The 120782-nt window shown below is 32.6% G+C and overlaps 5 protein-coding genes across 7 annotated transcripts; 1 reads left to right on the top strand and 4 right to left on the bottom strand.

The window, feature by feature from the left end:
* Positions 1-1489: 1489 nt before the first annotated feature.
* LOC132719143 (uncharacterized) lies at positions 1490-5767 on the bottom strand. Its single transcript, XM_060702883.1, has 4 exons — positions 5615-5767; positions 5221-5342; positions 4873-4928; positions 1490-2086 (listed from the first exon to the last, which is right to left on the bottom strand). Exons 3-4 carry the CDS (start codon positions 4879-4881, stop codon positions 1490-1492), a joined length of 606 nt encoding a protein of 201 aa, XP_060558866.1. The 5' UTR covers positions 4882-4928; positions 5221-5342; positions 5615-5767.
* Positions 5768-26146: 20379 nt separating this feature from the next.
* Positions 26147-65617, top strand: LOC132719147 (cysteine-rich protein 2-binding protein-like). The gene is made up of 21 exons (XM_060702891.1): positions 26147-26201; positions 28460-28559; positions 29167-29281; positions 30340-30471; positions 32629-32774; positions 37176-37321; positions 37661-37940; positions 41435-41593; positions 41913-42068; positions 42595-42744; positions 43554-43621; positions 44518-44627; positions 45494-45614; positions 48337-48420; positions 48950-49015; positions 50035-50150; positions 52573-52659; positions 58641-58759; positions 61786-61834; positions 63670-63802; positions 65421-65617. The coding sequence occupies exons 2-21, from the start codon at positions 28460-28462 to the stop codon at positions 65592-65594; spliced, it is 2511 nt and encodes an 836-aa protein (XP_060558874.1). The 5' UTR covers positions 26147-26201; the 3' UTR covers positions 65595-65617.
* Positions 65618-67678: 2061 nt separating this feature from the next.
* On the bottom strand, positions 67679-84022 carry LOC132719145 (uncharacterized). Its single transcript, XM_060702886.1, has 13 exons — positions 83888-84022; positions 83045-83270; positions 81783-81856; positions 81296-81521; positions 80848-80924; positions 80362-80578; positions 79104-79177; positions 74049-74274; positions 73602-73678; positions 73107-73332; positions 71859-71932; positions 71374-71590; positions 67679-71045 (listed from the first exon to the last, which is right to left on the bottom strand). The coding sequence occupies exons 6-13, from the start codon at positions 80428-80430 to the stop codon at positions 67878-67880; spliced, it is 4131 nt and encodes a 1376-aa protein (XP_060558869.1). The 5' UTR covers positions 80431-80578; positions 80848-80924; positions 81296-81521; positions 81783-81856; positions 83045-83270; positions 83888-84022; the 3' UTR covers positions 67679-67877.
* A 450-nt stretch (positions 84023-84472) lies between these two features.
* Positions 84473-104177, bottom strand: LOC132719146 (apolipophorins-like). 3 transcript variants are annotated; one of them, XM_060702887.1, is made up of 17 exons: positions 103974-104177; positions 93807-93851; positions 93089-93252; positions 92066-92305; positions 91677-91829; positions 91240-91435; positions 90573-90828; positions 90199-90364; positions 89769-89948; positions 88395-88538; positions 87705-87848; positions 87098-87502; positions 86725-86876; positions 86168-86332; positions 85300-85482; positions 84890-85145; positions 84473-84682 (listed from the first exon to the last, which is right to left on the bottom strand). In XM_060702887.1, exons 1-17 carry the CDS (start codon positions 104017-104019, stop codon positions 84488-84490), a joined length of 3090 nt encoding a protein of 1029 aa, XP_060558870.1. In that variant the 5' UTR covers positions 104020-104177; the 3' UTR covers positions 84473-84487. The 3 variants fall into 3 exon arrangements, with proteins under 3 accessions (XP_060558870.1, XP_060558872.1, XP_060558873.1); XM_060702889.1 differs by having other exon boundaries at positions 93089-93249; XM_060702890.1 differs by lacking the exon at positions 103974-104177 and adding an exon at positions 100216-100828.
* A 14554-nt stretch (positions 104178-118731) lies between these two features.
* LOC132719144 (GTP-binding protein Di-Ras2-like) lies at positions 118732-120443 on the bottom strand (the record flags this gene model as incomplete). Its single annotated transcript, XM_060702885.1, is given in 1 exon segment — positions 118732-120443. A coding segment is annotated over 1 exon segment (636 nt), but the record flags the coding sequence as incomplete, so codon positions are not given.
* Between the last annotated feature and the right edge of the window lie 339 nt (positions 120444-120782).

The following is a 120782-nucleotide window of genomic DNA, read 5'->3' as shown; positions in this document are numbered from 1 at the left end:
AAAAAAAAAAACGATCACATTCTTGTTCCACTCTCCGAGAAAAAAAAGCCCGATAGCCGGCCACTCTCCGCTTATTCTCTTATTCTTGTATCTTATAGTAATCAATAAAGATTAAACAGGCATTAACTTATGATGTTAATGAAAAAGCGATTAATAGAATTATTTTACACATATCATCGTACGTTCTTAAAACAATATGATTATGTAAGTAAAATAACAATAGTTATCAACTGAAAAGTATATTTTCCTACTAAAAACAGCGTATCATTTTTAAAAGAAAATTGGTGAAAATATTAATAATTACCGTTAATCATTATGATATTAATTTATTGATAACACATATATCTAGTTAAATGAAATAGAATTTTGTTTGAAACAAATCATTTAGGCAGAACTGAATGATGCAGACCCGATGCAGAAATCAAACATGCCGGACAGTTCATGGACTGTTTACCGTCGATCATTTTGTAGCGCTTTTTCATTTGACGTCACTAACGTCCCGTCAATTTCCCGTTATAATTCTCATCCTTTCCTGTTTATGATTTCGTTTCGTGCAGTTTTTGAGTTGTTTGCGCAAGCTGAGAACGAGTATCCTGATAGCCGATTAATTGTACTGTGTAAATGTTATGTTTTCATATGTATCTGAAGGAGTATCGCCTATTTGTTGGCAAAGTTTAACGATCGCACACATTTTCAGTTTTTTAACGAACGTCAAATTTCTACATTTAACGTATTGACCACTGCTGTTCAAAACTTAATGACTTAGCAATTTCATGTCTGAATGACGACAAATTTGGGCATAATGTCACTTAAATATAATAAATTGTGTTGGTGGTATAAATGGGGGAAAAAGAAAATAAATTATAAATAAAATAAAAGTTCAACTAAGCTTCGATAACCTTTCTATGTGCTGCGCCGGGTGCGTGTTACCATGGTTATTCAATAACACAGGGAACACGCGTGAAGCATAAGAATTCAATATTTTTATGTTTAAATTGAAGAAAACATTTTTCGATCGCTGTACATATGAAACTATTCTAAATTGAATTGAATATGAAGATGCAAGACTCTCAGTCCTATTACTTTTTGAACAACCCTCGTATATATTCGAGAAAATCAAAATTGAGAAAAATGTACTAAGATTTTAAGAAAAGTGTAAGTATTTAAGATTCAGTTAATAATTTACATGCAATATGCGATTAATGACTGGCTTTGCAGTATTAATTATTATATTTCTACTGCGTTAAAAACGTGAATTTTTGCATATTTTGATAATTTTGGTAATTTACGTGGGTTTTAAGTGCCATTTGTAATATTGTTGTTTTTTATTTGTAATGTGTAAATTTCTTTCTATATTCACTTCACAATATTTACTTTGAAATTTATTTTCATTTTTTTTTATGAATATAAGCATGAATCCAGAGACATGCTGCTTTAAAGTCAGTATATTGAAGGTGGTGAAATTCCTTTCGGAAAATATATCTGAAAATTACAAAACTGTGTTTTCATTTATCACTTGTATCGGAATGAAAGGTTTTCCGTCTGTACGAACAAGTTTGGGTGTTAACATACTAGATGGCGATATCTTTGGTGTGGCTGGTGATTCCAACTTTGATGTTTCTGTGCTGAAAACGGAGTCTTCATAATCACTTGTACTTGTTTTTGACAACAACAGATCATGTGATTCGTCATCAACTTCCGTTGGTAGACGTCCATATAAGGCTGCATTGTCTCTTTTAAAGTTATGAAAGGACGTTTCCTCTTGCTTCTGGCCCTGAAACGGGCCCGATTTATGTGCTAGATCCGTCATTTTCTCCAGTAACTTTTCACGCCTATTCTTCTTCCTAAGAATTGCCATTTCTTTCAAGTAGGATCTCAACTGTCCATCTTGGTTGTTTCTCCTGATATGTGAAGCAATCATCATAACGATAGACAATCCATATATAAGTACAACTACCACAACGTAATAAACAGCTCCGTCATTGTCATATTCCGTTTCATGTGTGTCTAAAATTGCCACAAAGGTTTCATTATTAGTTGCCTGGACACGGAAACGCATGTTCCGAGTTGCCTCCATCGTACGATACTGAAACAAGTATTATTTTCTATATTAACCTTAATTAAAGTTAAAGTAAAACATTTTAGATACACAGTTCTCTTTTACATTATAACTTTACATATACATGTAAAAACACATTTAGAATACAGAATGAAATTATTATGAAATTATTATTTTGAAAGTTAAAACATATTTTATAGCAGCACATACATGTAAAGTATTATACATATTATCATATATTGTTGTTTTTCTTTGTTTGTTTTTTTTTTTGTTTTAATTGGGTTTTACGTCACATTGACACAGTATAGGTCATAAATTGTAATCATTTCACTGAATTTAAAGACATCATTGTGGTTCTATACATCATGACTTACAACTGTAAATGGGCGGAAACGAACTGTTAACCGAGTAATCCCTTATACCAATAAAGAGCAAGGCCCCGACATATGGTTTAACCAAAAGTTTATATCTATTTTATCAACAGAAAGGTTTATGGTGTGTCATGTACAATGGAAATCACAAACAAGAGGGCCATGATGGCCCTGAAGTCGCTCACCTGTACATAGGACCCCGGAGCAGGGCCAGTTTAAAGCCCGGGGCTTTTATTTGAACAAACTTTGTAGACAACCATTAGAAGATGTTTTATGCTAAACATCAAAGGTCTAACTCGTTGGGATTTTTAAAAGAAGATTTTTTAAAGTTTTTTCTTTACCCATATAGTAAAAAACAATGACACACCTGGGGCAGGGCCAGTTTTGACCCCATGGCTTTTATTTGAACAATCTTTGTAGACACTTACTAGAAAATGTTTCATGCTTAATATCTAAACTCTAGCTATTTGGTTTTTTAAAAGAAGATTTTTAAGTTTTTGCTATACTCGTAAAAGGAAAATCAATGTCCCCCGGGGCGGGGCCAATTTTGACTCCAGGGCTTTTATTTGAACAAACTTTGAAGACACTCACTAGAAGATGCTTTGTGCTTAATATCTAAACTCTTGCTATTTGAGTTTTTTCAAAGAAGATTTTTTTCAATTTTTGCTATAGTTTTACACATAAAGGGAAAATGAATGACCTCCGGAGTGGGGCCAATTTAAACCCCAGGGCTTTTATTTGAACAAACTTTGTAGACAATCACTAGAAGATGTTTCATGCTTAATATCTAAACTCTAGCTATTTGGTTTTTTCAAAGAAGATTTTTTAAGTTTTTCCTATACACATATAAGGAAATTTGAAAAATCAATGACCCCCAGGGCCGGGCAAATTTTGACCCCAGGGCTTTTATTTGAACAAACTTGGTAGACACCCATTAGAAGATGTTTCATGCTAAATATCTTAGCTCTAGCTCTTTGGATTCTTTAAAAGAAGATTTTTTAAGTTTTTACTATATGTATAAATGGAAAATCAATGACCCCCTGGGGTGGGGCCAACTTTGACCCTAGGGCTTTTATTTGAACAATCTTGGTAGACATCCATTAGAAGATGTTCCATTCTTAATATCTTAGCTCTAGCTCTTTTGGTTCTTTAAAAGAAGATTTTTTTAAGTTTTTACTATATATGCATATAGGGAAAATCAATGACCCCCTGGGGCGGGGCCAATTTTGACCCCAGGGCTTTTATTTGAACAAACTTGGTAGACACTCATTAGAAGATGTTTCATGCTAAATATCTTAGCTCTAGCTCTTTTGGTTCTTAAAAAGAAGATTTTTTAAGTTTTTACAATATGCATATAGGGAAAATCAATGACCCCCTGGGGCGGAGCCAATTTTGACCCAAGGGCTTTTATTTGAACAAACTTGGTAGACACTCACCAGAAGATGTTTCATGCAAAAAATCTAAGCTCTAGCTCTTTGGGTTTTTTAGAAGAAGATATTTTAAGTTTTTTCTTTTGGTTGCCATGGCAACCAGAGTTCTGCATTGAATTAAATTCTTTGAACAATTTTCAAAGGTGACCACCAAAGGAACATTCCTGTGAAGTTTGGATGAAATTGGCTTAGTGGTTTATGAGGAGATGTCATTTAAAGTAAAAGTTTACGGACGCCGGACGGACGACGGACGGACGGACGCCGGACGAAAAGCGATCACAAAAGCTCACCCTGTCACTTTGTGACAGGTGAGCTAAAAATGGTTTGGTCAAATTAAAACATGTACATTTTTATATAGTAGAAAACTAAACACAACAGTTACTTCTGTGTATGTCGTATGTAGGAGATTTTAAGTGTGTTTCTTAGCCACTGTCTACATCTTCCACAATATAGTCATGCATAATTTTTCGTCCATGCCAAGTTTGACTCCCCGGACATGCTTTGGTTCTTGCCACGCCCGAACTTTAAACATGACTTAACAGACAGACAGACAAAAACAATAGGCCCCTGAATCATGGGGCATTAAACGATTTTTACCTGGGGCCTCAATCCTTTTAAATTTGAATTACTCTCAAATAGCAGTAAATACTATAGAAAAAACACACATTTATCACAAAACATAAAAACATGTGCATAATAGATGTAATCCGGAACTTGGCAAATGTTGTTTTTTCTCAAAGATAATCCCCCGGTACAAACAATTTTTTACCGTTTTAACTTCACGGTGCACTACCGTTCCCAATAGATAGGCCAACCTTTCGGTTTATTTCCGAAGCTTTAACTGTAAAAGTTTGTTTGTACCCCCGAATTAGTCGGGTAAAAAATATTTTTATTCCGGTGTAAGTTTATCTAACATAGCACTAATGTCTTTAAATATTTTGTTGTTAACACATATATTATCATATATTATAAATTATACCGGCAAATTCTAAGATATAAAAAGTTTAATTACCTTTGCCATATTTTGTTTTTCTCCGGTAAATGAAATGGTAAAATCGAACCTTTAATCTGAAAATTTAAACAATAATTGTGAATCAGTTTTATATATACAGATTTTCTTGTCTTTTCAGTTTTGTCGTTTTGGGCGATATATTAGAAGTCTCTAGTAAGGTACTTTTGTAATTATGGACTGAAATATATGTTAAATTGCTTTATGATAGAAATATAAAACCTTTATTAAATTTTCTTAACCAACATTTCTTGTTGCATAATGTGACACCTTATGTTATTCATTCTCCATCTTAAACAAGAATAATTTGGTACCTTTTCTCAATGGAAATGCAAAAACCTGTGAACTCACATGAAAATAAAGTAGACCTATTTGTCATGTATATTATGCCAGCAAATTTCAACATAATAAGTAAATGCACGTCGTCACAAAATTAAGTATGGCGGCAATAAAATCAGATATGTACAAATGATCTGAAAATAACAAAAATAATGTTATATTGAAATGATTTTATAATTTGTAAAAGAATTGTATCTCTATTGTACATATGACATAGTAAAAACATTTTCACACATCTAAACATTACTTCAACCCACATATTGTTCACTTTTCAATCAACCTTCATACTGATATCATGTTATATGTTTATAAGTTAAAATGATTATTAGATTATTAAAAAACTAACATTCTGAATAAATAACACTTTATAATGTTGTACTGAATGATAATACAGTTTTAAACTTACAGTCTTCTTCTGCTTTCCATATTTAAATCAGACATATAAATCCTGATTTTACGTTTTATATTTTCCTTTTTGTCTAGTCAATTGCTGTAGCGAGCTACAGGTTGTTACTGTTCTACTTGAGGCATATAGCACAGAACAGCGTAGAAAACACGAGATTCTTAATGAATATTGACAATCTGTTTTATCGATAACGGTCTATTAGCAACACTACGAACAACAAAGTTAGTTATGAAGAACGTTTATTTCGCTTAAACTACAAGTTTCTCGTGATTAACATATATACAAGCATACATATATAATGACATGAAAAATACAATGACATGAAAGTAAACATAATATATTGGATGGACGAAACAAAATAGAGATGACACAAATATTAAAGCATTATGGCTATTGCATACACAGTAGTCTATACACATTAAAACTTTTCATTAGATTGGACCTGTTAGGTATACATAAAAGTAGGTTGAAATACATATCTAAGCATTAATAATCTGGTATCGTAATTTGAAAGCTTCATTAATATATTGACAAAGCATAATTATTGTTTCTTCATTTCATACATCAACGTATTTTTCTAAAAGACTTTGTACATTTGCAAACCGGTTTGTATACCCTATATTTATATCAGACATAGATGAATTAACAATTGTATAAATAATAATGTTACTTGAACTTATTATCTTAAATCAAAATTTTACAATTCGGACATATCTGTTTACATACAACGGATATCTTCCAAGTTCACCATACACAGCTACGTTACTAGTAGATTTTCTAACACCAAGAATAGTTTTACAAAATTTCAAATGAATATTTTCTAACTTTTTTGATTTGTAAAAACCCCATACTTCACTTGCATACATTTAAATAGAACTAATAAAAGAGTCGAACAACTGTAGGGCTATTTTTGGTTTTGTTTCATATTTTTTCAAATTTGCCACTAAATTATTTAGGGCTTTTCAACTTTTACCATATAAAGTTTGAGTATTTAAGTTAAAATTTCCTGTATAATTCAATGTGACACCTAGATAATTAAAATCATTTGCAATTTCTATATTATCTTGACCATGTAACCAGTTTTTCTCCTGCTCTTAAACCTCTCTTACGAAAAACTACGATTTTAGTTTTGTTTACATTAACTTCTAATCCCCATTTATTACAGTATTCATGAAGCTTATTTAATGAATTTTGGAGATCTAGAGGATTTTCATCAATTAATACCATATCATCAGCAAACAAAAGTAAAATTAGGCAAATATCTTGAAGATCTATACCAGAATTTAAGTTATTTTGCAAATAAAGTTCTAGATCTTCAATAAACAAGGAAAACATAATTGGGGAAATTATCTCCCCTTGACATAATCCAATCGAAATATCAAAAACATCAGAATAGTTACCACAGGACTTAACACAAGATTTAACAGAGCTATACATACTTCTTATTATTCTTAATAATTTACCATTCAAACCAGCATAATACATCTTAAACCAAAGTGCATCTCCTGTATACTCGTACATGGTATATGGAATCAAAACAGCGTTTTAAATCAATAAAAGCACAATACAATCTTTTATTCTGATTCAAATATTTTTCAATTATAGAATGCAATATAAAAACAGCTTCTGTAGTCGAACTACCTTTTTTTAAAACCAAACTGAGCATCAGAGATAATATTATTTTCATCACACCATTTAGTTATTCTTTGATTTAAAATACTAGTAAACAATTAACCAAGATGACTTAATAAAGTTATTCCTCTGTAATTTTGTACATTTTCTTTATTTCCCTTTTATGTAATAGTATTATACAACCTCTTGTCCAGATTTCGGGAAAAATGCCAGATTCTAAAATATTGTTAAATAGCTCTGTTATATGTCCAGACAAAATATCACTTGCTTCTATAAAATATTCGTTTAAAAGATTATCTATCCCCGCCGCTTTATTTCGGCGCATTGTCACACAATATATATATTTTGGTTATTAAATGTATCATATATACTAGTATGCTGGTCTTCATGTTGTGGTGGTGGTTGTTCACCCTCCGGATCACGGCAATAAGCCACATTGAATTTATCTGAGCACAGCTCAGCTACCGCATCGTTCCTGGACAGACTGTTGCTTTTACACGTTGTAAGAATACATTGCTATTTGTAAGGCCATTCCGAGTCTGCAATTTCCATTTAATTGTTTTGTTAACATTGCTCTTGAAGGATTTCCTTCCGTCAGAATTAGTTTACCCAGTACATACACTGTATAGTGTTTAGTACAGAGCCATGGAGTTGACTATAATATACAAAAAGATAAACGTGTGTCAAGTGTAAGTTTTTCTTACTAAAGTTTTGATTGAATGCCTGAAGTGTTGATGTACAGTGAAGGCTATGCTATGCTCTTAACATATACATGTATATATAATTCAAATATATCAAATTAGAACAAAAAGAAACTGAATTTGAGCCCTGATTTGCTCTGGTAAAAACACACATTTAGTATAATGATAATTTGTCATATCATTAAAAATGTGATGTGTTTAATTTAAAGGTATTTTGTTGTCTCCATTTTCAGAAGTCAAATTCTCAAATACATTAAAGTAGTGTAAAGTAGTCCATTACTTTCAAAAATCTTAAAGAGAAATGGTACTATCAATTAGACCTAGAACGTATGCCGGTATTTTCATGCGCCTTTTCGTAATTTTTGTCATGTTCTCGTAATCTAAATAATGCACATTATGAAAAAGCACTAACTTCCGTTTACATTTAAAATTTAATGTATCAATTGGTTAATATGTTTATATTTTTTTGTGTTTTTAGAGAATCTATAAAAAAAAGATTCTTTGAAAATTAAGAAATGCAATAATACTTACACTGTGAAAAAAACTAATTTAGGTATGTGCATTTGTATCTTAAATTCATCTGATTATTAACATGTTGTTATTTCAAACTCAAATTCTTTCAAAATTATTAGATAATTTAATGTTAGAATGAGCTAGACTGTACTCCAGGACGGTGCACGTCATTTCGTTGAAAGATATCTCGTCGAATACGACAGTTTGTCGAATATTAGTCGAATACGTCAGTTTGTCGAATATTGGTCGAATACGTCAGTTTGTCGAATATTGGTCGAATACGTCAGTTTGTCGAATATTGGTCGAATACGTCAGTTTGTCGAATATTGGTCGAATACGACAGTTTGTCGAATATTAGTCGAATACGTCAGTTTGTCGAATATTGGTCGAATACGTCAGTTCATCGACACTGAGACTACGACGACTGATCGAAAGTAATTTGTAACATTACAACAATTAATCGAAAATAAATTAAAATCCTACAACACTTAAAATAAATTTTGAGGCGCGCTTGATTATACAGAACAGAACAGAACATATTTCTTTTTTAGATTTAAGCATTACAGCTTATCATCATCAACCATTAAGTACATACATATACAATAATTACAAATAAATAAGAAGCATACAAAAACCATGGATTGAATTATATACATCATTATGGTTAGATATAAATGTATTTTTTAATTTGTTGCACATGAGAGAGTACACATCTGTATAATGATATTAAATTTTGAGTATTTGTGTTAGAATCCCCTAATTGAAAAGCCTTCACAATAAAAATGGAAAGTATATGCATAATGTATTTATTCTCGGTTTTTAGCAAACTTATACTCGGTCTTTTAATTTTGTATATATTTCTGATAAATATTTTTTCCTTAAACTTTTATAAGCGTCACATACTCGTACAAGCACAAAATGATATTCATCTTCTAAGTCATTTCTTGAACACATTAAACATTTTCTCTCATCCCTACTAATATTTCTATGTCTCCCTTTTTCTATGAGATAAAGTCTAAGTTTTGTGAGGGCATTGTTACAACCTGAATTGTAATAAAACCGGAATTGTAATCAAGTTATTACAAAACTGGTTAAGATGCAAAAATATTATTACATTTAGGTAGTCAACCTGAATTGTAATAAAATCCGAAAATGTAATAAACGGTCAAAACTTAAGAAAATGTGGCAAGAAAAGTCTCTTTCACATACATGGTGTTTAAAAAAAAATTGGACTTGGAATTTGGACATCGGAATTTTTATAAAACTTAACATGGAAGCGAATTAAAACTAATTTTAAAGAAAATACATTTCAAATTTGAAGAGCAGAAATGGTATCATAAAGTTGATGACAACCTGCATTCTTTAAAGTACTTGACATACATTTTATTCCTTCGATACCATTGAGAAATTTATTTTTAAGGTCACAGTTATGTTAATTTATTGATAATATGAATAAATAAAGGAAGGATGACGTTCATTCAAATGTAACAATATAATCTTAATACAATTCCAGAAAAATTGTCCATATAGTACCTTAAATAAACAATCTGAAGCGTTATGACATCGTGAAATGTAACAAACTATCTGATACGTGGCATTTTCATTTTCTATTCTGTACAACCACCAAATAATATATATTTTGAAGATCATCTTTACTTACGATATAATAGCAATAAAGAAAATTTGCTTGCTTGGTGTATAGAAAAGTTATTACAAAACCGGTTGACCTGCAAAAAAGTTATTACAATTGAGTTGACAACCTGAAATGTATTAAAACTCAAAATGTAATAAACTACTAATGAAAAAATAACGTTAAACATCAGTTATAAGAAATGTTGATTTTTGATACAAATGAAAATGTAGGAGTAACAGTGAAAGTTAAGTGTAACAATTTTAAAGTTATAACACTTGAGTTGAAAACCTGAAATGTAATAAAACACAAAATGTAATAGACTTTTTAATAGTTTTCTATTTCTAAAATAATTCTTTAACATCAATAACAACGATAACAAAAGAACCGATGTACAAACCATAAAAATAACGTTAAATACCAATTTAATTAGCATATAAATGGGTTAGTGTTTAGTTTTCTAAATAAAACACAGCTTATTGTATGTTTATGACTAGGAGATATCACCACTCGCTTAAAGAATAAAAGGAAAAGAAAACTTCTCAAGTTGGCCTACAGTAAAGTTCACCTACAACTTTAAAGGTAAGGAGAGTAAAGTTAAGGTTACTCTTAGTTTATTTTGTTACAGTTAGATTTAGTTGATAATATCAGATCATCACAGTATTTTGTTCGCGGTAATGAAATAAATAACACATGGGTTTGTGAGTAACAGTAAAAATATCACCCCTCGTAAAAATACTGTTAACCTGGGCTACGCCTCGGGTAACAGTATTTTCCTCGAGATGATATTTTTACTGTTACCAACAAACCCACTTGTTATTTATATATTACTTATAACTGGTATTTAACGTTATTTTTTATTAGTAGATGGTTTGTACATCGATTCTTTCGTTTCATTTGTTGTTACTAAAGAACTATTCTAGAAAAAGAAAACTAGTAAAACATTTATTACATTTTGAGTTTTTATTACATTTCAGGTTGTCTACTAAATTGTAATAACTTTTTGGCAGTTCAACCGGTTTTGTAATAAAATTGTTACACTTAACTTTTACTGTTACTCCTACATTTTCATTTATATCAAACAATCAACATTTCTTATAACCGATGTTTAACGTTATGTTTTTATTAGTAGTTGGTTTGCTCATCGGTTATTTCGCTTTCGTTGTTGATCTTAAAGTATTATTTAAGAAATAGACAACATTCAAAAAGTTTATAACATTTTGTGTTTTTATTACATTTCAGGTTGTCAACTCAATTGTAATAACTTTTTTGTAATTCAACCGGTTTCGTAATAAAATTGTTACACTTAACTTTTACTGTAACTCCTACATTTTCATTTATATCAAACAATCAATATTTCTTACAACTGATGTTTAACGTTATTTTTTTAGTAGTTGGTTTGTTCATCGGTTCTTTCTTTTTCGTTGTTGTCAGTTCAATAGGTTTTGAAATAAAATTGTTACACTGAACTTTTACTGTTACTCCTTCATTTTCATTTATATAAAAAAAATCGACATTTCTTATTACTGATCATTAACGTTATTTTTTATTAGTAAATGGGTTGTTCAACGGTACTTTCTTTTTCGTTGTTGTCAGTTCAACCGGTTTTGTAATAAAATTGTTACACTTGACTTTTAATGTTACTCCTACATTTTCCATTATATCAATTAATCAACATTACGTGTAACACATCTTTAACGTTATTTCTAATTAGTAGATAGTTTGTTCAACGGTTCTTTCGCTTTCATTGTTGATGCTAAAGAATTGTTTAAGAAATAGACAGCTTTCGAAAAGTGTATTACATTTCGTGTTTTTGTTACATTTCAGGTTGTCAACTCAATTGTAATAACTTTTTGGCAGTTCAACCGGTTTTGTAATAAAATTTTACACTTCAATTTTACTGTTACTCCTACATTTTCCTTTATATCAAACAATCAACATTACTTATAACTGGCATTTTATATTATTTTTTTATTAACAGAAGGTTTGTACATCGGTTCTTTCGTTTCCGTTGTTGTTGTTGCTAAATAATTATTTTACACTTTACATTTTACACTTAACTTTCACGGTTACTCCTACATTTTCATTTATATAAAAAATCAACATTTCTAATAACTGATGTTTAACGTTATTCTTTCATTAGTAGTTGGTTTGTTCATCGTTTTTTTTTCCGTTGTTGTTGTTGTTGTTGTTGAAGAAGAATTATTCTAGAAAAAGACAACTTTCAGAAAGTTTATTACATTTTGAGTTTCATTACATTTCAGGTTGTCAACTCAATTGTTTTAACTTTTTTGCAGTTGAACCGGTTTTGTAATAACTTTTCTATACACCAAGCAAGCAAATTTTCTTTATTGCTGTTTGTTTGTTTGTTTGTTTCAATTTACGCCTTTTTCCAACAGTATTTCAGTCATATAGGCGGTTTCCTAACCATCGTTCCTGGAGAGTCACACAAGTACTAGACAACCTTCCTCCGTGCTAAACTACCAAAGCATCTCCCGGGGATCGAACCCACGCCAGAGAGGTAACTGGATTAGAAGTCATTGACTCTAACCCCTCGACCACGGAGGCGGTCAATGCTATTATATCGTTAGTAAAGATGATCTTCAAAAAATATATTATTTGGTGGTTGTACAGAATAGAAAATGAAAATGAAAATGCTACTTATCAGATAGTTTGTTATTACAATTCAGGTTGTAACAGAGCGTGCGCAAAACATTTTTTGTAGACTGCTCCTAATGATTTTTCGCTTTAAATGAGATTCATTCACTTCAAATTTGAAATGTATTTTCTTTTAGTTTTAATTCGCTTCCATGTGTTTTAAACACCATGTATGTGAAAGAGACTTTTTTTGCCACATTTTCTTGAGTTTTGATCGTTTATTACATTTTCGGGTTTTATTACAATTCAGGTTGACTAACTAAATGTAATAATATTTTTGCATCCTAACCAGTTTTGTAATAATTTGATTACAATTCCGGTTTTATTACAATTCAGGTTGTAACAAGGCTTTCTACCAAGTTTATCAAATTTCGTGTTTTAGTTACATTTCAATTTGTCAATTCAATTATTATAACTTTTTGGCAGTTCAACCGATTTTGTAATAAAATTTTTACACTTGACTTTTACTGTTACTCCTACATTTTGCTTTATATCAAACAATCAACATTACTTATAACTGGTATTTAACGTTATTTTTTTATTAGAAGATGGTTTGTACATCGGTTCTTTCGTTTCCGTTGTTGATAAAGAATTATCTTAGAAATAGAAAACTATTAAAAAAATTATAAAATTTTGAGTTTTTATTACATTTCAGGTTGTCTACTGAATTGTAATAACTTTTTGGCAGTTCAACCGGTTTTGTAATAAAATTTTTACACTTGACTTTTACTGTTACTCCTACATTTTGCTTTATATCAAACAATCAACATTACTTATAACTGGTATTTAACGTTATTTTTTTATTAGTAAATGGTTTGTACATCGGTATTTTACGTTTCCGTTGTTGATAAAAAATTATCTTAGAAATAAAAAATTATTAAAATATTTATAAAATTTTGAGCTTTTATTACATTTCAGGTTGTCAACTCAATTGTAATAACTTTTTGGCAGTTCAACCGGTTTTGTTATAAAAATTTTACACTTGACTTTTACTGTTACTCCTACATGTTCCTTTACATCAAACAATCAACATTATTTTTAATTGGTATTTAACGTTATTTTTTATTAGTAGATGATTTGTACATCGGTTCTTTCGTTTCCGTTGTTGGTGTTGCTAACGAATTATTTAAGAAATAGAAAACTAGTAAAAATGTATTTCATTTTGAGGTTTTATTACATTTCAGGTTGTCTACTGAATTGTTATAACATTTTTTTGCAATTCAACCGGTTTCGTAATAAAATTGTTACACTTAACTTTTACTGCTACTCCTACATTTTCATTTATATCAGACAATCAATATTTCTTACAACTGATGTTTAACGTTATTTTTTTTAGTAGTTGGTTTGATCATCGGTTCTTTCTTTTTCGTTTTTGTCAGTTCAATATGTTTTGAAATAAAATTGTTACACTGAACTTTTACTGTTACTCATTCATTTTCATTTATATAAAAAAATCGACATTTCTTACTACTGATCTTTAACGTTATATTTATTAGTAAAAGGTTTGTTCAACGGTTCTTTCTTTTTCGTTGTTGTCAGTTCAACCGGTTTTGTAATAAAATTGTTACACTTGACTTTTAATGTTACTCCTACATTTTCCATTATATCAATTTATCAACATTACGTATAACACATCTTTAACGTTATTTCTGATTAGTAGATAGTTTTCATCGGTTATTTTGCTTTCGTTGTTGATGTTAATGAATTATTTTAGAAATAGACAACTTTCAAACAGTTTATTACATTTTTTATTATTACATTTTGGGTTGTCAACACAATTTGTAATAATTTTTTGGCAGTTCAACCGGTTCAGTAATAAAATTTGTACACTTTACCTTTACTGTTTCTCCGACATTTTCCATTTTATCAATTAATCAACATTACTTAAAACTGGCATTTAACGTTATTTCTTTATTAGAAGATGGTTTGTGCATCAGTTCTTTCGTTTCCGTTGTTGTTGTTTTTGTTGTTAAAGAATTATTTTAGAAATAGAAAAGTATTAAAAAGTTTATTACATTTTGTGTTTTTATTACATTTCAGGTTGTTAACTAAATTAAAATGACTTTTTGGCACTTCAACCGGTTTTGTAATAAAATTTTTACTCTTGACTTTTAATGTTACTCCTACATTTTGCTTTATATCAAACAATCAACATTACGTATAACACATCTTCAACGTCATTTCTGATTAGTAGATAGTTTGTTCAACGGTTCTTTCGCTTTCATTGTTGATGTTAAAGAATTATTTTAGAAATAGACAACTTTCGAAAAGTTTATTACATTTCGTGTTTTTGTTACATTTCAGGTTGTCAACTCAATTGTAATAACTTTTTGGCAGTTCAACCGGTATTGTAATAAAATTGTTACACTTGAATTTTACTGTTACTCCTATATTTTCCTTTACATCAAACAATCAACATTACTTGTAACTGGTATTTTACATTATTTTTTTATTAATAGATGATTTGTACATCGGTTCTTTCGTTTCCTTTGTTGTTGTTGCTAAAGAATTATTTTAGGAAAAGAAAACTAGTAAAAATTTATTTCATTTTGAGGTTTTATTACAGAACAGAACAGAACAGAACATTTATTTTATTAGATTTGTACCATAAGTACATCATCGTAACATATTTACAAAATTAATACATTTACATGTAATATAATACAGTCACATGATAAACCAGTGTTTATAATTATCAAATCGCAATAACACATACATTACATTTACACATTAACATTTAATAAAATTACAAATACATAATATAATCATGATACTTTAAGCATACAATTTCATCTTTTTTTATTTTAAGAGGATGGACTTAAATATGTGTAGCAGATGCTCTTAAAGTCATAGCACGTTTAATATAAATAGCTAAATTTTTAAGAATTGTTCTTTTATCATTTTTTAATAGTTCTACAAATTTAAACATGCTTGGTTTTACATAATAATACTTTTTTATATATTTTTTCCTTAAATCAATATAACATGGGCAAATCAAAATAAAATGATACTCGTCCTCAATGTCGTGCTTATTACAGTATATACAATAACATTGATTTCTATCGATTCTTTGTGTACTGTATCGACCCGTTTGAATTTTCAAAGAATGTGAGGATAACCTTAATTTTGTTAAATAACATCTTAAATTGCAAGGCAAAATATCCAAGTATTTTTCGTACTCAAAATTACTTTTGACATGATTATATATACTTTCTAAAACAGGACTGTTTTCTTTATTTACATGCCACCCTTGAACAAAATTATCGATAATCCGTTGTTTAAAACATAATAAAAAAGTCTTTTCACAAACAGTTTCAGGCGAATCCCACACATATGCAAAACCATAATCATATAATAATTTTTTCACATTTGACAGCCAGTTTTTTCTTTCCCAATAAACAATCATCATATGCAATTCTATACGCATGCTGTAATATTATATTATCTGTTTTAGTCAGTTTAAACCAATATTTAATGATTTTTACATATCTCATAATATAAAGTGGATATCGTGCAAGTTCACCATATACAGCCGTTGAACATGTCGTCGTTTTAACCTTTAATAATTTTTTACAAAATTTGAGATGAATTCTTTCAATTTCCTTAGATTTACTGAATCCCCATATTTCTGATGCATAATTCAAAATAGAACCAACAAATGAATCAAATAATTGACAAATAATTTTAGGCTTTAATCCATATTTGTGACAATTAATAAGTAACAAATTTAAGGCTTTCAATGCTTTACCAACTAAATGCTCTTGATTTAGAACAAAACTACCTGTATAATTAAAAATTGTACCCAAATAGTTAAAATTATCCAAAATTTCAAGTCTTATACCATTGTAAAAAAATTCTTCATTACTTAATAAAACCCCACGCCTCGTAAATACAACAACTTTTGTTTTATCGGTTTTTACTTCTATTACTTTCATGTTTACACAATAAGTATAAAAAAGCGTTTAAGATTTATTTACCTAAACAGGCGGTTCACCCAATATAATCAAATCATCAGCAAACAAAAGCAAAATAAGTATAATATTGTCAATTGAAAGACCAGAGTCTGTATTCTGTTGTAGATATAACATTATATTATAAAATAATATGGGCGAAATTACCTCCCCTTGCCTTAAGCCTACAGCGTATTCAAAAAAGTCAGAATAGGTATTACACAACCTTACACAAGACTTAACTTTTTCATACATACTTTTAACAATACGTAGCATTTTACCTCTAATTCCACTTTTATAAAGCTTTAACCATAGGGCATTTCTATATATACTGTCAAAACATTTTTTAAAATCAATAAAAACACAATAAAGGCGATTATTTTCATTTAAATACTTCTGAACTAATGTTAACAGGATAAACAAAGCATCAACTGTCGATTTTCCTTTTCTAAATCCAAACTGCGCATCAGATATAATATTATTTTCATTACAATAAGTCATAATCCTTTTATTCAAAATTGATGTAAATAATTTCGACAAACAACTTACAAGCGTGATTCCCCGGTAATTATTTACGTCATTTTTATCGCCTTTTTTATGTAACGGAACAATAACGCCTTCAGTCCACATATCAGGAAAATGTCCACTATCAAGGATATAATTAAAAATTTCACATATATGAGATGACAATATATCAATAGCTTCTAAAAATATTCATTCAATAACAAATCAATACCAGGAGATTTATCTCTCTTTAATGTCTTAACAGACTCAATTATTTCATTTACAGAAATGGGTTTATCCAAAATCTCATCTGACCCATTTAAGTCATTAAAATCATTATCCGAAGTAAAGCGTTCTGCTTCCTCATTTCTCGCTTGAAATATATCATTACCAAGTTGTGAAAAATATTTTAAAAAATTGTCTAACTCAATATTATGTTTTGATTTACTTTTACTGTTAAAATACTTCCAAAACTCTTTCGGCTTAGAATACCGTAAATTTTCAATACGCTTTATATTCTCCAAATCATACATTTTTCGTTTCCGTTTAACAATCCTTTTATATGAACTTTTTAAAAGACAAAATTCTTCCCTATTAAAATGAGTCTTATTCATATTATATCTTTTTAATGCATTATCATATAATTGCTTAGCATGTATACACTCATAGTCAAACCATTCTTTATTATCAGAAATTGGTACATCACTAAACATTTGCTTATGATTACTTGTATACTTTTTGCTAAATAAGGGATCAGCAACATCTCGTATGATCGATGTAAAATCCGCGATCATACTGTCAATGCACGATTTATATCATTTACATCAACATTACTAGTCAACAAATTTAATTCAGTCAATTTCGATATAAGGCCAGACCGGAAATCGTTTCTCAACTCCGGAGACCAAGTATGTTTAATATATGTTTCATTTTTAATCTTATGATAGTCATTACAAACAAGATTACAGCATAATGAAAAAGATATCGGACAATGATCACTCCACTCATTTAAATCATGTACAGTAAAATCTATTATGTTTATAAAATTACAATCATTTGTTACCAAATAATCAATAACAGATGACCCCTGTCTGGACACGTATGTAAAAGAACCGTTACTGTGATCACTTCCTAATCGCCCATTCACGATTCGTAATTTGTAGACTTGCATAAGTCTAATAACTTAATCCCAAATGTGTTACAATTTCTGTCTAAAGAGGCCCGAGACAGGGGTACATCTGGTACATAATTATCATCATCTATGATATCATTATACACATATCACATGTAATAAAATCATTCCTTAGACCAATACGACTATTCCAGTCTCCGATCAAATAGCATAACCCTTGACTTTCAAAATCAAACCCATCATTTTGAATGAGATCAAATAAATCTACATTACATACATCATAAGCTGGCGAATCTTCACACCATAAATATATTGCGCATAAATAAATATCTTTTACAACATGAAAAAAATCCTTATCTAGCTTAAGCCATATAACAGTATCATAATGGTTTCGAACTATATGAATACCATCTTTTAGACAGTCTTTATAATATACCGGTATTGCTGTACCCCCGCTAGATCGCTTGGCTCTGCGATGCTGAAATTTACGATATAAATTATGAGTTGTATAACCATCAATGTCTATTTTACTTGTTTTAGATGTCCATGTTTCATATAAAAATATAATGTCTTTAGATGTTATAATATTTACAAAATCCTGGCTACTCTTTTTAATATTTGTAAGTCCATTAACATTCCAGGACAAAACACTTAAACATCCCCACTGTATCCCTATACATCCTTCTGTGCATGCCCGTCTATGTAGAGAGTGTCATAGGACACCCACGCTCTCTTTCCCTCACTTTTCGCCTCCTTCGCCTTTTTCATTAGTATACGTCTTTTATCAGCAATCTCTTTAGGATATTGTTCATGTAAAAAAAACTTGTATTTTCCAGTGCTTTCCATGACTTTCTCACTAGCTCTTTTTCCTTAAATAATGTGAATTTTGCAACAATTTTTCTATGCTTTCTGTCTACCCTTTCACCTGTTCTGTGTACTCTTTCAAACTGAATTTGGTCAATCATCTCCTTAGCAAATTTCATTTTATCCACTAAAAATTCGCGCAACACTTTCTTCTGTATCTTCCGATTTACCCGGCTGGGCCTCCTCGGGAATGTTACCAAATACGAGGTTATTTCGCATGCTTTGCGACATCTGATAAAGTAGGTCATGATTCAAAATTTTTATTTTGAGTTTCTAGATCCACAATTCGAGACATTGATACACCAAGATTGAAATCAACACTTTCAGTTTTCTCCTCCACCTTCAAAATTCTCTCATTTGTAGTGACATTCTGGTCTTGAACATAGTTCCACATTTTATTTATTTCCAGCTCAAATTTGTCAACCTTTTTTTCAAGAGATTCAAGTGTACTTAAGCGTTTTTCCATACCATCAAGCCTTTCGTGTATTTTCATCAAACATTTCATTAAATCTGCATTAGATGGTATAATAGGTTGGGCCTCCGCCCCAGCATCAATATTACTAGCACTCATATTGAACGACGCATTGTCTAATCTATAAGTTTTCGTATCATCATCAACCGATTCCTTCGAATCTAACAAAGTTTCTAGGTTTATAATCGTGCTATTACTATCAGTATCAAATAATACTGAATTAGTGTCTTTAAGTATACTGCTTACACATACCTCTTCAGGTGTATTTGTATAACGTCCAGACTTTTTATCTCCGCCATTGTTTGCTGAACCATCGCTCACCTTACGTTTTTTATTATCCGATTTTTTCTTATTTGCCATCAAATGCACAACTATTTTCTTACATAAACTATTTTACATTCATAAACACATCTATAAACAGCAAAGTTATTCCTTTAAGTATCCATACAATATATTTTAATTAATATTTTTCATTTTTTCGAGAGCGCCAAAAAAACACCTGTTTTCACACCGAGATCACGTGACACACATTTTTTTGAGGTTTTATTACATTTCAGGTTGTCTACTGAATTGTAATAACTTTTTGGCAGTTCAACCGGTTTTGTAATAAAATTGTTACACTTAACTTTCACTGTTACTCCTACATTTTCATTTATATCAAAAATCAACATTTCTTATAACTGATGTTTAACGTTATTTTTTCATTAGTAGTTGGTTTGTTCATCGGTTTTTTTCTTTTCCGTTGTTGTTGAAGAATTATTCTAGAAAAAGACAACTTTCAGAAAGTTTATTACATTTTGAGTTTTATTACATTTCAGGTTGTCAACTCAATTGTAATAACTTTTTTGCAGTTCAACCGGTTTTGTAATAACTTTTCTATACACCAAGCAAGCAAATTTTCTTTATTGCTATTATATCGTTAGTAAAGATGATCTTCAAAAAATATATTATTTGGTGGTTGTACAGAATAGAAAATGAAAATGCTACGTATCAGATAGTTTGTTACATTTCACGATGTCATTACGCTTCAGATTGTTTATTTAAGGTACTATATGGACAATTTTTCTGGAATTGTATTAAGATTGTTACATTTGAATGAACGTCATCCTTCCTTTATTTATTCATATTATCAATAAATTAACATTACTGTGACCTTAAAAATCAATTTCTCAATGGTATCGTAGGAATAAAATGTATGTCAAGTACTTTAAAGAATGCAGGTTGTCATCAACTTTATGATACCATTCCTGCTCTTCAAATTTAAAATGTATTTTCTTTTAGTTTAAATTCGCTTCCATGTTAAGTTTTATAAAAAATTCCGATGTCCAAATTCCAAGTCCAAATTCGTTTTTTTTAAACACCATGTATGTGAAAGAGACTTTTCTTGTCACATTTTCTTGAGTTTTGACCGTTTATTACATTTTCGGTTTTATTACAATTCATGTTGACTACCTAAATGTAATAATAGTTTTGCATCCTAACCAGTTTTGTAATAATTTTATTACAATTCCGGTTTTATTACAATACAGGTTGTAACAGGGCATGCCTATGTTTTTTATTGTATTTTTGATTATAATGGTAAGTAAATATGAATAATGATCAGCTTGTGGTCAAAACTACCGTTAACTATGAAACATATGGGGGAAAAATTTAACATTTGAGTGAACTGTTTCACAAGAAAATATCTTACTCCATAATCTATAAAAAATATTTGGTGACATTTTAGTTTGAAGTTAGCTATAATGGATAATAAACCAGATTTTTGTCTTGAGTTCAACATTCAATAGCTCATGATCCACTAAGATATTTTGGAATATGCTATCAAATGTAAATTTATATATAAAGACGAGATAATGAAATAAACTGTTTGGTAACTGCCACTCTTATTAACACGAATGTTTATAATTAAGTCACATTTGCGAATATATCACTCATCTGAACAACCTAGTATCGCTTAAAATGTAGTTCAACAATACTCACAAAGAGTCGTTAAAATTCTTTTTATGGCCATGAAAAATTAATCTTTGTCCGTTGTGTTTACCTTTTAAGTCCACAATATGATACTTTAGAGTAAAATAGTTTACTTAGCGAGTATGTATGTTCAAGTTATAGCCTGTTTATAAGAGTGCATAAACAAGATTGCAAAGAATCTAATTCTATAATGTATAAACCGTCTGAATTTAATCTTTGTCTCACTGAATTGTTTTATAAAGCGTAGGCACATAGCAAATGGCATGGGAAAGTTCAGGTATAGTGTTCACATCGATTTAACTTATGTTATACATTATGGTATTGTATTTCAAGAAATTGTAAATTTTAATGGTGTCTGTTTATATTATGAAATGATAATGAAAAAAAAAAGAATCACAATTTGAAATTAAAGTGGAATTGCAATATAGAAATATCAATTATATATAGAACAGAAACGCATAATAACGTGTAACATTCCTGTAATTAACGTACTATTCAGTGGTTATCATTATTTAATAAATAGACATCTGATTTGAAAGCCACATAAGGTACTCACACAGTTCTCATCACTTGTATCTAATATTAACCAATTGACCAGTGCTAGAAATAATTGTTGTTGGTGTTGTTGTTGTTGTCAGTAATAATTAATAATATCTGTCGCTAAAATGACGTTGTTGTTTGGCACGCGACTCGTCTGGCACCCCCATGTCAGATGAAATTTCTAGCATGCGTAAAACTTAAGGAAACGCCAGTCTGCTATGCAAGAATAAGTTTCCTGCGCTTTGGCTTCCGAATGATAAAACGTTCAAATTCTTAATATCTCTCAAAATTATACATGTATGCAAAAATTGTCCAGTAAGAATTTCTCATACATTTTAAATGTCTATCTAAATAAAAATTCTCATTATGTTTCAAGTAACAACTGTTTTGCACTTAGCCCACGATTTGCGATTTTATTCAGCGGTTATCCTAGAATCGTCAATATATGGCGTGTCATGGCGTCAATAAGGTTATCAAAAGGCGTTATTACATTTGTACATACATATACGTTTTTGCAAAAGAGAAAAAAATCTATACAAAGTAAACGGTTATGTAAGACAAATAATGTTATGTGTGAATACACTATAATGAAAAAAAAGTAAAACAGTATTGATTGATATATTTCTAAGGCATTAGATGTGGAATGTAACAAAGTACATCCAGTCAAAACAACAATTGGGAAATCATTGTAAAGTTAACATTAATAAAAATAATGTTAATGTATAGTTCATTGTAACTAAAACATTATATGGTCTTCATTCTTAAATTACCCTTACACTGCTACCAATGAAAAACAATTCAGGCTTTATCTTCTCATGTAAAACTACATTTGTGCATACTGTTACAAATGTGAACATTGGATAACGTAATCGATCAAAAAGTACGTTAAATTCCTGCAAGGTATGCAATGGAACACTTCGTGAATAATCAGAGGTTATATGCACTTTATCAAGAAAGTATTTAATTGTCGTCTGCTGTAAAGTAGTAAGTATGTCTGGTCGCTTCCTTGAAAATCACAAAATATATACTTCTAGGCTTAGAAAAGCCGACATATCTTTATTTTACGCTGAAAACAAAATAAACATTCATAATCATTGAAAACATTATCGTCGTAATTCGACAAGATTCAGCATTGTGTAAACATTCTTTTAAAAGCAATTGTCTCGTCAATTTCTTTTTTCTTCTTCTTCCTTTCTTTCGGTCGTATACCGTCCATTTCCACATTGACTTCTTGTATAATTCACAACTGAATCCTGGAAGCTTATTTGAATTCTAAAAGTAGTGAAATAAAGGAGTGGCATACTATTATCATTAAATTATAATAAATAAACATCACTCCTTATCTCTCTTTTTTTCAATTTTTACAATGTACACAAACAGCTTTTTTTGTCTTTGTACCTCCTTAGAAAACATAAGCAGTTTCTTTGGTCTTCGTCATGCGTTTAGAAATAAAGTAAATGGTCATAGAAAGAGATCCCATAGAAAAAAGATATCTCAGGTCAGCATTCTTCCCATTATTAAAAATTAAGCAATACATAACAGACAGTATTTTTAACAAACGTTGCAACTTCTTGCACATCAACTTTTAGACCAGGTTATTTTTCTGAGGATTGGAAATGGCCGGGGCTCTTGATGAAAATAGATATGTGACCGCAATTTAAATACACCTTTAATCAAAGATGTCCCACATTGATCCATTTCAGAAATCTCCAGCCTATTTTCAATATTTTAATTTTTAATGTTTTATTTTCTAGTAAGTATAATGCTTACTAAAATTACCAAGAGTCTTTTAAAAGCACTGATTTTCCAACAACTATTTTCAATATAGTAATCTTATATAAATTTAGATCTGTAGATTTAGCTACCTACAAATATTAATTTTAAAAATTAATTTACAGTACAGTTACTTTTATTTACATTTTCTTATATTTTTTTCTTATTTAATGTTTTATATTATTTTCATTAATAAGATCCAAAATAAAGCACAAAAATTGACAAAAGCACTCATTGTCTTACAGGAAGAAAGAGCAGCATGAATAACACCAACAATGGCGAAGAACCTTGGCAGACGACGAAAATTAGGATGGGTTTTAAGAGCTGCTATTATAGTCTCCCGCTTCATCCGTTTAATTTAATCATACATGTATTTTATTGCTATATACATGTATATACAATACAGATACAAAATCCATATGTATTCTAAACAGCAAAAGCAAACGGGTTGGGCCCAAGTTCTTACAAACATTAGCGGTATCTTCAAATCGCTATATTATTTTGAAATAAATCGAAATTACGAGTCTAAAATTCAGTAAAATATTTTAAGTCCTGTTTGAGAAGCTTGTTAGTAATAAAAATACTCCGTTTGTTAAAATCGTTTACAAGGCTACATATGCCCTAGCGAATCTAATTAACCGAGACACATACATATATACCCCATAAGATATTGCATGGAATACATCTGCATATAAATGTGGAAATTTAATTTGTCACATAAACAGGAGTTTAATAAATATAGAGGGTATTGGATGAGTGTAGATTTAATTCTAAATTTATTGAACTGGTTGAATAAAATATCTGTCGTTTGTTTTATTTAACGAGTTCAATAAATTTAATACTGATTCTACATGAATGTAATATTCTATTTATCACATATCCAAAATAAAAACGGTTTACAGTTTAAGAGTAATATTTTCATTCAAAACGATTTTTTTTTCAACCTGTTCAAAAATCTACAGTCATGCAGTCAATATATCAAAATAAATGTCATCTCCGTTATAGATTTTCGCGTGACTATTGCTATTGACTGCAATATGAAGATTTTTAAAAATGATGCAGGGAAATTTCAGGAAATCGTTTTATTCATTTCAAGTTTATAGGGATAGATATTAGATACCATTTGATTAAAATAAATGTAATCTAGATGATAACTAAATATATAACACATAATATATGTTGAGTCGTGTCTTTCAATCTTTTTTCTTTTTAAGTAATTATATATCTGCATTATTTTAATTGATTCATTTATGCAATCGATGATATAATTACATCAGTACCTGTTAATATTATTTCATTGTACCTGGGCAAAAGAAAATAGTAAGCAGTCTTCCCAAAGTTTCCTTCCTTCTGTTTATGTCACGGATGTATATGTGTAATATAAGTCCGTGGTTTATGTCAAACAGTTAAACATGCAAAGCTTATACTTAGATTCTATCATATCACGGGTTCTATATGATATCACGGTATTACATTTTCTGTGACTGCATGTTAAAGCAACACATGTTGATGATACTTTTCTTAAAACTTTCACAGCATCTGCCAATAATTTAGCGTGTGAATAATGAATAAATTCTTTGTAAGAAAGCTATATTTTCTAAAATCTTCATATTTGACTACTATTTCCCTTAATTGTTTTTACATAGTCAATTGAAATATGTTATAATACAATATTCTGGCGCATTGACTGTTCATAGAGCATGAATTATTTAGTATGCAAGTTAACTGTTGTAAGATTTTCATAACTTAATTTGAAGATTATGACACGTGTACTGTACTCAATATCTTCATTTTTTGTGGATAACCATGATACCATAGCAACCCCCTCTGAAATCACCCCAATTGGCAGACAATGGAAATTGTTAAAAATGACATTTAAATTGGATCTTCAGAAATAAATTTAAGACAGACAGTCTTGGAAAAGGATCACTTATTAAATAGATGAAAAATCTCATTCATGTATGACACATACAGCTCCATGATGTATGATGTCGATATTGAAATATTTTCTGATAAACGTTAAGTACCGTGATATCATAGAACCCCGGGTTACGTACATGTATGCTAATATTTATTGAAATTGATTTGACTATATCAGTGCTGAAGATCGAAATTTATAGTAAACATAATGAAAACGTGTAACATAACTTAATATATCATTTAGTGGCATTACGCCTAAACCCGGCAAATACCGTACTTACGGAATTTATTATACCTTTATAGCACAAAGTGAAAGTAGCACGGGATGTAAGATTTTTTTTTTACAATTTTACAAAATCTCATGCACTAAAGTCTTCCTTATTGTAATAAATTTAGTACAATTGCAGTGTTGCAGATGAAGTTTAGTATTTTCATTAAAATGTTATATAATTTATTGTTCTTAAAGATGTTTTACCTTTTTTTGAGTTTCTGAAATCTTGAGCACTGTTGAGACTGAAAATCCTGTTAAATTGTTAAACTGCATAACTTTTACAAAATATAGGAAAATTAGTCTAGACCAAGTAAAGCGACTGAAAATCTTTTACAATGTATGCCGTTAGTTAAGGAAATTGGTGTATACTGGTTTGGGAGATAAACTCGGCCGAAAATCAGTGTTTTGGCGGCATATTTCATTTATTTGTTTACGTATTCTGATAAATCTTGCACCATAATAAACTTCAGCTCTTCGATATTCCGGTATTACCATAAAAGTTATATTTAGAAACATAACGGGTAATTTTGAGAGGCCCTGGAAGAGGTACGTAAAAGGGATATTTTTAACGCGCACGAGTAGATAATTCCGGCTCTTTGTTTTTCTGCTTAAATGAGTAAGTTAAAACGTAAAATAACATGTTTAGACATTTTATTATTTCTTTGCTGTTCATTTATGTCAAATAAAAAATATTTGTTACCAAAATTGTTGAGCAATACGTTGGTATAATGAATATCTATGATAACACGATATTCATATGCAACGTACTATGTAGCATATAAATCATTTTTACGTAAAAACAAATGCATTATCATTTATTAACGTATAACGAAATATGTACATGTAGTAAAAGAATTAGTGATTCAAATTTATTTTTGCTTAGCTTAACAGAGTGAAGAAGAAATTAATTTAGTGGTATTCAACCTACACATTAACATTTAAAAGGAGCATTTTACAGCAGTCTTTCAATCCATTCCACTTAAAGATTACAATTGTGTAATCAGCCTTTTTTTCCTGAGTTAGCAAGACAAAAAAAGAGTCTGAATTTCATGTACAAAATGTGTACGAATTTCATGTACAAAATGTGTACGTAAACATCGTCTGCTTTACCGGTAGTCGGTCAAAATATAAAAGTACCCATGTGCGGGCCACAAAATGAGCATCTGCTGCACATGCGCACAACAATGGGATTCCCGTACTTTTTATAGGCATGTTTTGTAATCAAACAGGTAAAAGTCTGTGTTATTTTTTAAATATCTTACCAAACTTGACAAAATTTCCAGATATTGTCGAATTCCAGCGATAGTAAGAGATGATGAACTTGATTAGATTAAAAATTTCGATAACTCGATTTAATAATAAAAAGCCGAGTTTATCAACCAGCCGAAGTTATCTCCCCAACCAGTATACCAACTGAAATCATATCAGAGGAACCAGCTGGTTGTTGAAGTGTTTAGTCAAAATATATTGATGTGCCAAAGCTAGATTCTAAGTAGTCTCAATTTTTCAATTGGGATGACAGTTAGCATAACATCAATGTATATTATGGGGGGTGGAAATGCTCAAATTAGGAAATGCTTTTTGGGAGTATGTTGAGAATGATTAGCTTTATTTTATTAGGACCACAGGGTTTTTGAGTGTTATTGAAAGGTTTTGTAATCGATTTTGAACCTATCTGGGTACATGTATCTGCCATAGTTGGGATGGATTGACCGTTTTGATTAAGGTTAATTTTACAGAGGGATGGATGTAATGATGGGGACTTTGGGCTAAATACTGTCTGAAATTGCTTATTTGAAAAATGGATATAAATTTAACAATGCAAGATAAAACTTATACTCTAAAAATTGTTTGTGCCAAATTTATTTAAGTTATCACACTATTGTTATCTTTACATTTTTAAAGTTTTTTAAATCTTAACAAATAATGAAATTTTCTTAACAGAATAAGGTTTAAAATTGGCAATAGAAATGTGGAGGAGAAGACCCTTTCAAACAGTCTTATGTAAACTTAACATTATCACCAAAATAAGAACCATGTGATATGATTTTACATTTAAGCAGCATCATGACAAAACCAACATAGTGCGTTTGCGACCAGCATGGATCCAGACCAGCCTGCGCATCCATGTAGTCTGATCAGGATCCATGCTGTTGGCTATCAGTTTCTCTACTTGTAATAGGGTTGGTAAGCGAACAGCATGGATCCTGATCAGACTGCACGGATGCGCAGGCTGATCTGGATCCATGCTGGTCGCAAACCCATTATGTAGGTTTTGTCGTGACACAGCTCATTTATTATAACAATATTTTAGATGGCTACAGAGACTGGAGGTCAGTGTTACTGTGGAACGCCAGACATAACAAGTTCATACTACTTTTCATGTGAAAAATGCAAGAAAAAGTTTCATGAAGGTAGTTTATGTCTTTGAATACCTTTTTGATATATTGATTTTAAAAGATACAAGTGGAATCAAGTAGCTAGATGTGATTATTGGCTTCAAATAATCTATAAAAAAAGCTGAATCACAATTTAAGCCATGGCTCTATTAAAGGTGCTGTCATGGAGGTAGTTTGTTTTGAATTTGTGATGTTATTAAATTATGCCTCTGGTAAAAATCTACTTCAGTTATATTAATTTGATGGCATTGCATTTTTTCACAGATGCAATCTTGTTTTTGGTTTTATATCAAAGATTGCTTCCTAAGTTTTGAAAATTGATGACAGACATGTACAGGAATGGTATTTTTTAAAACTTATTGATCATAGTTTATTACAATATGTCTGCATTGTTACAGTTAATTTTTAATGTAATACGTTTTAAATGTATAATTGTTCGTGCATTTTCTTGCTTACTTTAGATCTCGTACAATTTCAGTGCTTTAATATATTTTTAAATACAAGGTCATGTGACACAGTTGAGTTCTGCATGTGATGTATTTTATTGCAGTATAAGGGAGATAATCCAATTGTTAATGTAAATACATGTAGTTTAACAAAGTGGGGTGGGGGTTACTTTCAGAATGTTTGAGAAGTGGTGCACCCTCTGTATTAAAGGGAGACTATCTGTATAAATTTAAATGCGCTGTATGCGATAGTGAAGAAGGAGAGGAGCTGACACGTATGAGGCTACAATGGTAATTTATATGAGCCGCGCCATGACAAAACCAACATTATGTGTTTGCGACCAGCATGGATCCAGACCAGCCTGCGCTTCCACGCAGTCTGATCAGGATCCATGCTGTTCGCTTACAAACCCTATTATAAGTAGAGAAACTGATAGCGAACAGCATGGATCCTGATCAGACTGTGCAGATGCGCAGGCTGGTCTGGATCCATGCTGCTCGCAAACCCATTATGTTGATTTTGTCATGGCGCGGCTCAAATTTATTATTAGTTATACATCAGTTACTGACAGGATATGTAGGAGGACTACCCTGAATGAAATGATTGACCCAAGGTGCTAGCAAACCGTTTTATTAATTTTTGTCAGCAAGCCTATATTCTCCCATATATCCAGTCAGCAACTTTTATAAAAATTATAATAACGCAAAATGTTATTGACAACAATTTTCTTAGAAAGCCTAGTAACTTTAGACTGTTCTTTAAGAAGGGCATGGGAAAAAAAGGTACATGTAAAAATGTTGATATCAGACCTTCAACTGCTATGCAAAGGCTGTGCCATAAAAAGTAATTCAAATATAAAGTTGTCAAAGCAATGTAACTTTTAACTTTTTTTATTAGAAGTAATGATATTTGAATCAAGAAATATTCCATACATGTAGGTAACTGTCAACGATGTAGCAATACATGTACATTGTTATTTGCGCGCATTTCAGTTTTTCATAGTATAACAGCATTGTAGGTATTAAAGCCAGTCAAAATTCAAGAAATTTATTTGCATTAATCTAATATTATAATACCTATTTTAACTGGGTTGTCTGTAATTGGTTAAATGTTTGTTAGTTCATGTACAGTGTATTGATAAGAATTTTACTTGCTCTATTAATGTAAATATCTCGGTGATTGGCTTTCTTAAAGTTGTTTTCCATAAAAAAAAACCAATTTAACATATTGAATTACCTTTTAAATTTTGAATAATTTTAATTATTATGTTATTGCTTATTTACTATAATTCACTGAGGAATATTGATAACTTTAGACAATATTAAAGATGATGATATATTATGAACAGGGTACAGGTGGTTCACTTGACACTGTATAATCTACAACTAGCAGGAGCTGGAATGTGTGGCTATTTTAGGTGGAAGGAACATATTTGTTCATTTATTGACAGTCATTGGACAACATTCTTCGGATCACAAAGGTAAGTTATAATTACATGACAGGTAATAAACATCTCATCATAACCCGTCATATCTTTTATTGTATATTATATGATATATATATATATATATAACTTATCATTTATCATATCATACAGATATCAAATAAATAGAGGATATTAAATGAGTGAAGTTTAATACTAAATTTATTGAACGAGTTGAATAAAATCATATTATGCGAGCCTATGGCGAGCATAATATTGTTTTATTCAACGAGTTCAATAAATTTAGTATTGAATCTACACAAATATAACATTCTATTTATCACATATATAAAATAAGAACAGTAAACTGTTAAAACGAGTAATTTTTCAATGACGCGTCTATAGTGTAACGCTAACATTAGCGCGCTTTAACGCCATGTTTCTATATAGCGCAAATGACGTCACGTCAAAGTGTTACTGCACTAGTGTAATATCGTTTTTATTATATGGCTTTATTACACTCCTGCGCTGCGGTTTATGTGATAATAAATCATTCATCATATCATATAAAATATTGTTTATTATACCATTTTTTATTATATATTATATGATACATCATATATTTTAATCATATCATGTATTATACCTTATTTCACACCTTATAAAATATAAGAAATGCACTTTCAGCATTTGCACCACATGATGCTCTGATCCAGTCATTAATTAAGCCTTGTTTTCATTTTCAGAGTCCAAACAAATCCATATCACACCCCATAAAGCCTCATTTTCATTTCCAGAGTCCAAAAAGGTCAATACCAAATCCATATCACACCCCATATAGCCTCATTTTCATGTCCAGAGTCCAAAACGTTTAATGTCAAATCCATATCACACCCCATCTAGCCTTGTTTCATTATTTTTGAGAGTTCAAAATCCACATCAAATCCTTATTGTAATTGATGTAACAAATTCTGTCAAGATGTCAAAAATGGTGGTGTGAAATTAAAAGGTCATTAAACATGGTTGAGAACAATATACTGATTCTATCAGCTTGCGCTTCATCCAATATTGGTTTGAGGGCTCTGTACTCGTTCAATAAAATTCTGTGTTATACTCAACAATGTATAATAACCTCATAATATCGTATATCACTTCAAATCGTACATCATACCCTCTTTGATATCATATCAGAAATTGTATATCAATTCCTATATCATTAATCATATAATATTTTATTACCCTTCCAGATTTTTTCCGCCTTTTTGATTGGATATTGATCACCCGAAAGAAATTGATATTACCGAGCCAGACGGGTAATATACACACTCAATTTCCCCGTTGGGTACCCCACGTTCTTAACAACATGCACTGTGGCGATGCGCGTACGGTTTGATTTTACGCGATGTAAATTCCGATTTACAAGCACTTTTTAACTGTCAAATCATAAATATTTACCAAAATAGAGTAATCATACATATTCTCATCAGTATTGAAAACAAATATGACCTTGTGAAAGCTTGATATTAATTCCAAAAAAGTGCGTTCAACAGACTACTCCTTTTCTTTTGTTTACATTCGTTAGGTTCGAAAGAAAATACGTCATGTATTTATGTGACGTCATGTAGTGATGAAGGGGTACCCTAAAGGGAATCTTATTTCGACGTTTCATTTGAAGTAGCAATGATTTATTTTAAAATCGTCTTAACTCGGCAGGGGAAGGGTAATAAAATTATTATTTTGGTTTTGGAGTGATATATGTGGATATATTACCTGCCAAGATAAAATATCACCCTCGCCTAACGGCTCGGGTGATATAAAATCTTGACAGGTAATATATCCACATATATCACTCCAAAACCAAAATAACATATATTATATCATAAACCATGCATATTATTATATTGCAACATACATGTACAATGTATGTTTGAAAGAAATATTTAAATACCTATTCATAAAAGATTGTTGTCATGCCTTGGTATGAGATAATTATGTAGTAGATAGGAATGTAATAAGTACATTTTGTATTAATCTTGTAGAACATGCATGTATTTCTATGACAATAACCATACAGCAATGATATAGATGAGCTAAATGTACAGTAAGATAAGAATTTTGAAATAAAAAACAACAACAAAAGAGTAAAATAATTTGATTGGCTGGAAATTTTTTGAAAAAAAAAAAGAAGAAAAAGATCTCATTGATATTTTATAGAAAGAAGACATCACTATGGCATGGTACAGTGGCTGGTGTGTTATCACAGGGTTGTCCTACCATCTTTGAGTCAGGTGCTAATGAGTTGAAGGAGAGTGGTTGGTGGAAACTGAAAGAGTTACAGCCTCCAAATCCTCATAGACAAAGTATGTTGACTATGATGTTACAATAAAGCTAATTTTTACTGCATCCTTACAAAGTTTAAACAAAGTTTGAAGTCTGTCTGTTAGCCCTCTTATCATGTAATCAAAGTTGTTTCTAGTCTCTATAGTACAGATGGTGAGAAGAAAGACAATGTTGCTGACAAGAAAACAAAGAAGGATACAGTATTATTATAACTATAGGTGCACTGTATACTGGTTACTGTGGTACCAGTCTATAGTGTTAAACACCAGTGATATATTTAAAAAATAATAATTCTTAAATCTTCATATTTGTTAAAAGTTGCATATAAAACATTCTAAATGATAACTGATTTCTATGTTTTCCCCACCATGTGTAGTCTGTTACTGTAACATTTCAAAACTTATAAGAGTGACCTCAGACAGGTATGCGTTTAATTCCCACCACACCAATTCTGATTCTTTCCCGATAAACTTTAATGTAAATTTTTTAGCAAATTGCTTACTTTATTTCCAGCAAATAGTGTTGCATCAGAGAGGTACTCTCCACAGCAGACAATATATTTTTTGTGCATTAGTCAAACCTTGTTCATATTTCTTTGGAAGAACTAAAACTTACTTGTTTCCACAGTCAGAATGTTTTCCCTCGGTGATTGATTGATACAAGTTGATCAAATAACTAGTTAGCTCACCAGAGCCGAAGGCTCAGGGTGAGCTATAAGTATCAAAGGGGGATGCTCCGGCATCCGTCGTCCGTCGTCATGGGTCAACAATCGTCTTCTTCTCTGAAACTACTGGGCAGATTTACTTCAAATTTGGTCTGTAGCATCCTTGTGACAGTCACACTTGAATTTGCTCATGTCATTCCAATTGGCCCCTTTTAGGGGTCAGCAGAGCTAAAAATAGAAAAACCTTTAAACATCTTCTTCTACAGAACTAATGGATGGATGATCACCAAACTTTGTCTGTAGCATTCCTGGGTAGTCTTTTATCAAGTTTGCTCATATTATTTTGATTGGCCCCTTTTAGGGGTCACTAGGGCTAAAAATAGAAAAACCTTTAAACATCTTCTCCTACAGAACTAATTTATGGATGATCACCAAACTTTGTCTGTAGCATTCTTGGGTAGTCTTTTATCAAGTTTGCTCATATTATTTTGATTGGCCCCTTTTAGGGGTCACTAGGGCTAAAAATAGAAAAACCTTTAAACATCTTCTTCTACAGAACTAATGGATGGATGATCACCAAACTTTGTCTGTAGCATTCTTGGGTAGTCTTTTATCAAGTTTGCTCATATTAATTTGATTGGCCCCTTTTAGGGGCCGCTTAAGCTAAAAATAGAAATACCTTTAAATGTCTATTTCTACAGAACTAATTGATGGATGATCACCAAACTTTGTCTGTAGCATTCTCAGGTAGTGTTTTATCAAGTTTACTCATGTTTATTTGATTGGCCCCTTTTAGGGGCCGCTAATGCTAAAAATAGAAATACCGTTAAATGTCTATTTCTAGAGAACTAATTGATAGATGATCACCAAAGTTTGTCTGTAGCATGCTTGGGTAGTCTTTTATCAAGTTTGCTAATATTATTTTGATTGGCCCCTTTTAGGGGCCGCAAAAGCTAAAAATAGAAATACCTTTAAATGTCTTTTTCTACAGAACTAATTGATGGATGATCACCAAACTTTGTCTGTAGCATTCTCAGGTCGTGTTTTATCAAGTTTACTCATGTTTATTTGATTGGCCCCTTTTAGGGACCGCAAATGCTAAAAATAGAAATACCTTTAAATGTCTTTTTCTACAGAACTAATTGATGGATGATCACCAAACTTTGTCTGTAGCATTCTTGGGTAGTCTTTTATCAAGTTTGCTCATGTTTATTTGATTGGCCCCTTTTAGGAGCCCCATAAGCTAAAAAAAGAAAAACTTTAAAATGTCTTTTTCTACAGAACTAATTGATGGATGATCACCAAACTTTGTCTGTAGCATTCTTGGGTAGTCTTTTATCAAGTTTGCTCATATTAATTTGATTGGCCCCTTTTAGGAGCCGCTTAAGCTTAAAATAGAAATACAGTTAAATGTCTATTTCTACATAACTAATAGATGGATGATCACCAAACTTTGTCTGTAGCATGCTGTGGTAGTCTTTTATCAAGTTTGCTAATATTATTTTGATTGGCCCCTTTTAGGGGCTGCAAAAGCTAAAAATATAAATACCTTTAAATGTCTATTTCTACAGAACTAATTGATGGATGATTACCAAACTTTGTCTGTAGCATTGTTGGGTAGTCTTTTATCAAGTTTGCTCATATTAATTTGATTGACCCCTTTTAGGGGCCTCTATAGCTAAAAATAGAAAAAAAAATTTGCTCATGTCATTCCAATTGGCCCCTTTTAGGGGTCAGCAGAGCTAAAAATAGAAAAACCTTTAAACATCTTCTTCTACAGAACTAACTGATGGATGATCACCAAACTTTGTCTGAAAGGGGCCACTAAAGCTAAAAATAGAAAAAATCTTCAAACATCATTTCCTACTGAAATAATTGATAGATGATCACCAAACTTTGTAGCATTCTTAGGTAGTTTTTTTTATCAAGTTTGCTCATATTAATTTGATTAGCCCCATTTAAGCTAAAGCTTAAATGCCCCAGGTCATGGCATTTCTTCAAATTATTGTTTAAACATATTCTATGGTTAAATTTAATATTAGGAAATATTGACATTCCAACACTGAAGTTGTTTCTGGTGAGCGACTCAGGGCCATCATGGCCCTCTTGTTTTCTTCTTGTTATAAATAAAATTATGATTGCAGAAAAATCTTGTAATTTTTTTTTTTTTTAACTTTTACTATCACCGTATAGCATATATTTAAAATGGTAATGTACCGTGGTACCTTCATAATAATAGTGTCTCTAATATATTTATATTGTGAAAAAGGAATGTTTCAATTTTTAAAATATATACTTTCACAGAGATCTGCTGAGGACGCAATTTTGCGCCATTGGCGCTAAAATAATGAGAATGGCACGGGAAAATCGGCAGCAAAGGGCCATGGGCGCATCTAAAATTTGTGCCAGACTTATAAGAAAACAAAACTGTCTGCTGGGTTATTTAGTCATCCAATCAAAACTGTTACCAACAGCAACATGTTACCCATTCCCCTGTAATTACGCATATTCTTGAGTTTATCCATTCCCCTATAGCTTTTGTTCACTTTATCTACTTACAACATTTCTTCTCATAATCCCTTTCCCACACAGATACTTATTTCTACTATCGTAAATTGAAATCAAATAAAACAAACAAACAAAAATTATACAACTACTTCAATATTTAAAATGATTATTGGTAACTGAAAAAAAAAGTGTTGCTATTTTAAGCTGACAGGTGTACAACTTGATCACCCCAAAGGTCACTCAAATTCATGCAAGCTTTGGCTGATGAAGTATAAAAAAAAGATGTCTATTTCGTCATCAGAATATTTAACAGGGTGATTAAGCAATCAGGGAAACATTGTGCATGACTTTTTTCATGATCAAAAGGTCTGTAGGCAAGTGTCTTTAATGTATGCTGTCTACACAGAGGCATACAAGGGGCAATAAAATTCGTCAATATACAGTGGTAAGGGACATTTGGTGCAAAGTAGGAACAATTAAATGGATAATGCACAGTATTAGACATCAGAAGTAAGAGCCAGCAATTATGTATAAATTTGCATACCAAATTTTTGAGCAGCCATTTGAAAAAATATTTTGCATGCAAATAATATTAGTTAGAAAGTTACATGATGTAGGCATTTTAATTTTACTGTATCATAAGTGAACCACTTGTCATACAATATGATTTAAGTTTAATTACCAGGGAAATTCAGTTATCTACAAACTAATTTTAGTCAATGTTTACTTAGTTTCCCAAGGCCCATACTTTGGTAAAAATGGCCCATCATTTTCAGACCAAGTGGGCCCAGGGCCCAGTACTTTCAAATTCTTGGCAGATCTCTGCTTTCACAATTTATGTATGTTTTCATGTGCTAAATAGACATTAAAGAGACTCCACTTGACAGGAATGGAAATAATTTTTAGAGATTAATGTTTCATTTGCTGTGGATGTCTAAACCAGTAACTTGTGTGCAAAATTTCAGATCTTTCGCTCACTTCCATTTTTCAGAATGTATAATATAATTGTGAAAAATGACCCAAAACTGAAAAATATTGCACCATTTTTCACTCAAATGGGCTAAGAATAACACAAAAATATGATTTTCAGTTTATTTTCGAGTATACTTCTTACTTATCTTTTGCATATCTTTCTGTTTCAAATGTCCCAGTTGATCTATGTAGGAAATTCAAATTCAATGTGTAAATGCTTTTATACGTCAGTGGAGTTCCTTTAAAACTACCATTGTAATCATGTTATATAAAACAGGTACACCTAGCACAAAGCCAGCTGTTAAGAAGAAGGAAATTTCCCCTACATTTAAAGATGCCCCTAAAGAAGGTTTGAGAAGTAGGAGGGGCAAGACCTCTATAGAGGCAGCTATGGAACTTAAAGCTAAAAGATCAACGTTGACAGTAAGTTAAAGTTACAACAGAATTCAATGTAGTATATGCATAAAACATGGCTAAAATACTGTTTAACGTTTTAAAGTATTTTGAATGTTTATAGACATAAAAATGGTAAAGCTTATCTTACCCTTAAATGTGTAGAAAGTTAATATTATAACAGTGATATAGTGGTTTTAAGGAATCCTGTTAATGTTTGGTACATGTACCTTAAACAATATATTTTATAGAGTGTTTGACTTTTTTATACCCTCATTGCTGTAATAGATTTTTAAGCACATTCTGAAAGTTGGATTTTAATGTAATGATTATGATGTAAAAAAAAAAGTTTTTTTTTTGTTGTTGCAGGAAGCTAAAGAGATAAGAAAAACCAAGTTAGCTAAAAGTCAGGCTGATGAATCAAATTTATTCAACCAGTCTGCCGAAAATCTACAGCCTAAACCCGAATCACAACTGAACCAGTCAATAGACTGTGTGCAATATACAGATAATACCCAGTCTTCATCAAACACATCAGAACAAGTACATCATGTGACTTACCAAGAAGGCAGTACACCGCTAAATTCTAGAGAGATGACAACTGGTCGCCAGGAAAAACTTCTAGCTTTCACAGGATTGTTCTCTAAGAGTATGAAATGCGTGACTTTTAATACATTGTTAAAAATCTTGTCAGGAGAAATATTTGCTGTCATTTTGGATACAATGAACTCCCAATCTCTGTCATTTGTTCATTTAAACATTACCTTTATAATTAAATCTCTGAAACTGAATTAATTAAAGAACTGAATTAATTAAAGCTGAATTAATTTAAATGATTTTTTATCACAATAAGAATTTGAACTTTTCATAATGACTTCATGCTAAACACACTGACACATCCATTTCATAACGGGAATACTGCAAATACATCATTTTAAAGATTGTTACTCTATTTATATGGGAGTGGGTGGGTTAATGATTGATTTATCTAGAATCAGTGTAAATACTATGAAAGCTAGTTTGATAGGAATTACGTATAATAAAACAGCTATTTTCTTATTATTTCTTTTGTGTTTTAACACAGCAAAAGGAGGATATGAAATAAAACAGTATAATGTTAAATTGTCAACCTCTACTTTGAAAAGTAGTTTTAGTGATATCTTTTTATGCCCCCACAACGCAACTCCTCTTAAACCGGATGGCAGATTTTGCTTAAACTTACAGCGATGAACAACCTTAATGTGTAGATGGTAGTAAAGGAAGGAATTTTCGCTGCAACCAAATTTAACCCATTGCTTCATGAGCATTTTGTGAAAAATGGCTGTTTTCATTGAAAAGTCTCCCGTTACAAGTTCAAATTGCTATAATACTATAAATACTGCTTCAACACTAATCAAACTTGGCACAAATGTTGACTGGACCATTGTCCTTGCAACAACATGCTCAGGCTTAAATTTTCTGTTACCATGGCAACGAGGGGACATCTCAAAATTGCCAAAAATCACTATTTTGCGTTGATTTTTTCCATCAAAATTGATTTCAAAGTGCTGCAACTTCTCAATGGATTGAGATAGAGTCAAATGCTTTTCAGCGTTGGTTACACGTTACCTTATGATCAATCTGGGGTCATTTACAGCCTCTCACAAGTCCAAAATTTTCTTGGCGATGAGGGGGACTCCGCCCCCCTTCAAACCCCCCAAACAGAAGGGGGCACATCCCCCTTCTGGCAATCCCCTGATGTATCTTTTGGTTGGGGGGCCGCGCCGAAAAAAGGGTCACTTTTTTTAACAACAATTCTCAAACAAAAACAAGTGTTTGGGGCCTAAATAAGGCATTTTTTCATCATTTGAGACAACAAAAAGGGGGGGGGGGGTGAAAAAGGCGTTAAAAGGCGTGTATATGAAGTAATGGGTTAACAGAAAATGATGAAAATACTTGAAATTACCCTAAATCGCGTTTTTTCATGTTTAAACATGGCCTGTCATATAAATTTGAAGAAAAATTGTTGTTTTGTAGATTTTTTTATTTTTTTCATTAACCCATTGCTTCATGAGCATTTTGTGAAAAATGGCTGTTTTCATTGAAAAGTCTCCCGTTACAAGTTCAAATTGCTATAATACTATAAAAACTGCTTCAACACTAATCAAACTTGGCACAAATGTTGACTGGACCATTGTCCTTGCAACAACATGCTCAGGCTTAAATTTTCTGTTACCATGGCAACGAGGGGACATCTCAAAATTGCCAAAAATCACTATTTTGCGTTGATTTTTTCCATCAAAATTGATTTCAAAGTGCTGCAACTTCTCAATGGATTGAGATAGAGTCAAATGCTTTTCAGCGTTGGTTACACGTTACCTTATGATCAATCTGGGGTCATTTACAGCCTCTCACAAGTCCAAAATTTTCTTGGCGATGAGGGGGACTCCGCCCCCCTTCAAACCCCCCAAACAGAAGGGGGCACATCCCCCTTCTGGCAATCCCCTGATGTATCTTTTGGTTGGGGGGCCGCGCCGAAAAAAGGGTCACTTTTTTTAACAACAATTCTCAAACAAAAACAAGTGTTTGGGGCCTAAATAAGGCATTTTTTCATCATTTGAGACAACAAAAAGGGGGGGGGGGGTGAAAAAGGCGTTAAAAGGCGTGTATATGAAGTAATGGGTTAACAGAAAATGATGAAAATACTTGAAATTACCCTAAATCGCGTTTTTTCATGTTTAAACATGGCCTGTCATATAAATTTGAAGAAAAATTGTTGTTTTGTAGATTTTTTTATTTTTTTCATTAACCCATTGCTTCATGAGCATTTTGTGAAAAATGGCTGTTTTCATTGAAAAGTCTCCCGTTACAAGTTCAAATTGCTATAATACTATAAATACTGCTTCAACACTAATCAAACTTGGCACAAATGTTGACTGGACCATTGTCCTTGCAACAACATGCTCAGGCTTAAATTTTCTGTTACCATGGCAACGAGGGGACATCTCAAAATTGCCAAAAATCACTATTTTGCGTTGATTTTTTCCATCAAAATTGATTTCAAAGTGCTGCAACTTCTCAATGGATTGAGATAGAGTCAAATGCTTTTCAGCGTTGGTTACACGTTACCTTATGATCAATCTGGGGTCATTTACAGCCTCTCACAAGTCCAAAATTTTCTTGGCGATGAGGGGGACTCCGCCCCCCTTCAAACCCCCCCAAACAGAAGGGGGCACATCCCCCTTCTGGCAATCCCCTGATGTATCTTTTGGTTGGGGGGGCCGCGCCGAAAAAAGGGTCACTTTTTTTAACAACAATTCTCAAACAAAAACAAGTGTTTGGGGCCTAAATAAGGCATTTTTTCATCATTTGAGACAACAAAAAGGGGGGGGGTGAAAAAGGCGTTAAAAGGCGTGTATATGAAGTAATGGGTTAACAGAATTATGGCCCTTTGTTGATTTTTTCACTAGATACTATGTAGAAATTTTGTGAACGCAACTCCTTTTAAACCGGATGGCAGATTTTGCTTAAACTTACAGGGATGAACTGCAACCAAATTTAACAGAATTATGGCCCTTTGTTGATTTTTTCATTATATACTATGTAGAAATTTTGTGAACACAACTCCTCTTAAACCGGATGGCAGATTTTGCTTAAACTTCCAGGGATTAACAACCTTAATGTGTAGATGGTAGTAAAGGAAGGAATTTTTGCTGCGACCAAATTTAACAGAATTATGGCCCTTTGTTGATTTTTAGTTTTCAACTTGTGGCACATGTAGTCCAAAAAATATTTGACCTAGGGTCATAAGATTGACAGAACAGTGACGTGTGGGGGTATCCGTGTCCTATGGACACATTTCTAGTTTGTTTTCTCTTCATGATCATGTTAGAATTAAATAGAAGTGGTATCAGTCTGAGCCAGCTCATAATCTATTTAACACCTATTTATTTTTTGATGCCTAAAAATTAATCACGCAGGCCTACAACCATCATGGTCAGTTTCTAAGAAATAAAAAATTACCAAAGCAGTGTTTAATAGCGAATAAACACCGCTCAGACTAATATAATTTCTTATTCAACACCAGCTTTATAATCTCAAGTCTTGTAGGAAAAAAAAAACTTGTAGCTGGTATTAAAGTGTTTTTTTTTTGTTATTGATCAGGTGATTCAGCTACATTATTTACTGATGGAAGTGGAGCGGTTACATCGAGCTGGTCAATGGTGTCATCAAGGTCAGGGTCAATGGCTGATTACAGTGATGAGAGCAGTAGTAATATCTCACAGAGCAGTTATCTTACAGAGAAAGACCTACAGTTTCAAGGTAATTCACAAGATTGCTTAATATTTCTGGTAAATAGAACAGCACATAGCCTTGTCATACATTTTGAATTTATTATGCCACTTTTTTTTTAATTACAAGGTTTCAAGAAATTGTTCTTTACATATTAGGATAAGTTTGATTTATATAAATTATGAAGAAAAGTACGATTCAGTGTTAGTTACATATTTTATAATTTTACAAGTGTTCTAGGATATAAGAATTATAAATGAAAAATTTCTATATGTAATATTTTAAAAGCCAACTGATTACATAAATCTTCTACCTAGTTTAAATGAATATTGGTACTATTTTCTTTCAGCAACTGTCCCCAACCTATTATTATCAGATGATGGCACAGGGGGTCATGATGCAGATGAAAGTGACCTTGAGATTGACCCGGGAACCATTACTCCTCCTGGTTCCCCTATCAGAATGCAAGAATCTCCAACAGTACAGGAAATGCTATCTGCAATAGGTAATCAGATCTAAATATAAACTTTACAGGAGCTGGGATGTTTATGAAGGTTGCTTTGTGGAATAAAGATGAGATATAAAAGTATAAAACTTGTAAAAGAGAATATATATTAATTTTGTTTACCTATTAAAAGCTTCCATTTTTCAGTGACAATTACAACTACTATATCATGAATTAAGTAATACTGTAGTTAGATGCTTTAGAAAAAAAAAGCAATTTAAACAGGTAAAAAAAGGAAGGCAAAGCTTAATTGCTGACCTACTTTTCTTAGGTGCACACTTTAAACAAATGCTGCTGAAGACAGTTTATGGAAAAGAGTCAGAAATTTTTTAATTAAGGCGTTGTTATGAAATAGTAGGACTAAGACTAGAAGGCTTTATTATGTAAATCAATAATGCTGTCTCTCAAGTTTGATAGATAACTTAAATTTGATAGATAATTAACAGTTTTAGGATAAAAAACTACTTTTTATAAATTTTCAATCTTGAAATACTTTGTTATACTTTGTTCTAACTTTCGATAACAGATGAGAGTAGTTACCTAGACAACAGTAACCTTGACAACAGTTGTCAAGGAAGTACTTCCATGGATACCAGTAAACCTGACAGTTTGTACAGTAGCAATAACCAGGCCAATTTTTCATTCTTCAGAAATATAGATAACAACACCAGCCAAGGTAAAGTGTAGCTAAGACATTTTAATTTTGTAAAATCTGGCATTAAAGTATAAAATAGATTGCAAAGTAAAACTTTTGTTTTTGATCAGATTTTGAATGATATATTTAATCGAGATATTATAACTTGACAAACAAATCGTCCCTGATTTGATGGTGGGATTTTGTTGGTATAAGTTGATATATTATTCTGTAACAATGAGTGGTTCTTGTAAGGTTGTTATTCTTGCTCAGTTTTCTGCAAAGTTTGAGAAGAAATAAATTGTTCTTTTTTTTTGTATTCTTTAGTACACTTTTAGTTCATAACAGAAAGATTCAAATGCTTATGAAAAAAGCCTGCATTGGCTGGGATTCAAACTGGCAACCACATGCTCTAGACCACTGAGCCAAAGAAATGATAGACCAATGAGGCATCAGAGGTTACACTTATAGTATTATTATACAAATTTAGATCAATTGTGTTGGAAGCTATAAGCTTATTGAAACACTCAAATCCGTTCCTGGAATTAACCAGTACAAAGCATTGAATGTAAAGTTTCTTGTACAAGGAAACAACGGCTTTCCCCTGACACGGTTTGAACCAACGCAGTCAGCAAGCCTTAAATTACTAGTCTGACGCGTTAACCACTCAGCCACGCTTCCGATAGGTGTGCAGTCCACTACTTGTTAAGCTTGAAAAGACATTTTAAAATAAAATCAAGTGATTTTTCTCAACAGATGTATAATCAAGTGAGGCTTAATTTGTCAATGTTTGTGTGTACATTATACATGTATATAGATGAGTATAACGTTGATATATTGATATATTACAGGTGAGATGGAGACAGTTAAATCTGTTGTAGATTCAGAAAGTGACAGTGCATCATCCTTGTCTTCAGATGTCAGTATATTTTTATATTTTCAAAAAATCATTGTACAGTTTGAAAATAAAGTCTTATAAAAACTAATTGAAAACTCACCTAAGAATTAAAGATTGATTTTAACCAACCCATTAATCAGGTTGGCATATTGTTTTCAGTCTGTTTATTTATTGTCTGTTTGTCAAAAAAAGTTTTACCATGACCAAACTTCACAGGTGCATGTACCTTAATGAACTGTACATCAGACCCACTTATTGGTCAAAAGTCAAGATCACTCAGATCAAGGTCCTCAGAAACATGGCATTTAATTTAATATAGCACTTGTTATGTTATGATGTAATTTATTAAATGATAGCTTCAAAAGATATTACTTAAATTTTTTCTGGAGAACATTCATATCTAATTGTTTGAATTGCATCGAAATAAACAGCAAACATTATATGAATGCTATTGTACACATTGTATAAGGTAGAAAAATATGTAAAGCTTGTATAACATAGAAAACAAGTAATAACACATGATTAATTGATATTTGACTTACCTAATATAAGGTCACATGGGCTACAGTGAAAGGGTCCTCATTTCATGAATTTTTGGCCCTATTTCCCTCCCCAATTAATATATGATTTACCATTATTTCTACAAAAATTCCCCTCAAGAAAAAAAAATTAAAATTTTACCTGCCAAAAGCAGGAGACCATTATCAGTATCATATTGGTATTTGTTTTTTATCAAACAGAAGATGTAATGTATAAATTTATGAGTACTTCTGTTGACAAAATTCCCATTCTTCTTTAAAACAGTGCCAGATTCTCCTGCCAGAGGGCCCCTTTTCCAGTCCTTATTAGGTACATGTAATAAGGGCCTTGAGTGACTTGAAATGAATTTATGTATAAAAGTTTGATATTATATTTAGGGTGAAGATGGACAGATGGATGGAGAAAGTGGAGAGAAAGAAGAAAGTAGGAAGAAAAGAAAATTGCAAACGGAGGAACAGTCAACAGCAGTTGTAGTCCCAAAATATCAGTAAGTCAGAATATACTGTACTGTTTCATAGTATACTAGAATAGCTGACAAGTACATAAAGGTTGCTTTGTTTTATATATACTGCATCCTACTTCCCCAACAGATGTTAAACAGTGCATTAAGGTGTACTCTTGTATATATTATTTTCCTTTTAGTCTGTTCCTTAAAGCAGCACATCTCCAGATTCATGCTGATTTTCATAAAAATTTGAAAATGTGTTTAACAGTATAATATTGTGAAGTTAAGAATGCAATTTGCACATTATCAGTGGCACTCTTACAACCTATGTAATTACTATAAAGAGGTCAAAATATGCAAAAATAGCCCTTACTGCACTAGTAAAGCAGTAGAGATATAGTTATACATACTGAACAATTCAGTCATAAGGTAAAGGGGAAATTCCTCTGTGACAAGTGAACTCTGACATTGAGTCTAACGTTCATTTGTCTCGCAATGCTAATTCAAAAAACAAGTGGGTTTGGAACTTGATCATATTGCAGAGAAAATAGTAATGACTGGTTAGTTAACCAGTGGACCAACCACTTAGATTATACAAAAAAAATGTGTTGAAATCAGCATAAATACCAGACAAACATATTTGTTCCCTTTTATATTGATAAGTAATGTGTAAAAGTGGCACTGGTCTGTTCATATCTAAATAAGGGGTTTTGGATACTATATTTTTCAAAAAATACAAAGTAAAAAACTTATTTATGAACTAAATTTGATAAAAAAATTTTAATACATGTAATTCTTACGTTTTGAAAATAGATGGCAGTAATTACAGGCTCATTCTTTAAGTGAGTAGCCTGGCTAGCACAATAATTCATACAACAATACTTGATCAATTTAACCTTATGTATTAGATACCAGTTGATGAGCACATACGATGAGAGATTACTTTTGAAGAAACTAGAATCAGTATCTGATACCTGTAAATTACCTCCACATCTCAACAGGTTAAAAAGAAAACTAAAGGTCAGGCAGGTAAGATCAACATATGATGAAATGTAATGTTATAGGTTAAACAGCTTTAATTACTTAAAATAAAATTAAATACTTTAAAAATTATTATGCGCATACTTTAACTACCTGTATAGTTTCTCAGAAAATGAAGTGCTTTGATGTGAAGTTTTCTGAATGCCTGATGTCAGACATAAGTCATGGTTTGATGTGTGGTTTTCTGATTGCCTGACGTCAGACATAAGTCATGGTTTGATATGAGGTTTTCTGATTGCCTGATGTCAGACATAAGTCATGGTTTGATGTGTGGTTTTCTGATTGCCTGACGTCAGACATAAGTCACTGTTTGATATGAGGTTTTCTGATTTCCTGATTTCAGACATAAGTCATGGTTTGATGTGTGGTTTTCTGATTGCCTGATTTCAGACATAAGTCACTGGTTGATATGAGGTTTTCTGATTTCCTGATGTCAGACATAAGTCATGGTTTCATGTGAGGTTTTCTGATGGCCTGATTTCAGACATAAGTCATGGTTTGATGTGAAGTTTTCTGAATGCCTGATGTCAGACGTAAGTCCTGGTTTAATGTGAAGTTTTCTGAATGTCTGTTGTCAGACATAAGTCATAGTTTCATGTGAGGTTTTCTGAATGCCTGTTGTCAGACATAAGTCATGGTTTGATGTGAAGTTTTCTGAATGCCTGATGTCAGACATAAGTCCTGGTTTAATGTGAAGTTTTCTGAATGCCTGATTTCAGACATAAGTCATGGTTTGATGTGAAGTTTTCTGAATGCCTGATGTCAGACATAAGTCCTGGTTTAATGTGAAGTTTTCTGAATGCCTGATGTCAGGCATAAGTCATGTTTTCATGTGAGGTTTTCTGAATGCTGAATGCCTGTTGGCAGACATAAGTCATGGTTTCATGTGAGGTTTTCTGAATGCCTGATGTCAGACTTCATGAGAGGTTTTCTGAATGCCTGATTTCAGACATTAGTCCTGGTTTAATGTGAGGTTTTCTGAATGCCTGATTTCAAACATAAGTCATGGTTTGATGTGAGGTTTTCTGAATGCCTGATGTCAGACATAAGTCATGGTTTCATGTGAGGTTTTCTGAATGCCTGATTTCAGACATAAGTCCTGGTTTAATGTGAGGTTTTCTGAATGCCTGATTTCAGACATAAGTCCTGGTTTAATGTGAGGTTTTCTCAATGCCTGATGTCAGACATAAGTCCTTGTTTAATGTGAGGTTTTCTGAATGCCTGATTTCAGACATAAGTCCTGGTTTGATGTGAGGTTTTTTCTCAATGCGTGATTTCAGACATAAGTCATGGTTTAATGTGAGGTTTTCTGAATGCCTGATGTCAGACATAAGTCCTGGTTTAATGTGAGGTTTTCTGAATGCCTGATTTCAGACATAAGTCCTGGTTTGATGTGAGGTTTTCTCAATGCCTGATGTCAGACATAAGTCATGGTTTGATGTGTGGTTTTCTGAATGCCTGATGTCAGACATAAGTCATGGTTTGATGTGTGGTTTCTGAATGCCTGATGTCAGACATAAGTCATGGTTTCATGTGAGTTTTCTGAATACCTGATTTCAGACATAAGTCCTGGTTTAATGTGAGGTTTTCTGAATGCCTGATTTCAGACATAAGTCATGGTTTAATGTGAGGTTTTCTCAATGCCTGATGTCAGACATAAGTCCTGGTTTAATGTGAGGTTTTCTGAATGCCTGATTTCAGACATAAGTCCTGGTTTGATGTGAGGTTTTCTCAATGCGTGATTTCAGACATAAGTCATGGTTTAATGTGAGGTTTTCTGAATGCCTGATGTCAGACATAAGTCCTGGTTTAATGTGAGGTTTTCTGAATGCCTGATTTCAGACATAAGTCCTGGTTTGATGTGAGGTTTTCTGAATGCCTGATGTCAGACATAAGTCATGGTTTGATGTGTGGTTTTCTGAATGCCTGATGTCAGACATAAGTCATGGTTTGATGTGTGGTTTTCTGAATGCCTGATGTCAGACATAAGTCACGGTTTAATGTGAAGTTTTCTGATATATCTTAAAACAATGATTTGCTCAAACTTAGATATTTGGCATGTAGCAGAGTATGGTTAGTTCAATAAGTAGAGTGTTGGACTGTGAATCCAATGATCCGGGTTTGACTCTTGGACAATGCCGTTCACATCTGATTGATTATGAAATTCCTTTCTACAGTCATTTCGCTGTACCTCTGCTCTAGCATATACAGAAGCTATCAGTTCCTTGCAAAAATGAAGGCACCACTAAAACTGGTTAACTGCTTTACAGCATGCCTAGGATCAATAAGGTGGCTGAACTATGCTCTGATAAATTCAAAGTGGCTTTCTGTTATTATCTGGAATGTAAACTACCAACACAACCTCACCAAAATCATTAGCATGTAGCATTGCTAAGCTTTTCCCAACAAAAGGATTTATAAATCACATCCCTGTAGATTTTGTTGTTGAGAAGTATTGAGTTTGGTAGAGAAAATTAGTTTGTTTGATTAAAAAAATTATAATATCTTAAGTTGTGTAATAAGTTCTACAACAACTACATTTGTTTGATTTGTTATAGGCACATATCATTAAAACAGAATATTGGCCATTTTTGGTTTTAGCAACTCTTAAAGTACTATTTATGTTCCAGGAAAGGTGAAATTCTTGTGTAAATACAAATGTGTTTTTTTATAACAAGTGCTTATTATTTTTTCTTCTTTTATCTAACAGCTGAAGAGAGAACATGGTGTGCCCCAATTTGATCTTGATGCAGAAATGAACAAATTATCTCAGCGATGTTTTGGTTTAAATACTGTAAGTCTAGTGTGTTGTCTGATGTAACTGTTAAATATTTCCCATTATCTCCTCATATGTTGTACCTCATTGTGATTAAAGGAAGGACAACTCTGTTTAAAAATGACAAAAATGATTTCTCAGTTGACTCCCTTTAACATTAAAAGAGAATAAGAATACATGCAGGAAGATATTCTTGGGTAAAAACCACTTAACATAATATATGATTATGTATGATTACCTTCTTCAAAAATAAGTATTTAAATATAGTTCTATATCCTCTTCAATTTTTGTTTGTATGAAATGGTGTAGGTTATATTTTGTATTTGAAAGAAAGATGTCCACACTTATTCAAAAAAGTAATTGACTTTGCTCTCAGAATTTGATTGACAATATTTTAATATTAAACTTTATTTTATTCCACTTAAATTATTGTATTCATGATTTGACTCAATCTGTCATACTACTAGGTTAGTTCCATGAACTCAGTTACATATCATATATAGTGTTGTAAAAGTTATGTTCATTAACATTTAATTTTTTTTTTCAGGAAAGGCTCATCAACAATCCTGGCAATTGTTACCATGGAGACATGAGAATTCTGGACAAATTTCAGGTATATTGTAATAAATATCAAATTTTGTAAATAGAAACATCAATTTGTTACAAGAAACAGTGGTAGCTTAACTAAATATACTTACTTAGAATTTGGAAAGATTCACACCAAAGTCAAATAAATGGTATGATAAAAATTGGAAGAAAACTTGCAGCTTTATGATACAGTCCCGTTTTTATCTCTATATAAATCAATATAAATATAAAGGTATTATTCTAAATGCATTATCCGAATACCTCCTATTTTTCGAAGTAAAATTTCGGTCCCAATTAAACAATTATGAAATAATTTCACACCTATTATTCGAAGCCAGACTAATTGGTGCGGATCCACTCGCTGACCAGTTGACTTGTGATAAATATCAACAGTCGTGCGTGTATTTAGACAATCATGATAATTATGCTATGTGTGTTCTTTAATCAACTTTAATTACCAAAAATGAAAAGCTATGCACCATGTTTGATGTTGTTACTGTTATTGCTTGAAGTTGACAGCAATGATTTTCATACATACCGTATTTGTGAATTTGTCAAAACATCCAAAACATTTTTTCATTAAATGTAAAGCTACCTGAGAGCCTTTACCCTAATCCAAAATACCAGTGTTTAGCTGTAAATATCTTAGTGACGACACGGCCATTATCAAGGCTTTTCACTTTCACGGAACATACATAATGTCGAATAAAATGCAAGTATCTATGTCTTCTATGCCAATGAAATAATTTTTACGCATCTTTTCTTTAATATTTTTTTTTTAGATTGATTGCAGGAAGCAAGTGTGTTGTAAATGGTAGTTTAAATTGGCTAAAGTGGAGTAGTTTTCGTTGATCACAATATTTCAATTTGGATGATTCGAACCCATCGATTAATCGAAGTAAATTTTCAGTCCTAAGCACTTAGAAATAAATGGGGTTGGACTGTATATTAATAAATAATAGAAAATACCCATTATTGCATTTTTAACAACTATTTAATTTTTGTGTAAGAATTTCCTCTACCATTCCACATTGTATTTTACAGACAAGTGTGAACAACCTTTCCAGAACCCAGTTGTACCAGCAGCCTTCGTTTCTCAATAGACTTGTTGGATATGAAGATGATCAGCTGCATACTGTGTGTAGTCCTTACACTGCAAGGTGAGTGTCAATGTTGTCATCACACGGCATAGTGATTGTCTCTTCCATAGCTGTGTGATTAGATTGTTGACTTCAAACCACTTGCCCCTCACCACTGTGGGTTCGAAGCCGGTAAGGGACTTTGGATTCTTATTTGAGGAAGCTATCCAGCAAGCTTGCAGAATGTTGGTTGTTCTACCCATATTCTATTAAGCTGGACTGTTGTCATAAAATCTATATGAGGCGTGTCATGACAAAACCAACATAGTGGGTTTGCGACCAGCATGGATCCAGACCAGCCTGCACATCCGCGCAGTCTGATCAGGATCCATGCTGTTCGCTGTCAGTTTCTCCACTTGTAATAGAGTTGGTAAGTGAACAGCATGGATCCTGATCAGACTGCGCGGATGCGCAGGCTGATCTGGATCTATGCTGGTCGCAAACCCATTACGTTGGTTTTGTCGTGACGCAGCTCATATAGTGTTAGTGTGATATAAGACTCAACCAGAGAAAGTCCTTATACATTAAGGTGATTCTCTATGTACTCCATACACAGAAAGGTGAGTGTCTGTCTAGTACTTTCACAGCAAATTCAGTGTCTGTATGGTACTGACATAGCAAGTTGAGTGTCTGTGTAGTACTGACACAGCAAGTTGAATGTCTGTGTAGTCCTTACATAGTCATATATATATTAAGTTGTTTTTCTGTATAGTCTATGTATAGCAAGCAACTTAACATATCTGTATTTAATTCTTAAAGTGTACTAAGCTATATATCTGATGCAAAAATTATTGATTTAATTTTTGGCCGGGTTGCACAGGGGCAAACCTGGGTTAAAGTGTTGAATGTCTGGCGGCGGGCTGGTGTTGAAAACTTTTCGTAACAGTTATCTCAGCAGCTACTTATCACAGCCTCTTGATATTTGACACACGGTCCCATACTGTGGGGTCTGTTGCTCATCCACTTTCTGTTTTCCGACTTAATTAAATTTTTGGCATTAATGGTCAATGATAGAAAATTTCTTAACATTTTCTTCAGCAACTACTAATCACAGCCTCTTGATATTTGGCATACAGCATTGACACATGATTCCATACTGTAGACTTGGATTTAAGGTCTGTCTCTCATCCACTTTCTGTTTTCCGACTTAGTTAAATTTTCTACATTAATGGTCAATGGTAAGAAATTTTCGTAACATTTTTCTCAGCAACTTCTTATTACAGGCTCTTGATATTTGGCATACAGCATTGACCTGTGGTCCCATACTGTGCGGTCTGTTGCTCATACACTTTCTGTTTACTGATTTAGTTAAATTTTTGACATTAATGGTCAATGGTAAAAATTTTTCGTAACATCACAACTTCATGATATTTGGTATACAATGGAAACCGGCTTTTCTGTCTTTAACCAATATTAAAAAAGTATACTTACAAAATGCTTGTATGAAATAAATATGGTAATTTAAATTTATTGCTTTAAAAGCAAATGCGCATGCACAAAGTCATTGCTAAACAGATTAAACTCTACTTACAATAGCAAACTAATATTTTGTTCCTGAACATTTTATTCTGTTTACGTATATAATTCTTGTGTATTAAATAACAGAGACATTCTATGTTACAACTTTTTCGGGAATCAACCATATAATAATAGAACCAAAATAATTTTCTTAGTTTGCCTCTCCCTACTCTTTGCTTTACATTCTTCTCATTTCTGTTTCTAAAGATTCTAATGGTCTTCACACTGTAGTTGAATGGAGTGCTGGGCTGTTTTATTAATATATTATACACAAACATTGTCAAGGGTTCTTATTTTCTAAAAATACATAAACAAAATAATAGCCAAGGGGTATATAAGTAACTTTGTCCTTGTTTGTGTGAATGATTCATTAACTATTCATAGTAATGTCGGTGTAGTCTACAAGAAAAATCAGCCTTTATCTGTTTTCCTACTCTCAATTTTCTTTTATAATGTGCACATTTATGTACATTTTCCTTATCAAAATTTATGTGATTCTTGTTTTGAAGTGGGATTTAATACTTCTGATACATATAACTTTTGAAGATTATTTTTTAGCCCACCATTTACTTTATTCACTTATTTAAATAATTATGCTGTTACTTTATGGTCATGTTGAGACAAATTTCGCTGTGCTAATTGTTTTATGACATTGAGTGTGATGATTATTTGTCTGTGTCTGCTGATTCAGAAAGCATTTGGGGTAAGTAGTTGGTCACTTGTGGAGAAATAGTTAATTACTGGTTGGTGTTCAAGAAAAGTCAATTTGGTGGATTAACCACCAAGATATTTCCAAAATGCGTTAAAATCAGAGTTACAACCAGTAAGACAAACAAGTTATAACTGAAATTGAATATAGGTGAAATAACTTTCTTGTAGATCTAGTATACAATAACAATTAACATGAATAATTGATATTTGACAGGATTTTAAAGCCATTTATCCGGCGAGATTATGAGTCACGACCATTAAAGATGAGATTATTGGCAGAGATAAAAGCCTATCCACACAGGTTGGTACTGTAATGTCTATAAAAGTACATACTGTAAAAGAATCTTACCAGTTTGAAGTGTAAATGTAAAATGTTGTATCACATAACTCTACAAATTAATATCAGCTACTTTATGACTATTTACAAATTATAAGTAAATCTTATATTTTAGGACCAAAAAGCTTTGTTTAAGTATTTTTATCTTTGTTTGCACAATTTATTGCTTTCAAAAACTATGAGTATTATTTATTCTGATGTTAAAGTTCACCAGAACTGAAGGTTCTTGGTGAGCTATTAGTATGGTTGGAGGTCTCTGGGGTCTGCGTCTTGCGTCATTTCTTCTTCAAACAACATCTCCTTATAAACCATCTGACAATGTTGCCGAAACTGGACAGAAAAGTTCCTGGCATGAAGCTTTCTAAAAATTGCTCAATATTTTATATTCCATGCATACCTCTGGTTGTCATGGCAACCGAAAGAAAAATCTTTAAAAAACTTTTTCTCCCAAACTGCAAGGGCTAAAGCTTAGATATTTTGCATAAATATTTTCTAGTGGACCTCTATCAAAATTGCACAAATTTTAGTCCTAAGGTCAAAATTGGCCCCTGCTCTTTGGGGTTCTGGGTGCACTTTTTATGATATGTATAGTAAAAAAATAAAAACTTTTTTTCTCAAAAACTGTCTATTAAGACATTGTCTATTGAACCTTTACATAGATGTTTCAAATTATAGTCGTAGGGTCAAAATTGGCTGACCTTAGGGGTAATGGGTTTTCAATTTATACCAAATCTACAAGGGCTAGACCTTGCCTAGTTGACCTCTTTTAGAATTGTAGCCCAGGAGTCAAAGTTGACACCGCCCAGGGATCCATAATTTTTAGCTCGACTATTCGATAAGAATTCGACTATTCGATAAGAATAAGTAGAGCTATTGTAGTCACCCGAGCGTCGGCGTCAGTGTCGGCGTCTGCGTCGGCGTAATCACTTATATTAAAGTTTTTGTAATAGTTCAAATATTTTCAAAGTCCATTGACATATGGCTTTGAAACTTTGCACACTTGTTCACCATCATTACCCCAACCTGTAGACAGGAGGAGGTAACTGCATCAAGCATTTTGACAGAATTATGCCCCTTTGTCGACTTAGAATTTACGTTAAAGTTTTTGTAATAGTTCAAATATTTTCAAAGTCCATTGACATATGGCTTTGAAACTTTGCACACTTGTTCACCATCATTACCCCAACCTGTACACAGGAGGAGGTAATTGTATCAAGCATTTTTTTTTACTATCAAGCACTAAGAATAGTCGAGCATTGCTGTCCTACCGACAGCTCTTGTTCCTTTATACATTTAGTGAAATTTCCTTCAAAACCAGAAGGGCTACAGCTCAGATAGTTGGCATGAAATATTGTCTACTGGACCATGACAAAGTTTAGTACAAATTATAGCTTTGGGGTCAAATTTGCCCCACTACTAGGTGAGCTATAAAATTTGAACTAGAGGCACAATCGTAAATGGAAAATTGAACAATGCCACTTGTTGACCTAGATTCTAAACCAGGGGTCTTATTTTTGTAAACTGAGAAACTATGAAAATTGGACTTTTAGCATAGTTTCATTCATGCAGAATTACCTTTGACTTTTGACCCTATGACCTAATTTTTGTTAACAGAGATTTTAATTTTGACCCAATAACCTATTTCTTGTGCCATGAAATTTGGAATACACGCACAGTTTCAGATTCAGAATTTAACTTTGGTCTTGATTTTGATCCAGTTAACAACATTGTTTTATTGAGAGCAACAAATACTGGCTCAGTTTCAGATGCATATTGGAACTTTGATGTCAGTTGACCTATATTTAAATATAACATGTATAATGCCTGCCTTTAATTCATATGTAGATGTTATATACTTTGAATTTTTATATTCTGGTCTTGTTTTACTTTTTGTGATTTGATAGACCCAGGTTTAGAATGAATGTCATAGATAAAACTCTCATCATATAAAATGGGAAATTTTGAAAGGCCACTTATGTAAATATAATCATGTAATCATAATTTTTCTACTTTGATTTTGCCCATGGAAATTATATAATTTTTTTGTTAAATAATGGAGACTTTAATATACTAGACTATCTAGGAATTATTATGCCCCCATTTCGAAGAAAAGGGGGTATATTGCTTTGCACTTGTCGGTCCGTCGGTCTGTCGGTCCGTCGGTCCGTAGACCAAATGGTTTCCGAGTGATAACTAAAGAACCCTTAGGCCTAGGAACTTCAAACTTGGTATGGTGATTGGTCATGACCAGTAGATGACCCCTATTGATTTTGGGGTCAAGGGGTCAAAGGTCAAGGTCACATTGACCTTGTAAGCAAAAACGGTTTCCGATCAATAACTAAAGAACCTTAAGGCCTAGGAACTTGAAACTTGGTATGGTGATTGGTCATGATCAGTAGATGACCCCTATTGATTTTGGGGTCAAGGGGTCAAAGGTCAAGGTCACATTGACCTTGTAAGCAAAAACGGTTTCCGATCAATAACTAAAGAACCTTAAGGCCTAGGAACTTCAAACTTGGTATGGTGATTGGTCATGATCAGTAGATGACCCCTATTGATTTTGGGGTCAAGGGGTCAAAGGTCAAGGTCACATTGACCTTGTAAGCAAAAACGGTTTCCGATCAATAACTAAAGAACTTTAAGGCCTAGGAACTTCAAACTTGGTATGGTGATTGGTCATGATCAGTAGATGACCCCTATTGATTTTGGGGTCAAGGGGTCAAAGGTCAAGGTCACATTGACCTCTTGGGTAAAAACAGTTTCTGACCAATAACAAAAGAACCCTTAGGCCTAGGAACTACAAACTTGGTATGGTGATTGTTATGACCAGCAGATGACCCCTATTGATTTTGGGGTTAAGGGGTCAAAGGTCAAGGTCACATTGACCTTGTAGGTAAAAACGGTTTTCCGATCAATAACGAAAGAACCCTTAGGCCTAGGAACTTCAAACTTGATATGGTGATTGGTCATGATCAGTAGATGACCCCTATTGATTTTGGGGGTCAAGGGTCAAAGGTCAAGGTCACATTGACCTCTTAGGTTAAAACGGTTTCCGATCAATAACTAAAGAACCCTTAGGCCTAGGAACTTTAAACTTGGTATGGTGATTGGTCATGACCAGCAGATGACCCCTATTGATATTGGGGTTAAGGGGTCAAAGGGCAAGGTTACATTGACCTTGTAGGTAAAAATGCTTTACAATCAATAACTTAAAGAACCCTTAGGCTTAGGAACTTCAAACTTGGTATGGTGATTGGTCATGACCAGCAGATGACCTATTGATTTGGGGTCAAGGGGTCAAAGGTCAAGGTCACATTGACCTTGTAGGTAAAAATGGTTTCCGATCAATTAACTAAAAACGCTTAGGCCTAGGAACTTCAAACTTTGTATGATGATTGGTCGTGACCAGCAGATGACCCCTATTGAGTTTTGGGTCAAGGGGTCAAAGGTCAAGGTCACATTGACCTTGTAAGTAAAAACGGTTTTCTGATCAAAAAACTTAAGAACGCTTAGGCCTAGGAACTTCAAACTTGGTATGGTGATTTGTCATGACCAGCAGATTACCCCTATTGATTTTGGGATCAAGGGGTCAAAGGTCAAGGTCACATTGACATTGTAAGTAAAAACGGTTTCTGATCAATAACTAAAGAACGCTTCGGCCTAGGAACTTCAAACTTGGCATGGTGATTGGTCATGACCAGCAGATGACCCCTATTGATTTTGGGGTCAAAGGTCAAGGTCACATTGACCTTGTATGTTAAAACGGTTTCCGATCAATAACTAAAGAACCCTTAGGCCTAGGAACTTCAAACTTGGTATGGTGATTGGTCATGACCTATTGATTTTGGGTCAAGGGGTCAAAGGTCAAGGTCACATTGACCTTGTAGGTAAAAACGGTTTCCGATCAATTAACTAAAAATGCTTAGGCCTAGGAACTTCAAACTTTGTATGATGATTGGTCGTGACCAGCAGATGACCCCTATTGAGTTTTGGGTCAAGGGGTCAAAGGTTAAGGTCATGACCAGTAGATACTTGATAACCCTTATTAATTGTTTGATCACTGGGTCAGAAGTCATGCATAATAACCTTATCACATGACTAATTGGCTGCAGATAGGGGGCATACATGTTTTACAAACATATCTTGTTTAAATTCGGAGATAATATGCAAACAACATGTGTACATATCATTACACTTATATTCAATATCAAATAAACTGTTTGAGCAGCTCATTAAGATTTAAAATCAGTAGACCCCAGATTTGTAAGTTTAAGTTTTCAGTTAGGCACAGCAACAATCTACTTTTTCAATTAATTCATGTAGAAAAAGCAGGTGCTATTTTAAGGGAACTCCACTGAGGTTCATAAGCCTAAAACCATAAAATTTGAATTTCCCAAAAAGATCAACTGGTGCACCTAAAACAGAAATATAAACAAAAGATAATTAAGAAATATACCTAGAAATACACTGAAAATCAGATGTTTGTGTTATTCTCAGTCCGATTTGAGTGAAAAGCGTTTAAACGCTTTTCAATTTTAGGTCATTTTTGACAAATAAAACAATTATTCTGGAAAAAGGAAGGGAGCTAATGATCTGAAATTTTGCACATAAATTGTTGGTATAGACCTACATCAGATGGAGTAATAATCTGAAAAAAAATATTTCCATTCTGTCAGAATTGTTATAGTACATATTCTAGAACTTTTGCTACAGAACTGCACAGCAATATATGACTGATATGGGCATCTTTGGCTGAGTGGTTAAGGTTGTTGACTTCAAATCACTTGCCTCTCACTGCTTTAGGTTCAAATCCATACAGGGACTTTGGATTCTTTCATGTGAGGAAGCTATCCAGCTAGCTTACGGAACGTCGGTGGTTCTACTCGGGTGCCCGTTCATGCCTGAAATAATGCACAGAAGGGCACCTGAGGTCTTCCTCCACCAGTAAAGCTGGAACGTCACGATATGACCTATACTGTGTCGATGTGACGTAAAACCCAAAACAAACAAAATGACTGATATACTGTTACAACATGTGCTGATAAATAACCAAGTTAGTTGAGGATACCTGTGTATGAAACAAAGTTATGATTTAAAAATGATATTCATCAAAATATTTACATATTTGGTGTAAAGTAGGACATATTTTACAGAAAAAAACAATTTCAAATTACACATATAGTTTACTTTAGTGTGGTTGTGAAATCAACCAAATTGATTTCACAGACATGTTTTACTAGTTTTCTCTAAAAACAGTCAATGTAATTTAGTTATTTGTCAATAACACAACTCCAATTAACAAAATTATATAGAATGCAATTTCAGTTCATTATCTTAAAGCTGCATGCATGCCTCCAGATGAGACAAAATATTTCACTAAAGTCAAACCTGAGAAAAATGTACTAACATGTTAGGAAAAGCAAACAGATTTAAAATTTAAATAATAATTTATATTTTATATGCGAAAAAGGTGGATTATTAAGTATTTATTACCATATTTTTACTGCGTTACTAACGCAGTAAAGGCTTTTTGTGAATATTTTGACCACATTTTGGTAAGTTACATGGGTTGTGAGTACTGTTTTTGTGCTGTTTTTAATGCGTGAATTGCTTCTTTTTTTATTTCTTCTCAATAATTTACTTTTAAATACATTTTCAAAATTTGCATGAATCTGGAGGCGTGCTGCTTTAACCCTTCATCTGCTGAAACTGAAAGTAATTGGCCTTTACCACCAGCATACAGCCCAGCCTGTCTGCACATCTGTTCAAGTCTGACCAGGCTTTATACTGGTGGTAGCTTTTGATATTCATTAAAATCCCTTTAACTTCAAATGATCTTCTAAATTCAAATCCAGAGTAAAATCACTGCACCCGTTCAGTAGGTGGAGGGTTGACATTTATTTATATTATGCTGTGTTAATTTATATTATTCTGTGTTATTTCAGAAATGATCCATCATGGAAACCAGAACCTTTACCTCCTATAGATTATTGTTATGTGAGACCTCAACATATAGCATCAGTTAATGCTCTATGCAGGGAATGTTTCTGGCCAGGAATTGATGGTAAGATAACATTTATAACATGACCTTGTCACAGACAATGCTGCAGTCCCATACAACTGTAATGTTGCCTGATTCCCTGCCTCAACCAGTATAAGTGTGAAATTTACTCAGATTTTTAGAGCCGGGACATAACTAGGAAGGAATCTTGCTTGTGCAGTTTGTTGTAATTATCACATGCTTATATGCCACAGAAAGATCACGGAACAAGCCCTTGAACCTGAAATGTTGGAATATCTGTCTATTTGTGCATAAACTTAATAACTATTGAGTTTGCTGTCTGGAGGGTAGTAATGGTCATTTGGTTGCCCTAATTAATTTTGAGGAGAAAATGTATAAAATGTTCTAAACAGATTTTCATGACAGCAATTTAATCAATATACATATATGCTAGGGTATACTGTTGGTAAGTATTACATAGCAGAAAATATAGGCTTAACATGATTTCATATTCTCTCAAGGTGACATAATACTAAATTATTCATAGATGTTTTTGAGGGTAAATTCTATAAATAAAGAAATGAATCAGAATTAGACAGATTGATAGGTAACAAATTTTCTGATCTAGTTACATAATTGATAAGATTCCATCTTTTTAGCTCAACTGAGCACAAAGTGCTAAAGTGGTTTGTGATCCTCTGATATCTGTTGTGTGTTGTTACCAACAGTTTCTTCAGAAATATAATGGTGATATTTACCATAGAAACTGTCAATATGCAGTCAAATTTTAAATGATTTTGGTCTAATGCAGTGGGTCCTTGGAGGTAAAAAAAATTTAGAATAAAATCTTGTTTTAAGTATTGCCAGGAATTTCAGGAAATGTATTTTTGTCTGAAACTGCATGGTTTAGAGCATAAATATTTGACCTTGGGTATTATGTGCATGGTCTTTTCTAATGTTTTATGAAATATGGTGTCAAATAATGGTCAGTTTTGATAATAGATTTGCAAATAAAATAAATAACTTCTATAATACTGCTCCTCAGAAATTAACTAGAACTGGAAGACCAAAAGCCTGAAAACATCAAACTTGAATTTCGTATGTTGATCTTCTGAGGGCATTTAAAAGGAAAACATATGCAAAAGAAATATACTCAGAATTTAATTGAAAGTTGTATGTTTGTGCACTGATTGGCCTGATTTTAATAAAAAAAAATTTAAACTCGTCATTTTAGGGTCATTTTTTCACAATTGAAATAAGTATTCTGTAAAAACATAGTAAGGGAATGATCTGAAATTTATTGGTCCAGAAGATATTTGTGATTTGAAGCATTGTCAATTTGGTCACTGTGATAAGACGGTAATGATGTGTCACTATGATAACATGGTAATGATGTGTCACTATGATGACAAGGTAATGATGTGTCACTGTGATAACACCATAATGATGTGTCACTATGATAACAGAGTAATGATGTGTCACTATGATAACACAGTAATGATGTGTCACTATGATAACACAGCAATGATGTGTCACTATGATAACACAGTAATGATGTGTCACTGTGATAACATGGTAATGATGTGTCACAATTATAACATGGTAATGATGTGTCACTATGATAACTTGGTAATGATGTGTCACTATGATTGTCACTATGATAACATGGTAATGATTTGTCACTATGATAACATGGTAATGATGTGTCACTATGATAACATGGTAATGATGTGTCACTATGATAACATGGTGATGATGTGTCACTATGATAACATGGTAATGATGTGTCACTATGATAACATGGTAATGATGTGTCACTATGATAACATGGTAATGATGTGTCACTATGATAACATGGTAATGATGTGTCACTATGATAACATGGTAATGATGTGTCACTATGATAACATGGTAATGATGTGTCACTATGATAACATGGTGATGATGTGTCACTATGATTGTCACTATGATAACATGGTGATGATGTGTCACTATGATTGTCACTATGATAACATGGTGATGATGTGTCACTATTGATAACATATGTATAATGTGTCACTATGATAACACCCTAATGATGTGTCACTATGATAACATGGTAATGATGTGTTACTATGATAACACTGTAATGATGTGTCACTATGACTACAAGGTAATGATGTGTCACTGTGATAACACGATAATGATGTGTCAATATGATAACACAGTGATGATGTGCCACTATGATTACGAGGTAATGATGTGTCACTATGATAAGACGGTAATGATGTGGCTCTATGATAACACGATAATGATGTACCACTATGATAACACGGTAATGATGTGTCAATAAGATAACAAAGTGATGATGTGTCACTATGATAATATGGTTATGATGTGTCACTATGATAACATGGTAATGATGTGTAACTGTGATAATATGGTAATGATGTGATAACATGTGATAACACGATAATGATGTGACACTATGATAACACGATAATGATGTGTCAATATGATAACACATTGATGATGTGTCACTATGACTACACGGTAATGATGTGTCACTATGATAACACGGTAATGATGTGGCTCTATGATAACACAGTAATGATGTGTCACTATGATAACACGATAATAATGTGCCACTATGATAACACGGTAATGATGTGTCAATATGATAACACAGTGATGATGTGTCACTATGATAATATGGTTATGATGTGTCACTATGATAACATGGTAATGATGTGTAACTGTGATAACATGGTAATGATGTGATAACATGATAATGAAGTGTCACTATGATAACACAGTTATGATGTGTCACTATGATAACATGGTAATTATGTAGCACTTTGATAACATGGTGATGATGTGTCACTATGATTGTCACTATGATAACATGGTGATGATGTGTTACTACCATAACATGGTAATGATGTGTTACTATGATAACATGTTTATAATGTGTCACTATGATAACATGGTGATGATGTATCACTATGATAACACGGTAGATAACCCAGTAATGATGTGTCACTATGATAACATATTTATAATGTGTCATTATAATAACATGGTAATGATGTGTCACTATCTGTTTTCAGTGTCAGAGTGTCTGCAGTACCCAGACTTTAGCTGTGTAGCTTTATTCAGGTATATCCTAGTAATCACTAAATTCAGTTAATTGTGTGAATTTTTGAAATTCTGTGTTGTTATCCACAATTTAAAAAAAACATTTCCTTCTTAAATATTTGGTGGATTTTGATAAAACTTCACATAATCAATTACTAGACTTTGATAAATTTTATGATTCTAATGTGACCTTCTACAAGTGGGTCAAGTGTACTGCATAAGAAGCTTAAATTACACAATTTTATGTCTGAAACTAGTACTCAGAGTGTTTAGACAAGTAGTATATGACCCAATTTTGTTGTCTTCTTCAAAAGTGTTATAAAAATGTTATAAATCATTGCCCCAGGAACAAAGTTGGTCTGAAGCATTGCTTCTTGGACCTTTGCCATTGAATCATGTTTGTAACATACCTTAGGTCACTTTTGAAACATTGACTTTAATAGAAATAAAATTTTAAAAATCTCAAACTACATTTCCAAGTTAGTTATGTAACAGGCATGTAACATCATCTTTTATGAATTATGTCAACAGTGTCAAATTTGGCTTAGCCCAGGTGGTCACTTAGTTTACATTGACTTAGTTAAGAAAATCCATTTAAAACTGAAAGAATATGGCATTAAGGTTAGATTTGTCATAACTGTGGGGTCAAAAATGACCTAACCCTTGGCCATTTTATTGTCATAGACATCAATAGGAAACATTACTTAAAATTTGTTTTCTTAGAAACTACAAGACACAAAGTTTTGATATTTAGCTTTCTATATCAAAATCTATCCCCCCATGCATGTGGTCACTTATTTTACATAGACTTAAACCATTTTTGTGTTAAAATGTTGAATTTTGCTTAAGCGGGTGCTAGGGGGCGTGGACGGTAACTTGCATTTTCCAGCACCGTCCATGAACAGGCTCAATTAAACCGAGCCTGCAACATTTTACAACTTGGCCATGTTTGGCTTAATTTAGCGATTCTGTTTTTTTCTATTTCAAAGTATTCTGATACACTTTTTGTGTGATCCAAGCTTTGGGCATAAATTTTTGGCTTGTAGCATTACATAGTGGATCGCTACAAAAGTTAAATGAATCATTGCCGTTTGGTCAAAAATGTTCAGAATTGTGTGATTATATTACATGTATTAGTGAATAGAGGTTGAATAAAGGGTTGTTGGAAACAAGTTGAATTCAAACAAGCTAATAGTTACTTCTAGTTTGTTTCTTGATACAAATGTTTTCATCTAAAATCTCTTATACTGATTGAAATATGAGCTGCGTCACAACAAAACAAACATAATGCGTTTGTGACCAGCATGGATCCAGACCAGGCTGAGCATTTGCGCAGTATGATCAGGTTCCATGCTGTTCGCTATCAGTTTCTCTACTTGTAATAGGGTTTGTAAGCAAACAGCATGGATCCTGATCAGACTGCGTGGATGCGCAGCCTGGTCTGGAGCCATGCTTGTCGCAAATGTATTACGTTGGTTTTGTCTTGACGCGGCTCATATGTCATTCTATCACTCTGTTTGTCTTGAATAGTTATATTTAAGATATATGAGAGTAGAATGTCAGAGAGATATCAAACTTTTTCATTGATTTACTAAAATATTTGTATATTATTTTGCAAAAATAATTATGTTTTATAGAAGTAAAATTTTCTGCCTTGCCAATTAAAGGGTCTCAAATACTTCTTCCATTTATTCCTTTGCCATTTCAAAAGTTTATTATGTCTGCATTATGGTAAAACTAATCTGATAGTAACTTACATGTATATATTCATTCATCTCACATGAAATGAAAAATTTAAAGGCAATGAAATACATTGCTGTATCACAGTTTAACTTAAATGGGTTTTTTTTTTGCAGAAAAATTGTAATAGGGTTTGCATTTATGGTACCAGACGTGAAACAGAATGAGGCATATATATCATTTATATTTACTCATCCAGAATGGAGGCGGGCACACATGGCAACATTTATGTTATATCACCTCATACAGGTAATATTAAAATAGTTAATTAAATTAGGTCATTTTATAAAGTTCAAGCCCTTTACTTTTAAGTTTGTCTTTTTATATTTACTATGAAAACTGTAACATGTAGCATAGCTTTTAGTAAAGATAGCATAACGTTAAAAAATCTTTTATTTTCAATATCCATTATTTTGTATAAATGATTATTTATTATTTTTTTAATATTTTAATGTGGCCACTTTGTTTCTGATTGATTATTGAATTCAAATATGAAAAACATGATTAAAATCTTGGAGTATTCTTAAACGCTAGATTAAGAGATGTTTAAAGGTGTAGATTTGTTTCTGTAGGAAGGTTTCCCCATTAACTGTCTTCATGCTAAATATAAGATCAGGACCTGACTTGTGACAAGATCTGATCTATAAACGGAGATCAGGATTTGAATTTAGTGAAATGTTCAACTGGCTATAACTTTGTTAATTTGTTATTTTATTAAAGCTGAATTGTTTCATCCGTGTGCAATGAAAGACCTTCAGCAGACAAAAAATGACCATGGCCTTTACACATGAATTATCTTAAACTTGAAGATCAAGCTACTATATATTGCTTGATCTTTTTATAATTGGCTATATCTTTATAAAAATGAGTGTATTGTTCTTTGGTCCATTGTTCGCTACGTCTAAATACAGAGAACAGTAGTGTTGCCTCGTAAAATTATCTGTCATTCTGTCAATCCAATGAAATTTACATCCTGCCACAACTAAAAAAGAACATAAGTAAAATTGATGATACTTGCTTTGTGGAAAGTGGGCCATATGGTGGTCATGTACATGATTTTAATTTTGTCATCCCTCTGTCTGGCTACCATTCAGACCATTAAAAGAAATATGGATTCTGTCAAAAAGTACAAAATAAGGTTGATTATACTTGGTGTGTGAACAGTGGGTTTTATAGAGATTATGCACATCGTTCTAGTTCATGTTTCCACAAAGTATTCAAGGTGACCTTTTGTAATCACAACTTTGTTGTCACGTTTGTCGATCCTCCTTCCTGCATTCGTTGTCGTTATTACCTTTGATTAGAATAATCTCTTATTAAGAAAATCACTCACTGAGAGAATTGGAGTGCACTGCTTCTCGCTCAGATCTTATTTAGGCAATTGTGTCTCCTTGTTGTGTTTCTTCTCACGATGCATTTCTGTGCACAAGGCATTAATAACTTCTATGCATAAAGGGGCACCGGGAGTTTTTTTAAATCTTTGAAATCACTTTTAAACCTTAGCAGAAACAGTGTGCTTTGAAGCTCAAACAGTCGGAGAGGATTTCAATCAGATTTTATTGGCGTCAAACCTTGTTTTGTGACAACATTTTTGTCTTGTTATTCTAGGTTACATTTTAAACTTAGTATTTTGAACCAGCCAGGTAGACAAATGTTGGTGGTTTTCTTTTGATGTCTGCATGGAGGTTATCTGGTGTCTTCCTCCACTAATGATGCTGAATATTGCCATTATATTAAGTTTAGTTGTAACTTTTAACTTCGGACAAGAATAAAATTAAGGATTTTTTATCCTTGCTTAATTTGTAATAGATTTGTCCTGGAATTCATAAATGAAATGTTAATAATTTCTTACATTCATTGTTTTCAGACATGTATGGGTAAAGATGTCACTCTTCATTGTTCAGCCACTAACAACGCAATGTTACTCTACCAGAAATTTGGATTTAAACCAGAAGAATACATCCTGGACTTTTATGACAAATATTTTCCTGCTGATACAACTCAATGTAAACATGCGTTTTTATTAAGACTCAGAAGATAAAACAATTAAAGTTTCAATCTGTATTTTGTTTTGTTATGTTAAATCATATTCTCTATTGAAACCTAATTTGATTATACACCTAAAATACTCCTATTGTTATGCACCTGGCCATCCATCCTTCCATCTGTGATATTAAAAATAAATAGGGGGTATTTTTGGTAATTTTGCAAGTTCAACAAAGGTCATATAGCGACTTTCCACCTTTACCTAGGTACTCCTCCGTGCATTACATCATGCAAGAACGAGCCAGAGTGTTAAACAAGATTAAATATCGCTTAAGCTTAATTATCTTTCATGAACAGATTCAGTCGATCTATGACTGCATTTTTTCAAAGATCTGTAATATTGTTTCACTGCTTCCAAAGGATCACTCCTTGCTCACCTGTCACAAAGTGACAGGGTGAGCTTTTGTGATCGCTTTTCGTCCGGCGTCCGCCCTTCCGTAAACTTTTACTTTAAATGACATCTCCTCATAAACCACTAAGCCAATTTCATCCAAACTTCACAAGAATGTTCCTTTGGTGGTCACCTTTAAAAATTGTTCAAGGAATTTAATTCCATGCAGAACTCTTGTTGTCATGGCAACCGATAGAAAAAAAACTTAAAATATCTTCTTTTAAAAAACCCAAAGAGGTAGAGCTTAGATATTTGGCATGAAACATATTCTAGTGAATGTCTATCAAGTTTGTTCAAATAAAAGCCCTTGGGTCAAAATTGGCCCCGCCCCAGGGGGTCATTGATTTTCCCTATATGCATATAGTAAAAACTTAAAAATCTTCTTTTAGAGAACCCAAAGATCTAGAGCTAAGATATTTAGCATGAAACATCTTCAAATGGGTGTCTACCCACTTTGTTCTAATAAGAGCCCTAGGGTGAAAATTGGCCCCGCCCCGGGGGTCATTGATTTTCCTTACATGTGTATAGCAAAACCTTAAAAAATCTCCTTTGAAAAACCCAAATAGCTAGAGTTTAGATACTTAGCATGAAACATCTTCTAGTGAGTGTCTACAAAGTTTGTTCAAATAAAAGCCCTGGGGTCAAAATTGGCCCCGCCCCGGGGGTCATTGATTTTATTTATGTGTATAGCAAAAACTTAAAAAATCTTCTTTTAAAGAACCCAAAGAGCTATAGCTAAGATATTTAGCATGAAACATCTTCTAATGGATGTCTACCAAGTTTGTTCAAATAAAAGCCCTGGGGTCAAAATTGGCCCTGCCCCAGGGGGTCATAGATTTTTTCTATATGCATATAGTAAAAACTTAAAAAATCTTCTTTTAAAGAACCCAAAGAGCTACAGCTAAGATATTTAGCATGAAACATCTTCTAATGGGTGCTACCAAATTTGTTCAAATAAGAGCCCTGGGGTCAAAATTGGCCCCGCCCCGAGGGTCATTGATTTTCCTTATATGTGTATAGCAAAAACTTAAAAATCTTCTTTGAAAAAACCCAAATAGCTAGAGTTTAGATACTGAGCATGAAACATCTTCTAATGGGTGTCTACCAAGTTTGTTCAAATAAAAGCCCTGGGGTAAAAACTGGTACCGCTCTGTGGGCCTATATACAGGTGAGCGACTTCAGGGCCATCCTGGCCCTCTTGTTATATTTCACAACAGCAGGTGCCATGAGCATCTGCAAAATGTTGCCTCGTGCTTCACTTCAGTGTTTTTATATTTCTTGATCATTGTTTCCAGTACTTTATCTGAAATACTTGTATGTAGCATTGCCTTGTCATTTTCCGCTATATTGATTTTATTTATATATGTACCTTGATCCGATATTGGCCCGGCCCCTTTGGTCATTTTAGAAACTAAAATGACCAGAGCTTGATATAAGGCATGTAGCTTTGCTAAGTGGACAAAAGGTTACATAAATAATGACCCTAGGGTAAAAATTGGTTCAACCCTTGGGGCAACTTAATTTATATACTTGTTTTATAAACATATCTTGAAATGTTTAATTACAGAACTTATTATGCTCCCACCCTGGGAGTCATTAAGTATTATAGGGATTATTAAGATAAAACTTAACGGTCATGTTAAGTTAATGATCATGGGTCTCTTTGCTAATTAAAAATATGAAAACTCTAATAGTTATAGTGCACCGCGTTAGCTGAGCTTTGTTTATTGTGTCTTACTATCCAACATTCTATACATCATACAAACATACACAGATACGCACACACACAATCCTTAACATACAAAATGCGTTATATACATGAAACAAAATTTTTCTGTTTATAAGACATAAATAGTTCCAAATTACTGTTATATTTTACCATAAACACTACGTACCAATTCTTTTGCCATTATGAATTATTTTAACACCTTCTGAAACACCTCTGGTGACTAAATTTGTGTCAGAAATCATAATAGATGTATTTCTCATTTGCTTAAAGGGTGTAGAAATAGAAATTGCACCGTCAATAGAACGTGCCGTTGATAATTTTCCCTCTATCAGGAATTGGTTATTTGGATTTAATTTTGCCTGCATTCTGCCAAAGTATTTGTTCTCATCGGTTTCAACAATTCCATTTAATCCAATATTCTCAATGTCCTTGAAAGGTGTTTTAATATCTAGATCCATTCTTAGAGGCTGCACCGAGCCTGCAATAGTTCCTGTCACCTCTTTGCCGAATATCGAAGAATTGATGTCACATTGAATGTTATTTGAGTCTCTCGTGTGCTTATAAGATACTTTATTTACTTCCATATTCTTGAAAGGTGTCCTTAGTTCAACATCTGCAGACATTTGTTCAGAACCAAAATGAACAGTATTCAGTTTCCCGTTAATTCTTGTTAATGAGTTAATATTGACTTCGTATGTCATGACAGTGCCACTTGAACTTCCGCTTTGCATAAAAGAGGCTCTGATATCGTTATGGGATCTTGCTGAAGAATGCATTAGTTCCCCACGGGTTCTCAGTGTAAAATCTGCATTTGTTAAGCTAGGTGTATCCACGATTGTTGTTGAAACCTCAACTACATATTCTTCTATTTGAAGATTTGCAGAGGAGGTATACGTCTTAGTTGAAAGTGACCTATCATAATTAGTTTTCAGTACTATCTTTTCAAATCCTTGGAATGGTGTTTTTAGAGTAAAAACAACGATTAAGTCGGTTTTCCATTTCAATTCAATATCACAATCAAAGAAAACGCTTGAAGACAATTTCAGATGGGCCAATGCTTTACACGAGTGGGAACTAAGACTTTGAGTATAATTACCACTTATGTGATCCATGTCGGGAATGACCATATCGAATTTTGCATTAATGTCTTTTTTTAAATCTACAAGGATCGAATATTCATAATTGTGTTTTATTGTCGCTTTGGCAAGTAATTTCGGGATATATCGGTCTAGTTTAATATTGAAATCGCTCCTTTCATGTTCGATGACAGCGCTTCCAGTGCATTTAAAGTACCTTTTGTTATTGCTTTGTTTGAAATTTGCCGTTAAAGATTTGTAGCCTTCTATCGGCGAGGTGATGCTACCGTCAAAGTTGATACTTTTTTTCGACCAAAATCTAAACGTTACTGTATAACGCTCTGATGTTATTTGTAATAAAGCACTTCTACTTCTTTTCACTGTATATGAACGAGCAATGTCACCATGGCGCTGCACAGTTAAACCTAGCTTTTCTATCGCCGACTCTATTTTAGTCGGCGAATCAATTGACGAAGAAATTGTTCTGTAAACGAGATGCTCGTCGTTTTCATTGTTTGATATCTCCAGTACGGTTGTTGATGAAAAGTCTGTTAATTCGCCTTGTATGTAAAAGTCACCGGTTGCATCCGAACATAACGAAGAAGTTATCCTGAATGATAAACCTACCGAAATACTCTTTATTTTCAGAACAAAGTCTGTATTCATGTAAATTTTTCCAAATTGAAAGTCGAAATGCCAGAAAATGGGTGCAAGAGAACAAACAAGTTTGTATGCTATTTTGTCTTCACCAATTAAAACGTCTGTGCGAGATATCATTTTTATCCACGAATGCTCAAAAGATATTAAAATGGGCTTAAATGTAGAGGAGGAAGGTGGTTTAAGTTTGAGCATACCTTTTATATTTTCATCTTTTTTTAAATGAAAATCCCCATGCCATTCTTCAAAATTTTCCGTTAGATCTACATGACATTTGAAGTCGTTTAAATCGCCTGTATGCTCTAAACTCACTGAAACAGGTTTTAGCCTAGAGGAGGCTGAAGGTTTAAACTTTAGCATTCCTTGGATGCTGCCAACTGTTTTCAGATAAAAATCCCCATTCCATTCTTCAGTGCTTTTCGTAAATTGTACATGGCATGTAAAGTCGTTTAAATCGCCTGTATGCTCTAAACTCACTAAAACAGGGTTTAGCCTAGAGGAGGCTGGCGGTTTAAACTTGAGCATTCCTCCTCGGATACTGCCAACTGTTTTCAGATGAAAATCCCCATGCCATTCTTCAGTATTTTTCGTAAATTCTAAATGGCATTGAAAGTCTTTGAAATTACCTGTATGTTTATAAGCTACAGCATACAAACCTGAAGTTGGACATTTGTAAAAAACATTTAAATTAACAATATTTCTTACATTAGCTCTTAATTCAAAATATTTTTTGTTAGGTCCAATGTTATACTCGTTAGATAGTTTAATGCCTGACTCTTCGTTTATTTCAATCGTTGTTACGATTGGTCGGAGCTTGTATGCACGCGATGGGTCAAATCTGAAGACAAATGTATCTGTTACTATCCTCCCTCTCGTCTTGAGAATAGATGCATCGAATGCAAGCCGAGACAATTCTTTTAAAGGTGTCGATATTTTAGATGTGATATCGACTCCGTTATTAGTTTTGAAAATATTTTTTGCTGAATCATACTTTTTCACAATGTCCAACTTGAAACTTTCATAACTGGAACCCTTTCCGGAAAATACGTAGAAAATATCGAAGATGACAATTCTAGTAGGAAAAATGACCGCTATATATCCCGTTAAATGTTCAGAGGGCGGCAAATAGTCATGTAAAAGTAATGTCATGTAACTTTCGTATTTTCTGTGACTGCTTTCAAAAGACATGCGAGCAGAATAAATCTTCTCCCTTTCTTTGAACTCTAATTTCATGTTAGCTAGACTCTGACCAAAAAGTTTTATGTCTATAATTATCGTAAAAGTATCCGTACTTGGTATTATTAAACTTGTAATTTCATTATTCTCACCTCTCTTCAATCGAACTTTCAATGTAGTTTTGAAATTTCGCTCTAAAGTCCTCTCAGCTGAGTATATAAAATATTCATCTATACTATGTTGGGGTACAATTAAAATATATTCGGCAACATTGATATTTGTAAAACGCCATTTGCCCTTGACGTCGACTCTGAAACTTGTTTTTATAGGCTTTCTTTGTCCAGAATGCAACACCAAACTTGACCATATCTTGCTGTTTTCACAGACATAGTCTCCACCAAAATGTATATCAACGTCCTAAAATAGCAATTGTGAACTATTTTAATAGTGTAATGTTATAATGAAAATATACAGAGCTAATATGTTTTTATGTAACATTTTCAGTGGACTTTTTATTGCCATATAGCGATAAACTCTAAGCTCAATTTTGTATTAGTTTTGTTAAAAAGTGTATACATTATATGATAAAACAGAGATCAAAGTTCCTTCTCAATGCTAACGTTAAAATATTTATTAGAAAAATATATATACAAGTTCGACGAGATTGCTAGAAAAGATTCAAATCTATTCTAAATATGAAGTTAAAATCATTAATTGACAAATATTGCTCGTAAATTTGACTTACAATAGCGGGATATTTTATGCTTGTAAGGATACTAGCTGATGATTCTCTGTAGTCGCTCATCTTTTTCATATCCAAACTTAAGACAATATGTTTAGCGTCATTTTGAAAATCTGGTCCATACCATATATCTATGTTCGTTTGTACATCTACTTGGTTTCCACTAAGTTCACCAACAATTTTTGTGTTTAGCTCTGGATTATTTCTAGATTCAAAGTTTCTGTAAGAGGAGCAAACAAACAAAAATATAACACAGAAATCCATGAGTCAATAATAGGACATCGTGTTTTCGGGTTTACTTTGTTGATACAGCTTAAAAACAGTATTTAACAATACATGTATTAATCTTTATATCTTATTAAATATTACAATCAGCCAAATTTCTAGTTTAACCGTGTTTCGCAATTTTTCTAGTTTCTGGTTTGACTATTATATACTTCTTGTTAATGAGTTTTCTTATTAATTATATTGATTTTAGACATACGCACATAAGTGCTTCATGCTTATGTAATGTCCTGTTTTCCTTTGCCGCATATTCCCCTTTCAAATGAATATCAACATCCTGCAATATTAATTTTAGAAATAAATTAAATTGTGTAAAAACAAATTATATAAATAGTAAGCAGTGCTTTAAAATGTTTGGCATGTTGCATTTTCCATGGACTGTAACATTGGCAAATCTCATTGTCCTTGGGAAAAAATACCCACTTTCTTGAGAACTTATATCTTTTAATCTATAGAGTCGTTTTGTGTCAAATAGGGATTATTTCTCCATCGGCTGTCTGTCCATCTGTCCGTCCGTCAAAAACTAATCAAAATTTACTGCTGCAATTTCATCTAAATTTTACAGGAATGATAAGTACTAAGTGTTGTTGTGTATATCATCTGCATTTTCCGGTTCAATGATTTTTGTCAGAGTTATGGCCTTTCAATGATTTTTATTTTAAAGTTTGTTCGGACTAATTCCTTCAAAATACTTATGCAATTTCAGTGAAAGTTTACTGGTGATCGGTATCTCAAGTACTTGCGCATACGATGGGGGTTTTCCCGTTGAGTGATTTTTGGACTTGATTATGGGCCTTAAATGAAAAATGGGTTTTGGCCTGCGAATGATTTTTGTATCTCCAGTCACACCGCTCCTGGTACATTGTACAAAGTAGCCACCACTTTTAAGGATCATTTTTGTTGTCTGTCCATCCGTCTGTACGGCACAAAATTTGTCCGGATCACTCCCCAAAAACTACGTGTGCAATTTCATCCAAACTATACAGGAATGATAAAAAACAAAAGGAGTTGTGCAGTTTGTCGGCATTTTCCAGTTCAATCATTTTTTCAGAGTTATGGCCCTTTAATTATGATTTAAGTTATGTCTGATCTACTACTCTTATTTTACTTATACAGTAAAGTGAATTACAGAGTCGATCAGTACCTCAAGTTCTTGCGTAATTTACAAGGGTTAAGTGGTTGAATAACTTTTTATGTCGTCTGCTACACAGTAGTTGCACCATTCTACAAAGTAGCCGCGACATATAGCGAACAAACTGGTCAATCACCCCATAATACTACTACTTCATTGTTTTTCATTAGGTGAAGAAAACGGAAAAATAAGATCATTCCTAATTGAAATGATAGAATATTTATCGGATAACGTTGCTTGAAAATAATAAACATTTTCGATGAGTATAATTTAGTTTCAAATCTGGACTGAACTTATATTGCTCGTAAATTTGACTTACAAGTGCGGGATATTTTATGCTTGTAAGAATACTAGCTGACGGTTCCCTGTAATCGCTCGTCTTTTTCATATCCAATCGTAAGACAATATGTTTGGCGTCATTTTGAAAATCCGGTCCATACCATAAATCTACATTCGTTTGTACATATTCTTGGTTTGAACGTATTTCACTTAGTTCACCAACAATTTTTGTGTTTAGCTCTGGATTATTTCTAGCTTCAAAGTCTCTGTAAGAGGAGCAAACAAACAAAAATTTAACACATAAATCCATGGTTCAATAATAGGACATCATGTTTTCGGGTTAACTTTGTTGTTACAGCTGATAAATAGTATTTAACTATACATGTATAAAGCTTTTATTTCGTTTTAAATATTACGATAAGCCAAATTTCTAGTTTAACCGTGTTTGGCACTTTTTCTAGTTTTTGTTTTGACTATTAAATATTTATTATTGAAAGGTTTTCTTATTAATTATTTTGACGTTAGACATACGTACATGATTGCTTCAAGCTTTTGTAATTTGCTGTTTATCTTTTTTTCCACACATTCCCCTTTTAACTGAATATCAACATCCTACAATATTAATTTCGGGAAAAAACCAAATGATATGATAATAACGCATTGCTTGGATATTTGGCATGTTGCATTTTCAATAGACATTTACAGCTGCAAATCTCGCTTGCTACAAAGTAGCTGCAACACGCGACATATAGGGCTTAAACCTCAAAACTCTCAATACCACCACTTCATTGGCTATCCTTAGGTGTAAACTTTATATGATACAATGGAAATATAATATTATTCCTAATAGTAATGAAAGAATACTTATCGGTTAACGTTGCTTGAAAATGATAAACATTTAGACAAGTATGGAATATTTTCAAGTTTAGACTGACTGAATAAAAAGTATCAAATTGTAATATTGCTCGTAAATTTGACTTACAAGTGCGGGATATTTTATGCTTGTAAGAATACTAGCTGACTGTTCCCTGTAATCGCTCGTCTCTTTCATATCCATTCTAAAGACAATATGTTTTGCGTTATTTTGGAAATCCGGTCCATACCATATATCTACATTCGTTTGTACATCTACTTGGTTTGAACGTGTTTCACTAAGTTCACCAACAATTTTTGTGTTTAGCTGTGGATTATTTTTAGCTTCAAAGTTTCTGTAAGAGGAGCAAACAAACAAAAATTTAACACAGAAATCCATGGGTCAATAATAGGGCATCATGTTTTCGGGTTTACTTTGTTGTTACAGCTGATAAATAGTATTTAACTATACATGTATAAAGCTTTTATATCGTTTTAAATATTACGATTAGCCAAATTGCTAGTTTAACCGTGTTTGGCACTGTTTCTAGTTTTTGTTTTGACTATTAAATATTTATTATTGATAGGTTTTCTTATTAATTATTTTGACGTTAGACATACGTACATGATTGCCTCAAGCTTTTGTAATTTGCTGTTTATCTTTTTTTCCACACACTCGCCTTTTAACTGAACATCAACATCCTGCAATATTAATTTCGGGAAAAAACCAAATGATATGATAATAACGCATTGCTTGGATATTTGGCATGTTGCATTTTCAATAGACATTTACAGCTGCAAATCTCGCTTGCTAGAAAGTAGCTGCAACACGCGACATATAGGGATTAAACCTAAAAACTCTCAACAACTACCGCTTCATTGGCTATCCTTAGGTGTAAAATGTATATGATACAACAGAAATATAATATCATTCCTAAAAGTAATGAAAGAATATTTATCGGTTAACGTTGCTTGAAAATAATAAACATTTTAGATAAGTATGGAATATTTTCAAGTTTTGACTGACTAAATAAAAAGTATCAAATTGTAATATTGCTCATAAATTTGACTTACAAGTGCGGGATATTTTAAGCTTGTACGAATACTAGCTGACGGCTCTCTGTAATCGCTCGTTTTTTTCATATCCAATCTTAAGACAATATGTTTGGCGTCATTTTGAAAGTCCGGTCCATACCATAAATCTACATTCGTTTGTACATCTACTTGGTTTGAACGTATTTCACTTAGTTCACCAACAATTTTTGTGTTTAGCTCTGGATTATTTCTAGCTTCAAAGTCTCTGTAAGAGGATCAAACAAACAAAAATTTAACACATAAATCCATGGTTCAATAATAGGACATCATGTTTTCGGGTTAACTTTGTTGTACAGCTGATAAATAGTCTTTAACTATACATGTATAAAGCTTTTATATCGTTTTAAATATTACGATAAGCCAAATTTCTAGTTTAACCGTGTTTGGCACTTTTTCTAGTTTTTGTTTTGACTATGAAATGTTTATTATTGATAGGTTTTCTTATTAATTATTTTGACGTTAGACATACGTACATGATTGCTTCAAGCTTTTGTAATTTGCTGTTTATCTTTTTTTCCACACACTCGCCTTTTAACTGAACATCAACATCCTGCAATATTATTTTCGTGAAAAAAAACAAATGATATGATAATAACGCATTGCTTGGATATTTGGCATGTTGCATTTTCAATAGACATTTACAGCTGCAAATCTCACTTGCTGCAACACGCGACATATAGGGATTAAACCACAAAACTCTCAATACTACCGCTTCATTGGCTATCCTTAAGTGTAAAATTTATATGATACAACAGAAATATAATATCATTCCTAATAGTAATGAAAGAATATTTATCGGTTAACGTTGCTTGAAAGTGATAAACATTTTAGATAAGTATGGAATATTTTCAAGTTTTGACTGACTAAATAAAAAGTATCAAATTGTAATATTGCTCATAAATTTGACTTACAAGTGCGGGATATTTTAAGCTTGTACGAATACTAGCTGACGGTTCACTGTAATCGCTCGTCTTTTTCATATCCAATCTTAAGACAATATGTTTGGCGTCATTTTGAAAATCCGGTCCATACCATAAATCTACATTCGTTTGTACATATTCTTGGTTTGAACGTATTTCACTTAGTTCACCAACAATTTTTGTGTTTAGCTCTGGATTATTTCTAGCTTCAAAGTCTCTGTAAGAGGAGCAAACAAACAAAAATTTAACACATAAATCCATGGTTCAATAATAGGACATCATGTTTTCGGGTTAACTTTGTTGTTACAGCTGATAAATAGTATTTAACTATACATGTATAAAGCTTTTATATCGTTTAAAATATTACAATCAGCCAAATTTCTAGTTTAACCGTGTTTGGCACTTTTTCTAGTTTTTGTTTTGACTATTAAATATTTATTATTGATAGGTTTTCTTATTAATTATTTTGACGTTAGACATACGTACATGATTGCTTCAAGCTTTTGTAATTTGCTGTTAATCTTTTTTTCCAAGCATTCCCCTTTTAACTGAATATCAACATCCTACAATATTAATTTCGGGGAAAAACCAAATGATATGATAATAACGCATTGCTTGGATATTTGGCATGTTGCATTTTCAATAGACATTTACAGCTGCAAATCTCGCTTGCTACAAAGTAGCTGCAACACGCGACATATAGGGATTAAACCTCAAAACTCTCAATACTACCGCTTCATTGGCTATCCTTAGGTATAAAATTTATATGATACAACAGAAATATAAAATCATTCCTAATAGTAATGAAAGAATATTTATCGGTTAACGTTGCTTGAAAATAATAAACATTTTAGACAAGTATGGAATATTTTCAAGTTTTGACTGACTAAATAAAAAGTATCAAATTGTAATATTGCTCATAAATTTGACTTACAAGTGCGGGATATTTTAAGCTTGTACGAATACTAGCTGACGGCTCTCTGTAATCGCTCGTTTTTTTCATATCCAATCTTAAGACAATATGTTTAGCGTCATTTTGAAAATCAGGTCCATACCATATATCTATATTCGTCTCTTTGTTTGAGCGTGTATCACTAAGTTCACCAACAATTTTTGTGTTTAGCTCTGGATTAATTCTAGCTTCAAAGTTTCTGTAAGAGGAGCAAACAAACAAAAATTTAACACAGAAATCCATGGGTCAATAATAGGGCATCATGTTTTCGGGTTTACTTTGTTGATACAGCTTAGAAACGGTATTTAACTATACATGTATTAAGCTTTATATCGTTTTAAATATTACAATCAGCCAAATTTCTAGTTTAACCGTTTTTGGCATTTTTTCTAGTTTCTGGTTTGACTATTATATATTTCTTGTTAATGAGTTTTCTTATTAATTATATTGACTCTAGACATACGCACATAAATGCTTCATGCTTATGTAATTTCCTGTCTTTCTTTGCCGCATATTCCCCTTTCAAATGAATATCAACATCCTGCAATATTAATTTTAGAAATAAATTAAATTGTGTAAAAACAAATTATATAAATAGTAAGCAGTGCTTTAAAATGTTTGGCATGTTGCATTTTCCATGGACTGTAACATTGGCAAACCTCATTGTCTTTGGGGGAAAAATTCCCACTTTCTTGAGAACTTACATCTTTTAAATTGAAAGATATTCTATAGAGCCGTTTTGTGTTAAATTGGGATCATTTTTCCACCGTCTGTCTGTCTGTCCATCTGTCCGTCCGTCAAAAACTAATCAAAATCTACTGCTGCAATTTCATCTAAATTTTACAGGAATGATCAGTTCTAAGTGTTGTTGTGTATATCATCTGCATTTTCCGGTTCAATGATTTTTGTCAGAGTTATGGCCTTTCAAAGATTTTTATTTTAAAGTTTGTTCGGCCTTATTCCTTCAAAATACTTATGTAATTTCAGTAAAAGTTTACTGGTGATCGGTATCTCAAGTACTTGCGCATACGATAGGGGTTTTCCCGTTGAGTGATTTTTGGACTTAATTATGGGCCTTAAATGAAAAATGGGTTTTGGCCTGCGAAAGATTTTTGTATCTCCAGTCACACAGCTCCTGATACATTGTACAAAGTAGCCACCATTTATAGGGATCATATTTTGTTGTCTGTCCATCCGTCTGTACGGCACAAGATTTGTCCGGATCACTGCCAAAAAAACTACGTGTGCAATTTCATTCAAACTACAGGAATGATAAGAAACAATTGGAGTTGTGCAGTTTGTCGGCATTTCCCAGTTCAATCTTTTTTTCAGAGTTATGGCCCTTTAATTATGATTGAACTTATGTCTGATCTACTCCTCTCATTTTACTTATGCAATTTAGTGAATTACAGGGTCGATCAGTACCTCAAGTTCTTGCGTAATGTACAAGGGTTAACTGGTTGAATGACTTTTTATGTCGTCTGCTACACAGTAGTTGCAACATGCTACAAAGTAGCCGCGACATATAGGGAACAAACTGGTCAATCACCCCATAATACTACTACTTCATTGTTTTTAATTCGGTGAAGAAAACGGAAAAATAAGATCCTTCCTCATTGAAATGATAGAATAATTTAATCGGATAACATTGCATAGAAGCAGATAACATTTTCGATGAGTATAAATTAGTTTCAAATCTAGTCTGAATTAATATTGCTCGTAAATTTGACTTACAAGTGCGGGATATTTTATGCTTGTAAGAATACTAGCTGACGGTTCCCTGTAATCGCTCGTCTTTTTCATATCCAATCTTAAGACAATATGTTTGGCGTCATTTTGAAAATCAGGTCCATACCATATATCTATGTTCGTCTCTTTGTTTGAACGTGTATCACTAAGTTCACCAACAATTTTTGTGTTTAGCTTTGGATTATTTCTAGCTTCAAAATTTCTGTAAGAGCAGCAAACAAACAAAACTTTAACACATAAATCCATGGTTCAATAATAGGACATCGTGTTTTCGGGTTTACTTTGTTTATTCAGCTTAGAAACATTATTTCACTGTACATGTATTAATCTTTATATCTTATTAAATATTGCAATCAGCCAAATTTCTAGTTTAACCGTTTTTGGCATTTTTTCTAGTTTCTGGTTTGAGTATTATATATTTCTTGTTAATGAGTTTTTTATTAATTATTTTGACTTTAGACATACGCACATGAGTGCTTCATGCTTATGTAATTTCCTGTTTTTCTTTGCCGAATATTCCCCTTTCAAATGAATATCAACATCCTGAAATATTATTTTAGAAATAAATTAAATTGTGTAAAACAAATTATATAAATAGTAAGCAGTGCTTTAAAATGTTTGGCATGTTGCATTTTCCATGGACTGTAACATTGGCAAACCTCATTGTCCTTGGGGGAAAAATACCCACTTTCTTGAGAACTTACATCTTTTAAATTGAAAGATATTCTATAGAGTCGTTTTGTGTCAAATAGGGATCATTTTTCCACCGTCTGTCTGTCCATCTGTCCGTCCGTCAGAAACTAATCAAAATCTTCTGCTGCAATTTCATCTAAATTTTACAGAACTGATCAGTTCTAAATGTTGTTGTGTATATCATCTGCATTTTCCGGTTCAATGATTTTTGTCAGAGTTATGGCCTTTCAAAGATGTTTATTTTAAAGTTTGTTCGGACTTATTCCTTCAAAATACTTATGTAATTTCAGTGAAAGTTTACTGGTGATCGGTATCTCAAGTACTTGCGCATACGATAAGGGTTTTCCCGTTGTGTGATTTTTGAACTTAATTATGGGCCTTAAATGAAAAATGGGTTTTGGTCTGCGAATGATTTTTGTATCTCCAGTCACACAGCTCCTGGTACAATGTACAAAGTAGCCACCAATTTTAAGGATCATATTTTGTTGTCTGTACATCCGTCTGTCCGGCAAAAGATTTGTCCGGATCACTCCCCAAAAACTACGTGTGCAATTTCATCCAAACTACAGGAATGATAAGAAACAAGTGGAGTTGTGCAGTTTGTCGGCATTTTCCAGTTCAATCATTTTTTCAGAGTTATGGCCCTTAAATTATGATTGAACTTATGTCTGATCTACTTCTCTCATTTTACATATGCAATTAAGTGAATTACAGGGTCGATCAGTACCTCAAGTTCTTGCGTAATGTACAAGGGTTAACTGGTTGAATAACTTTTTATGTCGTCTGCTACACAGTAGTTGCAACATGCTACAAAGTAGCCGCGACATATAGGGAACAGACTGGTCAATCACCCCATAATACTACTACTTCATTATTTTTCATTAAGTTAAGAAAACGGAAAAATAAGATCCTTCCTAATTGAAATGATAGAATATTTATCGGATAACGTTGCATAGAAACAGATAACATTATCGATGAGTATAAATTAGTTTCAAATCTAGACTGAATTAATATTGCTCGTAAATTTGACTTACAAATGCGGGATATTTTATGCTTGTAAGAATACTAGCTGACGGTTCACTGTAATCGCTCGTCTTTTTCATATCCAGTTTTAAGACAATATGTTTGGCGTCATTTTGAAAATCAGGTCCATACCATATATCTATGTTCGTCTCTTTGTTTGAACGTGTATCACTAAGTTCACCAACAATTTTTGTGTTTAGCTTTGGATTATTTCTAGCTTCAAAATTTCTGTAAGAGGAGCAAACAAACAAAAATTTAACAAATTAATCCATGGTTCAATAATAGGACATCATGTTTTCGGGTTAACTTTGTTGTTACAGCTGATAAATAGTATTTAACTATACATGTATAAAGCTTTTATATCGTTTTAAATATTACGATAAGCCAAATTTCTAGTTTAACCGTGTTTGGCACTTTTTCTAGTTTTTGTTTTGACTATGAAATATTTATTATTGATAGGTTTTCTTATTAATTATGTTGACGTTAGACATACGTACATGATTGCTTCAAGTTTTTGTAATGTGCTGTTTATCGTTTTTTCCACGCCTTCCCCTTTTAACTGAATATCAACATCCTGCAATATTAATTTCGGGAAAAAACCAAATGATATGATAATAACGCATTGCTTGGATATTTGGCATGTTGCATTTTCAATAGACATTTACAGCTGCAAATCTCGCTTGCTAGAAAGTAGCTGCAACACGCGACATATAGGGATTAAACCACAAAACTCTCAATACTACTGCTTCATCGGCTATCTTTAAGTTTAAAATTTATATGATACAACAGAAATATAATATCATTCCTAATAGTAATGAAAGAATATTTATCGGTTAGCGTTGCTTGAAAGTGATAAACATTTTAGACAAGTATGGAATATTTTCAAGTTTTGACTGACTTAATAAATAGTATCAAATTGTAATATTGCTCGTAAATTTGACTTACAAGTGCGGGATATTTTATGCTTGTAAGAATACTAGCTGACGGTTCACTGTAATCGCTCGTCTTTTTCAAATCCAATCTTAAGACAATATGTTTGGCGTCATTTTGAAAGTCAGGTCCATACCATATATCTACATTCGTTTGTACATCTACTTGGTTTGAACGTGTTTCACTAAGTTCACCTACGATTTTCGTGTTTAACTCTGGATAATATCTAGCTTCAAAATTTCTGTAAGAGTAGCAAACAAACAAAAATTGAACACATAAATCCATGGGTCAATAAAAGGACATTATGTTTTCGGGTTTACTTTGTTTATTCGGCTTAGAAACAGTATTTAACTATACATGTATTAAGCTTTATATCTTATTAAATATTGCAATCAGCCAAATTTCTAGTTTAACCGTGTTTTTTTTAGTTTCTGGTTTGACTTTTATATATTTCGTGTTAATGAGTTTTCTTATTAATTATATTGACTCTAGACATACGCACATAAATGCTTCATGCTTATGTAATTTCCTGTCTTTCTTTGCCGCATATTCCCCTTTCAAATGAATATCAACATCCTGCAATATTAATTTTAGAAATAAAATAAATATTGAAAAACCAAATTATATAAATTGTAAGCAGTGCTTTAAAATGTTTGGCATGTTGCATTTTCCATGGACTGTAACATTGGCAAACCTCATTGTCCTTGGGGGAAAAGATACCCACTTTCTTGAGAACTTACATCTTTTAAATTGAAAGATATTCTACAGAGTCGTTTTGTGTCAAATAGGGATCATTTCTCCATCGTCTGTCTGTCTGTCCATCTGCCCGTCCGTCTAAAACTAATCAAAATCTTCTGCTGCAATTTCATCTAAATTTTACAGGAATGATCAGTTCTAAGTGTTGTTGTGTATATCATCTGCATTTTCCGGTTCAATGATTTTTGTCAGAGTTATGGCCTTTCAAAGATTTTTATTTTAAAGTTTGTCCGGACTTATTCCTTCAAAATACTTATGTTATTTCAGTGAAAGTTTACTGGTAATCGGTATCTCAAGTACTTGCGCATACGATAAGGGTTTTTCCCGTTAAGTGATTTTTGGACTTGATTATGAGCCTTAAATGAACACTGGGTTTTGGCCTGCGAAAGATTTTTGTATCTCCAGTCACACAGCTCCTGGTACATTGTACAAAGTACCAACCACTTGTAGGGATTATTTTTTGTTGTCTGTCCATCCGTCTGTCCGGCACAAGATTTGTCCGGGTCACTCCCCAAAAACTACGTGTGCAATTTCATCCAAACTATACAGGAATGATAAGAAACAAGTGGAGTTGTGCAGGTTGTCGGCATTTCCCAGTTCAATCGTTTTTTTCAGAGTTATGGCCCTTTAATTGTGATATAAGTTATGTATGATCTACTACTCTTATTTTACTTATGCAATTAAGCAAATTACAGGGTCGATCAGTACCTCAAGTTCTTGTGTAATTTACAAAGGTTAACTGGTTGAATGACTTTTTATGTCGTCTGCTGCACAGTAGTTGCAACATGCTACAAAGAAGTCGCAACTTATAGGGAACAAACTGGCTAATCACCCCATAATACTACTACTTCATTATTTTTCATTAGGTGAAGAAAACGGAAAAAATATCCTTCCTAAATGATAGAATATTTATCGGATAACGTTGCATAGACACAGATAACATTTTTGATGAGTATAAATAAGTTTCAAATCTAGACTGAATTTATATTGCTCGTAAATTTGACTTACAAGTGCGGGATATTTTATGCTTGTTAGAATACTAGCTGACGGTTCCCTGTAATCGCTCGTCTTTTTTATATCCAATCTTAAGACAATATGTTTGGCCTCATTTTGAAAATCGGGCCCATACCATATATCTACATTCGTTTGTACATCTACTTGGTTTGAACGTGTTTCACTAAGTTCACCTACGATTTTCGTGTTTAACTCTGGATAATTTCCAGCTTCAAAATTTCTGAAAGAGGAAAAAGACAAAATCTTTCACACGTCACGTGTGTGATTTCAATTTACTGTTAAAAAGTCGATAGAATAATGATAGGACATCACGTTTTGAGTAAACTTTGTCGTTACAGCTTAGAAAGAGTAGCTGCAGCTATATCCTTTAGCCTGAATGATTGCATTGTTTTTAGCTTTGATATTCACTTCATACATCTCTGCGATTTCGGACTTTGTATGGTTATATAAAGCAATTACCAAAAATTTTACTCATAGATTAGGAAAAAATAACATTTAAGCTAGTTTTTCATTATCAGCTGATATAATCTTCATATGAATATGAAGGCGACTAACCTTTGATTAATATTGTAGCCTGCAACAATTCTCATTTTGCCATGTTAGATAACCGTTTGACTAATTAACTCAGCTCCTAATATGTGTGATACTGGCCTTTGTAAGGGTTGTACTATAGCAATTTTATGCTTTAATCATGAAAAATAAACTTACCAAAGGTTTGTTTTACATGATCAAATATTAAATTTGGTACATAAATATGATAGCCACTGACTTTTGAGAAGAGTTTAAAGTTTCATTCAAGTAGAAATTGATAGATTATTTGAGTGTCGAGCTACGTACATGACGCCTTGAAAATTGTCTGATTTTCTGTATTTTCTTTCCCCAAATCTTATATCAAGAGAAATCGGAATTTTGTCGTCGATGATTAATTTTGCTTTTGTAGTACCTCCTTTATTGTTCACGATAAATTTGCCTGAAAATGAAAGTGTTATGGTATACTTAATTCTTAAAACATTCAATACTTATAAATAAAGAAAAAGAAAATACATGTAGAGCCATATTTAAATATTATAAATGTTTATTGTTGATCTAATTGAAAATGAAAGTTACTATGGCAAGACATTTATCGAGAAAAAAGTGAATACTTCGAGCAGTGTGTTTTGTACAACAATGAAGTAACACATTACATCACAGTGCAGTGTCATAATTCATATGCAGCTTCCGGTTGAGTGAGTAGTAGAGCGAGACAGGACCTTCATATCCCACATTTAATAATTCAGTGGTAGTTATAAAATAATATTTTATCTTGCCTGTTGCAAATTTCGTTTTCGTTATTTTAATATCAATTGCAATTTAACCAAGACTTAATTGAAAGATTTATTTTACAAAAGTGTTTTAAAATGAAATTCCGCGCATACGTGCAATAAGTTATTATCTGATTTAATCAAATAGAATTTGGAAGTTATTATTTACGAAATATATCATACCTTCAAAATCTATGCGTTTCCAGGGTGATGAGATAATTGTTTTAATGATACCGTTATTTGTGTTCAAGAATAAATAAAATTTCATTTGCCTGTTGATACTTGAACCTGGCGTGTTGAACGTAAAATTTATTATTCTTTTTCCTCGACTCTACAATCATAGAAAAATATCCTGTATTGATATCAGTGAATTTTTGAATCAGTGGTATACTTTGACCAAAACTATTAGCAATATGATAAATTCAAAAGCAATAAACTACTTGGCAATTAGTTTAAGCGGTTACCTACCTAAATTATACTATTTGTAACTTCTAATCAAAGTTATGAACAGGTATACATGAAAATAAGTATAACTTACTATTACTGACTTGGCTACAATAATGTATTTCACGTGAGTATCTCTGTTATATAAATAAACACCAGCCCCAAAAGGCCCTGTCAATGGAAAGTAAGGTGTTGTACTTGTCACGCTATGTAACGGGTACTCGACTTCTGCACAAAGTTCGAGACCTGCTACAGTCATCTGTTTGTAGCAGTATGAAAGATTCCTTTTATGTTTTCCTATTTTTGTCTGCTCGAGCTCACTGTCTGTACGTACAATATAAATTGAAGAACTGAAATAACAGAAATTATTCAAATTTTAATACCCTCTTACTATTCAATGGTGCTTCAATATTGAAAACATTTTTAAAAAATTGAAGCAGTAAGAATTGTATAGAATCCCAATACACAAAGAAACCAAGTTCAAGAAGAAAATAATTAACCTACTTGATTCCAAAGATTTTCATAACAGTGTCTGGCATTTCATATTCAAAGGTGAAGAAGCCATTCTTAGTTGTTTTTATTTTCCCCTGTAGTGATGTACTAGTATGGAGTGTAGAAACCAATTTTATTCCCGACTTGGTAACGAATGTGTCCACACTCATCATCGATGCTATATATACTGTAGCACTGTACAATATACAAAAATAAGATTATGTTTTTTTTTTTCATGTGTACAAAAAATGCTAACAAGCAAGTCTAATCAGTTTCATTTCAAGTCTGAAATAATTTCTTTATTACTTTACGTGTTTATTATGTTACCTCAAATAAAACTTTTAAATATATGACACCTTTGGCATTGGTTATTGGATATAAACGGCATTAAGTATATATTCTTAAATTTAGAAAAAAGAATTCACAAGTTCTTTTCACAGTCACGCGTACTTATCTTTGGTTAGACCTGTTAAAAAATCTAAAGGCATGCCATTTTTATACGAGGAATGATTCACAATTATCAGGATTTTGTTTATTATTCTGATATATTTCATGTAGTCTTAATTATAATCAAGTTCATACCTGTTTTAATTTTGATGTTTCATACATACATTTAATTGCAAAATATTCTCAGTCGCCTTAAATAACCATGGAAATGCGAAGCGGGTTACGCGAAGAACCCGACGTACGTCGATTATATACAATACACCTAAGTGCCTGATGAAAAAAGTGAATCTTATCCAAAATTTGCCGGATATTGGTTTAAAACTCGGAAATCATTTCACTTCATTTTAAGCATAAGTTGTCAATGTAATGGAAATCCAAGAACATGTCAAAGCATGTTAATTTGGCATATCTGCCGATGTTCTATTTGAAATACCTTGGTCGAAATCGTCTGGAAATACCAAATTTGTCACTGTAAATCACATCTCTTCTACTTTGTTTGAATAAATCGACGGTGGCAGTCCCTCTCAAAGTAAGACTGAGTGTAAATCCAGAGCTAGTTGGGACCATGTATTTGCTGTCCAGAAACATCACTGATTGACTGAAATGAAAACAAAAAGATAGATTTCGTTGAGCATAAAGTACATGATTTGATTATTATCAAATGAAACAGGCTATAATAAAGTTTGAGCAACAGTAACATATAGCAAATTCTTGCATATCAGACAGGATTATTTACTGTTTACACCGGTGCTAGAAAAACCTGTTTTACACAACCAACTTGTGTAAGAGAAACCGCGGTCTGTACAGGCAGCCGGTGTAAGATCCTTATAGAATATGTATGTCAAACAATTTTTATTCATTTAACAAAATTAAACTTATAGGTGAATAGCAAAATATAATGGATATTATAACACCAAAACGTATTAAATGTTGCTTTTTAAAACACTATTAAAATTAAATCTGAAGTAAGAACTGAAGATGTTTATTTACGTAAATGTGAAGTTATCATCTTTTATAATTTTGGAAATAATGTCACGCCCAGATAGGTAAGTCTCTGCTTCCTTAATATCCATGGTAAATATTTCATTACCAAACATTCTTAGATAAAGTGAACCACGAAGATCATCAGGATGGCCTGAAAACTAGATATGAAAAAAATGCATCTATTACGCTCAATATATAAAACATAAATTAATAGATATATGCTAGAATTATAAAAATAATTTAAAATGAAACAGAAACTCTTTATTAACTTTATAAACAAATCAAACGTTCGGAAGCTATATTATCAGTTTATAACATCTACTTAGAACACGGGAAAAAACAAAAGGAAGGAAAGAAATAGAAAAAAAGAATAACTGACACTTTTGCCGTCGTCTAAAAAATCCCTCAATCTCATGCCCGGATATGTGTTTGCAAAAAACCTATCTGATCTTAAATATTCTACGATTGATTTTTCAAGTCCTTCAACTCGTCCGCCGATCTCAAATATGTTGACAGATTGTCCGAAAACGTCAAAGGTAACATTCAACATGCCCGAGTGTGGTACAGAAGATCTTAAGGACCAAATCAGATCAGCTTCAATTTTAGATCCGGTGTTTAATTTTTCTATAAAACCTGATGTTGCATAATTTCTGGCGAACTTTTTGTTATCAAGATCGAACCTTCTTTTCAACGCTTCGTCTCCAAGAATGTTGCCTATGTCTTGCTTGTATATATCGGACGTTCTCAATAGGTTAGACAGATGTGTCCAAATGTAAGAACTGATCTACAAGAACATATATTGTCCTTTTTAAATACATTAGAATATATAAAAATATGGAATTTATGAAATCTTTGTAAAGTGTTAAGTTTTAGTTTGCACAGCTAAGAACCAAATAAAAAGGGTACAAAGAGGTAAGATCAAACGTTGTAAACAATGTAAAATTTTAACCCAACAGATCTCAGAAAAAAACTAGATAATGCATTACCTGATTTCGTGGCTCCCTTGTTAATGTCAGTTTGACCGCATCAATTACATTTTTCGATGGGCATGCCATTAACATTTTATAAGCAGCTATTCTTGTTTCATAACTGTCTGATTCATCTTGGAGTAAAGTTATCAGCGCCATTCTCTAAAATGAAAGTTTTTGGGACATGACATTGATTTTTAATCGCACAAAGCATTCAGCACACTTCAAAATGACATTATCCTCATTTTTCATTGGCAAGTTGTGCTGAATTGACTATACATTTCAAGAGATTGCCTGCTAAAATGGTGATTGACCAACAATTGATATTGGAAAAAGTTTAGGATAAAATGTAAATCTGCCTAAATCCGTCCCACTCTTTTTATAAATTGACTGTTACAGGTATATTCCGATGAAAATTCCGATGAATATTTACAGAAATGGTCTTGTGTCACGCGAGTGATCTAGCGTTCATGCACATGAAAGGAATAATGGCAAAATGTACACTGATTTTGACTTTCGTATGTTCACTCACTCTATAGCCTTGGATGGACATAAAGTTGCTAATATATAGAATATCAAACACGCAAATAAAATGATATTATTATTGTATAGATGTTACCTTGTGTAAATACTAGAAAGCCAAAACTAACATATTTCCAAAAGTTAATATTTCAATATACTTCGACAGCAATGGCTTTATAAACTCACATTAGAACGACAAGGTTCTCGTCGCGTGGCTTGAATAGCTGAGAGTCTAATGTCCAACGGGTTTGATTTGAGAGTCATGCACTCTGTTAGCGTTGAAATGTCAGCAAAACCTGCATTTCCTAGTCCTTTCAGCAAACGTAGAGTCTGTAAAAATATGGTAAAAGAAACAAAATCTAAAGATGATTGTCAGATAACCGATATTTAGAAATAAACGATATAACATAATTATATGATGAAACACACAATAACAAGAGCACCGCTAGGGGGAGCATTATATGCCCGAAAGTGTTTTTTTTAGTAAGGATGAAGCATTTGTAAGACATGGGAATTAGCTGTTCATCCTATAAAATTTTACAGCTGTATGTTTATTAATACTTAAGTTATTAATAATGACCTTAAGCTTTGACCTTGTGACCCCAAAATCAATAGGGGTCTTCTATCTTATATGGACAATCATCCTAAGAAGTTTGAATATTGTGGGCATATTGGAACTTTAATTATGCTCTAGAAACTGTTTTCAGTATTAAGGTAAAAGTGACTTTGACCTTTGACCTTGTGATCTCAAAATCAACAGGGGTCTTTTACCCAATATGGACAATCATCCTATGAAGTTTGAATATAGTGGGCCGAATGGAACTTACGTTATGCTCCGGAAACTGTTTTTGGTTTTAAGGTAATAGTGACCTTGACCTTTGACTTTTTGACCCCAAAATCAATAGGGGTCTTCTACCCAATATTGACAATCATCATATGAGTTTGAACATTGTGGGTCGAATGGAACTTAAGTTATGCTCCGGAAACTGTTTTCAGTTTTTAGGTTATAGTGACTTTGACCTTTTGACCCCAAAATCAATGGGGGTCTTCTACCCAATATGAACAATCATCATAGGAACTTTGAACATTTAGGGCCAATTGGAACTTAAGTAATGCTCCGGAAACTGTTTTCAGTATCAAGGTAACAGTGACCTTAACCTTTGACCTTGTGACATCAAAATCAATAGGCGTCTTCTGCCTAATATGCACAATCATCCTATGAAGTTTGAACATTGTGGGTCGAATGGAACTAAAGATATGCTCCGGAAACTGTTTCCAGTTTTAAGGTAATAGTGACCTTTGACCTTTTGACCCCAAAATCAATATGGGTCTTCTACCTAATATGGACAATCATCCTATGAATTTTGAACATTGTGGGCCAAATGGAACTTAAGTTATGCTCCGGAAACCAAATTGCTAACGGACGGACGGACGGACAGACAGACGGACGCCAGGGGGCATATAAAAATGGCAATCCGTTTGAATGAATAAGAGAAAATAAATAAGTCAACAAAAATGAACCACAAAACACGATAAACATCTGAAAAAGAGATTTCTTACTGGTTTTCTGTTGTTATTATCTACTCGACATCCTGTTGAAATTTTTACGGTTATTGCCGAGATAATAGTCTTGATAAAATCGTCGTTCTCACAATCGTCATGGTGAACGCAGTAATTATGAATAAGTGTACCGATTGACAACATCACTTTCTCTGAATTGATATCCTCTGTTACCAGTGGCTGAAAGTCAAATTTAATGGCAGATTTCTTGATATTCATTTAATTGAAACACTGTTATTAATCTTCTCCTCAAGTAACTGTATTACATATTACATATTTTAAAACTATTTAAACTATTTTGTTATAAAAAGTAATGGCAACATGTTGCAATTAATTAAACTTGTAAACCTATCAAATGAAAGACAATTGGAATATTACGGATCAAAATGTTTTCTCCAAAATATCTACGCTTCTAGTTTCATGTACATACCAGAATCTCTTTTAGCATTTCTTTTGTTGGTTTTTTGATAAAAGAAAGTGATGATAGCCACATATCTGCCTCGTGTTCATGTATAGCGTTTCTAGTTATCAAATCTGTGATCATATGAATAGAGGCACGTGTACCAATGAAAGGCAGTGCGTCAAGAAAGAACTTCCTGTAAAGAAGGTTTTAAATAGACCAAAAATATGTAACAAAATAAAGTGACAAATTTATTTATTTAAAGGTTTTAATACGTATTTAAATTATTCCGAATTTAAATGATTAAACTTCAATGGCCCTATCACTATCTTAGTTTCTATTTCGGAATGAATATTCAAAAGATATTACAAACATTGTATACAAACTTTGTGCCACTGATTTACCTTGTCCGAAAATAATTGTCTTTACAAAGTGTATCATCTGTCAAAAATTTGTTCATCGCAAAAAGAGTATCGATGTCAGCTAATTTCATTATGTATACAAGTTCCTCGAAGAGTTTCGGCGTATCAGTATCTACTCCAGACCTTGTATTCTCACATATTTCAACTAGCTTCGAAGTAATATCATGCCTATTATTGCTCTCCTTCTCGATACCGTGTGCATGTTCAAACTTCAAAGATCTTCTTATATTTATTTTGCCTGCAAAACAAATACACATTTGTGACTGTTTCCTTCATTTACCTTTTAATACATCTTTAAAACAATATCAATGAAATGTTTGATACAGCTTTTTGAAGAATTTTTTGTCGGTAAAATAAATCATTAATCAAAGCTTTTAGAGATAATCCCATTCAGGTAGGTCTATAAAAATATATTAAAAACAATTAATATCGAAATTTGATTGTGTAGTTATCTTAGTTTTTTATTTAATAATTTATGCCTTACGCTGAAAAGGGTAATAAATTCGACCAATGTTTCGTATTTAATCTATTGTATTGTAAACAACATGTGTTCTCATTTTATTAACTGTTTTGATAAAAATATATTCTTATATACAAGTACAGAAGCAAATACAATGTACAATAACAAGTGAGTATATATGTAATTCACCTTGAGGTTGCGTTCCAGAAGAACTTCTACGTACGAAGGTAAGAAACTGTTTATTTACTGTGACGGCACCACTATCGGACTTGGAGAACGGTCGTAACATATTTTTTTCCACGCACTGAACACTTTTCAACAACCCCGACTCTATCTCACTTTTACAGTTATAGTCACTCTTCATCAACGGTAGAGATTTGATGTACTGCAAAATATATATATCATCCTGAACATTCACGTAAAATCTTAATACTTCGAGTTAAGCAAATATTGATTTGTATCATAAAAATTGTTCATCATTTGGACAAAAATGTGTTTACAGTGGCAGGATAGCTCAGTACAGAAGCTGCAGAAAAGGTAGTTTAAGGGCCTCGGCTTCAAGTCCCAGTCAGGCTGCACCTTCACATACCCTGTTTTAAATATCACCAGAATATCTTAGGCCTTACTGATTTGGATGTATACGGCACTCCCTGGATGAAAGATTTGAAACTATGTCTGTCGGTACAGCTGACCAAATCTTTTGACTTCTGTATAGAAAAATAGTCCTCATAACTCTCAAGCACTGAGTACATAGTGTTGCATATCCCTGACACATCAGTCTGAAAAAACAATGTTAAGATTTTTAAGATTTGATAAAGAACTTTCAAGAATTTTAAGCCCAGAAAATCACAAGAATTAAGAACAGACATAACATTAAAACAACACACATTTGGACAAGGTAATAATTAGAATTTAAGATCTATAAAAAAATGTTTAGATTCAAATATTGTGTAAAAATCATCTCATGTATTTTATATGAAAGGTAAACATTTCAAATACATTCGCAATTCTATACCTCTAATACAGTTACACTTGTTGAAAAGTCGTCCATGTTGTTTTGGATAAGAGAAATAATTCCACGCTTTACATTTAAGACCCAAATAGGTTCATCCTCAGGGATACATATATCTTCTATTCTACCATCTTGGTATGAAAATCGTGCAGGGTTCCTTTCCAAGCCAATTTTAAAGTCGTTTGAAATTCTTTTCATTTTTGAGTCATCTTGGCCATATTCAGAAAAATCAACCTTATTCAACTGAAAAATTAGAGTTATATATATATATATTATCCAGTTATGTCAACATTAACATTTGTTATTTCAGTAATACCTTAAATGATGTTGTTTGCCTTTCCATTTTCAATTCATAGTTACTAAATGAGGACTGCATCATTGTATATTACAGTCTAACCTACTTTTTGTGGTCAGTAAAGGGACTGTGCTTAAATGACCACTATAGGCAGATGACCGCTATAACTAGGTTATCGAAAAATGTTATGATAAAATATCACTATTTATGGTCGTATTCTGTTTTGATATATTATTTTTTTTTACAAAAACAAACAGTTTATCAATTCATGATAAACATGAAATAGTTATAACTGTTGACCAGTCAGCAATAGACCGCAATATCTTACTTGAAAAATAGTTACCAATTCGGTAATGAGAATTATTAAAACAAAAAAAGTTTTCTGAATCGCTAAACTATATTTTCAGTGAGAATAGGAACACATGTTGTTAAATGCTTCATGACCGGTGCCGTAATATTAACACGTTGTTCTTTTTTTCCTGCTGACCGTAATATCGTCTCTTCTGGGCTGATATTTGGTTGCCACTGAACGCATTACACAAGGTCATGTTATAAACAGTGTCTATAGATAGGAATTTCTTTCCGTCGGATACTTATCAGACCTATAATGGCAGAACACTTGATACAAAAGTGACCGCAAATGTTTCAGGCAATATTGTACAAAATAAAGTGCTAACAGCTTTCTATTTGCCAAAAGGTACAATAAACTTTACATACTTTAATCAACTTACCTTCATTGAAACCTCACATTTTCCCAGAATTTCAAGGTGAACGAACGCAGAGAGGTGGACTGATGCTTTATCATCAGAAGTTCCCTCTATCTGCGTCGAGATATCTGACTTATAAATGTACGTATATGTGTGTCCGGTCATATAGTCAAACTTACTGTTTCCTACTAAAAGAAAAACACAATCTATTTTAAAAACAGCCCATACAATGCTTAAAAGTTGCAATCGCCTTACCGATCAATTACTATATACAGTTAAACACATCACATAAATGTACGGTGATCGATTTTTAATCATAAAGCATTCTTAATTTTATTGAAACATTTTAGAGAGCTCAATTTGATAAGGAAAACTGTTGTTACCTTTTTACTCTTGTAGTAAACATTTGCTCGTTATTTCTTTTTCAGATATCCAGATATCTAGATTTCATAAGGCTTATGTGCACAACATTGATTCATAATCGCCATTTGTTCATGTGCTTATAATTAGTAATTGGAATATATATAAGATTAAATTTTAATTCAATATACAAATAAACGTTTTATTTGCAAGGAAATATAATTTTACAGTGTTATGTCGTATTTCTTGGCAGCTTTAATTCATTTTATATTGAAAATTGTGTACATTAAAAAGTTTAGTAAATTTAAACACATACGTTAAAGACATTATTTAATTGAAAACAACGCAATACATCATGTTATTCGTCTATATAAGTTTTTACCTGCACACGATGTAGAACAAGTGTTATCAGACATCTGCATGGTTCCTGAAAACAATACAATGAATATATCTACAAATACCTGTATACCATCATAAATTACTTATTTCAACTTATTAAATATCATGCTGATTTACCTTAAATCTGCTGAATATCTTAAATGAATTTGTCCTGCGTCCAGTTTGGGAACTGTCTTTTTCAATTTTAGTGAGTTCATTATATGGAAAACAAGATCAACAAAGATGGTGGCATTCAATGAACGAACCCCCTAACACAGCCCAGCAAAACAGGACCACCGGTAAGGAGCCCAGTGGGACACCAAACAAAACAGGACAGGGTACAAGGGAAAAGCAATACAAAATTATAAAATAACTAGCCAGCAGTACAAAACCTAGTTGACTGAAAGTTAAGCTGAAGACATAATCTTTTTTATGTTATAGCAGGGTTATTGAGTCAAACACTTCTCTCACAATCTTTATTATTACACAATGATTTAGTCATGGATTTACTAGAATTTTGAAATGTTTGTTAATAAACAAAAACAAACAAACTTACAAAATAAAGTTGAGTTGTTTTTTATTTTGTCGATTGCACTTTTTTTAATGATACAATACAGTTAAACTTCACATCTGTAGATCATAAGTGAATAAATTTGGAATGCTTTAATTCTTTAATTCATTTTATTTTAACATTTCACAAATCTTAAACATCTTTTGATTTAAAATTGAATTGGTCGATAGATGGATTTATGATAAAATAGTTAGAAGATAATGAGTTCATTTTTACGTTTTGCAAAGTTAATTCAACAAAAACGGTATCAAGCCAAGTTTTCCTCTTTAAGGTTTTTCTCATTGCAATGAGAAAAGATCAACAAGCTGATCATGCATTGTACACGTGATGTGTCTATAAACATTAGATAACCTAATTGTTCTATTTGCAACATTTTATCTCTAATTTGTGTGATATATTGATGATAGTCCGGTGTTGACCATTCACGTAAGCGCACATATCTTACCGATATAATTGTCCTTCATTCCTAATCATATATCTGTAAATAAGATTGTATTGGTGATATGATGATAACAGTAAAGATATGGTGTTGACGACTCTAATACATACATTAAGTTAACTTATGAACGTTTTAAATTTGTAACAGAGAAAGCTTTGAGTTATTTGTGACTGTATACAGGAGGAACAGAACTAGAATCCCATATGGTGTTGAATTGGCAATTTAAGGGTTAAATATACATGCTACTCTTAATCTTACAAGTACAAATGTTGCTGCAATGCAGCAATTGAGAAGCTCCGCGCAAAAAAATGTGCTCATTACAGATACCTTACCAAATTATTCCTACGCACAGGTCATGTTATATTCAGATTAAGTACTATTGTAGATTTTTTTCCGAATGTTTTGTAAACCATTTTTTGCATAATTATACTTATCTTATGCACTGTCCATAATTAAAAAGAGGGGAAAAATATTTAATATAAAAAATGCTTTCACTGATGCCTACCTGGTAAGGAAAGTAATTCCATTGAATACAAACAAGACTTACAAGACTTGTAAATGTTATGTGACATGACTGTACTGTGTTATGTTTCAGTAACAGAAGATAGATGATAGAAATATCAAAGTCTGTTATAATTGTAACAAGTATACAAATAGTAACATAAGGGACTAATATTATAATATAGTAATATTACATGCATTTTTTTATGTCAAATTAAAAAAAATGGTTTCTTTCAATACTGAAAGTAGAACACACTCTGGAATGAAAAAATGGGATGAATTTCCAAAAGACCAAATTCAGGATTTTTTTTGTTTGTTATACACGGGTTACATGGTGATACAGTATTTATCAATACAATAGAAGACTGTTACCTGAATTTTAGGTAGGTATGAGGAAATTCACTAATATCATATTCGTAAGAGACAAAGATATGAAAGCTATTTGACATTGGTAATATATAAAAAAAACTATTGTTAATTAATTTTTAGGCAGATCAATATATATTTTTTTGTTGAATTGCTTTAAAACCATTCATAAAAAACATTACACTTCATGTTCAAACTGCAGATCAAAGTTTCTGTTGTTGTCATGATATCTATCTAAAGCCTATGCTTAAGATGATTCCGCTTTGTCAGCCATGTTTGTTTTAACTAAAGTCTGTCCACAGTGAAAGTAGGCCAAAATTCATATAACAACAAAGCTCTTATTGTAAAATGATGAATCATTTGAAAATACACTTCCAGGTTTATATTTTAAGGACAATTATAAACAAAAATAAAAATGATAACAATAAGAATATTTACCTTGAATGTGCTACATTTCTGAAGACCAAAAACATTCTGTTGCAAAGTTTTATGCACATTTCATGAATGGCAAAATCCTTTTAAAAGTCTGTTTTAGTGCCAACAAAAGCTATTTTTTTACAGCAAATACAAAAATCTTTCAAAACTTAACTCCAAATAAATCAGTATCTCATGTCCTTCTAAGCACATGGCCTCCATTATTTTTTGTAAGAAAACAATCATCATTTATAGCCTTAATTATGAACTACAATTAAAATGAAAACACAATCAAACTTTAAAATCTAACCTTTTTATGTGTAACAGTGAAGTGTGTCTGTTTGTCATGTACACAAGAAATAGGTAAATGATGTTTATTTTCATGGTACTACTTTTTTACACATGCCATGTTTTTTCAAGGTCAGATATACTACTTTCCTAAGATTTATGTTTTTTAAAGTTTTTTGTATTTTCTGCAAAAAATAGCATTTGTTTGCACTAAAATAGACTTTAAACAACTTGATTTTGCCATTCATGAAATGTGCATAAAGATTTGCAACAAAATGTTTTTGGTCTTCAGAAATGTAGCTCATTCAAGATTAATTCCTTATTGTTATCATTTTTATTTTTGTTTAAAATAGTCTTTAAAACATAGAATTGGAAGTGTACTTGCAAATGGCTCATCATATAACAATGTGAGCTTTGTTGTTATTTGAATTTTGGCCTACTGTCACTTTGCACAGACTTTGTGAAAACAAACTTGGCTGACAAAGCGGAATCACCTTAATGAGGGTCGATCCGCTCGTTAGGCTACAAAATGCAGCTTTTGCTGCAGACCCCCGAACATGTCACCAGTCATACCATTATTACAAAGTGGTATGCTGTACCAATGCCGCATGTATGTAGTTAAAGCTTAATGAGGGTCCATCCGCCCTTTCGGGCACAAAATGCAGCTTGCGCTGTCGAGTACGGACCCCGGACATGTCACCAGTCATGTCCTTAAAGAGTGAATTTTGAAGCACAAAATGGTGATAATTTACCTCCATGCAATTTCCACGGAGTATTAGCCAAAGATATGAATTTTGAGCCGAAAAGTAGGTCACTGTACGGCGGTCAATGAGAACCTAAATGTACAGCAACCTGTGACAATATAGGAAAGGTGTTTTAGCCCTGAAAAGGGCTGTTGGTGCCAGCTATAGGCCTGCCTTACAAGCCGTCAATCTGTGCTAAGGGCTCACGCACCCTAGCACACCATCCTCGTCGTCTCAGCCTACTTTGTAGGGCCACTCCCCTCGGCATTAGTCAGGACATCGGCAGCTGGTCCGCAGAAGTGACGAAGTAGTTCCGTAGTTACCGCCCACGGTTGAAGGCAAAATTTAAGTTGAGTCTACCAGCCAAGTTGTAAATCTTCTGCCGATGCCCTGTGCCTTCTCAGCGACGTGCACGCTCCGAGGGGATGTGAGAAGGTACCAATGCCGCTAAAGAAATTTAATCTTATATACTAAAGTTTAATTATTTCAAAACAACCAATATATCAACATGTTATTATTAAACATTTAATTTCATAAATATAAATTAAGAATAATTATCAGAAGCAAAATTGTTAAAATCTTTTGCCTGAAATCTTCTTTATATTGACAAATTCAATCACTAATAGTATACTTGATATGCTGTGTGTAAATGTATTTCAAAATGTAACAAATTATAATTTCATGTACTACTAAAAAGGGAAATAACAAATGTATAACCTAAGTGTCAAAACATTTATAGCTATTTATAGCTTTCGAATTTATGTAACAGCAGAACTGCTTTCCGGTTCTCATTCATTAATATGACATGCTGCGAATCACCGACGGGGAAACCAATATAGAAATCGAAAGGAGTTCTTGAATGCGGATTTACTTTTAGCTGTTAATCGAAAGGATTTATTGCTCAAATCCGGGCCCATGGACAAAAAAATAGTAAACACAAATAGCTCCGCGCCTGTGGGCGCGGAGCAATTAAGGTTATTCATACCTGCACTTTTGAAAATCTTTGCACGAAAATGAACTTTCAAACGTTCATTTAGGACATATTTAGTAATGAAAGTCAATGGATGATAATCAGAAAGTTCTATTGACACATCCTTACTTATTATAAAGTAAAATCATTCAGATATGGTTAATTGTAAAACACTTGAAGTGTTTGTTTTCCTGGTTGTTTACGCTGCTTTCAACATATTTTGGACATATCTTGGCGTTCGATCCACCAGACTTTCCTGGATAACTAACCAGTTATTACCCATATTTTTAAAGCAAGTGACCGATTTATCCCGCATAATTTTTGAATCAGCTCAGCGATGAAAACATTCAAAATTATATATTCAGATTCCAACTAAGCTTCGAGAAATAGGCAAAGTTGGTACAGCTGATCAAAATTATTACGAAAATACAAATTACTTTCGTCATAACAAATGCAGCTGAAAGTACAGAACAGATGATGGGGATATTTTGTCATTATTTTTCAACGTGATCCATTTGAAGGAGCTAAGGTAAAGTCTATTGTCCTTGAATTCTACAAGTGGTTATATCACTTCAGCAGTATCCATTAAATTAATCATTATCATACACCTTTGATAAAAATAGGTAAACCGATAGGATTGTCTTATTAGGCCAATGATGTATAGTTTTAACATGTTAAATCCTTGACATTCATGATTATCTTATGATGTCAAGGACAATTGTAACATCGATAATGCTATAAACAGAGGGGAGACCATCTTAAAAGACTTTTGTCATCTTCTTACAGATAGTCGTGTCATATAACACAATAGCTCAATAATGAACTTCTGAAACTTTCTACGTTAAATCAAAATTGTTATACACATCGCCGATAACAGCTTATTGCTCGCGCCCATAGGCGCGGAGCTATTTGTGTTTAATTTTTTGTCTATGGACCCGATTTTTATCAATTATTCCTTCGATTTACAGCCGAAAATAAATTCTGAATAAATAATAACTTCCGATTTCTATTATGAAAAGTCATATATTGGTTTCCCCTTCGGTGATTTGCAGCATCCCTTATTAATGAATGAGACTGGGGACAAATTTCACGCCTCTACCTCTTGGAAGGCAGTATAAAAGACAAAACAAAAAACTTAAATTCGGTAATTTATTTTTTACATTTGTATCTTCTACAGGAAATTATTAATTATTTTGTAGTACAAAGTGGGTTATTATGTATTTTAATTCGAAAGCTATCAATAGAATGATGATCTTAACATTGTGATTTTCCGAAAATCTATTTATAGAGGTAGTTTTAGTGTAACGAAACGGTCATTCGTGTCGCGCTATGGTAATAAATAACGAACTGAAGAGTTTTGCAGGAAATGAATTGCAAACATATTCAAAGAATAAATTGCACTCATTATATATTTATAGGAAAAAAAATTAAGTAGGCCATTTTTACGAATTGTTATATCATAGTATTATCATTTTGAAATTGTCTTTTCCGTAGATTCATTCCTGTTTTCTTTTTTACAGCCCTGATTGCACGTATGACATTTTTTACAGTGAATATTTAAATCGACCTAGTTTTGGTTTCCATAACTTTATATGTCGCTTTTATTTTGACGTTGTGCGACAGTAAACAGGTCTAGCAATAGTATACTATAAAACATGTTCAAGTCTCTTTGGCTAAAATAGACCCTGATTTCCCGAAATTTTGCTGTTGAAGGCAATCGGTTTTATGGTAGTTTAAGTGGAATGTTGATTTGCCGAATAGTGTAACATTTTACAGTTTTAACATGAGTTGTTGTGGGTTTATTATTGATAGGAATGTAAACACACTGGTGGGTCAGACGAGGTTTTTGAAACAATTCAACAAAGTAGTAGATTGACCTTCCAAAAAAAATCAATTAATTGACTTTTTTCATTTTGACTACTATTTTGTATGTTCCATAGAAAATACTACAGGATCAAATAACGAATATTAATGTAAATATCAAAAAATACCCCTATATAGTATAAATAAACTATACTATATAGTGTATCATAGGTATATTTTGGATATTGTCGTTAATATTGATAGAATTTCAAGTTCATGTGGAAATAAATTTAATATTATATTCTCTAGCATGCTTACCAAAGTTCATGATGAACAATGTCTTTCGTCCGCCCATTCATAAATGATATAGAATTCTGGTAAATACCAATTAACCATTGAAAGGTTTATAAGAATATCTGGTCATCAGATGTGTACTTGTTTATCTTTACTTGCTGCATTTCTTGCTTGCACGCCCTTTGATGCTTTGCATCCATGCTTTCCTGTATCATGACATACCATTTGCCGCGAAACATGTGACGGACATTTTGAAAAATAAAGTCGATGAAAGTTTTTTGCTTTGGATTATTTACACATGGATATTTCTTACCAGGATTAGTTGTTGATTTTTGGAGAAAATGAGTAGCATAATAGGTGAAATAGAAAATGAACATGCTTTGATATTTCATTATAATCTAAAACTACTGAATACAGTGGTGACACAAACAGAACAATGTTGCACTACTGTCATGTCACATTACAAGTCTGTAAAATAGAGAAAAACAGAATCCCTAAAGAAAGCCCAACACGGCAAAATTGAAAATGTTGCAGGTTCGGTTTGATTAAGCCTGTTCATGAACGGTACTGGAAAGTGCAAGTTACCGTCCACGCCCCCTAGCACCGGCTTAAGCAGAATTCAGCATTTAAACACGAAAATGGTGAAATTTTGAATTTAGAAACATCCGCAGATTTGTAAATATGGCGGTTATAATGGAACCTTCAATGACACAGTAGTGCCATTCCATGAAAAGCGGCGTATGGTCCCCAATTAAAAAAATATATGTGCCCTAAACGAGAAAACAATGGGCGGAACTAAATAAAATGGAATTTTGCAATGGGATCTGGGGTTATGAAGGCTGCATATCACAGATAAGACGTCAAAAGACAATTAAAAAAGACGGCAACATATCCTAAGGGTGATTAGACAGTATTCAAGTAGGAATACTGGAACCACCCAGTAAGTAAGTCTTGTTGGCGTCCGCGCCGAAGCGCGGCGCCTTTTATGTAATGAAATCAGATTTTGTGAAAGGGCGACAGCAACTTCTCGAGCCTTTTATAGTTGTTCATAATAAAAGCCGATCATTCCGATCGGTATGAGGGTGCTTGATTATTAATTAGTCGCGATATTTACAATAAATAGCGAACTGGAGACTTTCGCAATGCAAACATTTTCAAATGAAATCACCTTTTCCGTCAATAAATCGCGGTCTTCGGGGTATTTTTATTTATCATTTTGTAGCACACAGTGGGTTTAGCTTGATTATTAATTAGTCGCGATATGTACAATGAATAGCGAACTGGAGAATTTTGGTATATTAAAATAGAATGTTGATGAGTTGATGACCTAAATATTCCGAAAGTCTATTTATAGAGGGATGTACTCCTATCGGTGTTCCGGTCTCTCCCGGTCTATTTTGACCGTGATACTAGTGACCGGCGAAAAGTATCACACGTTTATTGTCCGGTCTCTCTCGGTTTTGGAGTAGATGTTTGATATCGTTACAGAACAGAACAAATATTTTACAGATAAATAAGCTTTTTTCCAAAATGAATGTTTGTCACTTAGGTTGGTTACAATAACTAATAAACATAGATCAACTCTTAAATATATTGATTATTATTATACATAAACATACAATTCGAAAAAAAAACAACAACAACAATAGCATGTTTCATTTTATCTATATGAGATAAAAACAATAAATATGTACAATAATTGTGAAAAAAGGTACATTTTTATGGTTTTAATATGACACTATCAACTTTGAAACATTTTATTTAATTTGTTATTCGTGTTTAGTAAAGATGCCGAAGAATTATCCAAAGTTACAAATTAGATTTTATTAATTATTTGATTGATTGATAGTTTAAAAAAATGATAAAGAAAAATACAAATGAACATATACATGGTTTAAGAATAAACAATATTGTATATTGAAAGATTAACCATAATTTACTGACTTTTTCCAGTTAAGTTTTGACTTATAATCGTCGGTCAATATGACATTTGAATTCTTAAAATTTATTTTACAATTTTAAGAAAAAAGAATAGTAAACGTAAACAACTCAGTATTAAAATAGCACATAAAAACATGAAAACACAAAAAGAGAGAGGAAAACAATATTCATAAAATCTGTAATTTTGTTATTAAAATAGATATTACAATTATTGTATAATAAACAATAATGTTCAACATGACATGGTAATATAACCAGTGTCATATTTTTACTAAGTGTGAACAGATACCTTAAGAGGGGGTCTTCGCTAATAGCGATTACATAATAAGGGACATTTCCACAAGTGTGGTGTTGATCATGCGTTACACATGGGTATGGATTATAAATGATCCGTTGCCAATCAAAGTTCATAATGAACAATGTCTTCCGTCCGTTCATTTTGGTAAAAACCAATTAACCATTGAAAAGTTTATAAGAATATCTTGACATCATATGTCTACTAGTTCATCTTCACTTTCTGGACGCCCTTTGATGCTTTGCATCAATGCTTTTCTTGTTTGTATTGGAATAACTTTTCTTACCAGGTAGGCATCAGTGAATGCATATTTTTTAAATCCCCTCTCTCATGAACAGTGCATACGATAAGTATAATTGTGCAACTTTAAATGATTTACAAAACATCCGGAATAATATAATAGTATTTAAACAAAATAGAAAATGATCTGTGCGTAGGAATGATTTAGTAAAGTATCTGTAATGAGCACATTTTTTGCGCGGAGCTTCTCATTTGCTGCATATTGCAGCAACATTTGTACTTGTAAAGGTCAGGAAATGGTGAAGAAACGATAAGTTTATCAAAACAATTGTTCTATCAGTCACTTCCGGCGAGGCGTCTTTCCAGCCATAAGCCTTCTATTGTACAACTTGTCCTTTGAATGAACTATATACAGGTAGAATTTTCATTGATTTTTACTGAATTCTGGTAATCTATTTAGCCATTCTTAACATAAATTGGTATATAGGAATATTTTAAAAGGAACTCTTTAGAACGTGTAATAACTTTTCTTATTATATGATCTAAATATAGCTGCAATCTCATTGGTCCAAACAGTAGTCAACAAAACTTTTTATAAAATCATATTCACTGGGTGTAGTATCATATTCACTGGCTGAATTGGATTTTCCCAGTCTAAAAATACATCGAAATTCATATTCAACGACCACACACCGTAGACTGTTAATTAGGCGTGTTAATTAAAAAATAATTGTTGCGTTTTGTTCTTTATGGCATATTTCTCGATTGAAATATCATTATTTTACTATTATACTTTTAAAAAGGCTACACCGCAGTGATGAGTATAAACTTGAATTACTTTTGCATGCGCAGCGTTCGAGTAGTCGTTGCACGCCTAACACGTGCGTCTTTTTTCCCGCGCTTCAGTGAGGTTAAATTTGTACATGTATATAAAGTTGTAATCGTTGTGCTTTTTTAAATTCTTAGCCTATTCATATAATAAAACAATTATTGACTAGTGTGCCATTGAATATGATGTGATATTCACCGGCAGAAGTCATATTGACCTCGGCTATGTCGTCCGTCGGTAAATATCACATCATATTCAATGGCTAACTAGTATAATATTGTATTAGTTTGTTTCACATTTATCGACAACAATTGTAGACCTGAGCCTGCGTATTTTATGTGAAGTAACTTGGAAGCACCTTTTTTCATGTCTCTGTCTCAATGCTGAATTCTGCTTACGCCGATGCAAGAGGACAAGAGACCGTTTTATGATATTTAATTAATATTAACTATAATTAGGCAGATAAAAAAGTCTTACCTGCTTTCACCATCAAAAGCAACATGATTAAAACAAATAGCCCCATTCTCTGGAGCGGTGTTTGACTATGGTATAACTTTAAACAGTCATGTGTCTGCAACAACTTAAGTCACTAGCAATAAATAAAATAATACGCTTAAATTTTAATTATCGTAAGCAATTGTCAGAATAACCTTCAAATGAATACGATATGACATGTAATGATAAAACATCAGCGATTTTAATTTAGATGATTAGGTTTATCTTTATTTATTTATCATATAGTATCCTACACACTGTCTATGGTCATGAAGTGTTTCTTAAGTGTCACTTATCAACATATATTGCTGATTCAAAATTATTAAAATTTGGTTAAAATCTACATGCATCGCAATATGATTAAAATCAGCTCGTTAATAACTCTACGTTACTCTACCTGTGTATTCTCTGTTTTCATATATCAATGTACAAAACAGTTTACTAAAAGGCTTGACTGATAATTTTTTCTTCTCTGGTTGATCGTTTAATCGATCGTTGAATCATCGTATCTATGTAAACTAGCATTTACGTACAACTTCTTGAGAGTTTAAGTGCGGTTGATTGATCAAATTGTCAGGACTAATAGCAGTTTTCTTCAATGCACTTTTACGGGATGCAACTTTTGTTTTAAGTCAATAATCTTGCAACATTTCTCTCCGGCAAGTTTATAGGATGATGAGTCCGTTCTTCTAATGGGTAATCGGGAAAAAAAAGATTTTAAGTTATAAGGCTATGTACTATGGTTTAAGCATTTGTTTTCATATAAGTGTTTATCAAGGAAATAATTCAAAGAAAGAAATTTTTATTAAATCAACAGAAATGTGAAGCAAATTTTGCACGACTGTGAAAAAATACGCAAGAAACAATGAACAATGTTTGTTTCTCATGGTCGAAGGTCTGCCCTTATGTAATTAACGTACGTACGTCTGCTTCCTGTAAATAAAGACATATTGGCATAATGAAAGCTGTATAGTATAAAATTTATGTAACCATTTGCACGATCTTATAATTACAAAAGTATTTTGATCATAAATCACCGCGTTAATTTTCGAGTTATATGCCCTTCACAATTGATATGTTGTTGCAAGGGCAGATAATTCACAAAAATGATTCTATTTGATACATGTATGCCAAAATACATGAGTTTAAAAATATTTACTCCGATGTTAACACACTTTGGATGTTATTGAATCATTTAAAAATAGAATTGCCTTACTTGATTCAATGAAAATAAATTTATTTACAGTGAAACTAAAAATGTCAATAGTTTATTCCTTCTATGCTCATGTAAAAAAGAGGCCCGAACATCGAATTTGTGAAATCAGCAATCGGTTGTTCCCTGAAATATAGAATAGATTAAATGATAAAATAAGACAGTTACAAACCAAAATGAAGTAAAGCAGTTGGGATCATTGTAAATAGTACATGTACAGAAAAAAAGAAAAGTACAGTTTAGGTTGTAGGAATATCAATAATAAAGACTTTATTAAACGACAGAACTCATTTGAACAGTATATTAATCTTCCATGAGGCCCTCAATAAGGAACATTATAAATTTAAAATAATCAAACTATTAAAATACATAAATGCCACATGCATGAGGCGATTTATTTGTATACACCGATGGGTAATAATATCTCTAGAATAATGTTTTAAAATGATAGCAGACTTCATATAATCAGGAAGATCCAGGGTAGAAAAGGCTTACGAAATTGTTCAGTATCTGGTCTTGGGTTGGAAAGTTGAAAATTAGATGATGAACGCAAATTAAGAGTATGAACATCAGACAATCAAATAAAATTATTCAATAAGTAGGATTCATTATCTTAAACATCATAACAGCTTTTTGAAAAACAACCCTCTGTGAAAAGATCATCAAGCGGAAGTTCAGCAGATGGAGTGTCATAATCTTTGTCTAGAATAAGCCTTGCAGGTCTCTTTTGGAACTTAATAAGTTTATCTTTTAGGAGAGATGTACAGTTACCGTAAATTATTCAACAATAGTGAATGTGTGGTAAAACATATGCATTGTACAGGTATAGATATGAGTAATTTTATATGAGATAATAAGTGTAACAATGAGTTGCATATTTTAAAAACATTGTCAATATGGCTTTGCCCAGACAATGTGCTATGCCATTAGTTGTATTTACCAATACTTTTTCTTCACAGCTACAAACAATTTGTTCTGCTTTATACGAAATATACGGATTACTTTGATAAATATAATATTTCTTGTATTTTGAGGAAATATACACGACCTTTGTTTTGGTAGTATTGATTGACACCATTTCTTGGCATTTAAAACTATTCCGTTTAGGGATACATCAAAAGTTGAAAGGGTGGAGTCATCAGCAAACATAGTTAGGTCACTGATATAGATTAAAAAAAAACAGTATAGGACCTAGCACTGAGGAACACGAATGATTACTGAACGTGACTCAAATGGACTCGACAAATAGTATGTAAACATGCGTGCGTGCGCGCGCGTGTGTTTGTGTGTCTTTAACTGGAAAAAGAAAATGGAAAGATAATTATGCTCTTTCAAATCTACAGAGTCATAATTAATACTTACTTATACTTTGTCAAAATAAATGTGTTGCTCCATTCTTGTCATTATCGGTATCACACTTGCAATTGGTGCTAAAATAGTTTCATAAATTGAGAGTAAAGTGGGCTTTCAAATATTCTCTGTGAAACTTTTAAGTCATCGGTCCTGAAACAATGTAAACCCTGCACTTAAACAATTATCAAATTGTTAAATGGGAACATTTTTAAACTGTTTCTGTTTCAGTGTCAAAAGACAGCTCAGAAGAAAACATTTAATCTTTAAATTATTTCAGAAAATTCTCCCCCCTGAACGTAAGATATGTCAAGGATGTAGATGTTTAGATTTTAAATGATGTTATCAGGACCTTCTTGAAAGTGAGTGAATAACTAAGTAAGTAATAACTTTATTTAGTGAGGTTTACAATTCATTGAGCGTTATTGAGCGCTGCCTTTCCTTGTTGATCTTGTTTATCATATTTTACAAAGTCGGTTATACGATATTTCATGTGGGCCTCAGCATATACAATGTAATATAATTATATACAGTCAACATTTAAATACATAAAACAACATATGAATATGAATGAGTTAGAAAATGACATACATATATTATACTATTTTATTATAATTCTTATTATTTACACAAAAAGCTACATTTTCACAATTACACTATCATATAAACAAAATTAGTATAAAAATAAAACGTTTGTAAAGGTCATTATTTTCAAAAGTTGTTATTTTTATGAAAAAAACTATTTTTGGAAAATAGCCATAGGTTTCCTGTGAGTATCAGAATTTCTGACATGTATCGGAATGTCATACCATATTGCAGGACTAGAGTAATTCAAAGATTTCCTAAAGAACTCTGTTTTTGGTTGAGGTACAATAAGTTTTGTTTTTTTTCCTACGGATCTTGAGTTAAATTTGTGTCTGTCATTTAATATAAGACTTAGGAAAGAATTTTATTTTTAGATTTAAACATTAGTATTGTATTTTTTTCACCAAATTCTTTGGTCACAAGACACCCAACTGAGTTCTTTAAATAGGTAATTTGATGGGGTATCGAACCTTTTGTCTAAAATTATTAAATTATTGCTGCAGTTTCCCCATATAGTACAGCAGTAGTCTAAATGACAGTATATATGCATGAAATAATAGTTTCCATTCCAAGAAGCAAATAGAGCTATGAAAAACTGCATTTTTTAAAATAAGTTTTGAATTTGTGTCTTCCATTTAAGATCGTGGTCAACATAGACTCCTCGCATATTTTTAGTTTCTGTAAATTCAGTTTCTTGCTTGTTTATGTGCTGGGTAGGCAAAGCAGAATTTTGACATTTTTAATTTTTTATTAAGAAATTAATAGCTTTAGTTTTTGTTGTATTTTTTGTTTGTTTTGTTTTATTCTTATACCATGAACTTTTACTTAGTGAGAGACCCTATGATGGACAGTTCTTAAAGCCCTTTGGGACTATATTAATGTTCATAAATGTTCGTCTATTGTCTTGCTTCGTCGGGCCTTTGTAAGCGATTTTCTGGTTGCTCTGCCTTCCTTTAAGGCATCGAGTACTTTGGTAAAGGTCATTAGGCTGTACCTTTTTGTACATATTTACACGATCATTTATGTGATTTATTTATTTCGTGTGTAACCATGACAATTGTTAGAATTTCACTTGGCAGGGATTAATGTTATTTACACTTTTGTGTCAAATATGGGAGCTAAGAGTGAGGTTTGGCTCGCCTAAAACCGGTTTATACTCCCCAGTGGTGTTACTACCACTGACCGGTCCAAGGCGGTACCCCTGTTTGCTCTATCGTGTCGTTCACAAGTCTGTATTGTTACATATTTTGAATGATTACATGTCTTGTGATGTCTTCCTTATTAAATTGTCGTTAACGGTAAGTATTTTCTCACCCCCTCCCCCCCCCCCCTTTCACCCTTACTGCCCTGGTCCTTTTAATTCCAATATCGGCCTTGTTTTGTTTTTTTATTATTTCACACATTACGTGTCCTTTTCCGCCTTTCGCCGCCCTTATGTTTACTCCTGTTATTGGTTTGATGCCTTCTGGGTGCCCTGCTGTGGTGGCTTGGGGGTGTCGGATGCTACGTCCTTTGAACGTTGCCTTTGCCTTGTTGGTCCTCATTCTCGTTTTCTTACACTGTCAAGATCTGTTTGAAGATTGTTCTGGACTTCTTGTAAAGTAATTGCAATAGTAGTAAGATAAGTGTTATCCGCAACGCTATTTGATTTGGATCGTTTTATATGGAGATGTAGGACATTGCTGTATATCAATAATACTGGGGTATTCCTGAGACAATTTCAGCTGGTGCAGACAAAATACCAGACACGTTTACTTTTCGTGACCTCTTTGACAGGTATGATGCTATCCAATTCATAGACTGTGACGATGGTGGAAAGGTAGTTTTTTTCAAAAAGAACTCGGTGATTTACTTACAAGAAGACCTTAGCTAAATCCAGCACTACAGTTTCGACAAGTTTGCCACTATCAAGTGCAATAATCACATTATCAGTTATATTTGTAAGTGCTGTACCGCTTGAATGATATGTCCTGAGACCAAATTATATTGTTTGTTTCCAAAAAGAGCTTAAAGTGGTCTGAAACATGCTTTTCAAATATCAGATATTAGATACATATATAAGCGGGAGAACTGACATCGGTCTATTAATAATTTTGTCTGCCTTAAGTCCATTTTGTAGATTGGTGTGACCATCGATTGTATAAGCTGTGTTGTTGGTTTTTTTGTTTCAATTTCTGTTACTTGTGTTTATTATAGTACATAGATCGCCTATGACACCTCCTCTTTTATAATAATTGTTATTGACACACAAACATGATATGAAGTGCAAAATTTGCTAAAACAAAGTCAAACTTTCGAAGTTTAGAATCATGTTATGCAACATGTGAAATAATTACAATTTTTGAATGACATAAATTCTAAATAAAGATCGTGAAATTTTGATAGTAATCAAAGGGTCTTAAGTGAAAGTTGTGGCTTATTGTATCGGTTGATATCTGCTCCTTTTCATATTTTACAATATTAATATGTCTATGCATATTCCTTATCATTAATAACAAGATGAATTTGCACTCTAATATAACTTGATGTTTATCACAGTCCAAGTATATACTAACTTATAACAATTGATTTGAATAGGGGAGATCCCTCAAGAGAACAAAAAGTGAAAATTGGGTCTGTAAATGAGTGGTAATATACAGTTCAATCGCTTAATTAAGATTGAACACTTCATTCCCATTCAAAAACATATTTTATAACGGACCTATTGGTTGGGTTATTTGTAGCACCTATATAAGAAGCTGCGCGATAAAAACTTCGATGAAGATAGCATATAAATTTTCAAATTATTGCAACTTAAATTTGATCTAGCTTTACTCAATAATAACCACGCCCTCTCTCCCGATACACATATGACATTTGCTGCCGAAAGGTGATTGTATTTCAGGCTATCAGAATTCTTGTTTGGTACTTATAATCACTGGGAGAGGTTAAAGCTAATAAAGATATTGAAAGGCATGGTTGACCACCAGCATTCCGTTAACGGCGCTGTTGTTGATGTGACATGCAGTGAAGTTCATTTTCATTTATATGGAACATAAATATGCAATTTATATGATTTGAAGCATGATATACGTTTCCCTAAATTAAATGAATCAAATAATTGAAATTGCATAAGGCATATTCTATCATAACATAATGTGGCCTATGTCGGGGCTTACATGAAACATGTCGATATTTCTTTTTTCACCAGCCATTGACAAAATTTCGACAAACATAAAATAAATAACCTTAAACCTTAAATAACTTTAAATAAATCGTGAAAACCAAATTTGTCTTCTTGTTTTTGTGTTGGACGTATGCAAAGTGCAGGATCGTATGCAGCTTTTGACAGTTGCCACACTTTTAAGGATCATTACTTTAAGGTAAGTTTCGGGACAGTTTATCATTATATAATTAAATGGGAGGTGTCTAACTAAAAGAAAAGAAATACAAAATACTCGAAAGTGAAAATATCCCGAAAAATTGAAACCCCGAGAAAGCCAAAAGGATGTAGGCAACAGGGTACAGGGTTTTTAGTCCCCTGCCCGGTTCAACCTGAGGGGACTTTAGATCTACGTCCCTCCGTCTGTCCGTCCGTCCGTCCATAAAAACTGATCCCGTGATAACGCAAAATGTACTTAAAATACTTAATGAAACTTGAAATATGGGTAGATGACAGTCTGGAGATTATGCACGTCTTCAATTTTCTATGTTGAAATATTTGGTTGCTATAGCAACAAATAGACTCAAACTATGGCAATCATAGCACAGAACTGGATTCCGTGATAGCGAAAACGTGATTAAAATATTTTTATTAAATATGGGTAGATGGCAGCGTGGAGATTATTGCACGTACTATGTACTTCGTTTTTTTCTTCCTATGTTGAAAAATTTCGTTTCTATGGTGACAAATGGACTTAAATTATGGCAGATATGGCAAATTTAACAATATTTGTGATAATGAAAATACTTTTATGAAACTTGAAATTTGGATAGATGTCAGTATGAAGATAGTGCACGTCATTTTAAGTGCTCGACTATAGGGAATATATTGAGAGCTTTCCTATTCACCCAGCGTGTTTCTGATTATGACCGTCAAGGTTTACAACTCTAGCGAATTACCATCATTTCACCCATAGGTGTTGATTGGTCACTACCACCGCCCCACACACCTCACCCACTCTACAACCCTCCTACCCCTCAAAACAATGTAAAATGCAGTATTTTTCATTTGAAACATGTTTTAGGCAGCACACCACACTAATTGAAGCCACAGTTTCGAATGGCCAGGGGAGGATTTCATGGATATTGTGACAATTGTGGATTTAAATGACTGGTTGTCTTTAATGTGCATTATCAGCATGAAATTTGTTTTTGTGACATGTAATATGATCATTGGCAAATTCGAAAACATGGTTAGAAATCACATGTTGTTAATTATAGATGTCAAGGCCGCCATTGTATGTAAACATTGTTTTTAAACAGCATGCTCGGTGAAAACAAGTAATTTTACAGGGGGTACAAACTTTCAGCAATAGCAAAAAATCTACAAGGCCAAGCACCTATTTCTTTGTGATATTTTGCATGTATGGGGAGTTGCTAAAGCAGTGACAGAGTTTCTGTAGCCCATATATTTGCAGGTATTTTTTGCCAGAGGGACGAAATATGTTGTTTTGGGTCTCGGACCACTGTAGATTTTTGGCTTTTACGAAACGAATTAGAATTTTTTTCACTGCCTGACTGTTGCACATGGGATGATTTCATTATAGATTTGCAATGTTATGACATATATGTTTTTTAACAAAATGTGTTTTCTTTTTCCAGGTTGTGTAGTTTGGGATCAGATTTATCAGACATATTGATTGTAGGACATTGACGGCAGAAACTTGAAATTTAGTGTAGAGTGCTACCTTATACATGTGTACTTTCATTTTGGATGAAGAATTTGGTATATTGGAAAACCGGTTCATTCTAGTTTTATTTGATGTTTTGATTGAACAGTTATTACAAATAATAATATAATTTGATCATATTTATATGCGCAATACAATGAAATATTCATTTATTTCGAATAAACTCCCGTTTAGTCGGTTAATTTTGACGAAAACCCAGCGTTCAGGTCTCTGTCGAGTTACACTTGCGGTGACTTCGAGATTACATATCTTCTTATTACTTGAAATGATCGTAATGACAGCTTTATTTCCTTTAAGAGTAATCAATTCCCTACAATTTGGTACCAAGATATTGAAAATTGGTGAAAAAAATGTTGGAGTTATAGAGTTCATATAAGAGTGCTGAAAAATTAGTGGCGAGTTGCATACCTTTACTAAATATATATGTATCATTTTTTAAAAAAAAATTTGTGGGAAATGAAGGTAATTGAATTAAAAGCATGTACCAAATATGAAAACATGTTTCAAATGAAAAATACGGCATTTTACATGGTTTTGAGAGGTAGGGGGGCTGTGGAGTGGGTAACGGGGAGGGGCGGGTAGTGACCAATCAACGCGCCGAACACCTGTGGTTTAACCTAGAGAATTTTCCTGAGAAAAAATGTTAGGGCTCTTTTTAGGGGAGGGGGTGTAACTTCTTTATTTCTTCTACTTCAAATACATGTTTTTATCATCTACCACATCATATGTAACAAGATACATAATGCTAGCACCTATATTGTCAGAATTATAATCCTTGATTATCGCAACTTTTTGAACTGCCTAACTAATGTAAATGATATAAATCAATTTTATATTTGCAAGGTTATGACATATATGTTCTCAACACAGTTGTGTTGTGGGGATCAGAAATATCAGACGACTTGCTTCTAGGACATTGGCCGCAGGGAATTCAAATTTAGTGCTATTTTTGAGACTCAAACGTTATTTGACGAATGATCATGTCACAATCTGCAATTGACTACGTTAATTCTTATCGTATACTGTAAAAGAAAAACTATTCTTAATAAGTGCTTTAATACACAACAGTTTCGGTTGTTTATAATTTTGAAAATTCTGAAATTCAAGATCATGCCTTCTTATAAAATAAAACACTGTACTGTTTATTAATAATGTTTATGTAAAACAGCATTCAGGGAACGTGGTAGCTAAAAGAGCCGCGTCACGACAAAACCAACATAATGGTTTGCGACCAGCATGGATCCAGACCAGCCTGCGCATCCGCGCAGTCTGATCAGGATCCATGCTGTTCGCTATCAGTTTCTCTACTTGTTATAGGGTTTGTAAGCGAACAACATGGATCCTGATCAGACTGACACGGCTCATTAATTTAAAGAGGACAATGTCTTTTTGTCACCTTTGAGGATGTCGGTGAAACAATGAAAACAGCAACTGAACAGAAAGGTTTATAATCTATTTAGTACCTTTTAAATCATCTCCTTTTATCAGTTTACTGACACAAGGAAATATCAACTTTTTGGTATTACATCATTCTGGATGGGCTGTCTTATTTGATACATGTACTTTGATAAACTTAGACGCTATATTTGTATATCTAGCTTAATTATTTTTACAATTAATTGTATATGTAAAATTTTGCATATAGTATTGCAAGCTCTGATAATATTGATGAAATTTTTGTCAACATTATTATCTTAAACAAACAAAAAGAAACTTTGATTCATTTTGAATACCTCACATACTAAGGTCAATATATAAAAAAAATCAACCGTAATAACTGTGACAATAAATTGAGTAAACCATATATTTTTTATTATTTTATTAATAACATAAGATCCGAGATCAATAATCTCGTTTCAACTTTAGCTTTTTACTGAATTTTATGGAATATTCGGTCAAAATACCTATGTTTTAACGAGACAGAATTTTACCGGAATTCTAGATCACTATACCCGTGCCATCGTCAGACTGAGAGTTTATTTAATGGATGATTATGTTACTGTGAACAGCAGAAGTCTGCAATATACTACGTGATTACCACTTAATCCAGAAGGCCACTTAGCATATACTGTAAAGCAGAACTATTTTAATCCGCATAGTATACCCTTTGATTCGAGCAATTATTGGAGATGAAGATTATTTTAATGCACAACATTAAAATTATCTATACTTAAAACGTTATGCTGGCATAACCAATTCTTATCGAAGTGTTTCAGCAGTAAAAACTTTGGAAGTTTTACTCAAATTCTGCTGTCATAATCGCATGACTGCCTCTTATCGCTTCATTCGCATTAAAAATAGTGTCACCTGAGTCTAGAATAGTGCTTTGATATTGGAATTTACTGTTGATTTTGAAAACGTATTGTATAATAATCTTTTTTCCAAATTAAACTGTAAAACCAACAAATTATTATTTAAGTATTCATCCACATAAATTTCAGATGAAACGGTCAATACGCATTGTAACAAATCCAACTTCTCGTCCCTTTGCAACAAACTCCCCGCAGCGGTTATTTCCCCTGATCGGTACAGTTTATTAGTCTTTGGCAAAGCGTGAAGAAAACCTGATGAGCTTGATAAGGTATCCGTTGATTGTATCATAGTTTGGGGACCTTTCTGTTGAAAATGTGTCAGAGTTAATTTGTATACATGCACAGTGCGTTAACTGGAGTGCAGGTATTAGTTACCCGCACTCCAGAGCATGCCCGTTGATTGGCTCATTTTTGCTGGGGTTTACTTATTGTGACGTCAGAGAAAGGGAAAGCGATAGAAATATCATATTCAGGTACTCATTCTTTGGTTACTTTTTTCTTGGGTTTCTATTGAAACAGGGAACGTGTTTTCATGTTTGACTATGATACAAAAGAGAAAGAACATCAAAACTACTCCCCCTCGTAAAAATCAGATATCTATCTATTACATATATCGCAGAGGTTTGTTGGTTTTGAAAGCATAATGTATAATTACACGTGTTGGGTATCAAACTGTTGCTAACACGTTTAAAGATTTAGTATTTGTCCACGAAAAATTCATTAACCAATCATTCTTTAATTTCGCTTCTGACTGGGCTTGTTTCAATGCATATTGAATGGCAATCCAAGGGTATATAGTGAATGAACCGGTGAAAGTCTAAATAAATTTATGTTTTGCAAAATATTTCCTTCCAATTTTATCATTTACTTCGTGAACGACAAATGACCCACGTGGTCCAAGAAAATATCTGTAAATGCCCTATAACGTTCAATTTATAAAAAGAGAGTGCCTATATTTTAGGCAAAGATTGGAAGAGTCTTTTTTATATTTTAGGCAAAGAGTGGGAGAGTCTTTTTTTATATCTTAGGCAGACATATATCAAGTCACATTCAGTTCAATTTGACAATGAAACAAAAAGCATAATGTCACTTAAAGTCAGACCTTTGATCTATCGATCAATTTATTAATTTTATTTATCAATTTATTTATTTATACTGCCATTTTCACCTTGAATACACATAGCCAATCACAAAAACGTATTTTTTAAAACTAAGAGATCGCCCGATCGTTTCGGCCCTCCTCAGGCGTCTGTTAGATTTTTTAAAGCAAAGGTTTTTCATATACAAATAAACCGGGTCAAAAATCCCTTAAATACAAGCCGGTTTCTTAAGAAAATGTATGCTAAAAAAGCACCCTTTAAATGGCAACTAAATGTTGTTGTTTTTAAATAACAAGTTTCCGTTGTTTTTATTCTCAAAATTCTGAAATTCAGGCGCATGACTTCTCATATAAGAAACACTTTTCTGTTTATTCGGCGTCTAGTAGATGGTACCCTAGTAGATATGCATTTGGGGGAAAATTTTAGACTTGATTTTGAGTATTTGTTTGGTTTTAACAAAATCACACTGTTTCCAAATTTTTTGTCATAAAAATACGTTTTCAGACGTATAACATGTCACAGAGCTTTAAGGGATTAGAATAAACGTTTAATTGAAGTGATAGTGTCATGTTTGAATATCAAATTTATCTAATTTTATCTACATAATAAATAATGTGCCAATGAGCCAGTCTATAGTCGATCGTTCTAAAACTTAACCGTTGAGAGAGTTGACGACTGAGGCAGTGTCACTAACTTCATTTGTTTCGCCTCTGTTGAAGTTCGGCTCCGCCTTAAATTATCATATTTAATTTGATATTATGATCCATATGCTAGCATATAGTCTTCGTTGATGGGGCGGAAGGGAACCAGGATAACTTTGATCAGTATCACTTGTCAAATCCTTAAATTACAAGTTACAAATCCTTAACCACGCCCACTAGATATCAGAGAGGCGGTTCTCCCAAGTACAACAAACCGGTTACGCTACGACCTGTAAGGGGAGATCACTGCAGAACAGTTTGTCCTCAAAACCATTCGAACATTATGTAATTCGTACCAATATTTAAATGGGTATTGTTGTATATTGTATGCATATATTTAATCTTAGTACTATCTTAAACTGTGATGCGCATGTCCATTATCATCCCGCCACTTATATATTTGGAACATTCAGTGGTCATTAAATGATAGAACTAGCAACACGTGTATGTGTTATATATTACAAGTGCACGCTCTGTGTACATACATGTATTAACAAATAGACCCATAATACAACAGGTATATTCTCGGCACATTGTCTTGAATTTATTTTAAGTATACCAATCATTTCAATTGTATTTGTTATCCAATTTATTTTGATTGGACCAAACGTGTAGTCTTTGTCGCAACAGACAAACATTTCAGAATTCCAGACCTGGCATTACTTTATGAATTTATGCATTAGGTTTAACTTTTTCACAAAAATATGCAACTTTATCATTAAACAACCAGCACATACCAAGAACATGGAGAAAAAATTGATTTGTGCTTCGGATATTCAACTGTAATAGAGAATGATTTTCAATGCTGATTGGCTGTTCACATCATTTGGCGGCGTCTTTGATTGATGTGCAGCATCAACATTTAACTTGTTAATACAGAATATGTAACAAGAAGCAAGCCAATATCTCTTTGTCACCTCTGAGGATGTGAAACAACCATATGTAAACAACAAATGGCAAGAAATATTTACAAACTATTTAGTATATCTGAAATCATCTCCCTTTATCATATTACATAAATATGTCCTAACATAAGGAAATATCATTATAGTTTGTTCATACATGGTTCAGGATAAGTGTTCTTGATAACATTTAGGCATTTGTTTAGTGTATGTTGTGTAATTTTACATGGAATTAAATGTACATGCATGTATATAGGCATATTGTGCAAAGAAAAATGCAAGCTCTAACAATATAAATGAAATCTTAAATCTTTGCATCTAAAGAAAGTTTGGCACATTTTAATAACTCACACATCAAGATTTATATGTAAAAAACATAGTTACTGTGGCAATAAGAGTTTCGTGCATTTTTGTTACCGAACTTGATGAATTTGATTTGTATTTGTTGGTTTATTTTAAATGCAATATTGCAGATTATCTGTAGTAAATTTACATTTATGTTTTTGTGTGTTTATAAATATATACGAGTTGTAATGTTTATTAATATACATTATAGCATAAAATCGACTATTTTTCCCTCTTTTGCCCATGTTATAACGGGACCAAAACCATGTGTTAACATAGTCACGCGCTCTTGTTATAGCCCGGTTTCACCTATGCGCAATACATACAGGGCCCAGTAAACAAACAAACAAAAAATGACGATTTGGCCTGTTTGCCGAAGAGTCATGCGCTCTTGTTATATTGAAATTTATTGATTCGAGGGCCTCAGTCGCATATTCAAGTAACTATGCCGGAAAAACGGCGTATAGACATCGGTGCTAATCTTGGTTGTCGCCCTTTCTAAGAAACGGACAGTTGTCAATGTAAACAAATACCGTAGAATCTACCTGTCATTCAGTTTAACACTCCGATTAACTTACAAAACTAGATAACACAAAATTAATATGAGAAAATGTTTTTTATTTATGTTAATGTTGATAAATGCTCTTTATATTTCTTTGAGAGAATAATGCTTAGTGCCTGATTTTTTTATAAACTTGTTTGCTTGAAAAAAAAACCGATTCTGATCAGACTGATGTCACTGATCTTTTTTCTACCGTCAATCTGAAATCATTCTAAGAATTTCTGAGGGTCATGTTTTTGTCTTGGGTAGAGGGTAGAGTTATGTAACGTTTTTTTTTCTTGAGATAATAAATCTCCAAAGGCCAAGCTTTGTTAAATCAATTAAAATTCAAAATTTCGTTCGGTTCCGAGAATTTTCCAAGTTGTTGGCCCCGGAAAAATGAAACGCATACGTAAAACATAGAATTGGATAAATACCGTCCAAGCTCAAGACTTTAATGCAATTGTGTTTTGTATAAACTATACATCACAAATCTGTTTGAAAATTTTATGCTATAATAGCGTCAACGCACGTTTATTTCGTGTTATAAAGCCTGCAGAGTCCCTCGGAACTGTTGGAGCCCTCGCCCTACCGGGCTCGGGCACCAACCGTTCCTCGGGACTCTGCAGACGTTATAACACGGAAAAACGTGCGTTAACCCTATATGAATGAAAGTTTTTTTAACAAGCGTTCTGTGTTAATTTTAAATTTGTATTTAATGAAACCGCTTCACTTTTTAAAACACCGCCCAGTTGTTTCACTTCTGAACATTTACTAAAAAAACAACAGGAGGTTTTACTAAGATTTAACAAAAATCTATATTTTATTAGAATATTAGTTAACAACTTTTATATTTACAGTGAATGAGATAGATAAACATACAGTGTTTCCTACAGCATGAAAAATCCAACAATATAAAGTATAGTAAACAACTGGTTCTAATATACCATAACAGAACAGGCAAACTATTTATAATCCTTAAAACTGGCATATACCATTTCACATTAAAGGAGCTCCACTGAGGTTCAAAAAGCTAAAAAACATGAAAATTGAAATTCTTAAATAAAGTTGGCCGCTTTAAACAAAAAGGTATTGAAAAAATCATACAGTAATCATACTTAGAATTTAATTGAAAAACGAGTTTTGGAGCGATTTTAGTCCGATTTGAGCTAAAAGTGTTTAAACGCTTTTCATTTATTTGGTTCTTTTACACTGTCAATTAAAATGATCACATTCTCAAAGAAAGCGGTAAAAATATCTGAACTTCCACATAACAACTACATCCAATGCTATACAAATTTTAAAACAAATTCTAGTCCGATAATGCCAAAATACCTAAGCGGAGTTCCTCTAACATTGAACTGTAAAAATCGTAAACTTGCACATAAAGAAAATTGAAAGACATACATTTGGATTTTATTTGAACAAACGTGAAGTCAATTTTAGCTTTTATACCAGAAGCAAGCAACTGTTTTAATAAATATGTATTTACACTTGTTCAACATTGAGATATTATATTGCACAAAAATTTACCCTTAACAATCGTAGATAAAGCTGCACATATTTGGCGCCAAAAAGCATGAAACATTCGGTTATCAAATAGAGTGTTCAACAATATCCAAAAGCAACTGTTGCTTTTCTCACAAAAGGTGTTATGTTTTGTAAAATCACTTTCTGCACTAAATCAATCACAACTTGTTTTAACTCTTAACCGGTTTGTCAGACGCTGTCAATACCTTATACTCTTCTTTTACATTGTAAAAGTGTGCAAATGCTAAATGCTCAAACAGTAAAACATGTTTTGTCGTCATGCATAACTTAGTAACAACCTTTTTTCTGACCAAGACTTAATCCATTGCGTGTGCGCCATTTTTATCACATAACTAAACATTTTCCCTTCAGTTTTTCTTTCCGCTTTTGTGATCGTGTTTTCTTTGTTTCTAACTGTAAACTCATTGTCCGCCTTTTTTCTAATTGTAAAAGTTCTTGAAAAAGCTCTTTTACATTGTAGTTAGTTTTAGCGGACGTTTCTAAATGAGCACAATTCCATCGCTTAGCAACCGCCGCTCCCTCTGCTGTCCCTACTTCACGATTATATTCGTCACATTTATTACCCACTAACATTATTGGAATTCCTTCTATGTCGGTACCCTTTATTTCCGTTATTTCTTCAAATATTGGTTTCAGTTCTTCGAGGGACTGTCGACTCGTTATTGAGTAAACAAGAATAAATGCATGTCCTTTGGATATTGACAATCTTTGCATTGCTGGAAACTGATGACTTCCGGTAGTGTCTGTTATTTGAAGTGTACACACCTGTTTATTACAGCTAATTACTTGACGATACGTGTCTTCTATTGTAGGTATGTACGACTCACGGAATGTCCCGCGAACGAATCTAAGGACGAGGCTGCTCTTCCCAACACCCCCTGCACCAAATACCACAACCCTGTAATCATTGCTCTGTTCTGGCATAACCCGTAATCTCACAGATCTGTCTTTTGTGGGCGCCTGAAAATATACAAAAATAATCTTATAGATGATTACATAAACAAAATAAAGTTTTATTAAAGTATATATACGAGACATTCCTATCAATCTGAGAATAACAAACATTATTGATACCGAGCTTGTTTTACAGTTGTTGATGTTTTCTACGTTGAGTGCTAAAATAAATAAAAAATATCACTAGACGAGAGTTTATTTAAACAAAAATAAATTTTAACGATAAAAATCAAGGTCATAATGTTTCATAAGGGGAAGGGGGCGTCAACGCCCTCATAATAGAGGCATAACATTACAAAAAAGCACTGTAAAGAAAAGTTTATTATTTTAGTTTACCAAAAACAT

Source organism: Ruditapes philippinarum, unplaced genomic scaffold, assembly GCF_026571515.1.
Source record: "Ruditapes philippinarum isolate M1 unplaced genomic scaffold, ASM2657151v2 ctg1510_1_1_1_1, whole genome shotgun sequence".
NCBI lineage: Eukaryota > Metazoa > Mollusca > Bivalvia > Venerida > Veneridae > Ruditapes > Ruditapes philippinarum.
Note: the sequence above shows the minus strand (reverse complement) of the source record. Positions and strands in the feature narration are given on the sequence as shown.

Excerpts from the sequence above, each read along its gene's own strand:
- LOC132719147 (XM_060702891.1), top strand. The coding sequence starts at position 28,460 with ATGGCTACAGAGACTGGAGGTCAGTGTTACTGTGGAACGCCAGACATA. Across the intron at positions 29,282-30,339 it reads ACACGTATGAGGCTACAATG|GGTACAGGTGGTTCACTTGA; the intron begins GTAATTTATATG and ends TATTATGAACAG. Across the intron at positions 37,322-37,660 it reads CTAAAAGATCAACGTTGACA|GAAGCTAAAGAGATAAGAAA; the intron begins GTAAGTTAAAGT and ends TTGTTGTTGCAG.
- LOC132719145 (XM_060702886.1), bottom strand. The coding sequence starts at position 80,430 with ATGAAAAAGACGAGCGATTACAGTGAACCGTCAGCTAGTATTCTTACA. Across the intron at positions 74,275-79,103 it reads CATAAGCATGAAGCACTCAT|AAACTTTGAAGCTAAAAATA; the intron begins GTGCGTATGTCT and ends CTCCTCTTACAG. Across the intron at positions 71,046-71,373 it reads GCATAAAATATCCCGCTATT|GACGTTGATATACATTTTGG; the intron begins GTAAGTCAAATT and ends TTGCTATTTTAG.
- LOC132719146 (XM_060702887.1), bottom strand. The coding sequence starts at position 104,019 with ATGGGGCTATTTGTTTTAATCATGTTGCTTTTGATGGTGAAAGCAG. Across the intron at positions 85,483-86,167 it reads TCCAGACGATTTCGACCAAG|TGCTACAGTATATATAGCAT; the intron begins GTATTTCAAATA and ends TATATTGTACAG. Across the intron at positions 84,683-84,889 it reads TTGTAGCCAAGTCAGTAATA|AGTCGAGGAAAAAGAATAAT; the intron begins GTAAGTTATACT and ends CTATGATTGTAG.